This window comes from Calonectris borealis, chromosome 22 (genome assembly GCF_964195595.1).
Source record: "Calonectris borealis chromosome 22, bCalBor7.hap1.2, whole genome shotgun sequence".
NCBI lineage: Eukaryota > Metazoa > Chordata > Aves > Procellariiformes > Procellariidae > Calonectris > Calonectris borealis.
In genome coordinates this window covers 3,991,956-4,128,848 of record NC_134333.1, presented here as the reverse complement: position 1 = coordinate 4,128,848, position 136,893 = coordinate 3,991,956, and the positions used below count along the sequence as shown (strand labels likewise).

The following is a 136,893-nucleotide window of genomic DNA, read 5'->3' as shown; positions in this document are numbered from 1 at the left end:
TCCCTGCTTCCACATTGGGGCTCTCGGGTCCACAAAGAGTATTGACATACTGAAGCAAGTCCAAAAACGGCCACCAAGGGCGTTAGGGTACTGTCAAACATGGCAAGTGAGGAGAAGCTGAGAGAACTGGGCCTGCCCATCTTGGAGAAGAGATGTCTCAGGGAAGACTTTCTTGCTTTCTACAACTACTTAATCAGAGGAGGCAGAGAAGATGGACCAAGACACTGGAAGTGCTCAGCAATAGGAGTAGAGGCAAAGGACAAGCAACTGAGGCATGGAGAAATCCGATTAAGCAACAGGCTAAAAGAAATAAGAACTGGAGCGGGTATCCCAGGGACATCGTGCAATGTCCATCCTGGGAGGTGTTCAAGGATGGACTGAATGGGATCTTGTGCAACCTGGTCTACTGGGATCTGTTGTGAGCAGGGGATTGATCTAGATGACCTCTGGAGGTCCCTTCTCACCTACATTCTGACTGTGTAATTCCCACCTCACCCCTGCCCTCCCTGACCCCTGCACACCCATGGGCACGTTTGTCCTCACACCCCCTTTGCCTCAACACAACTTTTAGGCATGTTGCTGGGACTGCAGAGGGGCAGCTGAAGGGAGGCTCTCACCCTCCTCACTCCTACCCGCAGCACATCAGTGGCTGCTGTTTCCAGTCCTTGAGCTCGGAGACAGCTCTGGGAAGCTGGTCCATCTCCTGGGCCAGGGCCCTGCTTCTGCCCCCGGCGCTGTGCAGCCTTATTCTTGCTGGGGAGTCCTTGCTGGAGGAGGGGAGACCCCATTCCCCGGGAGAGCAACTTGTGCCCCGGCAGAGCCACTGAGCCCTCTCAGCCCAGGCGAGACCCCGAGCGGCCCCGGCGCAGGGCTCAGCCCCGGGGCGGAGCTGGCGGCGGCGGAGAGGAGAGGAGGCGGCAGAGAGGAGGCACCGCGGCCGGAGCAGAGAGCCGGGGCTGGCGGGGGGCAGCGAGGCGCGGGGGGCGGAGCGGCGGGATGTGGCGGTGCCGGGGCGCAGGGCTGGCGGGGCTGGCCGCGGTGCTCCTGGGTGCGCGGGGCTGGCGGTGGTGGATGGGGCCGGGGCTGTGCCCGGACTGTTCCCCTTGGTGGCCGTTGTTGGACTTGCTTCAGTATGTCAATAGTATTTGTAGACCCGAGAGCCCCAATGCGGAAGCAGTACTCCAGATGTGGTCTCACAAGGACGAGAGGGGCAGGGACACTTTCCTGCACCTGCTGGCAACACTTTGGCTGTCACAGCTCAGGATGCGGTTGGTCTTCTTTGCCAAAAGGGCACGCTGCTCTCTTAGGTTCAGCTAAGGATCTCCTAAAATTGTTCCCAACTGTCCTGCCCATCAACTCTTCCCAATCATTTTTCTTTCTGCCATCTCTCATCCCCATTTCCCAGCTCTCTTGCATCCCCTCTCGGTAGTCTCCATCATTCCCATCATCTCTAGCATTACCAGTTTGCTTGCATGTACGCCTGCCTTTCCATGTACCCACTCTTTTCTTGTGAATTCAGCAGTTATTATTGCCCTGATTTCAGCCCTCTTTCACTGTAACACCCACTCTCGCTCTCCACTCTTCCACTCTTCCCCTCTTCATCCGTCCGTCCACCCCTCTTTTTACCCATCTCTCCAGGACCCTACCAGTTCTAACCCCTCTGAGACCCTTCTCTCATCTCTCCCTCTGCTTTCTTCGTATCTGTAGGCACAAGATTGCTTTCCTGCACCTCTACATTATTCCATACATCCACTCATCCCCATGTGCGTTCAGCATTTCTTCTTGTTCTGAATTCAGCCCTCCGTACTTCCCTGTAACACACCCATTCTCCTCTCTCCTCATCCAGTCTTCATCCATCCATCCATGAATCCGACATTCATCCCGTTTCTGCATGCATCCATTCCAAATTCCCCGCAGCCTTCTCCCCTCACTCCACACACTCACACCACGATCACCACTCTCCATCCCTGGTCATGGGCACATCTACCCATCCGTTCCCGTCCGGCTCTGTCTCACTGCCGCTCTTCCTAACCATTTCTCTGGGAAAATCAGAACTGCGTGACCTTTGGTGATCTTTCTCGTTTCCTTCTCCTTTCTCGGCAGTGGCTGCGGGCAGAGCCCAGGTGCAGCAGGAGCCATTGGCAGAGACCTCTGAGGGCACCGGCATCGCCATCAACTGCTCACACCTCAACATACAGTCAAACGAGGTCATCCTCTGGTACCATCAACTCCTGGGCCAAGGCCCCGAACTCCTCCTGAGAGGTCTTAAAGGGTCCAAGGAGCTGCAGGAGCCGCCGGGGCAGCTGTCGGTGGCGGCAGACCACCAGTCCAGCGCCCTGTGGCTCGCCTGGCCCCGGCGCGGGGACGCGGCGGTGTATTACTGCGCCGTGGGAGACACGGGGAGAGGAGCCAGGGCTGTGGCTGGGCACGAACCGCCGCGGGCGGGGCTGGGCGTGTGTGTTGGGTGCTGGGGGGCAGTCCCGGGCGGGCCCGCCAGGGGGCCGCTTCCCCCCGCCCCGCCCTGCCCCGCACCGCCCAGCCCCAGGCCCCGGGGTTCTTTCCCCGCCCCACCGGCACCAGCATCGGCACCAGCACCGACTTCAGCATCAACACGTGCACCGGGATCACCAGGGCCTGCTTGGAGTCGAGGCCTGGGCTCAGCACCTCTCCTCATCGATGGCTGCTGTGGATCTGTGCTCCTGAAGGCAGCCAAGAGCCACGCTTGGAGTGTGGCTCCGTCTGGAGACTGAGACGGCCTGTGCAAGGCAGGGAGGGGAGTAGGGTGTTTCCCACAAGGCTCTTTTGCTTCCCCAGAAAGGGCTCAGACCATTCTGGGTAACATGGCCTCCCCTGGGCTGTCTGTAAAGGCCTGCCAGCATTGTCTCAGAAATGCATCACAGAGGACACAGATTCCCATCCAGCCCATGTCAAGCTGGTTCTCCGCTTGCCTCTGTCCTCCTCTTGCCAAGGATGCTGAGCTCTTCCTGCCTTTTATGAAGGCAAAGTGACAGTTGTAGGTCCTTCACATGAGGACATGGCACAGGGACTTCATGGTGACACGAATAAGCTGATCCCAAATGCTCCAGAGAGATGCTCAGCTTAGTGGGTGTCTCACCGTAGCTTAGCTCCCTTGTGCCAACACATCAGCAGCTCCCACCCAGTGTTTTTTCCCTTCCCAAGGACAAGCGCAAAGTTCTCAACCCCAGGTTGTTATTAACACTAACAGGCTCCTTGGGCATCCAAATTATGCAATTAGGAATGGTGCAATTAAGAAACCAATGCACCCAGGAAGTACCAGACATAGAAGGAGTTGCAACGGGTGTCAGCCCTTACGTGGCAAAGGTCCATTCCAACAAACCAAAAATGTTTGTCAGAGCTCTGCCAAGTTCTCTTTACTGTGGCCTAACACCTGCTCCTCAGCCCTGGCAGGGCTAAAGCTTCGTCTGGGGTAAAGTGGTTACCTTGCCTTGCAGCAGCGGTTGATTTTATTCCTCTGACACCAACAGAGACAAAGGATTTACCCCAGCACACCTTTGGTTCCTTCCTCTTGCCTGGGTAGCTGATTCCTTCTGGACATGACAAAGGTGTTCCAAACAGGGCAGTACGTTGCCCCGAAGGAAACACAAACATGGTGTCCTGGTTTTGACTGGGATGGAGTTGATTTTCTTCCTATTAACTGGTATAGTGCTGTGTTTTGGATGTAGTATGAGAATAATGTTGATGACACACTGCTGTTTTGGTTGTTGCTAGGTATTGTTTACGCTAGTCAAGGACTTTTGATCTTCCCATGCCCTGCCAGATGTGCAGGGGGCTGGGAGGGAGCGTGGCCAGGAAGGCTGGCCCAGCTGACCAATGGGCTATTCCATACCATATGACGTCATGCTCAGCATATAAGGCTGGGTGAAGAAGAAGGAGGGGGCGTTCGGAGTGATGGCGTTTGTCTTCCCAAGTAACCGTTAGGCGTGATGAAGCCCTGCTTTCCTGGCGATGGCTGAACACCCGCCTGCCGATGGGAAGGAGTGAATGAATTCCTTGTTTTGCTTTGCTTGCGTGCGCGGCTTTTGCTTTCCCTGTTAAACTGTCTTTATCTCAACCCGCGAGTTTTCTCACTTTTACCCTTCTGATTCTCTCCCCCATCCCACCTGGCGGGGGGGTGAGCAAGCGGCTGCGTGGTGCTCAGTGGCCGGCTGGGGTTAAACCATTACACATGGTCAAGCAGGGTGGCCTCCCCAGGTGGCACGTGGCCCTGCTTGTCTTTGTCTTCTCCATGTGTCTCCTAACCATGGTGGGAATAGCCTCATCCTTGTCACTGTGGGGAGTGAGCAGCCCCTGAGGATCCCAATGTAGTTCTTCCTTGTCAGACTGTCCTTCTTGGAGATCTGCTGTGCCACCACCATTGTCCCCAAAACACTGGAGCTTTTCCTTGTCACCAGGACTACATTTATGTTTCCCGCTTTCATTTTTCCACTTCTTCCTGGGCGTGACTGAGTTCCTGATCCTCTCGTCCATGTCCTTTGGTCATTATGTCGCCATATGCAAACCACTCTGTAAAACACGCTATCTTGACAAAGAAAGTCTACTTCCTCCCAGTGCTGGAAGCATGGGCAGTGGGCTTTGTGGTCATCTTCTGCCAGGTGTCTCTGCTGCTGCAGCATCCTTTCTGCACCAAGAAGGTTGTTGAGCATTTCTACTGTGATGCTGGGCTAGCGTGAGCGTGGCCTGTTGGGGCTGGGTTGACCTTGGCTGGTTGCCAGATGCCCACCAAGCTGCTCGATCACTCCCCCACCATCAGCAGGACCGGGGGAGAAAATACAACGAAAGACTCGTGGGTCCAGATAACAACAGGGAGATCTCTCATCAATTACCGTCACAGGCAGAACAGACTCGACTTGGGGAAATTAATTTAATTCATTACCAATCAAATCAGAGAAGGATAATGAGAAATAAGAACCAATCCAAAACCACCTTCCCCCCACCCCTCCCTTCTTCCCGGTCCCAGCCACTTCCCTATATGCGCTACGGGCACCTTCTCTCCTCCCACAGCATGTAGGGGTTGGTTTGGGCAGGACCAGGATGCTGAGCAGATCCTCTGGTGTTCACCAGCCAAGTGGTTTCTGTCAACCCACCACACCTGTGCTGGGACAAGTGTGCCGCAAGCAGAGCTCTAGCCCGGCCTGGCTCAGAGGTGCTGGGGGCGCTGGGCAGCTGGGTGCTGGTGGGGGATGCCCCAGCGTGTGCTCTGTGATTGGGCTGGTGCCTGCAGGTGCCACTGCGTCCCCAGGGCAGGACTGGTGCTTGTGCCCTGGGGCTGCTCGTGGGGCAGGGAGAGAGTGGAGGACTCTGGCAGTCCCAGGCAGGGTGAGGAGCTGGATTGCCCAGATACTGGCAATTCACTCCAGTGGTAGTTGTGCGGGTGTCGTGTGGGAGGAGGTGAGGCCTTGTCTCTGGGCATGGCAAGAACATGTCCAGTGGCCAAAGAGATGGAGGTGGCTGGTGGTTCTGTGCCAAGCCTCAAGCAGGAGGAAAGTGCAGGGAACCGTGCCTGGTCTGCAGGGCCCTGTGTGCCTGAGCCCCTGTTTGGAGCTCAGCAGGCTGTGGGACCCTGGACAGCCAACTTTCGGTAGGGACACCATCTGGAAACTGTGGAGGGTTGGCTGAAAATTGGGGACTTGCTGCAGGGGTGCGCAGGGGACAGACATTTTGTGGCACCGAGGCTTGCAGAGCTTGACTTACAGAGCCCTCATCCACCTTGCTTGCAAGGGAGATGACGTCAGCGCCTTGACACCTCTGCCACCCTGCTTCATTGTTAAGCAGTCAGGCAAGAGGAGGCGATGTTGATGAAGGACTTGGCAACCGGAATCTCCAGAAGAAAAGGACCTCTGCCTGTATTTCAACATACCGGCTGGGGAAAGGGCAATTTCCAGAGGCCCCTGTGTGGATGGATGGATGGATGGATGGATGGATGAATGGATGGATGGATGGATGGATGGATGGATGGATGGGTGGGTGGATGGATGGATGTGTTCTGTTCATCAGGTTCTTCCTGACTGAGGCCTCTGATGTGCTTTTGATCAAACCAGTGTCCAAGAGCATCAGTCAAAGGAAGAGGGACCCTCGTGAACAGAAGTTGCCTGCCATAGACAGCTCACAGATGCTGCTGAGTGTGTCCCATTGTCACCTCCACATCTCAGGGGGACTAGGGCAATCACATCTTGCACAGAGCTTTTCTGGAGCAGAGCTAGTCCTGACATAGCAGAGTCTTAGAGGTCCTGGGCCCGAGCGAAGCGGCTCCATCCATGCTTGGGGATGACAAGGCACCACAAAGCAGTGATGGGCCTGTGGGCACTGGTTACTGTCCTTGGACTGCCCTGGCCCATGGAGGTGTTGGGTTCCCAGGGGCTCTGTTGTGTGGCCCAGTGTGGTTATTCCCAATACTGACTCGTGAATGACATCAGCCCTGCATGCCTGCCAAAACCTGGGCCCTGCCAAGTGCTGTAGGAGTGGTGGTAGGGCTGCATGGGGGACTGATCCCTGCTGCCCATGCCCATGCTTGCTGGCCACGGCTCTAGATCAATCGATGGAGGGGAGGAGGCCGTGGGCCACCCCTGAGGCTATTCCACCTATGCACACTCCTGCCGTCCTTTGGGGACGTCTTCGGTCCTCCTCCTTCCCCAGCACAGCACTGACCAGAGCAAGAGGTGCCCCATTCCCATGAGCGTACAGGGTGGCTTGCCCCCATGGCCTTCCACAGAGTCCTAGCTTCTCACTTGGGGATAGCAGAGGTTGTGCTCCTTGTTTGCAGGACCTGTGGGGGTATATCTGGGCAGAGACACTGCAAGGCAAGGGCTGATTGCCACTTGCTCTGGGATAGCTAGGCTTGTTTTGCATGCTGCCACAGGATAGTGCCCCAAAAAGGACCCTCTGCAGTGTGTCCCAACCTCCCATTCTTCTGGGAGTCGTGAAGGGTCTCTTTATACCCCCATCCTATCCCCTGCCAAGAGCAAAGCCATTTTCCCTGAGCAGCTTGGGAGGGCATACATGGAGGAAAGGACCACTCGGAGGCCCAGGCCAGGATGCAGAAATCTTTAATGAGTCTAAAGAGGGAATCGAGGTCACTCCAAGCAGAGGCCCTTGATGCAGGGAGCACTGGGGGCGAGCGAGAGTCTGCGCCCCTTCGCCGTGTTGAAGTTCATGCAGGGCATCTGTCTGCCTTTCCCGCAGAGTGCAGGCTGGCTTTGGAGAGCCTTGCAGCCCAGGGGAGCAGAGGAAAAGAACAAAAAGAGAAAGAAAGAAGTAGGTGGAAGAATGGATGCAGAGACATGGGCCATGTTTTCGGCTAAACACAGGCTGCCCCTTCCTGAGAGCATTTGCAGGAGGAGTTGAGGGTGGTGAATTCCTGTGAAGGCAATGGCCTGAAGATTCATTCTTTGCCCAGCACTACGTCTGTACTTCCTGGGGAGCCTTCCCAAGAGCTATGTCCAGTAGCTTTAGCAGGGGAGGCACCTTCTGCCACAGTAGCGGCTGGAAATGCCAGAGAGGTCACAGCACCCAGAGGTGATGGGCACTCCATCACAGCTGAGGATGCTGCCAACAGCAGCGGAGGTGGAGGATCCCACAATGGTGTTCTGTGGGTAGGAGCTGAGGATGGGGCCGGGCAGGGTCACCACGACGGGGGAGGGCTCGATGACAACAGTGGAGTTCTGGCACTGCCTGACACAGGGCTCATTGCAGCTGTTGGCCAGCGGGGTCGGGCCGCAGGGTCGGCATGGCAGGCATGGGTTGGAGCAGGACATGTCTCGGGCCTGGAGCTGCACCTGGGAGAGAAACAGGGACAAAGCAGAGCAGAAGCATGGGTGAAGAACAGCCTGGTTAAACTATGACAAAGGAGCCAAGGCTAATACTGAGTGGGGAGCTGAAAGCTATGCCAGAAGCCACACGGTATTCATCACCCAATAAAAAGCAGCCTGGCCCACGGAGACTTGGTCCTAACTTGTAAACCAAAAGCCGCCCCAGCCACATCCCAGCCTCTCTCTAAGCAGACCTTCTCCACACTTCCCTCTGTCATGACAAGAACATGCAAACCCCAGCACAGGACAGAGCCAATATCAGCTGAGATGTCCATCAAGGAGAGATCTCGCTTTGAAGAGGAGGAGAAGGGGCTTCAGACTCACCTGCTTCCCAAGGAGGAGGAGGCAAGAGAAGGGGATGAGAGACCACGGACTTGGGCTGGCTTTTATACCTGCCCTTCACTGCCGCAGGACCAGAGGCATCCTTTGCAGAGGTAACAATTTTCTGACAAGCTCATCTTGAATGCAAACCATCGCAGCTAATGATATGGGCTGTGCTTTGATTTCCAACACTGTTGCCTTTTCATTTCCAGATTTGTGCCATGCCCATTCCCCAATGAAGGCTTCTTCTGAGCACTCACATGAAAGGCCCCAGGATTTGGAGGGCAGGAATGCAGCAGTGCAGGCAGAAGACTCAGCTCAAGAGCTGGAGGGGTCCAGAGCAGGCAAGTGACGTCAGCCTGGGTCACTCTGGTGGGGCTGTTTGAAGTGGTGTTCTCAGGAAGAAGGTCCAGTGTTCCTCAGCTGGATGCCATGGGCTCCCACGCATGAGGACATGCCATACCCTTGTCTTTCCCTCCCTCCTCAGCTCACCCCCATGCTCATTTCTTGTTGCCTCCCCAGGTGTGTGCCTTGTGCTCCTAGGTATTGACCCTACCCTGCCTAACACTGCCCAGTCCCCAGGGGTCCTCAGCAGAGTGCATGGTTCGTTGTCTTCCTTGTGTGTTCTTTACTTGTGTGGACTTGTAAGCAGCCACGTTTGTGAGGATGCTCTGGGAGCACAAATTTGTGCAGGATTCCATGCCAGTGTGCATGAGCCTGTGTGTGTGTGTCCTTGTGTGTCACTCATCAGGGGGGAATGTGCTGCCCATGGCAGGGACACTCTCCACTGCTCTCTCCATGAGCACTGCAGAGCAGCAGTTTCCCAGGGTGAGAAGGAGCCTGAGTGCAGCCAAATGGTGATGGCACCAGCCTGCTAGAGATTTGTCCAGGGAAGAGGCCCTGAAATGCAGCCCCTGTCTCCTGAGCCCTCCTTCCCTTTACTTCACCTGCAAAGCTCACGCACTGCCGCTGCCTATTTCAGGCCCCAACAAGGATGGTTTCACTCCAGTTTGGATCCTTAGTTTAATTCAGTGTAACGATATTGGAAGTGTCTCAGCATGGCTGGCAGTCCCCCCTCCTTGCCTGACCAGGCCAATACACATCTGTTGTCTCCAGCACTAGAGAGTTGAAAAGGGTGGGCTTTGCTTTATGGGCAAGGAGAAAGGCTGAGGAATGCTGCCAACCATGTGCTGGCCATCCCTGAGTGGGTCTGCTTCCAATGCAGTGTTGGGGATGTCTGGGGTGGGACACAGGCCCCCTGTATCCAAGCCAATGTCAAATGTACTTGTGCAGCTCATTGACCTGGTGGTGTGTGAGGCAGGGACTGAGACCTTGGATCAAACAGGTACTGAATGAAAGGAACATGAAGCCTGACATCACTGTGCTGGGAGTGGAAGAAGAGACTCTATGGCTTGCACAGGAAAGCCAAAGAACTGATGACTGCTTTGGACTTGAGCCCACAAGGACCTTCATGCCCCACATTGGAATCTCAGTCTGACTGCCCAGCAACTGCCCCTGGGAGGGAAAGGACATTGGATTCAAGACCGCATCCCCCAAAGCCAGCTGCTGTCTTACAGGGGTGTCCACTATAGACCCTCTTTCTGACGTGGGCTGTGCACAGTGGGTCTAACGCATCTCCCCTCCTGAATGTCTGTCAGCTTGAGCTCAGGTCCTACTTGCAGGCAGTGGACCCAAGGGTTTCCCCCCTTCCCTTAGGGACCTTTGGTGAGATCAGTGCCAGGGGGCTCTGCTGGGAGAGCTCAGCCAGGGCTGATTCCCCTCTCTATGGAGCTGCTTCTGAGCTGAGGCTCCAGTGTAGCCAAAGGGCAACCTCATTGCTTTCTCAGGAGGTACAGGTACTGTGGAGAAGGGAAGGGCAGGAGAAGTGTGTACGTGGAGTTTAAAAGGATGTTTAAGACCCTCTCCCGTACTTCCTAGGATGAATGGGTTCATGAGGAGGCTGATAAGCCTGGTAGTCCAGGCTGAAAAAATTGGCTGGACTACCAGATTCCAAGAGTTGTGACCATGAAGAAATGGGCTGACTCGAACCTCATGAAGGTCAAAAAGAGCAAGGGCAAGGTTTTGCGTCTGGGGTAGAACACAGACCATGCAGTCACACATGTTGGGGAGTCACTGTCTAGGAAGCAGATCCACAGAAAAGGCTGCGTGGTTTTAGGAGATCCTTAGCTGAACCTAAGAGAGCAGCGTGCCCTTTTGGCAAAGAAGACCAACCGCATCCTGAGCTGTGACAGCCAAAGTGTTGCCAGCAGTGCAGGAAAGTGTCCCTGGCCCTCTCGTCCTTGTGAGACCACATCTGGATCCCTGCTTCCACATGGGGGCTCTTGGGTCCATGAAGGGTATTGACATACTGAAGCAAGTCCAAAAACGGCCACCAAGGGGGTTAGGGCACTGTCAAACATGGCAAGTGAGGAGAAGCTGAGAGAACTGGGCCTGCCCATCTTGGAGAAGAGATGTCTCAGGGAAGACTTTCTTGCTTTCTACAACTACTTAATCAGAGGAGGCAGAGAAGATGGACCAAGACACTGGAAGTGCTCAGCAATAGGAGTAGAGGCAAAGGACAAGCAACTGAGGCATGGAGAAATCCGATTAAGCAACAGGCTAAAAGAAATACGAACTGGAGCGGGTTTCACAGGGATGTCGTGCAATGTCCATCCTGGGAGGTGTTCAAGGATGGACTGAATGGGATCTTGTGCAACCTGGTCTACTGGGATGTGTTGTGAGCAGGGGATTGATCTAGATGACCTCTGGAGGTCCCTTCTCACCTACATTCTGACTGTGTAATTCCCACCTCACCCCTGCCCTCCCTGACCCCTGCACACCCATGGGCACGTGTGTCCTCACACCCCCTTTGCCTCAACACAACTTTTAGGCATGGTGCTGGGACTGCAGAGGGGCAGCTGAAGGGAGGCTCTCACCCTCCTCACTCCTACCTGCAGCACATCAGTGGCTACTGTTTCCAGTCCTTGAGCTCGGAGACAGCTCTGGGAAGCTGGTCCATCCCCTGGGTCAAGGCCCTGCTGCTGCCCCCGGCGCTGTGCAGGCTTATTCTTGCTGGGGAGTCCTTGCTGGAGGAGGGGAGACCCCATTCCCCAGGAGAGCAACTTGTGCCCCGGCAGAGCCACTGAGCCCTCTCAGCCCAGGCGAGACCCCGAGCGGCGCCGGCGCAGGGCTCAACCCCGAGGCGGAGCTGGCGGCGGCGGAGGGGAGAGGAGGCAGCGGAGAGGAGGCGCCGCGGCCGGAGCAGAGAGCCGGGGCTGGCGGGGGGCAGCGAGGCGCGGGCGGCGGAGCGGCGGGATGTGGCGGTGCCGGGGCGCAGGGCTGGCGGGGCTGGCTGCGGTGCTCCTGGGTGCGCGGGGCTGGCGGTGGTGGATGGGGCCGGGGCTGTGCCTGGACTGTTCCCCTTGGTGGCCATTGTTGGACTTGCTTCAGTATGTCAATAGTATTTGTAGACCCGAGAGCCCCAATGTGGAAGCAGTACTCCAGATGTGGTCTCACAAGGACGAGAGGGGCAGGGACACTTTCCTGCACCTGCTGGCAACACTTTGGCTGTCACAGCTCAGGATGCAGCTGGTCTTCTTTGCCAAAAGGGCACGCTGCTCTCTTAGGTTCAGCTAAGGATCTCCTAAAATTGTTCCCGGCTGTCCTGCCCATCAACTCTTCCCAATCATTTTTCTCTCTGCCATCTCTCATCCCCATTTCCCAGCTCTCTTGCATCCCCTCTCGGTAGTCTCCATCATTCCCATCATCTCTAGCATTACCAGTTTGCTTGCATGTACGCCTGCCTTTCCACGCACCCACTCTTTTCTCTGTGAATTCAGCAGTTATTATTGCCCTGATTTCAGCCCTCTTTCACTGTAACACCCACTCTCGCTCTCCACTCTTCCACTCTTCCCCTCTTCATCCGTCCGTCCAGCCCGCTTTTTATCCATCTCTCCAGGACCCTAACAGTTCTAACCCCACTTCCTACTCTCTGACACCCCTCTCTCATCTCTCCCTCTGCTTTCTTCGTATCTGTAGGCACAAGATTGCTTTCCATTGCTCTCCATTATTCCATACATCCACTCATCCCCCTGTGCATTCAGCATTTCTTCTTGTTCTGAATTCAGCCCTCCGTACTTCCCTGTAACACACCCATTCTCCTCTCTCCTCATCCAGTCTTCATCCATCCATCCATGAATCCGACATTCATCCCGTTTCTGCATGCATCCATTCCAAATTCCCCGCAGCCTTCTCCCCTCATTCCACACACTCACACCACGATCACCACTCTCCATCCCTGGTCATGGGCACATCTACCCATCCGTTCCCGTCCGGCTCTGTCTCACTTCTGCTCTTCCTAACCATTTCTCTGGGAAAATCAGAACTGCGTGACCTTTGGTGATCTTTCTCGTTTCCTTCTCCTTTCTCGGCAGTGGCTGCGGGCAGAGCCCAGGTGCAGCAGGAGCCGTCGGCAGAGACCACCGAGGGCACCGGCATCGCCATCAACTGCTCACACCTCAACATACAGTCAAACGAGGTCATCCTCTGGTACCATCAACTCCTGGGCCAAGGCCCCGAGCTTCTCGTGAGAGGTCTTAAAGGGTCCAAGGAGCTGCAGGAGCCGCCGGGGTGGCTGTCGGTGGCGGCAGACCGCCGGTCCAGCGCCCTGTGGCTCGCCCGGCCCCGGCACGGGGACGCGGCAGTGTATTACTGCGCCGTGGGAGACACGGGGAGAGGAGCCGGGGCTGCGGCTGGGCACGAACCGCCGCGGGCGGGGCCGGGCGTGTGTGTCGGGTGCGGGGGGGCAGTCCCGGGCGGGCCCGCCAGGGGGCCGCTTCCCCCCGCCCCGCCCTGCCCCGCACCGCCCAGCCCCAGGCCCCGGGGTTCTTTCCCCGCCCCACCGGCACCAGCATCGGCACCAGCACCGACTTCAGCATCAACACGTGCACCGGGATCACCAGGGCCTGCTTGGAGTCGAGGCCTGGGCTCAGCACCTCTCCTCATCGATGGCTGCTGTGGATCTGTGCTCCTGAAGGCAGCCAAGAGCCACGCTTGGAGTGTGGCTCCGTCTGGAGACTGAGACGGCCTGTGCAAGGCAGGGAGGGGAGTAGGGTGTTTCCCACAAGGCTCTTTTGCTTCCCCAGAAAGGGCTCAGACCATTCTGGGTAACATGGCCTCCTCTGGGCTGTCTGTAAAGGCCTGCCAGCATTGTCTCAGAAATGCATCACAGAGGACACAGATTCCCATCCAGCCCATGTCAAGCTGGTTCTCCGCTTGCCTCTGTCCTCCTCTTGCCAAGGATGCTGAGCTCTTCCTGCCTTTTATGAAGGCAAAGTGACAGTTGTAGGTCCTTCACATGAGGACATGGCACAGGGACTTCATGGTGACACGAATAAGCTGATCCCAAATGCTCCAGAGAGATGCTCAGCTTAGTGGGTGTCTCACCGTAGCTTAGCTCCCTTGTGCCAACACATCAGCAGCTCCCACCCAGTGTTTTTTCCCTTCCCAAGGACAAGCGCAAAGTTCTCAACCCCAGGTTGTTATTAACACTAACAGGCTCCTTGGGCATCCAAATTATGCAATTAGGAATGGTGCAATTAAGAAACCAATGCACCCAGGAAGTACCAGACATAGAAGGAGTTGCAACGGGTGTCAGCCCTTACGTGGCAAAGGTCCATTCCAACAAACCAAAAATGTTTGTCAGAGCTCTGCCAAGTTCTCTTTACTGTGGCCTAACACCTGCTCCTCAGCCCTGGCAGGGCTAAAGCTTCGTCTGGGGTAAAGTGGTTACCTTGCCTTGCAGCAGCGGTTGATTTTATTCCTCTGACACCAACAGAGACAAAGGATTTACCCCAGCACACCTTTGGTTCCTTCCTCTTGCCTGGGTAGCTGATTCCTTCTGGACATGACAAAGGTGTTCCAAACAGGGCAGTACGTTGCCCCGAAGGAAACACAAACATGGTGTCCTGGTTTTGACTGGGATGGAGTTGATTTTCTTCCTATTAACTGGTATAGTGCTGTGTTTTGGATGTAGTATGAGAATAATGTTGATGACACACTGCTGTTTTGGTTGTTGCTAGGTATTGTTTACGCTAGTCAAGGACTTTTGATCTTCCCATGCCCTGCCAGATGTGCAGGGGGCTGGGAGGGAGCGTGGCCAGGAAGGCTGGCCCAGCTGACCAATGGGCTATTCCATACCATATGACGTCATGCTCAGCATATAAGGCTGGGTGAAGAAGAAGGAGGGGGCGTTTGGAGTGATGGCGTTTGTCTTCCCAAGTAACCGTTAGGCGTGATGAAGCCCTGCTTTCCTGGCGATGGCTGAACACCCGCCTGCCGATGGGAAGGAGTGAATGAATTCCTTGTTTTGCTTTGCTTGCGTGCGCGGCTTTTGCTTTCCCTGTTAAACTGTCTTTATCTCAACCCGCGAGTTTTCTCACTTTTACCCTTCTGATTCTCTCCCCCATCCCACCTGGCGGGGGGGTGAGCAAGCGGCTGCGTGGTGCTCAGTGGCCGGCTGGGGTTAAACCATTACACATGGTCAAGCAGGGTGGCCTCCCCAGGTGGCACGTGGCCCTGCTTGTCTTTGTCTTCTCCATGTGTCTCCTAACCATGGTGGGAATAGCCTCATCCTTGTCACTGTGGGGAGTGAGCAGCCCCTGAGGATCCCAATGTAGTTCTTCCTTGTCAGACTGTCCTTCTTGGAGATCTGCTGTGCCACCACCATTGTCCCCAAAACACTGGAGCTTTTCCTTGTCACCAGGACTACATTTATGTTTCCCGCTTTCATTTTTCCACTTCTTCCTGGGCGTGACTGAGTTCCTGATCCTCTCGTCCATGTCCTTTGGTCATTATGTCGCCATATGCAAACCACTCTGTAAAACACGCTATCTTGACAAAGAAAGTCTACTTCCTCCCAGTGCTGGAAGCATGGGCAGTGGGCTTTGTGGTCATCTTCTGCCAGGTGTCTCTGCTGCTGCAGCATCCTTTCTGCACCAAGAAGGTTGTTGAGCATTTCTACTGTGATGCTGGGCTAGCGTGAGCGTGGCCTGTTGGGGCTGGGTTGACCTTGGCTGGTTGCCAGATGCCCACCAAGCTGCTCGATCACTCCCCCACCATCAGCAGGACCGGGGGAGAAAATACAACGAAAGACTCGTGGGTCCAGATAACAACAGGGAGATCTCTCATCAATTACCGTCACAGGCAGAACAGACTCGACTTGGGGAAATTAATTTAATTCATTACCAATCAAATCAGAGAAGGATAATGAGAAATAAGAACCAATCTAAAACCACCTTCCCCCCACCCCTCCCTTCTTCCCGGTCCCAGCCACTTCCCTATATGCGCTACGGGCACCTTCTCTCCTCCCACAGCATGTAGGGGTTGGTTTGGGCAGGACCAGGATGCTGAGCAGATCCTCTGGTGTTCACCAGCCAAGTGGTTTCTGTCAACCCACCACACCTGTGCTGGGACAAGTGTGCCGCAAGCAGAGCTCTAGCCCGGCCTGGCTCAGAGGTGCTGGGGGCGCTGGGCAGCTGGGTGCTGGTGGGGGATGCCCCAGCGTGTGCTCTGTGATTGGGCTGGTGCCTGCAGGTGCCACTGCGTCCCCAGGGCAGGACTGGTGCTTGTGCCCTGGGGCTGCTCGTGGGGCAGGGAGAGAGTGGAGGACTCTGGCAGTCCCAGGCAGGGTGAGGAGCCGGGTTGCCCAGATGCTGGCAATTCACTCCAGTGGTAGTTGTGCGGGTGTCGTGTGGGAGGAGGTGAGGCCTTGTCTCTGGGCATGGCAAGAACATGTCCAGTGGCCAAAGAGATGGAGGTGGCTGGTGGTTCTGTGCCAAGCCTCAAGCAGGAGGAAAGTGCAGGGAACCGTGCCTGGTCTGCAGGGCCCTGTGTGCCTGAGCCCCTGTTTGGAGCTCAGCAGGCTGTGGGACCCTGGACAGCCAACTTTCGGTAGGGACACCATCTGGAAACTGTGGAGGGTTGGCTGAAAATTGGGGACTTGCTGCAGGGGTGCGCAGGGGACAGACATTTTGTGGCACCGAGGCTTGCAGAGCTTGACTTACAGAGCCCTCATCCACCTTGCTTGCAAGGGAGATGACGTCAGCGCCTTGACACCTCTGCCACCCTGCTTCATTGTTAAGCAGTCAGGCAAGAGGAGGCGATGTTGATGAAGGACTTGGCAACCGGAATCTCCAGAAGAAAAGGACCTCTGCCTGTATTTCAACATACCGGCTGGGGAAAGGGCAATTTCCAGAGGCCCCTGTGTGGATGGATGGATGGATGGATGGATGGATGAATGGATGGATGGATGGATGGATGGATGGATGGGTGGGTGGGTGGATGGATGGATGTGTTCTGTTCATCAGGTTCTTCCTGACTGAGGCCTCTGATGTGCTTTTGATCAAACCAGTGTCCAAGAGCATCAGTCAAAGGAAGAGGGACCCTCGTGAACAGAAGTTGCCTGCCATAGACAGCTCACAGATGCTGCTGAGTGTGTCCCATTGTCACCTCCACATCTCAGGGGGACTAGGGCAATCACATCTTGCACAGAGCTTTTCTGGAGCAGAGCTAGTCCTGACATAGCAGAGTCTTAGAGGTCCTGGGCCCGAGCGAAGCGGCTCCATCCATGCTTGGGGATGACAAGGCACCACAAAGCAGTGATGGGCCTGTGGGCACTGGTTACTGTCCTTGGACTGCCCTGGCCCATGGAGGTGTTGGGTTCCCAGGGGCTCTGTTGTGTGGCCCAGTGTGGTTATTCCCAATACTGACTCGTGAATGACATCAGCCCTGCATGCCTGCCAAAACCTGGGCCCTGCCAAGTGCTGTAGGAGTGGTGGTAGGGCTGCATGGGGGACCGATCCCTGCTGCCCATGCCCATGCTTGCTGGCCACGGCTCTAGATCAATCGATGGAGGGGAGGAGGCCGTGGGCCACCCCTGAGGCTATTCCACCTATGCACACTCCTGCTGTCCTTTGGGGACATCTTCGGTCCTCCTCCTTCTCCAGCACAGCACTGACCAGAGCAAGAGGTGCCCCATTCCCATGAGCGTACAGGGTGGCTTGCCTCCAGGGCCTTCCACAGAGTCCTAGCTTCTCACTTGGGGATAGCAGAGGTTGTGCTCCTTGTTTGCAGGACCTGTGGGGGTATATCTGGGCAGAGACACTGCAAGGCAAGGGCTGATTGCCACTTGCTCTGGGATAGCTAGGCTTGTTTTGCATGCTGCCACAGGATAGTGCCCCAAAAAGGACCCTCTGCAGTGTGTCCCAACCTCCCATTCTTCTGGGAGTCGTGAAGGGTCTCTTTATACCCCCATCCTATCCCCTGCCAAGAGCAAAGCCATTTTCCCTGAGCAGCTTGGGAGGGCATACATGGAGGAAAGGACCACTCGGAGGCCCAGGCCAGGATGCAGAAATCTTTAATGAGTCTAAAGAGGGAATCGAGGTCACTCCAAGCAGAAGCCCTTGATGCAGGGAGCACTGGGGGCGAGCGAGAGTCTGCGCCCCTTCGCCGTGTTGAAGTTCATGCAGGGCATCTGTCTGCCTTTCCCGCAGAGTGCAGGCTGGCTTTGGAGAGCCTTGCAGCCCAGGGGAGCAGAGGAAAAGAACAAAAAGAGAAAGAAAGAAGTAGGTGGAAGAATGGATGCAGAGACATGGGCCATGTTTTCAGCTAAACACAGGCTGCCCCTTCCTGAGAGCATTTGCAGGAGGAGTTGAGGGTGGTGAATTCCTGTGAAAGCAATGGCCTGAAGATTCATTCTTTGCCCAGCACTACGTCTGTACTTCCTGGGGAGCCTTCCCAAGAGCTATGTCCAGTAGCTTTAGCAGGGGAGGCACCTTCTGCCACAGTAGCGGCTGGAAATGCCAGAGAGGTCACAGCACCCAGAGGTGATGGGCACTCCATCACAGCTGAGGATGCTGCCAACAGCAGCGGAGGTGGAGGATCCCACAATGGTGTTCTGTGGGTAGGAGCTGAGGATGGGGCCGGGCAGGGTCACCACGACGGGGGAGGGCTCGATGACAACAGTGGAGTTCTGGCACTGCCTGACACAGGGCTCATTGCAGCTGTTGGCCAGCGGGGTCGGGCCGCAGGGTCGGCATGGCAGGCGTGGGTTGTAACAGGACATGTCTCTATAGGTGGAGGTACACCTGGGAGAGAGGGCAGGGAGGAAGCAGAGCACAAGGGTGGGTGAGGAGCAGCCTGGTTTCCCTGTCACAAAGCAATGAAGGCCACTGCTGAATGGGGAGCTGGAGACTCAGCCAGGAGCCACACGGTCTTCATTGGCTCAGCCTGACAGGTCCCTACAAAGAGCAGGGAGGCTCTCTCCCAGTGAATAAACCAAAAGCCCCCCCAGCCACATCCCAGCCTCTCTCTAAGCAGACTTCCTCCCTGCTTCCCTCTGTCATGACAAGGAGCTCCAGGACTCAGCAGAGGACAGAGCCAACATCAGCTGAGATGTCCAACAAGGAGAGATCTCACTTTGGAAGAGGAGGAGAAGGGGCTTCAGACTCACCTGCTTCCCAAGGAGGAGGAGGCAAGAGAAGGGTTGAGAGAGAAGGGATTTGGCCTGGCTTTTATACCTGCCCTTCATTGCCGCAGGACCAGAGGCCCTTTGCAGAGGTAACAATTCTCTGACAAGCTCATCTTGAATGCAAACCATTGCAGCTAATGATATGGGCTGTGCTTTGGTTTCCAACACTGCTGCCTTTTCATTTCCAGATTTGTGCCATGCCCACTCCCCGATGAAGGCTTCTTCTGAGCACTCACATGAAAGGCCCCAGGATTTGGAGGGCAGGAATGCAGCAGTGCGGGCAGAAGACTCAGCTCAAGAGCTGGAGGGGTCCAGAGCAGGCAAGTGACGTCAGCCTGGGTCACTCCGGTGGGGCTGAAGCATTGTTCTCAGGCAGAAGTTCCACCTGTCCTCAGCTGGATGCCCAAAGACTCCAGTGCCACATGCCATGTCCATCTCTTTCCCTCCCTCCTCAGCTCACCCCGATGGTCACTTCCTGTTGCCTCCCCAGGCGTGCCTTGTGCTCCTAGGTTTTGACCCCATCCTGCCTAACACTGCCCTCAGGAAAAATTATTGGCCTGTTTTGACGTGTCTCCTCTCTGTGCTGTCTGTGAGCACACAAACAATGCCATGGGCATGCCTGGGGCCCTGTCCTCCCCCAGAATGCTCTAGCCCTGCTGCAGTTCTCCCCAGCTGTCCTCAGCAGAGTCCAGGTTGGTTGTGTTCCTATGGATATTCTTGTCTTGTGTGCTGTTGTGAGCAGCTGTCTTTGTATGAATGCACGTGGGAGCACAAAGTTGTGCCTGATACCACACTGGTGTGCAGGAACCTATGTGTGTGTCCTTGTGTGTCCCTCATCAGGAGGGAATGTGCTGCTCACAGCAGGGACACTCTCTAGTGCTTTGTCCATGAGCACCAGAAAGCAGCAGGTTCCCAGGGTCAGAAGGAGCCCGGGTGCACTTGAAGGGTGATGGCATGAAACTGCCAGAGATCTGTCCAGGGAAGAGGCACTGAAATGCAGCTCCTGCCTCCTGAGCCCACCTTTTCCTGCCCTCCAAAGCTCACACTCCGCTTCTTCCACTTTCAGGCCACAAGATGATTTCACTCCAGTTTGGAGCCTTACATTAATTAAATGTAACAATATTGGGAGTGCCTCAGCATGGCTGGCAGTCCCCCGCTGCCTGCCTCTCCAGAACAGGTCACAGCTGCTCTCCCCCACGCTAGAGAGTTCAAAAGGATGGGCTTTGCTTTATGGACAAGGAGAAAGGCTGAGGAATCCTGCCCACCTCATGCTGGCCATCCCTGAGTGGATCTGCAGTGTCAGTGGTGTCTGGGGTGGGACACAGCCCCCCCTGTATCCAAGCCAATGTCAAATGTGCTTGTGCAGCCTGGTGCCATGTGAGGCAGGGACTGAGATCTTGGATCAAACAGGTACTGAATGAAAGGAACGTGAAGCCTGGTATCACGGTGAGCAGAAGGACAGACCCTGTGGCTTGCACAGGGAAAGCCAAAAAACTCATGGCTGCTTTGATATTCAACCACCAGCACCATCATGTCCCGCCCTGGAATCTCAGTCTGAGTGTCCAGCAACTGCTCTTGGGAGGGAAGAAACATTGGATTTGAGGCTGCATCTTCCAAAGCCTGATGCTGTCCCACAGGGGTGTCCAAACCAGATCCTTTTTCCAAGAAGGGCTGTACATAGTGTATAAAGTTCTTGAACCCATCTCGCCACCTGAATGTTTGTCTGCCAGAGCTAAGGTTCAACTTGGACACAGTGCAGTTGAAGGCTTCGCCCCTTCCCTTAGGAACCTTTGGTGAGATCAGTGCCAGGGAGCAATGCTGGGAGAGCTCAGCCAGGGCTAATTCCTTTCTCTGTAGAGCTGCTTCTGAGCTGAGCCTCTTGTGTAGCTGAGGTCCAAAATCATTGTGACGGGCACTGTGGAGAAGGGAAGGGCAGGGGAGGTGTGTATCTGGAGTTTGAAAGGGCCTTTGACACCCTCTCCTGTACTTCCTGAGGATGAATGGGTTCATTAGGAGGCAGACAAGGTGGGTGCAAAATTGCCTGGACTACCAGGCTCCAAGAGTTGTGACCATGAAGAAATGGGCTGACTGGAGCCTCATGAAGGTCAAAAAGAGCAAGGGCAAGGTTTTGCGTCTGGGGTAGAAACCAGCCCATGCAGTCACACACGTTGGGGAGTCACTGTCTAGGAAGCAGATCCACAGAAAAGGCTGCGTGGTTTTAGGAGACACTTAGCTGAACCTAAGAGAGCAGCGTGCCCTTTTGGCAAAGAAGACCAACAGCATCCTGAGCTGTGACAGCCAAAGTGTTGCCAGCAGGTGCAGGAAAGTGTCCCTGCCCCTCTCGTCCTTGTGAGACCACATCTGGAGTACTGCTAACACATTGGGGCTCTCGGGTCCACGAAGAGTATTGACATACTGAAGCAAGTCCAACAATGGCCACCAAGGGTGTTAGGGCACTGTCAAACATGGCAAGTGAGGAGAAGCTGAGAGAACTGGGCCTGCCCATCTTGGAGAAGAGATGTCTCAGGGAAGACCTTCTTGCTTTCTACAACTACTTAATCAGAGGAGGCAGAGAAGATGGACCAAGACACTGGAAGTGCTCAGCAATAGGAGTAGAGGCAAAGGACAAGCAACTGAGGCATGGAGAAATATGATTAAGCAACAGGCTAACAGAAATAAGAATGGGAGCAGGTTTCCCAGGGACATCGTGCAATGTCCATCCTGGGAGGTGTTCAAGGATGGACTGAATGGGATCTTGAGCAACCTGGTCTACTGAGATCTGTTGTGAGCAGGGGGTTGATCTAGATGACCTCTGGAGGTCCCTTCTCACCTACATTCTGACTGTGTAATTCCCACCTCACCCCTGCCCTCCCTGACCCCTGCACACCCATGGGCACGTGTGTCCTCACACCCCCTTTGCCTCAACACAACTTTTAGGCATGTTGCTGGGACTGCAGAGGGGCAGCTGAAGGGAGGCTCTCACCCTCCTCACTCCCACCTGCAGGACACCAGTGGCTGCTGTTTCCAGTCCTTGAGCTCGGAGACAGCTCTGGGAAGCTGGTCCATCTCCTGGGCCAGGGCCCTGCTGCTGTCCCGGGCTGCCCCCGGCGCTGTGCAGCCTTATTCTTGCTGGGGAGTCCTTGCTGCAGGAGGGGAGACCCCATTCCCCGGGAGAGCAACTTGTGCCCCTGCAGAGCCACTGAGCCCTCTCAGCCCGGGCGAGACCCCGATGGACGTCGGCGCAGGGCTCAACCCTGGGGCGGAGCTGGCGGCGGCAGAGAGGAGAGGAGGCAGTGGAGAGGAGGCGCCGCGGCCGGAGCAGAGAGCCGGGGCTGGCAGGGGGCAGCGAGGCGCGGGCTGCGGAGCGGCGGGATGCGGCGGTGCCGGGGTGCAGGGCTGGCAGGGCTGGCCGCTGTGCTCCTGGGTGCACGGGGCTGGCGGTGGTGGATGGGGGGCCGGGCCTGAGCCCATCATCTCTAGCATTACCAGTTTGCTTGCATGTACGCCTGCCTTTCCATGCACCCACTCTTTTCTCTGTGAATTCAGCAGTTATTGTTGCCCTGATTTCAGCCCTCTTTCACTGTAACACCCACTCTCGCTCTCCACTCTTCCATTCTTCCCCTCTTCATCCGTCCGTCCACCCCTCTTTTTACCCATCTCTCCAGGACCCTACCAGTTCTAACTCCTCTTCCTACTCTCTGAGACCCCTCTCTCATCTCTCCCTATGATTTCTTCATATCTGTAGGCACAAGGTTACTTTCCTGAATCTCTCCATTATTCCATACATCCACTCATCCCCCTGTGCATTCAGCATTTCTTCTTGTTTTGTCTTCAGCCCTCTGTACTCCACTATAACACTTGCATTCTCCTGTCTCCTCGTCCCCTCTTCATCCATCTGAGGGGAATAGTTTGTCCAATCCTGGGGGAAACTCCAGTGAAGATAAGATAATTGAAAGAGATCTGTGGGAGCGCATGAAGAATGGGCCGCAGAAGAAAGAACATAATATGATACGATTAGTGGAGGCTTAGGCCACAAGGGCATTGCGACCTTGGGATCTGTGGTTACACGATGGCAGGGTGTGGACCCGGCTGTGACCGACGCTGTCAGCAGGTGCGGGGCTGGGGTGTGCAGCAGAAAGATACAAAAGCAGAACTTGCGACCCTTGGGAACAGCGTGAGGAGGAGCAGCGAATAGAGAGTTCAGGTTTTGCAATATGCATTAGGTAATTAAGATGTAGCCAATGAGTTTTGTACATGGTTGTTCTGAAACCGTATATAAGAAGTTCGTGTAGAGCAATAAAGGGAGATCTGATTTCCACCTGGCTGGGTCTCCGTCTCTCCATCGCGGCAAATTGGTGACCCCGACGTGATTTGGGGTCGTGAACCACCTAACTGCGTGGCAGGCTGCGAGTCCCACAGAACATTGAATGAGCTGCTGAAAGGAAGCAGGAGCCGGCCGGCAACCAATCCCTCCGGATTAGAGAGGTGAGCTGTGGGAAACATGGGGAATCAAGCGTCGTCCCCTGAGAGAGACGTGTATGAGCTTATGAAAGCTCTTCTTAAAAAACATGGGAAGAATATCTCTGGCCATGATCTTAAGACAATTCTTAAATGGGTGCAGGTTAAATTACCGGCTGTAACTGCATCCACTATTTTCACACGGGAACTTTGGGACGATGTGGGAGTAAAGTTATGGGATGCAGCGACTACGGGAAGTGTTGAAGCGCAGCGTATGCTCCCGTGGTGGAGAAATATCTTTGAAGTTTTAAAGGCCCAGGAGGAAAGTAATAAAGATGACCCAGATAAAAAGAAAGACACTCCCCCGGTGTCTGCATTGTTATCGGAGGTAAAGAAGCCCTCGGCTCCATTGACGATATGTACCGCAGGGTATCCCCCTGAGGAGGATCCCTTCGATCCGGGACCCGTGGACCCTGAAAAGGAGCCAGATCTCTACCCCCCCGACCCACACGATGTGTGGGCCAACATTAGGCGCCAAGCGTTAAAGGAGGGGGAACTAGAGATTGCTAGAATGATAGTGGCTCCTGTAGTCTATCAGAGAAGCGGAGGAGCCCAGTGGGAAGCTCTATCTTTTCCGGTGGTTAAGGAGCTGCGCCGTACTGTTACTGAACATGGACTTTCTTCACCATATTTTACGAGCCTGTTATCCTCTGTCCTCGATACATTTGTTATGACTCCGCATGATTTGAAATCTTTAGCGCGATTACTCCTGACACCGACTCAGTATACTTTGTGGGAATCCCACTGGAAGGGGGGGCTTCAAGCGCTCCTCTCGACTTACGCAGGTCATAATAACAATGCAATTGCTGCATTGACCATAGAACACCTCACGGGCACGGGTCGCCATACTAACCCGGTAGATCAAGCCCGAATTCCACGAGAAGCCCTTGAGGCGACCCGCGAAGAAGCAAAAAAGGCCTTCTTTAAGGTTCCTGATTCTCAAAAACCGCAAAAGGCTTTTACCACCATTACACAAGACTCTCGAGAGCCTTATATGCAATTTATTGATAGATTAAAGCAAGCTCTGGAGCGTCAAGTAGACAATGCGGAGGCGCGAGAGATCCTGCTGTTGAAATTGGCTGTAGAAAACGCTAATGCAGATTGCAGGAAGCTTTTAAAATCTCTCCCGAATCAGAACCCTACTTTGGTCGAAATGATTGAGGCATGTAATAGATTCGGTACTACAGAGTATAAATATGAAGTCATGGCTGCTGCTTTCGCAGCCATGCGCGGTCCCTTAGCACCAGGCGTCTGCTATGGATGTGGTAAACCTGGCCATTTGAAAAAGAATTGTCTACTTTCTAGTAGTAATAATGGACCCCGAGCTCCGGGAATCTGTCCTAGGTGTAAGAAGGGTCGCCATTACGCTAATCAATGTCGATCCAAGTATGATTTACAGGGACAACCGATCCAGGGAAACCGATCTCGGAGCGCGGGACAGCGACGCGTGCGGACACAAATGACGCCGTCACCTTTCAAAAATCCCCAGAGAGGGGCAGCAGTGCCTCAAGTCTTCGCCCAGCAACAACAGGCAGCGCCGGACTGGACCTGGCAACCGCCCACACAGTAACGTTGCTTGATTCCTCGGTTCACTTATTGTTAACAGATGTCTCGGGACCTTTACCCTCTAAAACACAAGCCTTACTAATAGGAAGGTCCTCCACGACATTATCCGGACTCTTTGTATTACCGGGTGTTATTGACCCTGATAGTACCGAAAGTATTAAGATCATGGCATGGACTCCGTTTCCTCCTTGTACGGTGCCGGAAGGCAGCCGCATAGCGCAATTAATATTTATGCCCATAGGCACAAATTGTCCAAATTTGGATCAGCTCCAACAAAGACAGGGTGGATTTGGTTCAACAAGGAGCCCACAAATCTTATGGGTACAATCTCTTTCTCAAAAACGACCTATGTGCCAATGTACCCTAATTCGTGGAGAACAAAAAGTGGTCTTGAATGGGATTATTGATACTGGAGCTGATGTCACAGTAATATCTCAAGCTAAATGGCCGCCACTGTGGCCGCTAGCCAATGTTTCCCAGGCGCTAGCTGGGATTGGCGGGACTGGTAAGAGTCACCAGAGCCTGGAACTTATCCAAGTTCAAGGTCCCGAAGGGCACATTGCCTCTGTTAAACCTTTTGTATTGCCTATTCCTATGGTTTTATGGGGGCGGGATGTGCTGTCACAGTGGGGAATGACAATTCGTACTCCTTTTTAGGTGGGGCCATTGAAACGCGCGACACCCTAAAATTGACCTGGAAAACTGATGTTCCTATTTGGGTAGATCAATGGCCCCTACCTTTAGAAAAGCTTCGCGCTCTTCAAGAACTGATCACAGAGCAACTCCAAAAGGGACACATCGTGCCTTCTCTTAGCCCATGGAATTCTCCTGTTTTTGTTATCAGAAAACAAACTGGCAAATGGCGCTTGCTCCATGACCTCAGAAAAATTAATGACGCTATGGAAACTATGGGGGCCTTGCAACCTGGGCTCCCATCCCCTACGATGATTCCTCGAGATTGGTATTTAACTGTTATTGATCTTAAAGATTGCTTTTTCAATATTCCCTTGCATCCGGATGATGCTCCTAAATTCGCCTTTTCAGTTCCTAGCGTCAATATGCAAGCTCCATTGCAAAGATATCAGTGGGTTGTGCTGCCACAAGGAATGAAAAATAGCCCGACGATATGCCAATGGTATGTAGCCAAAGTACTTAGTCCTGTCCGTACTACAATGTCTAATGTCTTAGTGTACCACTACATGGATGATATCCTGGTGGCTGCACAACATCACGCGGTCATGGAGAAAGCTGTAGCCCTTGTCACGGCTGCCGTAAATTCGGCGGGCCTCTGTATTGCGCCGGAAAAAATTCAAAAAACACCTCCATGGAAATATTTGGGCTGGCGCATAAGAGATAGCCAGCATATTTGCCCCTGGGATAGCTACGGCACAAGCGTTAACACAATTAAGAAAGTTGGCGTGCTGGACTGGAAAACAAATTAATGTGACAACAAATGTCTTGTCGGAATTAGCCAGTGACGTTCAGGGGATAAGACATGCCATGTTACAGAATCGTGCCGCGATTGATTTTTTGCTTTTAGCACAAGGGCATGGGTGTGAAGAATTTGAGGGGATGTGCTGTATGAACATCTCTGATCATTCCCAGTCAATACATAAGCAACTCTCAATTTTGAGGGATAACATGAGAAAGCTTCGAGAAAGTAGTGATCCTTTTACAGATTGGTTATCTTCATTAGGGTTGTCCGGATGGTGGACTACAATTTTAGAAAAAATAGTTGTTATAATTATAGTAGTATTGTTGTTGATTTTGCTTTTGCCATGTGTTATGCAATGTTTACAAAGACTGATAACTAACTCTGTAAAGCGAGTGCTTATGGTGCAACAAGAAGGGGGAGATGAGGGGAATAGTTTGTCCAATCCTGGGGGAAACTCCAGTGAAGATAAGATAATTGAAAGAGATCTGTGGGAGCGCATGAAGAATGGGCCGCAGAAGAAAGAACATAATATGATACGATTAGTGGAGGCTTAGGCCACAAGGGCATTGCGACCTTGGGATCTGTGGTTACACGATGGCAGGGTGTGGACCCGGCTGTGACCGACGCTGTCAGCAGGTGCGGGGCTGGGGTGTGCAGCAGAAAGATACAAAAGCAGAACTTGCGACCCTTGGGAACAGCGTGAGGAGGAGCAGCGAATAGAGAGTTCAGGTTTTGCAATATGCATTAGGTAATTAAGATGTAGCCAATGAGTTTTGTACATGGTTGTTCTGAAACCGTATATAAGAAGTTCGTGTAGAGCAATAAAGGGAGATCTGATTTCCACCTGGCTGGGTCTCCGTCTCTCCATCGCGGCATCCATCCGTCCGTGAATCCGACTTTCATCCCAATCCGACTTTCTGCATGCATCCAATCTAAATTCCCCGCAGCCTTCTCCCCTCACTCCACACACCCACACCACGATCACTCTCCATCCCTGGTCATGGACACATCTACCCATCCGTTCCCATCTGGCTCTGTCTCACTGCCGCTCTTCCTAACCATTTCTCTGGGAAAATCAGAACTGGGTGTCCTTCGGTGATCTTTGTCGTTTCCTTCTCCTTTCTCGGCAGTGGCTGCGGGCAGAGCCCAGGTGCAGCAGGAGCCATTGGCAGAGACCACCGAGGGCACCGGCATCGCCATGAACTGCTCACACGCCAACATACAGTCAAACGAGGTCATCCTCTGGTACCATCAACTCCTGGGCCAAGGCCCCGAACTTCTCGTGAGAGGTCTTAAAGGGTCCAAGGAGCTGCAGGAGCCACCGGGGCAGCTGTCGGTGGCGGCAGACCACCGGACCAGTGCCCTGAGGCTCGCGCGGCCCCGGCGCGGGGACGCGGCGGTGTATTACTGCGCCGTGGGAGACACGGGGAGAGGAGCCGGGGCTGCGGCCGGGCACTAACCACCACGGGCAGGGCCGGGCGTGTGTGTCGGGGGCGGGGGTAGCCCCGCCCTGCCCAGCACCGCACCACCCCATCATGCCCTGCCCAGACCCAGGCCCCAAGGCAGTTCCCCCGACCGACCAGCACCAGCATTGGCATGGGCATCAGTACTGGCACCAGCATTGGATCTGCTTAGGCCTCGCAGCCTCCACAGCTCATAGCCCCGGGAGGTTGCCCAACGTGGGAAAATATCATAAAACAGTATTACACAGTGCCGCAAAATGATAACCGTGACCCAGCTCCAAGCGGTGATAAACAGCACAACAGGGAACATATACTACATGTAAGGTATTACATACACAACGTTAAGAGCCAGCCCGACAACTTTGAGAGCCAATAAATCAACATTGTGACCAGTGACTATTAAACCAATATGATGAATGCTTATAACAAATTTGCCTTAACATGCTCTGGTCAGATCGGTCGTCATCTCAATGCTTCGTGCTGCTAGTTGGGCACCCGCACACGTGCACACTGACACCACACACACCTACTTTCTCACCAGCAAAAATGTGCGTGTACACAAACACATGCACAGACACACACAGAAATGCACTTGTTCACACACACGCTGGCAGACACTCACTCTCACAGGTGAGTTTGCAAATGAACATGCAAATGTCAACACACAGGCACAAACACGCCCACAGGCCCAGGCAGATGCATATGCACATGAGGAAGCACAGCCTCTCCCCACACTCTGAGAACCAGGAGGCCACCGGCCAGCTCTCTGCCTCTGTGCCCCTGACAGCTTTAGGCAAGTCCTTGAAAGCCCAGTGCCAAGAAGGGAAATCAGGCGCCAGCCATCCCTGGTGCATTTAATGACAGCAGAGGGCTTTTGGGCTTTTGTGGGTTGGACAGAAGTAGTTCAACCGATTGTGCCCTCATTACAGGAAAGAGAGAAGGTGTATTGGGGTCCAAGCTGCAGGGTCTTTTTTGGACATTCAGCCTATTCTCATGCAAAGTGTGTGCATGAGAGACAAAGTCAAAGCTAGAGAACATCCCTATTGCTGCAGCTCCAGGCGTTCCCCACCTAACAAGTCAAAGTAATCCCAAAGTCTGACAAGATCCAGCCCATCCCTGGTGATCACTGCAGGGCTGTTGTGGAAGTCTGGGACCAGTTCCAGCTTCATTGCAGGGAGAGGTGCCGCCCTGACACACTCACACGGCAGCAAAGGGTTGTGTGTCTGGGGTGAGCCAGATGCCCCGCAGCTGCAAATGCTGAGGCTGGGACAGCAGAAAGGAAGCTGGCCTGATGAAGTTGCCTTAAGAGAAATACCCTCCCTTCAAAAGGCAAACAAATGTTAATTAGCAGGTGGCATCAGGAGGAGATTTCAAACTGCCTGAGCCAAGCCCTGATGTCTGTCAGTTAACCTGGCTCATTAGAGCTCATGGAGCTGCACTGCTGAGAAGTCTGTCTCCATATCTGCTCTTAGCTCTTGAGGTGTCTCCAGAGCCACAGGAGTGGTTGCAGGAGGCTGTGCCCAGCACCGCACAGGCACCAGGAGGACAAACCTTGTGCCTGGAGAGACTCCCAGAAAAGCTGGCATTTTCCAAGGGTCCTCACCAGGCCTGGAAGGCTCCTATTCAGATCCCCCATCTGTGACGTGCCTCCCTTGGAAGGAGTCCAGCTCCTAGCTATGCTCTGCAAGTGCAGCATCAGGAAGCAAGGTGCCAGCCAGATGGGTTTGCTAGATATTTTCTCAGAAAGCAGCTGCAGAATTGCTCAGGCAAAATCAGCTGCTGCCATTTTAGCCACCAGGCAGCCATAATAGATGTGTACCACGTATGTAAAAACCATGCCCGTGTCAGGATTTTCCTTTGTTGGCTGGTGAGCAAGGCAGTTGCTGCTCTGATGGACCGTTACTCCTTGTCCTGTCACTACAGGCCCTGGTAAGAAGTCTTTCTCCATTTTTCTTTGAAGCTCCCTTAATATATTGAAAGACCACTCCCTGGAGCCTTCTCTTCAGGCTCTCTGGCTGAACAGCCCCAACTCTCTCAGCCTTTCTTCATAAGACAGGTGTTCCAGTCCTCAGATCAGTTTTGTGGCCATCCCCTGGAGGGCCTGCTCTAACAGGTCCATGTCTGTCTTTATTGGGAACCCCAGAACTAGGTGCAGTCCTCCAGGTGGAGGTGGAGGCTCTCTCATGAGAGCCTTGGAGATTTTCAAGACTTGACGGGCACAGCCCTGAACAGCCTGGTCTAATGAGACCTGCTCTGAGCAGGAACTTGGAATGGGTGATCTGCAGAGGTCCTGTCCAACCTAAAGTATGCCATGGAAAGAGTAAAAATAGTTTGGCAGGTTTGTTTCATAAAGGCTAGAGGTAAGGAGAGGACAAATGCAGATCCAAGTGGTTGTGAGGAAACTGAGAATGGCAGGGTTATGGGAAACCGGAAAGGTTGTTTAGTTGGTTTTGAGTGAGCTTTTCAGAAGCCGATCTATGAGATGGGATGAGCAGTGTGGCAAGGAAACTTCATTGATTGGTTCCTGAGATAGCTTTTTTAGGTAGAGGGAGAAAGTCCACGGTGCCTGGGGAGCTGAGTGGGGCAGTTGGTGTCTGCAGGGTTTCGGGTTGTTGACCAGTATGTTTGTGAGAGCTGCAGCCTTGGGGTGTGCCGACAGGAGCTTGGGGCTAGACACCGTGCAGGAGGCAGGAGAGGCCAACCCAGCCAAGGGCTTGAGGATGGAGAGAGAGGACACAGGCATCAAGGAAGGAGAGACTCCCAAGGTGTTGCACAGGAGGGTGTGTCAGGGAGGTTGGGCACCAGGTGCAGGCCTAGCCCCCTTCTACCCCTCACCTTGGAAAGGCAGAAGGTGTTGGCTGCAAGAGCAACACGTGTCACTGCTGGAGGAGAGAAGACCACAACAGGGGCGTTTCAGGCATGCTAAGAACAAGCATTTCCTCCTCCCCACTTCATTCTTTGTTCCCCTTGCAGAGTCATTCCCAGGAGCTCTGCTCTCTCGGGTCTCTTGGTGGGGATGTGTGGGCTTTTCGAGTCTCTTTCACCATGCAGGAGGATCGTTCTCAGCATGCACCTTGGGTGTCTCGTCCTTGCTGCCTTCCCGTGGAAACCACTGGGTAAGCATTGGCTTTGACTATCGGTATGATTCCTCTTCTTCCCAGGAGAACCTCACCCCCTCCACAGTTCTCTGCAGGGAGCTGCTCTTGAATTATGGGCAAATGTTGGGAAACATCAGATCACACGGGTGGTTTTGCACCTGCCTTCTCAAGACACTGTTACTGGTGGCAAACAAAAGATGAGACTGAGAAGAAACATCTCCTCTCCTGATCACCTGAGACCACTTGCCTTCCTTTTCTCTTGCCAACCATTGACCTCTCTCTGCTGATCTGTCTGGGCCCAGTGTTGCACAGCTATATAACTGCAGAAGCTCTTTTTGATCTCGGCAGTACACATTTTCTGACCTTGCTGTGGAGGGATTTTTATTAAATAACGGTCATCCTATGAACATTCCAAGCACTGAGGATTTGTTAGTAATAGTATAAGGCTGCTAAAGAGCAATTGTAGTTTTAGAATCTCTGAAGTGATAGTAGAGTAGGAAAAACAGGCTGAGGAATGTAAATATCAGTAGATTATGTAACGGCATGCAGACGCAGGAAGCGTTCGCGTGGACACCTGCTTTTGACCAATCTGTGTATGTTAAGGTTCGTGTGCTTGCTGACTGTAAACCAATAGAGGATTCGTAGGTGTGCGTGTTAGTGTGGCTAGCTTATAAAAGTAGCACAATATCTTGAAATAAAGGAGAATGACCATACCCACATTGGGACTCATCATTACTCCGGGAACGCGCTCCTACTCCGACCCCGGGTCACTCCAACACCTTGCAACCCAAACACACAGGGCTTTTGAAAGCTTATGCAGGGACACGAAAGCTCCCCCATCCCTCTCACATTCTTAGGGTGTCCCAGTCTCTCTCCTGGCTGGCACGTGTCATGCAGCGTGCCCTGGCTGTGCGTTCCTCCTGCATTTCTGCACTGCAAGGGCTTCCTTTTCCCTCCCCTGATCTCAGAGCCTTCTGAGAGGACAGGGAATGTGGAGCAGGATGAAACATCTTTGCCGGAGTTCCCAGGTCTCTCACCCTGCTGGAGGTGTCCTGGAGCCAGCACAGGAGGGCCAGGCACTGCAGACTGTTCCCTGGAGACTCCAGGCAGCACAAGAGTGGAGACCAAAGCCCTGGGTGAAAGCACAGCTTTCCTCTGGGGGTATCCCTGTGGGAGGTAATTGGCATTATTGTGCTGTGGGATCCACGCTGAGCTGACGTCTCAGACCTGCCCAAAGACACCCACCGCCTTGCTGTTCCCATCGACGTGGCTCTGGCTGCAGCACAAGGGACAGGGAGCCTTCTCCTCCAACACTTTGCATCCCCTCGTTTTGCATCTCAGAGCCTTTCCCTGCACAGTCGCTGACCTTTGCTTTCTTCCAGGCACCATGGGGCAGACCACCATCACCCAGCAAGAAGGACAAGTCACAGTAGAGGAGAGAGACACCTTCCAGACCACCTGCACCTACCAGACCTCTGGCTTCGATGCCTTGTTTTAGTACCAGCAGAGGAAAGGCCAAGCCCCACAGCGTATCTCATACCATGCAGCAGCTGCCCCCAAGCGCAATGGCCGTCTCACCACACTGCTGACCACCACGGGGAAATACAGCCTTCTGCGGCTGGAGGAAGTTGAGGTCTCTGGCAGTGCCTTGTACCTCTGTGCTGTGCAAGACACCCTGGGGCAGGGAGCTTCCTTGGCTGTGCAACAGCCCAGGGGAGGGAGGGGATGTGTCTGGGCAAGGCTGAGCTTGGGGGAAGAGGCCCTGAGGTGTCCCCTGGCAGCGCTGCTTCCCCTCTGCACCCAGGGATCTGCAGGCCGAGATCCTCTTCCAGGAGAGGACAGTGTCAGTGGCTTGAGAGGAAGAAGGTGGTGGTGAAAGAGTCTCATGTTCCCTCATTTTCACCATGTGTTATGTGGTTGTTCTGCCCAATGGCTTTGGAGACATGAGGGGCAATGCAGGAGGTTGGCACTGCTTGTACAAAGGTTCCTTGCTGCTGCTCTTTGCTTTATGGTTTTCTCTACTGCACATTGCTTCTTCAGATATTCCTGCAGGCCTGTCTCTTAGAGTACCTGCTCCAGGATGTGTCCCTCCAAGGTCACAGTTCAAAGGAAGATGAAAAACATAAATAACATGCTACGTGGCAATGCTCTTTCCTGGAATTACACGATTACAAACAATTTTGGAAAATACTCAGAACTGCTCTGTGAACCCTCCAGTTGCTGCATGGCCGTGTGCTGGGATCCAGAGGACCTGCTCTCCCCAGTGCACTCTGCAAGTCCTTGGAGCCCTTCCCATGCCCTACCTCGTGAGATTCCACCAGCCCTGCCTCATTTCTTCTGCAGTAGGACCAGGCTGTACAACTCTGTCCAAGACCACAAGGTGGAAGCAGACCACTAGGCAGAGGTGGGCAAGAGGCCCTGCCAGGAGAAGCGCCAGCTTTGGGGAAAGCAGCTTCATGCCTGGGGGAAGACCAGGCACAACAGAGCAGCCATGGGGGCTTGGACACTGTCCAAGCTGCTGTCCTTGGGGCTCCCTGTCTGGTGGGAGCTGGGGGTGTGTGAGAGGCATGAGGGCCCTGGTGTGTGGCTTGGCCAGGCTGATTTCACTATCTACCTGTGAGTTGCCTTTTCCCTGCACATGTGTGTAACCGCTGGGCTGTGCAGGAAATTTTGGGGTGTGGAGGGTGTATAGGGGAGCTGTCCTTGCTGTCCTTGCCCTTCAGTGTAGGCCATACTTCCTCATTCTGGAGACAGGTAGGGGGATGAAGAGGAGAAGGTGGGGCTGTTTTGAAGGCTTTTTCTCAGATCACACCCACTCTTGCATCCTTTGTGGCCATCTTCTGATGGAGCCTCTTTTCCCAGCACAGGGCTATCCAAAGCAAGAGGAACTCCCTTCAACACAAGCTTGTGAGCTGCTGAGCTCTCAGAGGCTCCAGCAGCACTAGGCTCCTCTCTAGGGGACAGCAGTGGTCAACCTCCCCATCTGCAGGACATGCTCTGAGGCCAAGAGCCCATATCTGAGCAGAGATGCTGGAATGTAGGGCCTGAACAGCACTGGTTTGGAGGAGCTGAGTGTGTCTTCCTCACCTCCAAGAGACAGTGCCTGGAAGGGACTCATTGCCCTCTGTCCCATCTTCCCATTCCTCTGGGAATGATGAAAAGTCCACTTGTGTCCTCACCTTCGCCCCAAACTACCAAAGCCAATACATTTCATCCTTGGCAACACGAGACAATGTCCACCAAGAAAAGGATTATGTGGAGGCAGAGGCTGGGATGCAGAAAAATTTAATGACTCTGAAGAAGACAACGAGTTCACTTGTAGAGGAAGCGGCCAGAGCAGGGAGAGCACCACCAGCTGCAGAAAGTCTGTGCCCAACACGCACACTGGAGATCCACACTGGAGGCCATCTATCTGCCTGCCCCACAGAGGGAGCAGATACCTCAGGTTGACTCTGGGGTTCTTATGGCCCAGAAAAGTAGAAGACAAGAAATAGATGGGAGAGAGAGGAAGGGAAGGAAGTCAGACTTTGGCCATGTTTTCAGAGAGCCCCAGCTGCCCTCCTTTGGAAGGGCAGCACTGGAATCTCAGGCTCTCTGAAATGGATGGCCGGGAGCTCTGTCCTCAGTCTGGCATCAGCTGTTGGTTTCCTGGGGATCCTTGTCCGGGCTGTCACCAGTGGCTCTAGCAGGGGGGACACCTTCTGCCATAGTAGCGGCTGGAAATGCCAGAGAGGTCACAGCACCCAGAGGTGATGGGCACTCCATCACAGCTGAGGATGCTGCCAACAGCAGCAGAGGTGGAGGATCCCACAACGGTGTTCTGCGGGTAGGAGCTGAGGATGGGGCCGGGCAGGGTCACCACGACGGGGGAGGGCTCGATGATGACGGTGGAGTTCTGGCACTGCCTGACACAGGGCTCATTGCAGCTGTTGGCCAGCGGGGTCGGGCCGCAGGGTCGGCATGGCAGGCATTGGTCGTAGCAAGACATTCTGTAGGGGTCTGGAGGTGCACCTGGGAGAGAGGGTCAGGAAGAATCAGAACGCAGGCACAGGTAAGGACCATCCCACCTTAAGTCTGTCACCCTGCCATGAGTGTTTCAAAGGCACCTGCTGAGCCAGGAGGTAGAATCTGGGCAGTGAGGCTAAAGGGTTTCTTGGCCTCATCCTGACACAGTACTGCAAAGTGTTGCCAGGCCCAAAGAGGCTGCTGACTACCTCCTAAAAGAAGCACCCTCTCCGCCAACTTCTGGACACTCTCTGAGTCAGAGCTTTGCCCTTCTTCCCCCTCTCAAGCAGCACCGTGACCCAGCATAGGATGGAGGAGCACGCATCTCATGAACAGAAAAAGGTTGTGGGGAAAAGGCATCAGACTCACCTGGTTCCCAAGGAGAAGGAGGCGAGAGAAGTGGATGAGACAGCGAGGAGTTGGGCTGGCTTTTATGGTGGCCCTGACCTGCCCCAGGCCCAGACGTAGCTTCTATGGAAGCGTTAATTTTCTAAGGTTCCCCTGATGAATGGAAAACATCCCAGCTATTGACATGGGCTGGGTGGTTGTTTTCCCTGGTGCCGCCTTTTCATTTCCTGCCTTACGCCATACCCATTCCCTCATGGAAAACCTCTGAGTGCTGGGATTGAGAGGCTCCAGGATTTATGGGCAGGAATGTGTCAGTGCCTGCGGAAGACTCAGCTCAAGTGCTGCATGGGTGTAGCGCAGACAAGGGATGTTGGCCTGGGGCACACTGGTGGGGTTGCCTGTGGCTGCATGGACAGGAAGGGGCCCTGCAATCCTGGGCTTCCTTGCGTGCGGACGTGCCATGTCTTTCTCTTTCTTTCCCTCCCAACAGGGTCACTCCAGCCATCACTTGTAGGGCTTGGGGGGGCTGCACTGCTGGCTTTCGTAGACTTTTAATCTTTTACCCAGGATACTAAGCAGACTTCCCCAGGCTTTGGATATCGAGGGCTGCAAAGATGAGTTCCCCATTATTTCAGCACTGCTCAAAATCAAATTTATGTGGGCCCTCCTCTACCACTGGGATGTTATGGGGTGGACAGCATGATGCTTGAAAAGAAAAATCGTTTCTGGGCATGGCACACAGACAATCAGGGGAAGACTTTTCCTTGCAAAACACCTGAGTTACCATGGCCTACAAGACGTAAAGATTTTGAGGGAGGTCTCTAGTTTGCTTAAGTATTGCCTACCTGATCTTCTCCTGGCAAGAGTACATCTCCCTTGCTCTAAACTTCCTCCCTGGTTTCAAGGACCTAGGATTCCTAAAGATTGATCATGCTGATAAAGACTGAGGCAAAGAAGGCATTCAGCACCTCAGCCTTTTGCAAGTCCTGTGTTGTCAGGCTGTGTGGCATCAGAGAAGGCCCACTCATTCAGCTGTGGGACCACATTTCCCCTGGCCTTCCTTTTGTCACCTGTGTCCTTACAGATTCCCTTCTTGTTGCCATTGACATCCCTCGCCAGATTCAGTTCCACTTGGGCTTTGGCTTTCCTAACCTCATCCCTGCATGCTTGGACAGCATCTCTCTATTCCTCCCAGTTTATCTGTTCTTGCTTCCACCTCCTGCATGCTTCCTTCTTGTCTTTTGGTTTTGCCAGGAGCTCCTTATCCATCCACGCTGGCCTCCAGGCACGCTTGTCTGACTTCCTCCTCATTGGGATGGTTTGCTCTTGAGCTTGGAGGATGTGGTCCTTGTATATTTGTCAAGTTTCTTGGTCCCCGCTTGCCTCCAGGGCCCTATGCCAGGGGACTCTCCCAAGCAGCCTTTTAAAGAGAACAAAGTCTGCTCTCCTGAAATCCAGGGTGGTAAGCTTGCTATTTACCTGCCTTACTCCCCTCCGGAACTCCACCATTTTATGGTCACAGCCCAGGCTGCCTTTGATCGTCACATCCCCAACGAGCCCTCCCTTCTTGGTGTATATGAGGTCCAGCAGAACACTTGTCCTCATTGGATCCTCTATCACTTGGGTGATGAAGTTGTCATCCATGCACTGCAGGAATCTCCTGGCTTGCTTATGGCCTGCTGCGTGGTCCCTCAGGCAGATATCGTGGTGGTTGAAGTTCCCCAGGAGGACCAGGGCCTGTGAATGTGTGGCTGCTCCTATCTGTCTGTAGAGGGCCTCATCCGCTGGTTCTGCTGGTCAGGTGTCCTGTAGCAGACACCCACTGCAATGTCACCCTTACCTGTCTTCTCTTTCTGCCTGCAAATCAGCTGGAGCAGCTATGGGTGCTGCCATTACCCAATGAGGGAAAAAAAACCACACCACAGGGTCCCAGACTCTGCAGATGTGGGAAGGACCCGGCCTGTGTGTGGGGAGCAGCGGTGGTGCACAGAGCACAAGGGCCACTTCAGCCCCAGGGCTCTGGGAATGCTGAAGGAGCTTGGTGCCTGCGGGAAGGCACTCCAACATGTGCCCTATGGTTGGGCTGCTGCATGCCCTGTGCCATTCAGGGACAGCTCACGGATCCTGCTGAGTGCAGAATCAAACCCCACTGTCAGTGCCATGTCTCCGAGGAGCTGGGCGTATCTCCTCTCACACAGCACTTTTCCAGACCAGAGTTGCGTTGTGGCACTTGTGGGACTGTAGGGTTCCTGGGCCTCAGGAAAGCTGTGCTTGAGGAAGACAAGGCAGCACAGAGCAGCATTGCATGTTTGGGCACCAGTCACTGTCCTGGGCCTGCCTTCACTCCAGGGGGTGATAGGGGACTCCAGCGTGTGGCCTGCTGTAGCTGATACCAATACTAACTTGTCAACACCTCAGCCATCAGGTTGGAAATGGAAACAGGTGGGCCATGACAGATGTTGTGCTGAAGGGTGATAGGGCTGCATGGGGAAGCTGTCCCTGCAGCCCATTGGCAATCGTGCTGGCCATGGCCCCTAGATCGGGTGATGGAGGGGAGCGACAGGTGGAGTAGGGACTGTGGGCCATCCCCAAGGCTATTTACCCATGCCCAATTCCAGCCATCCTTTGGCAATGTCTTTTTCTGATTCCTCTTCACATGACGTGCTGCAGGGCCAAGGGGGTATTTCTGAGCAGAGTTGCAGCAAGGCAAGGACTGATGGCCATTGGCTGTGTCGTGACTCGGGTTGTCTTCCTCAGCTTCAAGAGGCAGTGCCTGAAAGAGGACTCGCTGCAGTGTGTCCCACCCTCCAATACCTCTAGGAGTGATGAAGGGTTCCCCTGTGCCCCCACCTCATTCCCCTCCAAAGCAATGGTTATCTTCATCAGCAGTCAGGATGCAGACGGAAGGACCACCTAAGGGACACAGGCAGGGTTGCAGCAAATTTTTAATGAGTCTCAAGAGGGAAATGAGGTCACTCCAAGGGTGGGGAGGAGCAGGAGCAGCCAAGAATCTGTTCCCCTCTTCCTGTGGCTGAGTTCCCACAGGGTACCTGTCGACCTGCCCGGCAAAGGGCAAGCAGATCACTCCAGGCTGGTTTCTGGGGTCCTCCCAGCAGGTTTGATGGGAGCACAAGACAAGAAAGAAAAGAGAGAAAAAGGGTGAGGGAAAGATAGACATTGGCTGTGTTTTCCAAGGCTGGCCCCTTCCAGTCTTGCCCTTGCAGGGCAAGCCAGAGATGGTCAGCTGCTCTTAAAACAGCAGCACAAAGTTTGATATTCCATCCAGCAGCATGTTCTGAGTTCCTAGGTGTCCTTATCCGAGGCCATTGCCAGCATCTTTAGCAGGGGGGGCATCTGCTGCCACAGTAGCGGCTGGTAATGCAGGAGAGGTCACAGCACCCAGAGTTGATGGGCACTCCATCACAGCTGAGGATGCTGCCAACAGCAGCGGAGGTGGAGGATCCCACAATGGTGTTCTGTGGGTAGGAGCTGAGGATGGGGCCGGGCAGGGTCACCACGACGGGAGAGGGCTCGATAACGACGGTGGAGTTCTGGCACTGCCTGACACAGGGCTCATTGCAGCTGTTGGCCAGCGGGGTCGGGCCGCAGGGCTGGCAGGGCAGGCACGGGTTGTAGCAGGACATGTTGTGGGGCCTGAGGTGCACCTGGGAGAGAGGGCAAGGAGGAAGCAAAACATGGGATGCATGAGGAGCAGGCTGTCACCACACCATGAGGGAGCCAAAGAACATGCAGGGCTGGGAGGTGGAGGCTGTGCAGAGATGTACGAGGGCTTCTTGGGCTCGTCCTGCCATGCCCAAAAAAGAGCCAGCAGCCCCTATGCAGCTACCGCCTAGACCCTGAGTCCAGAAGCCACCTCCGTACAGTCCCAGCCTCCCTCCATGTCTAACCTCCTCCCCACTTCCCTCTCTCCTAACAAGCAGCCCCATGATCTGGCATAGAAGAAACCTGGTGTCAGCTGAGAGGTCCACTGAAGTGAGACCTCCGTTTCAAGAAAGCAGAGAAGGAGAAGGGGCTTCAGACTCACCTGGTTCCCTCGGAGAAGGAGGCAAGAGAAGTGGATGAGCGAGTGGGGAGTTGGGCTGGCTTTTATCATGGACCTCTACTGCCCCAGGCTGCCAGAGGCATCCCTTGGAGAGGTGCTTATTTTCTGACAAGCTCATCGTGAATGCAAAACATCCCAGCTAATGCTATGGGCTGTGTTTTGGTTTCCTGAATCGCTGCCTTTTCATTTCCTGCTTTATGCCAGGCACATTCCCCAGTGGAGGCATCTTTTGTGTGACAGGGTGAGAGGCCCAAGCATTTCCGCTGCAAAACATGTCAGTGTGGGCAGAGGACTCATCTCACATGCTGGAGGAGTCCAGGAAAGGACACTCAAGATAAACTAAACAGCTGGCTTAAACGACACATACACACAAATTTAGACTTCTAGTCATCTAGAGTTAATTGAGAAGACTCAAGGCAAAGGGAGAGAGGCTGTCTACACTGTGCAGGGCCACCGCATAGGTGTTGGACTTGACGGAGTCATCTTCTGCAAGTCCTGTGTCCAAGGGTTCAGAGTGGCTGAGGGAAGACTCATGTGCGCTCGGTGAGAGCGGGAGATGCAGCTGGTGAGAGTAAGGTGCCCCGCTTGAGCCCTTTCACCCACACAAAAGCCCTTTCCCTGCTCTCTCTCTGTCCCTGAGTACCGTGGACAGGGATATGGGCTTTAGCCTTGGGACGGAGGTGCTTGTAGGCTCTGGTGGGACAGCCTCTGGGTTCACTTCAGATCACATGATGAAGCAAGGCATGCACACGTGACCAGGTATGCAGGCCCTGCTGTGAGCTTATGCTAGCTGGGGCGTTCAGAGGCCACGACTGGTCAATTGCTGGATCAGTGTGTCCAGAAAGATGATTTGTCCCATTTACTGTGCACGTCTGCTTTGGGATGGGGTAAGTCCCGTCTGTGAGCTGATGTCTCTTCACTGAGAGTGGGAAGAGTCTGTAGAGTCTGTTAGAGGTGTAGGGTCCAGAGGAGCACCACGAAAATGGTCAGAGCGTTGGAACGCCTCTCCTATGAAGAAAGGCTAAGAGAAGTGAGGTTGTTCAGCCTGGAGGGGAGAAGGCTCTGGGGGGACCTTCTTGCGGTCTTCCAGTATCTAAAGGGGCATTTTAAGTAAGAGAGAGAAATGTGTTTTATCATGGTCTGTAGTGGCACGACGGGGGCAATGGCTTGAAACTGAAAGAGTGTAGACTTTGGTTGGACATAAGGAAGGAATTTTTTACAATGAGGGTGGTGAGACACTGGAAGAGGTTGTCCAGAGATGTTGCAGATGCTCCACCATTGGAAGAGTTCAAGGTCAGGTTAGATGGGGTTTCGAGCAACCTGATCGAGCGAGAGATGTCCCTGTCCATGGCAGGGGGATTGAACTAGATGGTCTTTCAAGGTCCCTTCCAACCCAAACCATTCTATGATTCTATGAATTATGCTGGGAACAAAGGTGGCTCTGTGAGGTCCTTGCCTCCAGGGCAGTGAGCTTGGGCTGAAAGAGTCTCTACACGAGGATGTCTTTGGCATCTGAGTTAGTCCCACAGGGCTGGAAGGACATACACCCTGAAGGAGGCACAGAAGTCAGAAGAGAATCCCTCTCCCTTGCCAGCTCATTTAGGCAGCGTGCATGGCAGGAGTGGGGTGCGGCAGCACTCAGCAGCTTTGGCTTCTGTCCCCAAGGGACCCTCTTGGAAGAGTGAGGACTACTGCTCAGGAGTGGAATGTGTTTGGCAAGGTGAGGCAAGAGTGTTTTTGCCAACACCCCTAAACAGGGAAGGAGGAGTTTAAAGTAGGTATGGAGGGGGAGTCTCCCAGAGACTGAAGAGAAGCACAAGGGGTAGAAGAGGTATGCATGGGGAACAGCACACCAGGGGAGACACTCTCACTTCCCCTGTGGCACAGGTGGTGGTGGAGTTACATGCCTGCTACACACCTCCTGCTCAAGAAGAGGGGGCAGATGACGCCTTCTTCAGGTGGTCGGGGAAAGCCCCACAGTCACAGGCCCTGGTACCCATGGGTGACTTTTACCACCTCAGTATCCGCTGCAGGAGGAAAATGGCTGGGCACAAGCAAACCAGGACATGGCTGGGGCATATGGAAGACAAATTTTTGATGCGGGCAATCCATGCACAGACTAGGAGAGAGGCTCGGTTAGACCTGCTACTCACAAATGAGGAAGAACTCTTGGATGATGTAGAGTTCAAGGGCAGCCTTGCCTGCAGTGACCATGAGACTGTGGACCTTAAGATCCTCAGAGGACTGGCCAAGACAAACAGGATGACTACTGCCCCCGACTTCAGAAGAGCATATCGTAGTCTTGTCAGGGACCCATGTGCTTGGCAGGATGCCATGGGAAACTGCCCTAGAGTTCAGAGGTTCCCAGGAGAGCTGAATAACCTTCAAGGAGAGCCTCCTCAGAGCACAAGGATTGTCTTCTGCAATGTGTGGAAAGGTGAGTCAGGAAAAGCCAGAGCACAGCTGGAGTGGAACCTTGGAAGGGAGGGAATGAGGAAAGGTACCTCTGAGCCTATTGGCAGCAAAAGGAAGGCTAAGTAGATGTGGTCTCATTGCTCAGTGAGGAAGAGGACCTGGTGACAAATGATAGGGAAAAGGGTGGTGTACTCGATGCCTATTTCTCCTCAGTTTTTAGTGATATGGCTTCTCCTCAGGCCTATCACATCCCTGCGCCTCCCCACAGACTCCATAGGTATGAATTTGGGATGCATCCAAGGGTGTTCAAGGAGCTGACTGGACAGTCCCTACTCAGTCCCTGAAAAGAAGATGGAGGAAATGCTCTCAGAAGCCCTTCCTAAACTCATGAAAGTCAGGAAGGGGATTGAGAGCATCTCACATGAGTTTACTGAGGGCAAATCTTTCCTCACCCACATCAGTGCACCCAAGAGCATCCTTGCTGATCTTCAGGTTCTCCTGCATGCTCTGTAACAGAGCAATTTGATCTCCCTCAGAAAGACACCGTTTCACTGCCTCCATTTCTGTGCTGACTGCCCTCGGCTCCCACATGTTTAGCTCCAATCTCCAGCCTCAATGCATTCAGCAGAAATGGCAAATTTTTTCTGAGACTCCTGCCCATGGCAAAAAGGAACGCCCTTCCTCATGAGCTCATGGGGCTGCTGACCCCTCAGGGCCTCCTGCCTCTCTGGGCATTTGTGGGCAGAGACACAGCAAGGCAAGGCCTGATGGTCCCTGGCAGCAGAACAGCCAGGGATGACTTCCTCAGCTCCAAGGGATGGTGCCCAAAAGCGGAGCCTCTGCAGGGGGTCCCAACCTCCCATTCCTCTCCCAATGGAGAAGGGTCTCCTTGTGCCCTCACCCCTTTCCACCCCAGAGCAACACCTTTCTCCTTTGGCAGCTTGGGGAGCGTCCGGAGAGGGAAGGAGCACATGGAGGCCAGGCTTGAATGCAGCAGAACTTTAATGAGACAAAAGAGGGAAACAAAGTCACTCCAAGTGGAGGACAGCAGTGCAGGGAGCCCTGGGGGCAGCCAAGAGTCTGTGGTCCTTGGCTGTGAAGAAGTTCTTGCATGATGTCAGCCTGCCTGCCCCATAGAGGGACAGGAGCCAAATCGTCCCCCCTAGGCTGGCCCTGGGCGGACCTTGCTGCCCAGGAGAACTGAAGCAAAAAAAGAAAAGGGAAAGAAAGGCAAAGCCATTCAGCTGTACTGAAAACTCATGCAAAATCTTGATGCCCTGCCCAGCACCGTGCTCTGAGTTCCTCAAGGTGTCTTCGTGGGGCTTTCCCAGCATCTTTAGCAGGGGAGGCACCTTCTGCCACAGTAGCGGCTGGAAATGCCAGAGAGGTCACAGCACCCAGAGGTGATGGGCACTCCATCACAGCTGAGGATGCTGCCAACAGCAGCAGAGGTGGAGGATCCCACAACAGTGTTCTGCGGGTAGGAGCTGAGGATGGGGCCGGGCAGGGTCACCACCACGGGAGGGGGCTCGATGACAACAGTGGAGTTCTGGCACTGCCTGACACAGGGCTCATTGCAGCTGTTGGCCAGCGGGGTCGGGCCGCAGGGTCGGCATGGAAGGCATGGATTGGAGCAGGACATGTCTCAGGGCCTGAGGTGCACCTGGGAGAGAAGCAGGGACAAAGCAGAGCACAAGCATGGGTGAAGAACAGCCTGGTTAAACTATGACAAAGGAGCCAAGGCTAATACTGAGTGGGGAGCTGAAAGATATGCTAGGAGCCACATGGACTTCATCACCCAATAAAAAGCAACCTGGCCCACGGAGGCTCTCTCCTAATTCGTAAACCAAAAGTCCCCCCAGCCACATCCCAGCCTCTCTCTAAGCAGAGCTTCTCCTCGCTTCCCTCTGTCATGACAAGAACATGCAAACCCCAGCACAGGACAGAGCCAATATCAGCTGAGATGTCCATCAAGGAGAGATCTCGCTTTGAAGAGGAGGAGAAGGGGCTTCAGACTCACCTGTTTCCCAAGGAGAAGGGAGCAAGAGAAGGGGATGAGAGAGCACGGACTTGGGCTGGCTTTTATACCTGCCCTTCACTGCCATAGAGGCAGAGGCACCCTTTGCAGAGGTAACAATTTTCTGAGAAGCTCATCTTGAATGCAAACCATCGCAGCTAAAGATATGGGCTGTGCTTTGATTTCCAACACTGCTGCCTTTTCATTTCCAGGTTTGTGCCATGCCCATTCTCCAATGAAGACTTCTTTTGAGCACTCACATGAAAGGCCCTAGGATTTGGAGGGCAGGAATGCAGCAGTGCAGGCAGAAGACTCAGCTCAAGAGCTGGAGGGGTCCAGAGCAGGCAAGTGATGTCGGCCTGGGTCACTCTGGTGGGGCTGTTTGAAGTGGTGTTCTCAGGAAGAAGGTCCAGTGGGCTCCCACGCATGAGGACGTGCCATGTCCTTGTCTTTCCCTCCCTCCTCAGCTCACCCCCATGCTCATTTCTTGTTGCCTCCCCAGGTGTGTGCCTTGTGCTCTTAGGTTTTGACCCTACCCTGCCTAACACTTCCCAGTCCCCAGGGGACCTCAGCAGAGTGCATGGTTCGTTGTCTTGCTTGTGTGTTCTTTACTTGTGTGGACTTGTAAGCAGCCAGGTTTGTGAGGATGCTCTGGGAGCACAAATTTGTGCAGGATTCCATGCCAGTGTGCATGAGCCTGTGTGTGTGTGTCCTTGTGTGTCACTCATGAGGGGGGAATGTGCTGCCCATGGCAGGGACACTCTCCACTGCTCTCTCCATGAGCACTGCAGAGCAGCAGTTTCCCAGGGTGAGAAGGAGCCTGAGTGCAGCCAAATGGTGATGGCACCAGCCTGCTAGAGATCTGTCCAGGGAAGAGGCCCTGAAATGCAGCCCCGGTCTCCTGAGCCCTCCTTTTCCTGCCCCTGCAGAGCTCACGCACTGCCGCTGCCTATTTCAGGCCCCAACAAGGATGGTTTCACTCCAGTTTGGATCCTTAGTTTAATTCAGTGTAACGATATTGGAAGTGTCTCAGCATGGCTGGCAGTCCCCCCTCCTTGCCTCTCCAGGCCAATACACAGCTGCCCTGGAGAGCAGCACTGGAGAGTTGAAAAGGGTGGGCTTTGCTTTATGGGCAAGGAGAAAGGTTGAGGAATGCTGCCGACCATGTGCTGGCCATCCCTGAGTGGATCTGCTTCCAATGCAGTGCTGGGGATGTCTGGGGTGGGACACAGGCCCCCTCGTATCCAAGCCAATGTCAAATGTACTTGTGCAGCTCATTGACCTGGTGGTGTGTGAGGCAGGGACTGAGACCTTGGATCAAACAGGTACTGAATGAAAGGATCATGAAGCCTGACATGACTGTGCTGTGCGTAGAAGAAGAGACTCTATGGCTTGCACAGGAAAGCCAAAGAACTGATGACTGCTTTGGACTTGAGCCCACAAGGACCTTCATGCCCCACATTGGAATCTCAGTCCGACTGCCCTGGGAGGGAAAGGACATTGGATTCAAGACCGCATCCCCCAAAGCCAGCTGCTGTCCAACAAGGGTGTCCATTATAGACCCTCTTTCTGACGTGGGCTGTGCACAGTGGGTCTAATGCATCTCCCCTGCTGAATGTCTGTCAGCCTGAGCTCAGGTCCTACTTGCAGGCAGTGGACCCAAGGGTTTCCCCCCTTCCCTTAGGGACCTTTGGTGAGATCAGTGCCAGGGAGCTCTGCTGGGAGAGCTCAGCCAGGGCTGATTCCCTCTCCATGGAGCTGCTTCTGAGCTGAGACTCCAGTGTAGCCAAAGCCCAACCTCATTGCTTTCTCAGGAGGTAACAGGTACCGTGGAGAAGGGAAGGGCAGGGGAAGTGTGTACGTGGAGTTTAAAAGGACCTTTGACACCCTGTCCCATACTTCCTGAGGATGAATGGGTTCATTAGGAGGCTGATAAGCCTGGTAGTCCAGGCTGAAAAAATTGCCTGGACTACCAGCCTCTAAGAGTTGTGACCATGAAGAAATGGGCTGACTCGAACCTCATGAAGGTCAAAAAGAGCAAGGGCAAGGTTTTGCGTCTGGGGTAGAAATCAGCCCATGCAGTCACACACGTTGGGGAGTCACTGTCTAGGAAGCAGATCCACAGAAAAGGCTGCGTGGTTTTAGGAGACACTTAGCTGAACCTAAGAGAGCAGCGTGCCCTTTTGGCAAAGAAGACCAACCGCATCCTGAGCTGTGACAGCCAAAGTGTTGCCAGCAGGTGCAGGAAAGTGTCCCTGGCCCTCTCGTCCTTGTGAGACCACATCTGGAGTACTGCTTCCACATTGGGGTTTTCAGGTTGAAGACATACTGAAGCAAGTCCAACAATGGCCACCAAGGGGGTTAGGGCACTGTCAAACATGGCAAGTGAGGAGAAGCTGAGAGAACTGGGCCTGCCCATCTTGGAGAAGAGATGTCTCAGGGAAGACCTTCTTGCTTTCTACAACTACTTAATCAGAGGAGGCAGAGAAGATGGACCAAGACACTGGAAGTGCTCAGCAATAAGAGTAGAGGCAAAGGACAAGCAACTGAGACATGAAGAAATCTGATTAAGCAACAGGATAACAGAAATAAGAAGGGGAGGAGGTTTCCCAGGGACCTTATGCAATGTCTATCCTGGGAGGTGTTCAAGGATGGACTGAATGGGATCTTGAGCAACCTGGTCTACTGGGATGTGTTGTGAGCAGGGGGTTGATCTAGATGACCTCTGGAGGTCCCTTCTCACCTATATTCTGACTGTGTAATTCCCACCTCACCCCTGCCCTCCCTGACCCCTGCACACCCATGGACACTGTGTCCTCATACCCCCTTTGCCTCAACACAACTTTTAGGCATGGTGCTGGGACTGCAGAGGGGCAGCTGAAGGGAGGCTCTCACCTCCTCACGCCCACCCGCAGGATACCAGTGGCTGCTGTTTCCAGTCCTTGAGCTCGGAGACAGCTCTGGGAAGCTGGTCCATCTCCTGGGCCAGGGCCCTGCTGCTGCCCCGGGCTGCCCCCGGCACTGTGCAGCCTTATCCTTGCTGGGGAGTCCTTGCTGGAGGAGGGGAGAGCCCATTCCCCAGGAGAGCAACTTGTGCCCCTGCAGAGCCACCGAGCCCTCTCAGCCCGGGCGAGACCCCGAGCGGTGCTGGCGTAGGGCTCAGCCCCAGGGCGGAGCTGGCGGCGGCGGAGAGGAGAGGAGGCGCCAGAGAGGAGGCGCCACGGCCGGAGCAGAGAGCCGGGGCTGGCGGGGGGCAGCGAGGCGCGGGCGGTGGAGCGGCGGGATGTGGCGGTGCCGGGGTGCAGGGCTGGCGGGGCTGGCTGCGGTGCTCCTGGGTCGCGGGGCTGGCGGTGGTGGATGGGGGGCCGGGGCTGAGCCCATCATCTCTAGCATTACCAGTTTGCTTGCATGTACGCCTGCCTTTCCACGCACCCACTCTTTTCTCTGTGAATTCAGCAGTTATTGTTGCCCTGATTTCAGCCCTCTTTCACTGTAACACCCACTCTCGCTCTCCACTCTTCCTCTCTACCGCTCTTCATCTGTCCGTCCACCCCTCTTTTTACCCATCTCTCCAGGACCCTACCAGTTCTAACCCCTCTTCCTACTCTCTGAGACCCCTCTCTCATCTCTCCCTCTGCTTTCTTCATATCTGTAGGCACAAGGTTGCTTTCCTGCACCTCTCCATTATTCCATACATCCACTCATCCCCCTGTGCGTTCAGCTTTTCTTCTTCTTCTGAATTCAGCCCTCCTTCCTTCACTATAACACTTGCATTCTCCTGTCTCCTCGTCCCCTCTTCATCCATGCATCCATGAATCTGACTTTCATCCCATTTCTGCATACATCCATTCCAAATTCCCCCCAGCCTTCTCCCCTCACTCCACACACCCACACTACGATCACCAGTCTCCATCCCTTGTCATGGGCACATCGACCGATCCGTTCTCATCTTGCTCTGTCTCACTGCTGCTCATAAATGCACTTGTTCACACACATGTTCACACTCACTCTCACAGGTGCGTTTGCAAATGAACATGCAAATGTCAACACACAGGCACAAAGACGCCCACAGGCCCAGACAGATGCATATGCACATGAGGAAGCACAGCCTCTCCCCACACTCTGAGAACCAGGAGGCCACCGGCCAGCTCTCTGCCTCTGTGCCCCTGACAGCTGCAAATGCTGGGGCTGGGACAGCAGAAAGGAAGCTGGCCTGATGAAGTTGCCTTAAGAGAAATACCCTCCCTTCAAAAGGCAAACAAATGTCATGGAGCTGCACTGCTGAGAAGTCTGTCTCCTCATCTGCTCTTAGCACTTGAGGTGTCTACAGAGCCACAGGAGTGGTGGCAGGAGGCTGTGCCCAGCACCGCACAGGCACCAGGAGGACAAACCTTGTGGCCGGAGAGGCTCCCAGAAAAGCTGGCATTTTCCAAGGGTCCTCACCTGGCCTGGAAGGCTCCTATTCAGATCCCCCCATCTGTGACGTGCCTCCCTTGGAAGGAGTCCAGCTCCTAGCTATGCTCTGCAAGTGCAGCATCAGGAAGAAAGGTGCCAGCCAGATGGGTTTGCTAGATATTTTCTCAGAAAGCAGCTGCAGCATTGCTCAGGCAAAATCAGCTGCAGCCATTTTAGCCACTGGGCAGCCATAATAGATGTGTACCACGTATGTAAAAACCATGCCCGTGTCAGGATTTTCCTTTGTTGGCTGGTGAGCAAGGCAGTTGCTGCTCTGATGGACCGTTACTCCTTGTCCTGTCACTACAGGCCCTGGTAAGAAGTCTTTCTCCATCTTTCTTTGAAGCTCCCTTAATATATTGAAAGACCACTCCCTTGAGCCTTCTCTTCAGGCTCTCTGGCTGAACAGCCCCAACTCTCTCAGCCTTTCTTCATAAGACAGGTGTTCCAGTCCTCAGATCAGTTTTGTGGCCATCCCCTGGAGGGCCTGCTCTAACAGGTCCATGTCTGTCTTTACTGGGAACCCCAGAACTAGGCGCAGTCCTCCAGGTGGAGGTGGAGGCTCTCTCATGAGAGCCTTGGAGATTTTCAAGACTTGATGGGCACAGCCTTGACCAGCCTGATCTAATGAGACCTGCTCTGAGCAGGAACTTGGAATGGGTGATCTGCAGAGGTCCCGTCCAACCTAAAGTATGCCATGGAAAGAGTAAAAATAGTTTGGCAGGTTTGTTTCTTAAAGGCTAGATGTAAGGAGAGGACAAATGCAGATCCAAGTGGTTGTGAGGAAACTGAGAATGGCAGGGTTATGGGCAACTGGAAAGGTTTGGTTGGGTTTGGGTGAGCCTTTGAGGAGCTCATTTATGAGATGGGATGAGCAGTGTGGCAAGGAAACTTCATTGATTGGTTCCTGAGATAGCTTTTTTAGGTAGAGGGAGAAAGTCCACGGTGCCTGGGGAGCTGAGTGGGGCAGCTGATGTCTGCAGGGTTTCGGGTTGTTGACCAGTATGTTTGTGAGAGCTGCAGCCTTGGGGTGTGCCGACAGGAGCTTGGGGCTAGACACCGTGCAGGAGGCAGGAGAGGCCAACCCAGCCAAGGGCTTGAGGATGGAGAGAGAGGACACAGGCATCAAGGAAGGAGAGACTCCCAAGGTGTTGCACAGGAGGGTGTGTCAGGGAGGTTGGGCACCAGGTGCAGGCCTAGCCCCCTTCTACCCCTCACCTTGGAAAGGCAGAAGGTGTTGGCTGCACGAGCAACATTTGTCACTACTGGGGGAGAGAAGACCACAGCAGGGGCGTTTCAGGCGTGCTAAGAACAAGCATTTCCTCCTCCCCACGTCACTCTTTGTTCCCCTTGCAGAGTCATTCCCAGGAGCTCTGCTCTCTCGGGGCTCTTGGTGGGGATGTGTGGGCTTTTCGAGTCTCTCACCATGCAGGAGGATCGTTCTCAGCATGCACCTTGGGTGTCTCGTCCTTGCTGCCTTCCCGTGGAAACCACTGGGTAAGCATTGGCTTTGACTATCGGTATGATTCCTCTTCTTCCCAGGAGAACCTCACCCCCTCCACAGTTCTCTGCCCTACCTCATGGGCTTCCACCAGCCCTGCCTCATTTCTTCTGCAGTAGGACCAGGCTGTACAACTCTGTCCAAGAGCACAAGGGGGAGGAAGACCACTAGGCAGAGGTGGACAAGAGGCCCTGCCAGGAGAAGCGCCAGCTTTGGGGAAAGCGGCTTCATGCCTGGGGGAAGACCAGGCACAACAGAGCAGCCATGGGGGCTTGGACACTGTCCAAGCTGCTGTCCTTGGGGCTCCCAGTCTAGTGGGAGTTGGGGGGGTGTGAGAGGCATGAGGGCCCTGGTGTGTGGCTTGGCCAGGCTGATTTCAATATCTGCCTGTGAGTTGCCTTTGCCCTGCACATGTGTGTAACCGCTGGGCTGTGCAGGAAACTTTGGGGTGTGGAGGGTGTATAGGGGAGCTGTCCTTGCTGCCCTTGCCTTTCAGTGTAGGCCATGCTCCCTCATTCTGGAGACAGGTAGGGGGATGAGGAGGAAAAGGTGGGGCTGTTCTGTAGGCGTTTTCTCAGATCACACCCACTCCTGCATCCTTTGGGGCCATCTTCTGATGCAGCCTCCTTTCCCAACACAGGGCTATCCAAAGCAAGAGGAACTCCCTTCAGCACAAGCTTGTGAGCTGCTGAGCTCTCAGAGGCTCCAGCAGCACTAGGCTCCTCTCTAGGGGATAGCAGTGGACAACCTCCCCATCTGCAGGACAGGCTCTGAGGCCAAGAGCCCATATCTGAGCAGAGATGCTGGAATGTAGGGCCTGAACAGCACTGGTTTGGAGGAGCTGAGTGTGTCTTCCTCACCTCCAAGAGACAGTGCCTGGAAGGGACCCATAGCCCTCTGTCCCATCTTCCCATTCCTCTGGGAATGATGAAAAGTTCACTTGTGTCCTCACCTTAGCCCCAAACTACCAAAGCCAACACATTTCATCCTCGGCAACACGAGACAATGTCCACCAAGAAAAGGATTATGTGGAGGCAGAGGCTGGGATGCAGAAAAATTTAATGACTCTGAAGAAGGCAACGAGTTCGCTGGCAGAGGAAGCGGCCAGAGCAGGGAGAGCACCACAGGCTGCAGAAAGTCTGTGCCCAACACGCACACTGGAGATCCCACAGGCCATCAATCTGCCTGCCCCACAGAGGGAGCAGATACCTCAGGTTGGCTCTGGGGTTCTTATGGCCCAGAAGAATAGAAGACAAGAAAGAGATGGGAGAGAGTGGAAGGCAAGGAAGTTAGACTTTGGCCATGTTTTCAGAGAGCCCCAGCTGCCCTCCTTTAGAAGGGCAGCACTGGAATCTCAGCCTCTCTGAAATGGATGGCCGGGAGCTCTGTCCTCAGTCTGGCATCAGCTGTTGGTTTCCTGGGGATCCTTGTCCGGGCTGTTACCAGTGGCTCTAGCAGGGGGGACACCTTCTGCCATAGTAGCGGCTGGAAATGCCAGAGAGGTCACAGCACCCAGAGGAGATGGGCACTCCATCACAGCTGAGGATGCTGCCAACAGCAGCAGAGGTGGAGGATCCCACAATGGTGTTCTGTGGGTAGGAGCTGAGGATGGGACCGGGCAGGGTCACCACGACAGGGGAGGGCTCGATGACAACGGTGGAGTTCTGGCACTGCCTGACACAGGGCTCATTGCAGCTGTTGGCCAGCGGGGTTGGGCCGCAGGGTCGGCACGGCAGGCATTGGTCGTAGCAGGACATTCCTAAGGATCTGGAGGTGCACCTGGGAGAGAGGGTCAGGAAGAATCAGAACACAGGCACAGGTAAGGACCATCCCACCTTAAGTCTGTCACCCTGCCATGAGTGTTTCAAAGGCACCTGCTGAGCCAGGAGGTAGAAACTGGGCAGTGAGGCCAAAGGGTTTCTTGGCCTCATCCTGACACAGTACTGCAAAGTGTTGCCAGGCCCAAAGAGGCTGCTGACTATCTCCTAAAAGAAGCGCCCTCTCCGCCAAGTTCTGGACACTCTCTGAGTCAGAGCTTTGCCCTTCTTCCCCCTCTCAAGCAGCACCGTGACCCAACATAGGATGGAGGAGCACGCATCTCATGAACAGAAAAAGGTTGTGGGGAAAAGGCATCAGACTCACCTGGTTCCCAAGGAGAAGGAGGCGAGAGAAGTGGATGAGACAGCTAGGAGTTGGGCTGGCTTTTATGGTGGCCCTGACCTGCCCCAGGCCCAGACGTAGCTTCTATGGAAGCGGTAATTTTCTAAGGTTCCCCTGATGAATGGAAAACATCCCAGCTAATGACATGGGCTGCGTGGTTGTTTTCCCTGGTGCCGCCTTTTCATTTCCTGCCTTATGCCATACCCATTCCCTCATGGGGAAACTCTTAGTGCTGGGTTTGAGAGACTCCAGGATTTATGGGGCAGGAATGTGTCAGTGCCTGCAGAAGACTCAGCTCAAGTGCCGCATGGGTGTCGCGCAGCCAAGGGATGTTGGCCTGGGGCACACTGGTGGGGTTGCCTGTGGCCGCATGGACAGGAAGGGGCCCTGCAATCCTTGGCTGGTCACCCAAGGGCTTCCTTGCGTGCGGACGTGCCATGTCTTTCTCTTTCTCTCCCTCCCAACAGGGTCACTCCAGCGATCACTTGTAGGGTGCGGGGGGGCTGCACTGCTGGCTTTCGTAGACTTTTAATCTTTTACCCAGGATACTAAGCAGACTTCCCCAGGCTTTGGATATCGAGGGCTGCAAAGATGAGTTCCCCCATTATTTCAGCACTGCTCAAAATCAAATTTATGTGGGCCCTCCTCTACCACTGGGATGTTATGGGGTGGACAGCATGATGCTTGAAAAGAAAAATCGTTTCTGGGCATGGCACACAGACAATCAGGGGAAGACTTTTCCTTGCAAAACACCTGAGTTACCATGGCCTACAAGATGTTTAAAAATTTTGAGGGAGGTCTCCAGTTTGCTTAAGTATTGCCTACCTGATCTTCTCCTGGCAAGAGTACATCTCCCTTGCTCTAGATTTCCTCCCTGGTTTCAAGGACCTAGGATTCCTAAAGATTGATCATGCTCATAGAGATTGAGGCAAAGAAGGCATTCACACCTCAGCCTTTTGCAAGTCCTGTGTTGTCAGGCTGTGTGGCATCAGAGAAGGCCCACTCATTCAGCTGTGGGACCACATTTCCCCTGGCCTTCCTTTTGTCACCTGTGTCCTTACAGGTTCCCTTCTTGTTGCCATTGACAAACTCGCCAGATTCAGTTCCACTTGGGCTTTGCCTTTCCTAACCTCATCCCTGCATGCTTGGACAGCATCTCTCTATTCCTCCCAGTTTATCTGTCCTTGCTTCCACCTCCTGTATGCTTCCTTCTTGTCTTTTGGTTTTGCCAGGAGCTCCTTGTCCAGGCATGCTTGCCTGATTTCCTCCTCATTGGGATGGTTTGCTCTTGAGCTTGGAGGAGGTGGTCCTTAAATATTTGTCAAGTTTCATGGTCCCCGCTTGCCTCCAGGGCCCTATGCCAGGGGACTCTCCCAAGCAGCCTTTTAAAGAGAACAAAGTCTGCTCTCCTGAAATCCAGGGTGGTAAGCTTGCTATTTACCTGCCTTACTCCCCTCCGGAACTCCACCATTTCATGGTCGCTGCAGCCCAGGCTGCCTTTGATCTTCACATCCCCAACGAGCCCTCCCTTCTTGGTGTGTATGAGGTCCAGCAGAACACTTGTCCTCATTGGATCCTCTATCACTTAGGTGATGAAGTTGTCATCCATCCTGTTGCACTCCAGGAACCTCCTGGCTTGCTTATGGCCTGCTGTGTTGTCCCTTCAGCAGATATTGTGGTGGTTGAAGTTCCCCAGGAGGACCAGGGCCTGTGAATGTGTGGCTGCTCCTATCTGTCTGTAGAGGGCCTCATCCGCTGGTTCTGCTGGTCAGGTGGCCTGTAGCAGACACCCACTGCAATGTCACCCTTACCTGTCTTCTCTTTCTGCCTGCAAATCAGCTGGAGCAGCTATGGGTGCTGCCATTACCCAATGAGGGAAAAAAAACCACACCACAGGGTCCCAGACTCTGCAGATGTGGGAAGGACCCGGCCTGTGTATGGGGAGCAGCGGTGGTGCACAGAGCACAAGGGCCACTTCAGCCCCAGGGCTCTGGGAATGCTGAAGGAGCTTGGTGCCTGCGGGAAGGCACTCCAACATGTGCCCTATGGTTGGGCTGCTGCATGCCCTGTGCCATTCAGGGACAGCTCACGGATCCTGCTGAGTGCAGAATCAAACCCCACTGTCAGTGCCATGTCTCCGAGGAGCTGGGCGTATCTCCTCTCACACAGCACTTTTCCAGACCAGAGTTGCGTTGTGGCACTTGTGGGCCTGTAGGGTTCCTGGGCCTCAGGAAAGCTGTGCTTGAGGAAGACAAGGCAGCACAGAGCAGTGTTGCATGTTTGGGCACCAGTCACTGTCCTGGGCCTGCGTTCACTCCAGGGGGTGACAGGGGACTCCAGCGTGTGGCCCGATGTAGCTGATACCAATACTAACTTGTCAACACCTCAGCCATCAGGTTGGAAATGGAAACAGGTGGGCCATGGCAGATGCTGTGCTGAAGGTTGATAGGGCTGCATGGGGAAGCTGTCCCTGCAGCCCATTGGCAATCGTGCTGGCCATGGCCCCTAAATCGGGTGATGGAGGGGAGGGACAGGTGGAGTAGGGACTGTGGGCCATCCCCAAGGCTATTTACCCATGCCCAATTCCAGCCATCCTTTGGCAATGTCTTTTTCTGATTCCTCTTCACGTGACGTGCTGCAGGGCCAAGGGGGTATTTCTGAGCAGAGTTGCAGCAAGGCAAGGACTGATGGCCATTGGCTGTGTCGTGACTCGGGTTGTCTTCCTCAGCTTCAAGAGACAGTGCCTGAAAGAGGACTCGCTGCAGTGTGTCCCACCCTCCAATACCTCTAGGAGTGATGAAGGGTTCCCCTGTGCCCCCACCTCATTCCCCTCCAAAGCAATGGTTATCTTCATCAGCAGTCAGGATACAGACGGAAAGAGCACCTAAGGGACACAGGCAGGGTTGCAGCAAATTTTTAATGAGTCTCAAGAGGTAAATAAGGTCACTCCAGGTGTGGGAGGAGCAGGAGCAGCCAAGAATCTGTTCCCTTTTTCCTGTGGCAGTGTTCCCACAGGGCATCTGTTGACCTGCCTGGCAAAGGGCAAGCAGATCACTCCAGGCTGGTTTCTGGGATCCTCCCAGCAGGTGAGAGCGGGAGATGCAGCTGGTGAGAGTAACGTGCCCCGCTTGAGCCCTTTCACCCACACAAAAGCCCTTTCCCTGCTCTCTCTCTGTCCCTGAGTACCGTGGACAGGGATATGGGCTTTAGCCTTGGGACGGAGGTGCTTGTAGGCTCTGGTGGGACAGCCTCTGGGTTCACTTCAGATCACATGATGAAGCAAGGCATGCACACGTGACCAGGTATGCAGGCCCTGCTGTGAGCTTATGCTAGCTGGGGAGTTCAGAGGCCACGACTGGTCAATTGCTGGATCAGTGTGTCCAGAAAGATGATTTGTCCCATTTACCGTGCACATCTGCTTTGGGATGGGGTAAGTCCTGTCTGTGAGCTGATATCTCTTCACTGAGAGTGGGAAGAGTCTGTAGAGTCTGTTAGAGGTGTAGGGTCCAGGGGAGGGCCACGAAAATGGTCAGAGCATTGGAACGCCTCTCCTATGAAGAAAGGCTGAGAGAAGTGAGGTTGATCAGCCTGGAGAGAAGGCTCTGGGGGGACTTTCTTGCGGTCTTCCAGTATCTAAAAGGGCAGAAAGAAAGAGAGAGAAATGTGTTTTATCATGGCCTGTAGTGGCAGGACAAGGGGCAATGGCTTTAAACTGAAAGAGTGTAGACATTGGATGGACATAAGGAAGGAATTTTTTAAAATGAGGGTGGTGAGACACTGGAAGAGGTTGGCCAGAGATGTTACAGATGTCCCACCATTGGAAGTGATGGGGCAACCTGATCGAGCGAGAGATGTCCCTGTCCATGGCAGGGGGATTGAACTAGATGGTCTTTCAAGGTCCCTTCCAACCCAAACCATTCTATGATTCTATGAATTATGCTGGGAACAAAGACGGCTCTGTGAGGTCCTTGCCTCCAGGGCAGTGAGCTTGGGCTGAAAGAGTCTCTACACGAGGATGTCTTTGGCATCTGAGTTAGTCCCACAGGGCTGGAAGGATATATACCCTGAAGGGATCTTGATCCATTTCATTCACATCCCCTTACTTAACTATATTTACTAAGACTGAGATGCAAAGCATGGCACAGAAGTCAGAAGACAATCTCTCTCCCTTGCCAGCTCATTTGGGCAGCGTGCATGGCAGGAGTGGGGTGCGGCAGCACTCAGCAGCTTTGGCTTCTGTCCCCCGGGGACCCTCTTGGAAGAGTGAGGACTACTGCTCAGGAGTGGAATTTGTTTGGCAAGGTGAGGCAAGAGTGTTTTTGCCAACACCCCTAAACAGGGAAGGAGGAGTTTAAAGTAGGTATGGAGGGGGAGGTCTCCCAGAGACTGAAGAGAAGCACAAGGGGTAGAAGAGGTATGCATGGGGGGCAGCACGCCAGGGGAGACTCTCTCACTTCCCCTGTGGCACAGGTGGTGGTGGAGTTACATGCCTGCTACACACCTCGTGCTCAAGAGGAGGAGGCAGATGACGCCTTCTTCAGGTGGTCGGGGAAAGCCCCACAGTCACAGGCCCTGGTACCCATGGGTGACTTTTACCATCTCAGTATCCGCTGCAGGAGGAAAATGGCTGGGCACAAGCAAACCAGGACATGGCTGGGCATGTGGAAGACAAATTTTTGATGCGGGCAATCCATGAACAGACTAGGAGAGAGGCTCGGTTAGACCTGCTACTCACAAATGAGGAAGAACTCTTGGATGATGTAGAGTTCAAGGACAGCCTTGCCTGCAGTGACCATGAGACTGTGGACCTTAAGATCCTCAGAGGACTGACCAAGACAAACAGCCCCCGACTTCAGAAGAGCACATCGTAGTCTTGTCAGGGACCTACCTGCTTGGCAGGATGCCATGGGAAACTGCCCTAGAGTGCAGAGGTTCCCAGGAGAGCTGAATAACCTTCAAGGAGAGCCTCCTCAGAGCACAAGGATTGTCTTCTGCAATGTGTGGAAAGGTGAGTCAGGAAAAGCCAGAGCACAGCTGGAGTGGAACCTTGGAAGGGAGGGAATGAGAAAAGGTACCTCTAAGCCTATTGGCAGCAAAAGGAAGGCTAAGTAGATGTGGTCTCATTGCTCGGTGAGGAAGAGGACCTGGTGGCAAATGACAGGGAAACGGCTGATGTACTCGATGCCTATTACTCCTCAGTTTTTAGTGATATGGCTTCTCCTCAGGCCTACCACATCCCTGCGCCTTCCCGCAGACTGCATGGAAATGAATTTGGGATGCATCCAAGGGTATTCAAGGAGCTGACTGGACAGTCCCTACTCAGTCCCTGGAAAGAAGATGGAGGAAATGCTCTCAGAAGCCCTTCCTAAACTCATGAAAGGCAGGAAGGGGATTGAGAGCATCTCACATGAGTTTACCGAGGGCAAATCATTCCTCACCAACCGCATTGCTTTCTGTGAGGAGGTGAGTGGCACTGTGGGGAAGGGGAGGGCACTGGCTGTGGTGTACCTTGACTTTAGCAAGACCTTTGCCATACCCTCATGGGTGCACACACATGAACACCCATACGCACGCAGAGGTATGCGCACTCACAGGCATGCACACACACAAATATGTGTGATGTTGGGGAATTTTTATTATACCCCTTGAGGCAAATTAAATACGTGCTTTTGCTTAGATATTGTCGTGGTTTAACCTGGCAGCAGCCAAATACCACGCAGCCGCTCGCTCACCCCCCCGCCGGGTGGGATGGGGGAGAGAATCCGAAGGGTAAAAGTGAGAAAACTCGTGGATTGAGATAAAGACAGTTTAATAGGGAAAGCAAAAGCAGCGCACGCAAGCAAACCAAAACAAGGAATTCATTCACTACTTCCATCGGCAGGCGGGTGTTCAGCCATCGCCAGGAAAGCAGGGCTCCATCACGCGTAACGGTTACTTGGGAAGACACACGCCATCACTCCAAACGCCCCCCCTCCTTCTTCTTCACCCAGCCTTATATGCTGAGCATGACACCATATGCTATGGAATAGCCTATTGGCCAGCTGGGCCACCCGCCTGGCCACGCTCCCTCCCAGCCCCCTGCACATCTGGCAGGGCATGGGAAGATGAAAAGTTCTTGACTAGCGCAAACAATACCTAGCAACAACCAAAACATCAGTGTGTCATCAACATTATTCTCACACTACATCCAAAACACAGCACTATACCAGTTAATAGGAAGAAAATCAACTCCATCCCAGCCAAAACCAGGACAGATATGAAAGAAGCTCCTGCCTGACCTTAGTGGTCTCCTCAAGGGTCTGGGACCAGCCCCTGCCGCTGCAAAGGGACCGCTGCCACGGTGACACACCATGTGGCAGCAGAAGGGTGTGTCTGGGACAAGCCAGACTCCACTTAGGCTACAGACACTGAGGCTGGGACATCAGAAGTGATATAGTAGTGAACTGTCTCCAGAGTCACTTGAAGGTAAACACCCTCTCTTCAAAAGGCAAAGAAATGCAGAAGCGACATTAGTTTACAGAGCAGCTGAAAAAATGGCTTGGCTACCCTGAGATTGTTCATGCATTCTTTTATTTTTTACCCAGTTTGAATTGATGTGCTGGCCTTTTTTCTTCTTGTGTTTTCCATGCAGGTGCAGGTGGTGTAATTACCTGTAGGAAGAGGGAGCTGCCTGGATGGATCCTGTGCCTTTTTCCTACCTTGCCAAGACCTGCTCAGTTGTGCTGCCAACCTAGAGGTCATGCCAAGAGCCAGTAGCAGTGCCCTGGCAGTGCTTTGGCCAAAGGGCTTGCTCGTCTGTCAGAAGAAATGCCATCCCCCCTCTTCTACAAGGACACCTGCAGATGGTATCATCATTGCGAAGGACCTGAGGTACCTTCTGCTTCTTACAAGGTTTAGTGTGGGAGAGTTAGGAAGTCCAACTGTGCTGCTCTTGATGATGGTTATGAAGAGTATGACGAGGGAAACGAGATTTCAGACATGCAAGGGAAACGCCCTTATAAAGCTTATGGCCTTTGGTCATTCTGATGTATGTTTCATGAGCCATAATTCCCTCTTGATGGAGGACATAGGTGTGGGGATTTCCATTCTTCCACTTGTACACGTTTGTCAAGACATCTGAATTGTCATGCAGGAAATAGGATATGAGACTGTAGTAGCTGCCAAGACACGTTACCACTGATCAGAAGGGATGACATGTACATGTAAAAATACCTTCTACCCACAGAACGGCAGCCAATTCCTGAGCACAAAATCTCTCTGAGCCTGCCTGCAGCTCTCTTGGGAAGTGCGACCAAGAGCATCCTTGCTGATCTTCAGGTTCTCCTGCATGCTCTGTAATAGAGCAATTTGATCTCCCTCAGAAAGACACCGTTTCACTGCCTCCATTTCTGTTCTGACTGCCCTCAGCTCCCACATGTTTAGTTCCAATCTCCAGCCTCAATGAATAGAGCAGCATGGGCGACTTTATACTGAGACTCCTGCCTATAGCAAAAAGGAACGCCCTTCCTCAAGAGCGCATGGGGCTGCTGACCCCTCAGGGCCTCCCGTCTCTCTGGGCATTTGTGGGCAGAGACACAGCAAGGCAAGGCCTGATGGTCCCTGGCAGCAGAACAGCCAGGGATGACTTCCTCAGCTCCAAGGGATGGTGCCCAAAAGAGGAGCCTCTGCAGGGAGTCCCAACCTCCCATTCCTCTCCCAATGGAGAAGGGTCTCCTTGTGCCCTCACCCCTTTCCACCCCAGAGCAACACCTTTCTCCTTTGGCAGCTTGGGGAGCGTCTGCAGAGGGAAGGAGCACATGGAGGCCAGGCTTGAATGCAGCAGAACTTTAATGAGACAAAAGAGGGAAACAAAGTCACTCCAAGTGGAGGACAGCAGTGCAGGGAGCCCTGGGGGCAGCCAAGAGTCTGCGGTCCTTGGCTGTGAAGAAGTTCTTGCATGATGTCAGCCTGCCTGCCCCATAGAGGGACAGGAGCCAAATCGTCCCTCCTAGGCTGGCCCTGGGCGGACCTTGATGCCCAGGGGAACTGAAGCAAAAAAAAAGAAAAGGGAAAGAAAGGCAAAGCCATTCAGCTGTACTGAAAACTCATGCAAAATCTTGATGCCCTGCCCAGCACCGTGCTCTGAGTTCCTCAAGGTGTCTTCGTGGGTCTTTCCCAGCATCTTTAGCAGGGGAGGCACCTTCTGCCACAGTAGCGGCTGGAAATGCCAGAGAGGTCACAGCACCCAGAGGTGATGGGCACTCCATCACAGCTGAGGATGCTGCCAACGGCAGCGGAGGTGGAGGACCCCACAACAGTGTTCTGCGGGTAGGAGCTGAGGATGGGGCCGGGCAGGGTCACCACCACGGGAGGGGGCTCGATGACAACAGTGGAGTTCTGGCACTGCCTGACACAGGGCTCATTGCAGCTGTTGGCCAGCGGGGTCGGGCCGCAGGGTCGGCATGGCAGGCATGGATTGGAGCAGGACATGTCTCAGGGCCTGAGGTGCACCTGGGAGAGAAGCAGGGACAAAGCAGAGCACAAGCATGGGTGAGGAACAGCCTGGATAAACTATCACAAAGGAGCCAAGGCTAATACTGAGTGGGGAGCTGAAAGATATGCTAGGAGCCACATGGACTTCATCACCCAATAAAAAGCAGCCTGGCCCACGGAGGCTCTCTCCTAATTCGTAAACCAAAAGCCTCCCCAGCCACATCCCAACCTCTCTCTACGCAGACCTTCTCCCCGCTTCCCTCTGTCATGACGAGAACATGCAAACCCCAGCACACGACAGAGCCAATATCAGCTGAGATGTCCATCAAGGAGAGATCTCGCTTTGAAGAGGAGGAGAAGGGGCTTCAGACTCACCTGCTTCCCAAGGAGGAGGAGGCAAGAGAAGGGGATGAGAGAGCACGGACTTGGGCTGGCTTTTATACCTGCCCTTCATTGCCAAAGAGGCAGAGGCACCTTTTGCAGAGGTAACAATTTTCTGAGAAGCTCATCTTGAATGCAAACCATGGCAGCTAATGATATGGGCTGTGCTTTGGTTTCCAACACTGCTGCCTTTTCATTTCCAGGTTTGTGCCATGCCCATTCTCCAATGAAGACTTCGTCTGAGCACTCACATGGAAGGCCCCAGGATTTGGAGGGCAGGAATGCAGCAGTGCAGGCAGAAGACTCAGCTCAAGAGCTGGAGGGGTCCAGAGCAGGCAAGTGACATCAGCCTGGGTCACTCTGGTGGGGCTGTTTGAAGTGGTGTTCTCAGGAAGAAGGTCCAGTGTTCCTCAGCTGGATGCCATGGGCTCCCACGCATGAGGACATGCCATGTCCTTGTCTTTCCCTCCCTCCTCAGCTCACCCCCATGCTCATTTCTTGTTGCCTCCCCAGGTGTGTGCCTTGTGCTCCTAGGTATTGACCCTATCCTGCCTAACACTGCCCAGTCCCCAGGGGTCCTCAGCAGAGTCCATGGTTCGTTGTCTTCCTTGTGTGTTCTTTACTTGTGTGGACTTGTAAGCAGCCACGTGTGTGAGGATGCCCAGGGAGCACAAATTTGTGCAGGATTCCATGCCAGTGTGCATGAGCCTGTGTGTGTGTGTCCTTGTGTGTCACTCATGAGGGGGGAATGTGCTGCCCATGGCAGGGACACTCTCCACGAGCACTGCAGAGCAGCAGTTTCCCAGGGTCAGAAGGAGCCTGAGTGCAGCCGAATGGTGATGGCACCAGCCTGCTAGAGATCTGTCCAGGGAAGAGGCCCTGAAATGCAGCCCCTGTCTCCTGAGCCCTCCTTTTCCTGCCCCTGCAGAGCTCACGCACTGCCGCTGCCTATTTCAGGCCCCAACAAGGATGGTTTCACTCCAGTTTGGATCCTTAGTTTAATTCAGTCTAACAATATTGGAAGTGTCTCAGCATGGCTGGCAGTCCCCCCTCCTTGCCTCTCCAGGCCAATACACAGCTGCCCTGGAGAGCAGCACTAGAGAGTTGAAAAGGGTGGGCTTTGCTTTATGGGCAAGGAGAAAGGCTGAGGAATGCTGCCGACCATGTGCTGGCCATCCCTGAGTGGATCTGCTTCCAATGCAGTGCTGGGGATGTCTGGGGTGGGACACAGGCCCCCCTGTATCCAAGCCACTGTCAAATGTACTTGTGCAGCTCATTGACCTGGTGGTGTGTGAGGCAGGGACTGAGACCTTGGATCAAACAGGTACTGAATGAAAGGAACATGAAGCCTGACATCACTGTGCTGTGAGTAGAAGAAGAGACTCTATGGCTTGCACAGGAAAGCCAAAGAACTGATGACTGCTTTGGACTTGAGCCCACAAGGACCTTCATGCCCCACATTGGAATCTCAGTCCGACTGCCCAGCAACTGCCCCTGGGAGGGAAAGGACATTGGATTCAAGACCGCATCCCCCAAAGCCAGCTGCTGTCCAACAGGGGTGTCCACTATAGACCCTCTTTCTGACGTGGGCTGTGCACAGTGGGTCTAACGCATCTCCCCTCCTGAATGTCTGTCAGCCTGAGCTCAGGTCCTATTTGCAGGCAGTGGACCCACGGGTTTCCTCCCTTCCCGTAGGGACCTTTGGTGAGATCAGTGCCAGGGAGCTCTGCTGGGAGAGCTCAGCCAGGGCTGATTCCCCTCTCCATGAAGCTGCTTCTGAGCTGAGGCTCCAGTATAGCCAAGGGCCAACCCCATTGCTTTCTCAGGAGGTAACAGGTACTGTGGAGAAGGGAAGGGCAGGGGAAGTGTGTACCTGGAGTTTAAAAGGACGTTTGACACCCTCTCCTGTACTTCCTAGGATGAATGGGTTCATTAGGAGGCTGATAAGCCTGGTAGTCCAGGCTGAAAAAATTGCCTGGACTACCAGACTCCAAGAGTTCATGTGATCTCCATGAGTTCTCATGTGATCATGAAGAAATAGGCTGACTGGAACCTCATGAAGGTCAAAAAGAGCAAGGGCAAGGTTTTGCGTCTGGGCTAGAAACCAGACCATGCAGTCACACATGTTGGGGAGTCACTGTCTAGGAAGCAGATCCACAGAAAAGGCTGTGTGGTTTTAGGAGACACTTAGCTGAACCTAAGAGAGCAGCGTGCCCTTTTGGCAAAGAAGACCAACCGCATCCTGAGCTGTAATAGCCAAAGTGTTGCCAGCAGGTGCAGGAAAGTGTCCCTGGCCCTCTCGTCCTTGTGAGACCACATCTGGAGTACTGCTTCCACATTGGGGTTTTCAGGTTGAAGACATACTGAAGCAAGTCCAAAAACGGCCACAGGGGGTTAGGGCACTGTCAAACATGGCAAGTGAGGAGAAGCTGAGAGAACTGGGCCTGCCCATCTTGGAGAAGAGATGTCTCAGGGAAAACCTTCTTGCTTTCTACAACTACTTAATCAGAGGAGGCAGAGAAGATGCACCAAGACACTGGAAGTGCTCAGCAATAGGAGTAGAGGCAAAGGACAAGCAACTGAGGCATGGAGAAATCTGATTAAGCAACAGGCTAACAGAAATAAGAACGGGAGCGGGTTTCCCAGGGACATCGTGCAATGTCCATCCTGGGAGGTGTTCAAGGATGGACTGAATGGGATCTTGAGTAACCTGGTCTACTGGGATCTGTTGTGAGCAGGGGGTTGATCTAGATGACCTCTGGAGGTCCCTTCTCACCTATATTCTGACTGTGTAATTCCCACCTCACCCCTGCCCTCCCTGACCCCTGCACACCCATGGACACTGTGTCCTCATACTCCCTTTGCCTCAACACAACTTTTAGGCATGTTGCTGGGACTGCAGAGGGGCAGCTGAAGGGAGGCTCTCACCCTCCTCACTCCCACCCGCAGGACACCAGTGGCTGCTATTTCCAGTCCTTGAACTCAGAGACAGCTCTGGGAAGTTGGTCCATCTCCTGGGCCAGGACCCTGCTGCTGCCCCGGGCTGCCCCCGGCGCTATGCAGCCTTATTCTTGCTGGGGAGTCCTTGCTGGAGGAGTGGAGAGCCCATTCCCCGGGAGAGCAACTTGTGCCCCGGCAGAGCCACTGAGCCCTCTCAGCCCGGGCGAGACCCCGAGCGGTGCTGGCGTAGGGCTCAGCCCCAGGGCGGAGCTGGCGGCGGCGGAGAGGAGAGGAGGCACCAGAGAGGAGGCGCCGCGGCCAGAGCAGAGAGCCGGGGCTGGCGGGGGGCAGCGAGGCGCGGGCGGCGGAGCGGTGGGATGTGGCGGTGCCGGGGCGCAGGGCTGGCGGGGCTGGCCGCGGTGCTCCTGGGTGCACGGGGCTGGCCGTGGTGGATGGGGGGCCAGGGCTGAGCCCATCATCTCTAGCATTACCAGTTTGCTTGCATGTACACCTGCCTTTCCATGCACCCACTCTTTTCTCTGTGAATTCAGCAGTTATTGTTGCCCTGATTTCAGCCCTCTTTCAACCGTAACACCCACTCTCGCTCTCCACTCTTCCATTCTAACCCTCTTCATCCATCCGTCCACCCCTCTTTTTACCCATCTCTCCAGGACCCTACCAGTTCTAACCCCTCTTCCTACTCTCTGAGACCCCTCTCTCATCTCTCCCTCTACTTTCTTCGTATCTGTAGGCACAAGGTTGCTTTCCTGCATCTATCCATTATTCCATACATCCACTCATCCCCCTGTGCATTCAGCATTTCTTCTTCTTCTGAATTCAACCCTCCTTCCTTCACTGTAACACTTGCATTCTCCTGTCTCCTCATCCCCTCTTCATCCATGCATCCATGAATCTGACTTTCATCCCATTTCTGCATGCATCCATTCCAAGCTCCCCCCAGCCTTCTCCCCTCATACCACACACCCACACTACGATCACCAGTCTCCATCCCTTGTCATGGGCACATCGACCGATCCGTTCCCATCTTCCTCTGTCTCACTGCCGCTCAGAAATGCACTTGTTCACACACAGAAATGCACTTGTTCACACACACGCTCACAGACACTCACTCTCACAGGTGTGTTTGCAAATGAACATGCAAATGTCAACACACAGGCACAAACACGCCCACAGGCCCTGACAAATGCATATGCACATGAGGAAGCACAGCCTCTCCCCACACTCTGAGAACCAGGAGGCCACCGGCCAGCTCTCTGCCTCTGTGCCCCTGACAGCTGCAAATGCTGAGGCTGGGACAGCAGAAAGGAAGCTGGCCTGATGAAGTTGCCTTAAGAGAAATACCCTCCCTTCAAAAGGCAAACAAATGTTAATTAGCAGTTTGTTAATTTCAAACTGCCTGAGCCAAGCCCTGATGTCTTTCAGTTAACCTGGCTCATTAGAGCTCATGGAGCTGCACTGCTGAGAAGTCTGTCTCCACATCTGCTCTTAGCACTTGAGGTGTCTCCAGAGCCACAGGAGTGGTGGCAGGAGGCTGTGCCCAGCACTGCACAGGCACCAGGAGGACAAACCTTGTGGCCAGAGAGGCTCCCAGAAAAGCTGGCATTTTCCAAGGGTCCTCACCTGGCCTGGAAGGCTCCTATTCAGATCCCCCATCTGTGACGTGCCTCCCTTGGAAGGAGTCCAGCTCCTAGCTATGCTCTGCAAGTGCAGCATCAGGAAGCAAGGTGCCAGCCAGATGGGTTTGCTAGATATTTTCTCAGAAAGCAGCTGCAGCATTGCTCAGGCAAAATCAGCTGCAGCCATTTTAGCCACCGGGCAGCCATAGTAGATGTGTACCACGTATGTAAAAACCATGCCCGTGTCAGGATCTTCCTTTGTTGGCTGGTGAGCAAGGCAGTTGCTGCTCTGATGGACCATTACTCCTTGTCCTGTCACTACAGGCCCTGGTAAGAAGTCTTTCTCCATCTTTCTTTGAAGCTCCCTTAATATATGGAAAGACCACTCCCTGGAGCCTTCTCTTCAGGCTCTCTGGCTGAACAGGCCCAACTCTCTCAGCCTTTCTTCATAAGACAGGTGTTCCAGTCCTCAGATCAGTTTTGTGGCCATCCCCTGGAGGGCCTGCTCTAACAGGTCCATGTCTGTCTTTATTGGGAACCCCAGAACTAGGCGCAGTCCTCCAGGTGGAGGTGGAGGCTCTCTCATGAGAGCCTTGGAGATTTTCAAGACTTGATGGGCACAGCCCTGACCAGCCTGATCTAATGAGACCTGCTCTGAGCAGGAACTTGGAATGGGTGATCTGCAGAGGTCCCGTCCAACCTAAAGTATGCCATGGAAAGAGTAAAAATAGTCTGGCAGGTTTGTTCCTTAAAGGCTAGAAGTAAGGAGAGGACAAATGCAGATCCAAGTGGTTGTGAGGAAACTGAGAATGGCAGGGTTATGGGCAACTGGAAAGGTTTGGTTGGGTTTGGGTGAGCCTTTGAGGAGCTCATTTATGAGATGGGATGAGCAGTGTGGCAAGGAAACTTCATTGATTGGTTCCTGAGATAGCTTTTTTAGGTAGAGGGAGAAAGTCCACGGTGCCTGGGGAGCTGAGTGAGGCAGCTGATGTCTGCAGGGCTTCGGGTTGTTGACCAGTATGTTTGTGAGAGCTGCAGCCTTGGGGTGTGCCGACAGGAGCTTGGGGCTAGACACCGTGCAGGAGGCAGGAGAGGCCAACCCAGCCAAGGGCTTGAGGATGGAGAGAGAGCACACAGGCATCAAGGAAGGAGAGACTCCCAAGGTGTTGCACAGGAGGGTGTGTCAGGGAGGTTGGGCACCAGGTGCAGGCCTAGCCCCCTTCTACCCCTCACCTTGGAAAGGCAGAAGGTGTTGGCTGCACAAGTAACATTTGTCACTACTGGGGGAGAGAAGACCACAGCAGGGGCGTTTCAGGCGTGCTAAGAACAAGCATTTCCTCCTCCCCACGTCACTCTTTGTTCCCCTTGCAGAGTCATTCCCAGGAGCTCTGCTCTCTCGGGTCTCTTGGTGGGGATGTGTGGGCTTTTCGAGTCTCTTTCACCATGCAGGAGGATCGTTCTCAGCATGCACCTTGGGTGTCTCGTCCTTGCTGCCTTCCCGTGGAAACCACTGGGTAAGCATTGGCTTTGACTATCGGTATGATTCCTCTTCTTCCCAGGAGAACCTCACCCCCTCCACAGTTCTCTGCCCTACCTCATGGGCTTCCACCAGCCCTGCCTCATTTCTTCTGCAGTAGGACCAGGCTGTACAACTCTGTCCAAGAGCACAAGGGGGAGGAAGACCACTAGGCAGAGGTGGACAAGAGGCCCTGCCAGGAGAAGCGCCAGCTTTGGGGAAAGCGGCTTCATGCCTGGGGGAAGACCAGGCACAACAGAGCAGCCATGGGGGCTTGGACACTGTCCAAGCTGCTGTCCTTGGGGCTCCCAGTCTAGTGGGAGTTGGGGGTGTGTGAGAGGCATGAGGGCCCTGGTGTGTGGCTTGGCCAGGCTGATTTCAATATCTACCTGTGAGTTGCCTTAGTCCTGCACATGTGTGTAACCGCTGGGCTGTGCAGGAAACTTTGGGGTGTGGAGGGTGTATAGGGGAGCTGTCCTTGCTGCCCTTGCCCTTCGGTGTAGGCCATACTGCCTCAGTCTGGAGACAGGTAGGGGGATGAAGAGGAAAAGGTGGGGCTGTTCTGAAGACTTTTTCTCAGATCACACCCACTCCTGCATCCTTTGGGGCCATCTTCTGATGCAGCCTCCTTTCCCAACACAGGGCTATCCAAAGCAAGAGGAACTCCCTTCAGCACAAGCTTGTGAGCTGCTGAGCTCTCAGAGGCTCCAGCAGCACTAGGCTCTTCTCTAGGGGATAGCAGTGGACAACCTCCCCATCTGCAGGACATGCTCTGAGGCCAAGAGGCCATATCTGAGCAGAGATGCTGGAATGCAGGGCCTGAACACCAGTGGCTTTGGAGGAGCTGAGTGTGTCTTCCTCACCTCCAAGAGACAGTGCCTGGAAGGGACTCATTGCCCTCTGTCCCATCTTCCCATTCCTCTGGGAATGATGAAAAGTCCACTTGTGTCCTCACCTTCGCCCCAAACTACCAAAGCCAATACATTTCATCCTCGGCAACACGAGATAATGTCCACCAAGAAAAGGATTATGTGGAGGCAGAGGCTGGGATGCAGAAAAATTTAATGACTCTGAAGAAGGAAACGAGTTCGCTGGCAGAGGAAGCGGCCAGAGCAGGGAGAGCACCACAGGCTGCAGAAAGTCTGTGCCCAACACGCACACTGGAGATCCCACAGGCCATCCATCTGCCTGCCCCACAGAGGGAGCAGATACCTCAGGTTGGCTCTGGGGTTCTTATGGCCCAGAAGAATAGAAGACAAGAAAGAGATGGGAGAGAGTGGAAGGCAAGGAAGTTAGACTTTGGCCATGTTTTCAGAGAGCCCCAGCTGCCTTCTTTTGGAAGGGCAGCACTGGAATCTCAGCCTCTCTGAAATGGATGGCTCTGTCTTCAGTCTGGCATCAGCTGTTGGTTTCCTGGGGATCCTTGTCCGGGCTGTCACCAGTGGCTCTAGCAGGGGGGACACCTTCTGCCATAGTAGCGGCTGGAAATGCCAGAGAGGTCACAGCACCCAGAGTTGATGGGCACTCCATCACAGCTGAGGATGCTGCCAACAGCAGCGGAGGTGGAGGATCCCACAACAGTGTTCTGCGGGTAGGAGCTGAGGATGGGACCGGGCAGGGTCACCACCACGGGGGAGGGCTCGATGACAACGGTGGAGTTCTGGCACTGCCTGACACAGGGCTCATTGCAGCTGTTGGCCAGCGGGGTTGGGCCGCAGGGTTGGCACGGCAGGCATTGGTCGTAGCAGGACATTCTGTAAGGGTCTGGAGGTGCACCTGGGAGAGAGGGTCAGGAAGAATCAGAACACAGGCACAGGTAAGGACCATCCCACCACAAGTCTGTCACCCTGCCATGAGTGTTTCAAAGGCACCTGCTGAGCCAGGAGGTAGAAACTGGGCAGTGAGGCCAAAGGGTTTCTTGGCCTCATCCTGACACAGTACTGCAAAGTGTTGCCAGGCCCAAAGAGGCTGCTGACTATCTCCTAAAAGAAGCACCCTCTCTGCCAACTTCTGGACACTCTCTGAGTCAGAGCTTTGCCCTTCTTCCCCCTCTCAAGCAGCACCGTGACCCAGCATAGGATGGAGGAGCACGCATCTCATGAACAGAAAAAGGTTGTGGGGAAAAGGCATCAGACTCACCTGGTTCCCAAGGAGAAGGAGGCGAGAGAAGTGGATGAGACAGCGAGGAGTTGGGCTGGCTTTTATGGTGGCCCTGACCTGCCCCAGGCCCAGACGTAGCTTCTATGGAAGCGGTAATTTTCTAAGGTTCCCCTGATGAACGGAAAACATCCCAGCTATTGACATGGGCTGCGTGGTTGTTTTCCCTGGTGCCGCCTTTTCATTTCCTGCCTTATGCCATACCCATTCCCTCATGGACAACTTCTGAGTGCTGGGTTTGAGAGGCTCCAGGATTTATGGGGCAGGAATGTGTCAGTGCCTGCAGAAGACTCAGCTCAAGTGTTGCATGGGTGTAGCGCAGCCAAGGGATGTTGGCCTGGGGCACACTGGTGGTGTTGCCTGTGGCCGCATGGACAGGAAGGGGCCCTGCAATCCTTGGCTGGTCACCCAAGGGCTTCCTTGCGTGCGGACGTGCCATGTCTTTCTCTTTCTCTCCCTCCCAACAGGGTCACTCCAGCGATCACTTGTGGGGTGCGGGGGGGCTGCACTGCTGGCTTTCGTAGACTTTTAATCTTTTACCCAGGATACTAAGCAGACTTCCCCAGGCTTTGGATATCGAGGGCTGCAAAGATGAGTTCCCCATTATTTCAGCACTGCTCAAAATCAAATTTATGTGGGCCCTCCTCTACCACTGGGATGTTATGGGGTGGACAGCATGATGCTTGAAAAGAAAAATCGCTTCTGGGCATGGCACACAGACAATCAGGGGAAGACTTTTCCTTGCAAAACACCTGAGTTACCATGGCCTACAAGATGTTTAAAAATTTTGAGGGAGGTCTCCAGTTTGCTTAAGTATTGCCTACCTGATCTTCTCCTGGCAAGAGTACATCTCCCTTGCTCTAGATTTCCTCCCTGGTTTCAAGGACCTAGGATTCCTAAAGATTGATCATGCTCATAGAGATTGAGGCAAAGAAGGCATTCAGCACCTCAGCCTTTTGCAAGTCCTGTGTTGTCAGGCTGTGTGGCATCAGAGAAGGCCCACTCATTCAGCTGTGGGACCACATTTCCCCTGGCCTTCCTTTTGTCACCTGTGTCCTTACAGATTCCCTTCTTGTGGCCATTGACATCCTCTGCCAGATTCAGTTCCACTTGGGCTTTGGCTTTCCTAACCTCATCCCTGCATGCTTGGACAGCATCTCTCTATTCCTCCCAGTTTATCTGTTCTTGCGTTCACCTCCTGTATGCTTCCTTCTTGTCTTTTGGTTTTGCCAGGAGCTCCTTGTCCAGGCATGCTTGCCTGATTTCCTCCTCATTGGAATGGAGGAGGTGGTCCTTGAATATTTGCCAAGTTTCTTGGGCTCCTCTTGCCTCCAGTGCCATATGCCAGGGTACTCTCCCGAGCAGCCTTTTAAAGAGAACAAAGTCTGCTCTCCTGAAATCCAGGGTGGTAAGCTTGCTATTTACCTGCCTTACTCCCCTCCGGAACTCCACCATTTCATGGTCGCTGCAGCCCAGGCTGCCTTTGATCTTCACATCCCCAACGAGCCCTCCCTTCTTGGTGTGTATGAGGTCCAGCAGAACACTTGTCCTCATTGGATCCTCTATCACTTGGGTGATGAAGTTGTCATCCATCCTGTTGCACTCCAGGAACCTCCTGGCTTGCTTATGGCCTGCTGTGTTGTCCCTCCAGCAGATATTGTGGTGGTTGAAGTTCCCCAGGAGGACCAGGGCCTGTGAATGTGTGGCTGCTCCTATCTGTCTGTAGAGGGCCTCATCCGCTGGTTCTGCTGATTAGGTGGCCTGTAGCAGACACCCACTGCAATGTCACCCTTACCTGTCTTCTCTTTCTGCCTGCAAGTCAGCTGGAGCAGCTATGGGTGCTGCCATTAACCAATGAGGAAAAAAAACCCACACCACAGGGTCCAAGACTCTGCAGATGTGGAAGGACCCGGCCTGTGTATGGGGAGCAGCGGTGGTGCACAGAGCACAAGGGCCACTTCAGCCCCAGGGCTCTGGGAATGCTGAAGGAGCTTGGTGTCTGCGGGAAGGCACTCCAACATGTGCCCTATGGTTGGGCTGCTGCATGCCCTGTGCCATTCAGGGACAGCTCACGGATCCTGCTGAGTGCAGAATCAAACCCCACTGTCAGTGCCATGTCTCCGAGGAGCTGGGCGTATCTCCTCTCACACAGCACTTTTCCAGACCAGAGTTGCGTTGTGGCACTTGTGGGGCTGTAGGGTTCCTGGGCCTCAGGAAAGCTGTGCTTGAGGAAGACAAGGCAGCACAGAGCAGTATTGCATGTTTGGGCACCAGTCACTGTCCTGGGCCTGCGTTCACTCCAGGGGGTGACAGGGGACTCCAGCGTGTGGCCTGCTGTAGCTGATACCAATACTAACTTGTCAACACCTCAGCCATCAGGTTGGAAATGTAAACAGGTGGGCCATGGCAGATGCTGTGCTGAAGGGTGATAGGGCTGCATGGGGAAGCTGTCCCTGCAGCCCATTGGCAATCGTGCTGGCCATGGCCCCTAGATCGGGTGATGGAGGGGAGGGACAGGTGGAGTAGGGACTGTGGCCATCCCCAAGGCTATTTACCCATGCCCAATTCCAGCCATCCTTTGGCAATGTCTTTTTCTGATTCCTCTTCACATGACGTGCTGCAGGGCCAAGGGGGTATTTCTGAGCAGAGTTGCAGCAAGGCAAGGACTGATGGCCATTGGCTGTGATGTGACTCGGATTGTCTTCCTCAGCCTCAAGAGGCAGTGCCTGAAAGAGGACTCGCTGCAGTGTGTCCCACCCTCCAATACCTCTAGGAGTGATGAAGGGTTCCCCTGTGCCCCCACCTCATTCCCCTCCAAAGCAATGGTTATCTTCATCAGCAGTCGGGATGCAGACGGAAAGACCACCTAAGGGACACAGGCAGGGTTGCAGCAAATTTTTAATGAGTCTCAAGAGGGAAATGAGGTCACTCCAGGTGTGGGAGGAGCAGGAGCAGCCAAGAATCTGTTCCCCTTTTCCTGTGGTAGAGTTCCCACAGGGCATCTGTCGACCTGCCCGGCAAAGGGCAAGCAGATCACTCCAGGCTGGTTTCTGGGGTCCTCCCAGCAGGTGAGAGCGGGAGACGCAGCTGGTGAGAGTAACGTGCCCCGCTTGAGCCCATCCACCCACACAAAAGCCCTTTGCCTGCTCTCTCTCTGTCCCTGAGTACCGTGGACAGGGATATGGGCTTTAGCCTTGGGACGGAGGTGCTTGTAGGCTCTGGTGGGACAGCCTCTGGGTTCACTTCAGATCACATGATGAAGCAAGGCATGCACACGTGACCAGGTATGCAGGCCCTGCTGTGAGCTTATGCTAGCTGGGGAGTTCAGAGGCCACGACTGGTCAATTGCTGGATCAGTGTGTCCAGAAAGATGATTTGTCCCATTTACCGTGCACGTCTGCTTTGGGATGGGGTAAGTCCCGTCTGTGAGCTGATGTCTCTTCACTGAGAGTGGGAAGAGTCTGTAGAGTCTGTTAGAGGTGTAGGGTCCAGAGGAGCACCACGAAAATGATCAGAGCATTGGAACGCCTCTCCTATGAAGAAAAGCTGAGAGAAGTGAGGTTGTTCAGCCTGGAGGGGAGAAGGCTCTGGGGGGACCTTCTTGCAGTCTTCCAGTATCTAAAGGGGCATTTTAAGAAAGAGAGAGAAATGTGTTTTATCATGGCCTGTAGTGGCAGGACAAGGGGCAATGGCTTTAAACTGAAAGAGTGTAGACTTTGGATGGACATAAGGAAGGAATTTTTTACAATGAGGGTGGTGAGACGCTGGAAACGGTTGGCCAGAGATGTTACAGATGTCCCACCATTGGAAGTGATGGGGCAACCTGATCGAGCGAGAGATGTCCCTGTCCATGGCAGGGGGATTGAACTAGATGGTCTTTCAAGGTCATTTGAGCAACGTGCATGGCAGGAGTGGGGTGTGGCAGCACTCAGCAGCTTTGGCTTCTGTCCCCAGGGGACCCTCTTGGAAGAGTGAGGACTACTGCTCAGGAGTGGAATGTGTTTGGCAAGGTGAGGCAAGAGTGTTTTTGCCAACACCTGCTAAACGGGAAAGGAGGAGTTTAAAGTAGGTATGGAGGGGGAGGTCTCCCAGAGACTGGAGAAGCACAAGGGGTAGAAGCGGTATGCATGTGGGGCAGCACGCCAGGGGAGACTCTCTCACTTCCCCTGTGGCACAGGTGGTGGTGGAGTTACATGCCTGCTACACACCTCCTACTCAAGAAGAGGGGGCAGATGACGCCTTCTTCAGGTGGTTGGGGAAAGCCCCTCAGTCACGGGTCCTGGTACCCATGAGTGACTTTTACCACCTCAGTATCCGCTGCAGGAGGAATATGGCTGGGCACAAGCAAACCAGGACATGGCTGGGGCATATGGAAGACAAATTTTTGATGCGGGCAATCCATGCACAGACTAGGAGAGAGGCTCGGTTAGACCTGCTACTCACAAATGAGGAAGAACTCTTGGATGATGTAGAGTTCAAGGGCAGCCTTGCCTGCAGTGACCATGAGACTGTGGACCTTAAGATTCTCAGAGGACTGACCAAGACAAACAGCCCCCGACTTCAGAAGAGCACATCGTAGTCTTGTCAGGGACCTACCTGCTTGGCAGGATGCCATGGGAAACTGCCCTAGAGTTCAGAGGTTCCCAGGAGAGCTGGAGAACCTTCAAGGAGAGCCTCCTCAGAGCACAAGGATTGTCCTCTGCAATGTGCGGAAAGGTGAGTCAGGAAAAGCCAGAGCACAGCTGGAGTGGAACCTTGGAAGGGAGGGAATGAAGAAAGGTACCTCTAAGCCTATTGGCAGTAAAAGGAAGGCTAAGTAGATGTGGTCTCATTGCTTGGTGAGGAAGAGAACCTGGTGACAAATGATGGGGAAAAGGCTGATGCACTTGATGCCTATTTCTCCTCAGTTTTTAGTGATATGGCTTCTCCTCAGGCCTATCACATCCCTGCGCCTCCCCACAGACTCTATAGGTATGAATTTGGAATGCATCCGAGGGTGTTCAAGGAGCTGACTGGACAGTCCCTACTCAGTCCCTGGAAAGAAGATGGAGGAAATGCTCTCAGAAGCCCTTCCTAAACTCATGAAAGGCAGGAAGGGGATTGAGAGCATCTCACATGAGTTTACTGAGGGCAAATCATTCCTCACCAACCGCATTGCTTTCTGTGAGGAGGTGAGTGGCACTGTGGGGAAGGGGAGGGCACTGGCTGTGGTGTACCTTGACTTTAGCAAGACCTTTGCCATACCCTCATGGGTGCACACACATGAACACCCATATGCACGCAGAGGTATGCACACTCACAGGCATGCACACACACAAATATGTGTGATGTTGGGGAATTTTTATTGTACCCCTTGAGGCAAATTAAGTACATGCTTTTGCTTAGATATGAAAGAAGCTCCTGCCTGACCTTAGTGGTCTGCTCAAGGGTCTGGGACCAGCCCCTGCCGCTGCAAAGGGACCGCTGCCACGGTGACACACCATGTGGCAGCAGAAGGGTGTTTCTGGGACAAGCCAGACTCCACTTAGGCTACAGACACTGGGGCTGGGACATCAGAAGTGATGTAGTAGTGAACTGTCTCCAGAGTCACTTGAAGGTAAACACCCTCTCTTCAAAAGACAAAGAAATGCAGAAGCGACATTCGTTTACAGAGCAGCTGAAAAAATGGTTTGGCTACCCTGTGAATGTTCATGCATTCTTTTTATTTTTTCCCCAGTTTGAATTGATGTGCTGGCCTTTTTTCTCCTTGTGTTTTCCATGCAGGTGCAGGTGGTGTAATTACCTGTAGGAAGAGGGAGCTGCCTGGATGGATCCTGTGCCTTTTTCCTACCTTGCCAAGACCTGCTCAGTTGTGCTGCCAACCTAGAGGTCATGCCAAGAGCCAGTAGCAGTGCCCTGGCAGTGCTTTGGCCAAAGGGCTTGCTCGTCTGTCAGAAGAAATGCCATCCCCCCTCTTCTACAAGGACACCTGCAGATGGTATCATCATTGCGAAGGACCTGAGGTACCTTCTGCTTCTTACAAGGTTTAGTGTGGGAGAGTTAGGAAGTCCAACTGTGCTGCTCTTGATGATGGTTATGAAGAGTATGACGAGGGAAACGAGATTTCAGACATGCAAGGGAAACGCCCTTATAAAGCTTTTGGCCTTTGGTCATTCTGAGATACGTTTCATGAGCCATAATTCCCTCTTGATGGAGGACATAGGTGTGGGGATTTCCATTCTTCCACTTGTACACTTTTGTCAAGACATCTGAATTGTCATGCAGGAAATGGGATATAAGACTGTAGTAGCTGCCAAGAGATGTTACCACTGATCAGAAGGGATGACATTTACACAGAAAACCCCCCTCTCCCCACAGAATGGCAGCCAATTCCTGAGCACAAAATCTCTCTGAGACTGCTGCAGCTCTCTTGGGAAGTGCACCCAAGAGCATCCTTGCTGATCTTCACGTTCTCCTGCATGCTCTGTAATAGAGCAATTTGATCTCCCTCAGAAAGACACTGTTTCACTGCCTCCATTTCTGTGCTGACTGCCCTCAGCTCCCACATGTTTAGCTCCAATCTCCAGCCTCAACACATTCAGCAGCATGAGTGACTTTTTTCTGAGGCTCCTGCCCATAGCAAAAAGGAACGCCCTTCCTCATGAGCTCATGGGGCTGCTGACCCCTCAGGGCCTCCTGTCTCTCTGGCCATTTGTGGGCAGAGACACAGCAAGGCAAGGCCTGATGGTCCCTGGCAGCAGAACAGCCAGGGATGACTTCCTCAGCTCCAAGGGATGGTGCCCAAAAGCGGAGCCTCTGCAGGGAGTCCCAACCTCCCATTCCTCTCCCAATGGAGAAGGGTCTCCTTGTGCCCTCACCCCTTTCCACCCCAGAGCAACACCTTTCTCCTTTGGCAGCTTGGGGAGCGTCCGCAGAGGGAAGGAGCACATGGAGGCCAGGCTTGAATGCAGCAGAACTTTAATGAGACAAAAGAGGGAAACAAAGTCACTCCAAGTAGAGGACAGCAGTGCAGGGAGCCCTGGGGGCAGCCAAGAGTCTGCGGTCCTTGGCTGTGAAGAAGTTCTTGCATGATGTCAGCCTGCCTGCCCCATAGAGGGACAGGAGCCAAATCGTCCGCCCTAGGCTGGCCCTGAGGGGACCTTGCTGCCCAGGGGAACTGAAGCAAACAAAGCAAAGGGAAAGAAAGGCAAAGCCATTCAGCTGTACTGAAAACTCATGCAAAATCTTGATGCCCTGCCCAGCACCGTGCTCTGAGTTCCTCAAGGTGTCTTCGTGGGGCTTTCCCAGCATCTTTAGCAGGGAAGGCACCTTCTGCCACAGTAGCGGCTGGAAATGCCAGAGAGGTCACAGCACCCAGAGGTGATGGGCACTCCATCACAGCTGAGGATGCTGCCAACAGCAGCGGAGGTGGAGGACCCCACAACAGTGTTCTGCGGGTAGGAGCTGAGGATGGGGCCGGGCAGGGTCACCACCACAGGAGGGGGCTCGATGACGACAGTGGAGTTCTGGCACTGCCTGACACAGGGCTCATTGCAGCTGTTGGCCAGCGGGGTCGGGCCGCAGGGCCGGCATGGCAGGCACGGGTTGTAGCAGGACATGTCTCAGGCCTGGACCTGCACCTGGGAGAGAAGCAGCGACAAAGCAGAGCACAAGCATGGGTGAAGAACAGCCTGGTAAATCTATCACAAAGGAGCCAAGGCTAATACTGAGTGGGGAGCTGAAAGATATGCTAGGAGCCACATGGACTTCATCACCCAATAAAAAGCAGCCTGGCCTGGAGAGGCTCTCTCCTAATTCGTAAACCAAAAGCCCCCCCAGCCACATCCCAGCCTCTCTCTACGCAGACCTTCTCCCTGCTTCCCTCTGTCATGACGAGAACATGCAAACCCCAGCACAGGACAGAGCCAATATCAGCTGAGATGTCCATCAAGGAGAGATCTCGCTTTGAAGAGGAGGAGAAGGGGCTTCAGACTCACCTGCTTCCCAAGGAGGAGGAGGCAAGAGAAGGGGATGAGAGAGCACGGACTTGGGCTGGCTTTTATACCTGCCCTTCATTGCCAAAGAGGCAGAGGCACCCTTTGCAGAGGTAACAATTTTCTGAGAAGCTCATCTTGAATGCAAACCATGGAGGCTAATGATATGGGCTGTGCTTTGGTTTCCAACACTGTTGCCTTTTCATTTCCAGGTTTGTGCTGTGCCCATTCCCAAATGAAGACTTCTTCTGAGCACTCACATGAAAGGCCCCAGGATTTGGAGGGCAGGAATGCAGCAGTGCAGGCAGAAGACTCAGTTCAAGAGCTGGAGGGGTCCAGAGCAGGCAAGTGACATCAGCCTGGGTCACTCTGGTGGGGCTGTTTGAAGTGGTGTTCTCAGGAAGAAGGTCCAGTGTTCCTCAGCTGGATGCCATGGGCTCCCACGCATGAGGACGTGCCATGTCCTTGTCTTTCCCTCCCTCCTCAGCTCACCCCCATGCTCATTTCTTGTTGCCTCCCCAGGTGTGTGCCTTGTGCTCCTAGGTATTGACCCTATCCTGCGTAAAACTGCCCAGTCCCCAGGGGTCCTCAGCAGAGTCCATGGTTCGTTGTCTTCCTTGTGTGTTCTTTACTTGTGTGGACTTGTAAGCAGCCACGTGTGTGAGGATGCCCAGGGAGCACAAATTTGTGCAGGATTCCATGCCAGTGTGCATGAGCCTGTGTGTGTGTGTCCTTGTGTGTCACTCATGAGGGGGGAATGTGCTGCCCATGGCAGGGACACTCTCCACTGCTCTCTCCATGAGCACTGCAGAGCAGCAGTTTCCCAGGGTCAGAAGGAGCCTGAGTGCAGCCGAATGGTGATGGCATCAGCCTGCTAGAGATCTGTCCAGGGAAGAGGCTCTGAAATGCAGCCCCTGTCTCCTGAGCCCTCCTTTTCCTGCCCCTGCAGAGCTCACGCACTGCTGCTGCCTATTTCAGGCCCCAACAAGGATGGTTTCACCCAAGTTTGGATCTTTAGTTTAATTCAGTCTAACGATATTGGAAGTGTCTCAGCATGGCTGGCAGTCCCCCCTCCTTGCCTCTCCAGGCCAATACACAGCTGCCCTGGAGAGCAGCACTGGAGAGTTGAAAAGGGTGGGCTTTGCTTTATGGGCAAGGAGAAAGGCTGAGGAATGCTGCCGACCATGTGCTGGCCATCCCTGAGTGGATCTGCTTCCAATGCAGTGCTGGGGATGTCTGGGGTGGGACACAGGCCCCCTCGTATCCAAGCCAATGTCAAATGTACTTGTGCAGCCCATCAACCTGGTGGTGTGTGAGGCAGGGACTGAGACCTTGGATCAAACAGGTACTGAATGAAAGGAACATGAAGCCTGACATGACTGTGCTGGGAGTGGAGGAACAGACTCAATGGCTTGCACAGGAAAGCCAAGGAACTGATGACTGCTTTGGACTTGAGCCCACAAGGACCTTCATGCCCCACATTGGAATCTCAGTTCGACTGCCCAGCAACTGCCCCTGGGAGGGAAAGGACATTGGATTCAAGACCGCATCCCCCAAAGCCAGCTGCTGTCCAACAAGGGTGTCCACTATAGACCCTCTTTCTGACGTGGGCTGTGCACAGTGGGTCTAACGCATCTCCCCTCCTGAATGTCTGTCAGCCTGAGCTCAGGTCCTATTTGCAGGCAGTGGACCCACGGGTTTCCCCCCTTCCCTTAGGGACCTTTGGTGAGATCAGTGCCAGGGGGCTCTGCTGGGAGAGCTCAGCCAGGGCTGATTCCCCTCTCCATGAAGCTGCTTCTGAGCTGAGGCTCCAGTATAGCCAAGGGCCAACCTCATTGCTTTCTCAGGAGGTAACAGGTACCGTGGAGAAGGGAAGGGCAGGGGAAGTGTGTACCTGGCGTTTAAAAGTACCTTTGACACCCTGTCCCATACTTCCTGAGGATGAATGGGTTCATGAGGAGGCTGATAAGCCTGGTAGTCCAGGCTGATAAAATTGGCTACCAGACTCAAAGAGTTGTGATCATGAAGAAATGGGCCAACTGGAACCTCATGAAGGTCAAAAAGAGCAAGGGCAAGGTTTTGCGTCTGGGGTAGAAAACAGACCATGCAGTCACACACGTTGGGGAGTCACGGTCTAGGAAGCAGATCCACAGAAAAGGCTGTGTGGTTTTAGGAGACACTTAGCTGAACCTAAGAGAGCAGCGTGCCCTTTTGGCAAAGAAGACCAACCGCATCCTGAGCTGTGACAGCCAAAGTGTTGCCAGCAGGTGCAGGAAAGTGTCCCTGCCCCTCTCGTGCTTGTGAGACCACATCTGGAGTACTGCTTCCACATTGGGATTTTCGGGTCGAAGACATACTGAAGCAAGTCCAACAATGGCCACCAAGGGGGTTAGGGCACTGTCAAACATGGCAAGTGAGGAGAAGCTGAGAGAACTGGGCCTGCCCATCTTGGAGAAGAGATGTCTCAGGGAAGACCTTCTTGCTTTCTACTACTACTTAATCAGAGGAGGCAGAGAAGATGCACCAAGACACTGGAAGTGCTCAGCAATAGGAGTAGAGGCAAAGGACAAGCAAGTGGGACATGGAGAAATCTGAAGCAACAGGCTAAAAGAAATAAGAACTGGAACGGGTTTCCCAGGGACGTTGTGCAATGTCCATCCTGGGAGGTGTTCAAGGATGGACTGAATGGAATCTTGAGCAACCTGGTCTACTGGGGTCTGTTGTGAGCAGGGGGTTGATCTAGATCACTTCTGGAGGTCCCTTCTCACCTATATTCTGACTGTGTAATTCCCACCTCACCCCTGCCCTCCCTAACCCCTGCACACCCATGGGCTCGTGTGTCCTCACACCGCCTTTCCCTCAAAACTACTTCTAGGCATGGTGCTCGGACTGCAGAGGGGCAGCTGAAGGGAGGGTCTCACCTTCCTCACTCCCACCTGCAGGACATGAGTGGTTGCTGTTTCCAGTCCTTGAGCTCGGAGACAGCTCTGGGAAGCTGGTCCATCTCCTGGGCCAGGGCCCTGCTGCCGCCCCGGGCTGCCTCTGGCACTGTGCAGCCTTATTCTTGCTGGGGAGTCCTTGCTGGAGGAGGGGAAAGCCCATTCCCCAGGAGAGCAACTTGTGCCCCAGCAGAGCCACTGAGCCCTCTCAGCCCGGGTGAGACCCCGCGCGGCGCCGGCGCAGGGCTCAGCCCTAGGGCGGAGCTGGCGGCGGAGGAGAGGAGAGGAGGCGGCGGAGAGGAGGTGCCGCGGCCGGAGCAGAGAGCCGGGGCTGGCGGGGGGCAGCGAGGCGCGGGCGGTGGAGCGGCGGGATGTGGCGGTGCCGGGGCGCAGGGCTGACGGGACTGGCCGCGGTGCTCCTGGGTGCGCGAGGCTGGCGGTGGTGGGGGTGGCCGGGGCTGAGCCCATCATCCCTAGCATTATGAGTTTGCTTGCATGTACGCCTGCCTTTCCATGCACCCACTCTTTTCTCTGTGAATTCAGCAGTTATTGTTGCCCTGATTTCAGCCCTCTTTCACTGTAACACCCACTCTTGCTCTCCACTCTTCCTCTCTTCATCCGTCCGTCCACCCTTCTTTTTACCCATCTCTCCAGGACCCTACCAGTTCTAACCCCTCTTCCTACACTCTGAGACCCCTCTCTCATCTCTCCCTCTGCTTTCTTTGTATCTGTAGGCACAAGGTTGCTTTCCTGCACCTCTCCGTTATTCCATACATCCACTCATTTTCCTGTGCATTCAGCATTTCTTCTTGTTCTGCGTCCAGTCCTCCATACTTCACTATAACACTTGCATTCTCCTGTCTCCTCATCCCCTCTTCATCCATCCGTCCGTGAATCCGACTTTCATCCCATTTCTGCATGCATCCAATCCAAATTTCCCCCAGCCCTCTCCCCTCACTCCATACACCCACACCACGATCACTCTCCATCCCTGGTCATGGACACATCTACCCATCTGTTCCCATCTGGCTCTGTCTCACTGCCGCTCTTCCTAACCATTTCTCTGGGAAAATCAGAACTGGGTGTCCTTCGGTGATCTTTGTCGTTTCCTTCTCCTTTCTCGGCAGTGGCTGCGGGCAGAGCCCAGGTGCAGCAGGAGCCATTGGCAGAGACCACTGAGGGCACCGGCATCACCATCAACTGCTCACATCCCAACATAAAGTCTTACGACTTCATCCTCTGGTACCGTCAGCTCCCGGGCCGGGGTCCCGAACTCCTCATAAGCAGTTTTAAAGGGTCCAAGGAGCTGCAGGAGCCGCCAAGGTGGCTGTTGGTGGGGGCAGACCGCCGGTCCAGCGCCCTATGGCTCGCCCGGCCCCAGCGCGGGGACGCGGCGGTGTATTACTGCGCCGTGGGAGACATGGGGAGAGGAGCCGGGGCTGCGGCTGGGCACGAACTGCCTCGGGCAGGGCCGGGTGTGTGTGTCAGGGGCGGGGGGATAGCCCCGCCCTCCCCAGCACCGCCCTGCCAAATCACGCTTTGCCCAGCCCCAGGTCCCAGTGCAGTTCCCCCGCCCGACCAGCACCAGCATTGGCATCGGCATCGGTACTGGCACCAGCATTGGGTCTGCTTAGGCCTCGCAGCCTCTGCGGCCCATAGCCCCGGGAGGTTGCCCAACGTGGGAAAATATCATAAAACAGTATTACACAGTGCCGCAAAATGATAACCGTGACCCAGCTCCAAGCGGTGATAAACAGCACAACAGGGAACATATACTACATGTAAGGTATTACAGAACACAACGTTGAGAGCCAGCCCGACAACTTTGAGAGCCAATAAATCAACATTGTGACCAGTGACTATTAAACCAATATGATGAATGCTTATAACAAATTTGCCTTAACTTGCTCTGGTCAGATCTGTCGTCATCTCAACGCTTCGTGCCGCTCGTTGGGCGCCCGCACACGTGCACACTGACAGCACACACACTTACTTTCTCACCAGCAAAAATGTGCCTGTACACAAACACACGCACAGACACACACAGATATGCACTTGTTCACACACACGCTCACAGACACTCACTCTCACAGGTGTGTTTGCAAATGAACATGCAAATGTCAACACACAGGCACAAACACGCCCACAGGCCCAGACAGATGCATATGCACATGAGGAAGCACAGCCTCTCCCCACACTCTGAGAACCAGGAGGCCACCGGCCAGCTCTCTGCCTCTGTGCCCCTGACAGCTTTAGGCAAGTCCTTGAAAGCCCAGTGCCAAGAAGGGAAATCAGGCACCAGCCATCCCTGGTGCATTTAATGACAACAGAGGGCTTTTGGGCTTTTGTTGGTTGGACAGAAGTAGTTCAACCGATTGTGTTCTCACTACAGGAAAGAGAGAAGGTGTATTGGGGTCCAAGCTGCAGGGTCTTTTTTGGACATTCAGCCTGTTCACACGCAAAGTGTGTGCATGAGAGACAAAGTCAAAGCTAGAGAACATCCCTATTGCTGCAGCTCCAGGGGTTCCCCACCTAACAAGTCAAAGTAATCCCAAAGTCTGACAAGATCCAGCCCATCCTGGTGTTCGCATTGGGCGGCTGTGGAGGTCTGGGACCAGTTCCAGCTTCATTGCAGGGAGAGGTGCCGCCCTGACATGCTCAAACGGCAGCAAAGGGTTGTGTGTCTGGGGTGAGCCAGATGCCCCGCAGCTGCAAATGCTGAGGCTGGGACAGCAGAAAGGAAGCTGGCCTGATGAAGTTGCCTTAAGAGAAATACCCTCTCTTCAAAAGGCAAACAGATGTTAATTAGCAGGTGGCATCAGGAGGAGATTTCAAACCGCCTGAGCCAAGCCCTGATGTCTGTCAGTTAACCTGGCTCATTAGAGTTCATGGAGCTGCACTGCTGAGAAGTCTGTCTCCTCATCTGCTCTTAGCACTTGAGCTGTCTCCAGAGCCACAGGAGTGGTGGCAGGAGGCTGTACCCAGCACCGCACAGGCACCAGGAGGACAAACCTTGTGGCCGGAGAGGCTCCCAGAAAAGCTGGCATTTTCCAAGGGTCCTCACCTGGCCTGGAAGGCTCCTATTCAGATCCCCCCATCTGTGACGTGCCTCCCTTGGAAGGAGTCCAGCTCCTAGCTATGCTCTGCAAGTGCAGCATCAGGAAGCAAGGTGCCAGCCAGATGGGTTTGTTAGATATTTTCTCAGAAAGCAGCTGCAGCATTGCTCAGGCAAAATCAGCTGCAGCCATTTTAGCCACCAGGCAGCCATAATAGATGTGTACCATGTATGTAAAAACCATGCCCGTGTCAGGATTTTCCTTTGTTGGCTGGTGAGCAAGGCAGTTGCTGCTCTGATGGACCATTACTCCTTGTCCTGTCACTACAGGCCCTGGTAAGAAGTCTTTCTCCGTCTTTCTTTGAAGCTCCCTTAATATATTGAAAGACCACTCCCTGGAGCCTTCTCTTCAGGCTCTCTGGCTGAACAGCCCCAACTCTCTCAGCCTTTCTTCATAAGACAGGTGTTCTGGTCCTCAGATCATTTTTGTGGCCCTCCCCTGGAGGGCCTGCTCTAACAGGTCCATGTCTGTCTTTATTGGTAACCCCAGAACTGGTCATAGTCCTCCAGATGGAGTCTCATGAGAGTCAAGCGGAGGGGAGAATCACTTCCCTTGACCAGCTGGCCATACTTCTTTTAATGGAGCTCAGGATACAATCGGCTTTCTGGGCTGCAAGCACACGTTGTTGGCTCATGTCCAATTTTTCAACCACTGGTATCCCCAAGTCCTTCCGCAGGGCTGCTCTCAATCAATTCACCCCCAAGCTGTATTGATACTGGGGAGTGCCCCAAGCCAGGTGTAGGACCTTGCACTTGGTCTTGTTGAACTTCATGATGTTCATATGGACCACTCCTCAGGCATGTCAAGGTCTCTCTGGATGACATCCCTTCCCTCAGGAGTAGGAACTGCACCTCTCAGCTTGGTGTCATCTGCAAACTTGCTGAGGGTGCACTCAATCCCACTGTCTATGTCAGTCATGAAGATATTAAACAGTACTGGTCCCAGTAAGGACAGGACAACGGGTAAGGGTTTTAAACTGACAGAGGGTAGATTTAGGTTGGACATAAGGAAGAAGAAATTATTCATGATAAGGATGGTGAGACACTGGAATGGGTTGCCCAGAGAAGTTGTGAAGGCCCCATCATTGGAAGTGTTCAAGGTCAGGTTGGATGGGGCTTTGAGCAACCTGATCTAGTGACAGATGTCCATGCCCATGGCAGGGGGGGGTTGGACTAGATGGTCTTTCAAGGTCCCTTCCGACTCAAACCATTCTATCAGTCTACGATCCTGTGACAGCCCTGGCCATGCCCACCAGGGGGCGCTGCTGCTCTGCTCGCCGGGGCCACCTTGCCCCACCCAACCCCGCCAGGCCACGGGCCCCAGGGTGGTTCCCCGGCCGCCAGGCATTGTCATCAGCATCAGCACTGCCACTGACATCGAGCATCGGCATCGGAATCGGCACTGGGCTTCTTCCGAGCCTCTCCATCATTTCCCCCGGGGGATCTCTTTCGGTATTCGGAAGCCATCCCGCAGGGTCAGGTGTTTGAGCTCAACACACAGATGAGACAATGATGTAGAGGTGACTGAAACCTTCAGGCTTTCTCCATAGGTTCCAGACCATGTGGCTGTTGTAGAGGATTTCCCTCCACATCAAATGTAGAACGTTTTGGTGTGCAGGTGAAGTGCCAGAGTTAAGATGAAAGCTTGGACACATCTTATAAAGACACATTTGGGTCTCAAGGGTTGCCAAAGTCATGTCTCAGAGGCAGTCAGAAAGAGAATTGCTATGTTGCCTAAAGGGCTTGACGGTCTGAGATTTGCTGAAGCTGAATGCCACCCCCTGAGGGGAGAGTTCTCTGTGCAACTGGTCCTCTGGGACAGGCACCTTTCAGCTTCTTGATATAGACAGAGGTTGGACCATGCTGTAGACAGAGGTTATAGGTCAGACAGCTGGGAAGGCAGGGGATGCCCAGCGGCCAATGACTGAAGGTGAGTCAGCAGTGTGCCCTTGTGGCAAAGCAGACCTACTGCACTCTGAGATGTCAGCAAAAGTGTGGCCAGCACACCCAGGGAAGTGATCCTTCATCTCTATTTGGCACTTATAAGACTGTGCCTGAGGTCCTGTGTTCAGTTTGGGGCTCCTCAGTGCATAAGAAAGGTACGAACATATGGGAGCAAGTCCAGCAGAAGACCCCAAGGTAGTCAGGGGACTTGAGGACAAACACGCTGAGCCTGAGGGAACAGGGCCTTAGGAAAAGAAGGCTAAAGGGAGACCGTATGGCTGTCTACAACTGCATGCTGCAAGGATGTGGAAAAGATGGAGCCAGGCTCTTATCAAAGGTGCACAGTGATAGGACGAGAGCCGAGAGGCACAATTTTGAATCTGCAAAATTCTATTTAGAAATTAGAAACTCCCTTTATTTTAAATTTTTTCTTAACCCTGAAAATTCCCAAGTACTGGTATGCACTGTCCACAGATGTTGTGCAGGCTCTGTCCCTGGATGTTTTCAAGACTTGACGGGCACTGCCCTGACCAGCCTGCTCTAATGAGACCTGCTCTGAGCAGGAACTTGGAATGGGTGATCTGCAGAGGTCCTGTCCAACCTAAAGTATGCCATGGAAAGAGTAAAAATAGTATGGCAGGTTTCTTTCTTAAAGGCTAGAAGTAAGGAGAGGACAAATGCAGGTCCAGTGTTTTTGAGGAAACTGAGAATGGAAGGGTTATGGGCAAATGGAGAGGTCTTCTGGTTGGTTTGGGAGAGTCTTTGAGAAGCTGATTTATGAGATGGGATGAGCAGTGTGGCAAGGAAACTTCATTGATTGGTTCCTGAGATAGCTTTTTAGGTAGAGGGAGAAAGTCCACGGTGCCTGGGGAGCTGAGTGGGGCAGTTGGTGTCTGCAGGGTTTCGGGTTGTTGACCAGTATGTTTGTGAGAGCTGCAGCCTTGGGGTGTGCCGACAGGAGCTTGGGGCTAGACACCGTGCAGGAGGCAGGAGAGGCCAACCCAGCCAAGGGCTTGAGGATGGAGAGAGAGGACACAGGCATCAAGGAAGGAGAGACTCCCAAGGTGTTGCACAGGAGGGTGTGTCAGGGAGGTTGGGCACCAGGTGCAGGCCTAGCCCCCTTCTACCCCTCACCTTGGAAAGGCAGAAGGTGTTGGCTGCACGAGCAACATTTGTCACTACTGGAGGAGAGAAGACCACAGCAGAGGCATTTCAGGCGTGCTAAGAACAAGCATTTCCTCCTCCCCACGTCACTCTTTGTTCCCCTTGCAGAGTCATTTCCAGCAGCTCTGCTCTCTGAGGGCTCTTGGTGGGGACGTGTGGGTTTTTGAGTCTCTTTCACCATGCAGGAGGATCGTTCTCAGCATGCACCTTGGGTATCTCATCCTTGCTGCCTTCCTGTGGAAACCACTGAGTAAGTATTGGCTTTGAGTGTCCGTGTGATTCCTCTTCTTCCCAGGAGAACCTCACCCCCTCCACAGTTCTCTGCAGGGAGCTACTCTTGAATTATGGGCAAATGTTGGGAAACATCAGATCACACGGGTGGGTTTGCACCTGCCTTCTCAAGACACTGTTACTGGTGGCAAACAAAAGATGAGACTGAGAAGAAACATCTCCTCTCCTGATCACCTGAGACCACTTGCCTTCCTTTTCTCTTGCCAACCATTGACCTCTCTCAGCTGATCTGTCTGGGCCCAGTGTTGCACAGCTATATGACTGCAGAAGCTCTTTTTGATCTCGGCAGTACACATTTTCTGACCTTGCAACCCAAACACACAGGGCTTTTGAAAGCTGATGCAGGGACACGAAAGCTCCCCCATCCCACTCACATTCTTAGGGTGTCCCAGTCTCTCTCCTGGCTGGCACGTGTCATGCAGCGTGCCCTGGCTGTGCGTTCCTCCTGCATTTCTGCACTGCAGGGGCTTCCTTTTCCCTCCCTTGATCTCAGAGCCTTCTGAGAGGACAGGGAATGTGGAGCAGGATGAAACATCTTTGCCGGAGTTCCCAGGTCTCTCATCCTGCTGGAGGTGTCCTGGAGCCAGCACAGGAGGGCCAGGCACTGCAGACTGTTCCCTGGAGACTCCAGGCAGCACAAGAGTGGAGACCAAAGACCTGGGGTGCTGCCGCACCCCGCTCCTGACATGCACGCTGCCCAAATGAGCTCGCAAGGGAGAGGGATTCTCTTCTGACTTCTGTGCTATGCTTTGCATCTCAGTAAATATAGCTAAGTAAGGGGATGTGAATGAAATGGATCAAGATGCCTTCAGGGGATACATCCTTCCAGCCGTGTGGGACCAACTCAGATGCCAAAGACATCCTCGTGTAGAGACTCTTTCAGCCCAAGCTCACTGCCCTGGAGGCAAGGACCTCACAGAGCCACCTTTGTTCCCAGCATAATTCATAGAATCATAGAATGGTTTGGGTTGGAAGGGACCTTGAAAGACCATCTAGTTCAATCCCCCTGCCATGGACAGGGACATCGCGCACTCGATCAAGTTGCTCAAAGCCCCATCCAACCTAACCTTGAACACTTCCAATGATGGGGCATCCACAACATCTCTGGCCAACCTCTTCCAGTGTCTCACCACCCTCATTTTAAAAAATTCCTTCCTTATGTCCAACCAAAGTCTACACTCTTTCAGTTTAAAGCCATTGCTCCTTGTCCTGCCACTACAGGCCATGATAAAACACATTTCTCTCTCTTTCTTAAAAAGCCCCTTTAGATACTGGTTTGCTTCATCATGTGATCTGAAGTGAACCCAGAGGCTGTCCCACCAGAGCCTACAAGCACCTCCGTCCCAAGGCTAAAGCCCATATCCCTGTCCACGGTACTCAGGGACAGAGAGAGAGCAGGCAAAGGGCTTTTGTGTGGGTGGATGGGCTCAAGCGGGGCACCTTACTCTCACCAGCTGTATCTCTCGCTCTCAGCGAGCGCACATGAGTCTTCCCTCAGCCACGCTGAACCCTTGGACACAGGACTTGCAGAAGATGACTCCGTCAAGTCCAGCACCTATGCGGTGGCCCTGCACAGTGTAGACAGCCTCTCTTCCTGTGTCTTGAGTCTTCTCAATTAACTCTAGATGCCTAGAAGTCTAAATCTGTGTGTGTATTTGTGCGTTTAAGCCAGCTGTTTAGTTTATATCGAGTGTCCTTTCCTGGACTCCTCCAGCATATGAGATGAGTCCTGTGCCCACACTGACATGTTTTGCAGCGGAAATGCTTGGGCCTCTCATCCTATCACACAAAAGATGCCTCCACTGGGGAATGTGCCTGGCATAAAGCAGGAAATGAAAAGGCAGCGATTCAGGAAACCAAAACACAGCCCATAGCATTAGCTGGGATGTTTTGCATTCACGATGAGCTTGTCAGAAAATAAGCACCTCTCCAAGGGATGCCTCTGGCAGCCTGGGGCAGTAGAGGTCCATGATAAAAGCCAGCCCAACTCCTCACTCGCTCACCCACTTCTCTTGCCTCCTTCTCCGTGGGAACCAGGTGAGTCTGAAGCCCCTTCTCCTTCTCTGCTTTCTTGAAATGGAGGTCTCACTTCAGTGGACCTCTCAGCTGACACCAGGTTTCTTCTATGCCAGATCATGGGGCTGCTTGTTAGGAGAGAGGGAAGTGGGGAGGAGGTTAGACATGGAGGGAGGCTGGGACTGTACTGAGGTGGCTTCTGGACTCAGGGACTAATCAGTAACCGAATAGGAGATGATGGCTCTTTTTGGCCCTGTCAGGATGTGCTCAGGAGGCCCTTGTACCTCTTTGCAGAGCCTCCACCTCCCAGCCCTGCATGTTCTTTGGTTCCCTCATGGTGTGGTGACAGGCTGCTCCTCATGCATCCCATGTTTTGCTTCCTCCTTGCTCTCTCTCCCAGGTGCACCTCAGGCCCCGCAACATGTCCTGCTACAACCAGTGCCAGCCGTGCCTGCCCTGCCAGCCCTGTGGCCCAACCCCGCTGGCCAACAGCTGCAATGAGCCCTGTGTCAGGCAGTGCCAGAACTCCACCGTCGTCATCGAGCCCTCTCCCGTGGTGGTGACCCTGCCCGGCCCCATCCTCAGCTCCTACCCACAGAACACCATTGTGGGATCCTCCACCTCCGCTGCTGTTGGCAGCATCCTCAGCTGTGATGGAGTGCCCATCTCCTCTGGGTGCTGTGACCTCTCCTGCATTACCAGCCGCTACTGTGGCAGCAGATGCCCTCCCTGCTAAAGATGCTGGCAATGGCCTCGGATAAGGACACCTAGGAACTCAGAACATGCTGCTGGATGGAGAATCAAACTTTGTGCTGCTGTTTTAAGAGCAACTGACCATCTCTGGCTTGCTCTGCAAGGACAAGATGGAAGGGGCCAGCCTGGGCTCTCGGAAAACACAGCCAATGTCTACCTTTCCTGTCTTCCACTCACCCTTTTTCTCTCTTTTCTTTGTTGTCTTGTGCTCCCATCAAACCTGCTGGGAGGACCCAGGAAACCAGCCTGGAGTGATCTGCTTGCCCTTTGCCGGGCAGGTTGACAGATGCCCTGTGGGAACTCAGCCACAGGAAAAGGGGAACAGATTCTTGGCTGCTCCTGCTCCTCCCCACCCTTGGAGTGACCTCATTTCCCTCTTGAGACTCATTAAAAATTTGCTGCAACCCTGCCTGTGTCCCTTAGGTGGTCTTTCCGTCTGTATCCTGACTGCTGATGAAGATAACCATTGCTTTGGAGGGGAATGGGGTGGGGGCACAGGGGAAGCCTTCATCACTCCTAGAGGTATTGGAGGGTGGGACACACTGCAGCGAGTCCTCTTTCAGGCACTGCCTCTTGAAGCTGAGGAAGACAACCCGACTCACCACACAGCCAATGGCCATCAGTCCTTGCCTTGCTGCAACTCTGCTCAGAAATACCCCCTTGGCCCTGCAGCACGTCATGTGAAGAGGAATCCTGACAGCTGCTGTCCTCAAGAGAGGAACTGTGGGCGTGTGGGAGGTCCCGGGGAGGTCAGCAGTCCCACAGGCTCTTGGGGAAGAGTGCTCCTCTTGCTCTGGCTGGAGGTGTACTGGGCAAGGAGACTCAGAAAAAGACATTGCCAAAGGATGGCTGGAATTGGGCATGGATAAATAGCCTTGGGGATGGCCCACAGTCCCTACTCCACCTGTCCCTCCCCTCCATCACCCGATCTAGGGGCCATGGCCAGCACGCTTGCCAATGGGCTGCAGGGACAGCTTCCCCATGCAGCCCTATCAACCTTCAGCACAGCATCTGCCATGGCCCACCTGTTTCCATTTCCAACCTGATGGCTGAGGTGTTGACAAGTTAGTATTGGTATCAGCTACAGCAGGCCACACGCTGGAGTCCCCTGTCACCCCCTGGAGTGAAGGCAGGCCCAGGACAGTGACTGGTGCCCAAACATGCAATGCTGCTCTGTGCTGCCTTGTCTTCCTCAAGCACAGCTTTCCTGAGGCCCAGGAACCCTACAGCCCCACAAGTGCCACAACACAACTCCTGTCTGGAAAAGTGCTGTGTGAGAGGAGATACGCCCAGCTCCTCGGAGACATGGCACTGACAGTGGGGTTTGATTCTGCACTCAGCAGGATCCGTGAGCTGTCCCTGAATGGCACAGGGCATGCAGCAGCCCAACCATAGGGCACATGTTGGAGTGCCTTCCCCCAGGCACCAAGCTCCTTCAGCATTCCCAGAGCCCTGGGGCTGAAGTGGCCCTTGTGCTCTGTGCACCACTGCTGCTCCCCACACACAGGCCGGGTCCTTCCCGGCAGAGTCTGGGACCCTCTGGTGTGGGGTTTGCCTTCACACAGACTCCACACACCGCCAGCACCACAGTACCAAGATGGAGGACAGAGGGATTCCTGCATGGCGTGAGGATGGGGGTGCATGTCTCCTCAGCCTAGGTTCTGTGGGAGTCAGTGCTAAGTCAGGTGGCAACACAGGGACAATGAGCATCAGGACCAAGGCCACCTAGACCCAATGCAACCATGGATCCCAGTTCTGGCTTGGCTGCTGGCAAAGGGTCTTGATGCTGATGCGTTTTGTAAAATACGAAGATGGTGCTTTCCCCATGACCACAGCTACTCAAAATATCTTTCAGAAGACCCAGACCAGCATCTCTTGTAGCAATTTTCATAAATGGGTTGAAGTCCTCAGGAGTCTGCAGCGGCCTCTGACTTCTTTTCTCCTGGAAAAGCAGGAGTTATTTTCCCCCTTTTCTGATCGCTCTGCTTCTCATGGGATGAGCACTTTTGAAGAGCAGCCGTACACCCCTTAGCTTGCTTGTAGGCCACCAAACCTGCTTTCTGGAGAATGTCCCTCGTTTCAGCATCCAAAGAGTAGACTGTATCAGCCCTCATGTTTTCCCTCAGTGGGTAGTGGCAGCACCCATAGCTACTCCAGCTGATTTGCAGGCAGAAAGAGAAGACAGGTAAGGGTGACGTTGCAGTGGTGTCGTGGTTTAACCTGGCAGGCAGCCAAATACCACGCAGCCACTCACTCACTCCCCCCGCCCCCCAGCGGGACGGGGAGAGAATCGGAAGGGTAAGAGTGAGAAAAACTCGTGGGTTGAGATAAAGACAGTTTAATAGAACAGAAAAGGGAGAATAATGATTATAAATAATGATAGAATATACAAAATGAGTGATGCGCAATGTAATTGCTCACCACCCGCGCTGACCGATAACCAAGTAGCGACCGGCGCTTCCTGGATCACACCTACCGTTCATATACTGAGCATGACGTCACATGGTATGGAATACCCCATTAGCCAGCTGGGCTGGCTGTCCTGATTATGTTCCCTCCCATCTTGTGTACCTAGCTCAGTCAGTAGGCACGGGAGCTGTCCTTGGACTAGGAGGGCACTTAGCAACAACTGAAAACATCAGTGTGTTATCAACATTCTCCTCATACTAAATCCAAAACACAGCACTAGGAAGAAATTTAACCCTATCCCAGCAAAAAACCAGGACAAGTGGGTGTCTGCTACAGGCCACCTGACCAGGCAGAACCAGCGGATGAGGCCCTCTACAGGCAGATAGGAGCAGCCACACATTCACAGGCCCTGGTCCTCCTGGGGAACTTCAACCACCACAATATCTGCTGGAGGGACAACACAGCAGGCCATAAGCAAGCCAGGAAGTTCCTGGGGTGTGTGGATGACAACTTCATCACTCAAGTGGTAGAGGATCCAATGAGGACAAGTGTTCTGCTGGACCTCATACACACCAAGAAGGGAGGGCTCGTTGGGGATGTGAAGATCAAAGGCAGCCTGGGCTGCAGCGACCATGAAATGGTGGAGTTCCGGAGGGCAGTAAGGCAGGTAAATAGCAAGCTTACCACCCTGGATTTCAGGAGAGCAGACTTTGTTCTCTTTAAAAGGCTGCTTGGGAGAGTCCCTGGCATATGGCGCTGGAGGCAAGAGGGGCCCAAGAAACTTGACAAATATTCAAGGACCACATCCTCCAAGCTCAAAAGCAAACCATCCCAATGAGGAGGAAGTCAGGCAAGCATGCCTGGAGGCCAGCGTGGATGGACAAGGAGCTCCTGGCAAAACCAAAAGACAAGAAGGAAGCATACAGGAGGTGGAAGCAAGGACAGATAAACTGGGAGGAATAGAGAGATGCTGTCCAAGCATGCAGGGATGAGGTTAGGAAAGCCAAAGCCCAAGTGGAACTGAATCTGGCGAGGGATGTCAATGGCCACAAGAAGGGAATCTGTAAGGACACAGGTGACAAAAGGAAAGCCAGGGGAAATGTGGTCCCACAGCTGAATGAGTGGGCCTTCTCTGATGCCACACAACCTGACAACACAGGACTTGCAAAAGGCTGAGGTGCTGAATGCCTTCTTTGTTTCACTCTTTATGAGCATGATCAATCTTTAGGAATCCTAGGTCCTTGAAACCAGGGAGGAAGTTTAGAGCAAGGGAGATGTTCTCTTGCCAGGAGAAGATCAGGTAGGCAATACTTAAGCAAACTGGAGACCTCCCTCAAAATTTTTAAACATCTTGTAGGCCATGGTAACTCAGATGTTTTGCAAGGAAAGGTCTTCCCTCGATTGTCTGTGTGCCATGCCAAGAAGTGATTTTTCTTTTCAAGCATCATGCTGTCCACCCCATAACATCCCAGTGGTAGAAGAGGGGCAACAGAAATTTGATTTTGAGCAGCGCTGAAATAATGAGGGAACATACCTTTGCAGCCCTCGATATCCAAAGCCTGGGGAAGTCTGCTTAGTATCCTGGGTAAAAGATTAAAAGTCTACGAAAGCCAGCAGTGCAGCCCCCCCGCACCCTACAAGCGATCTCTGGAGTGACCCTGTTGGGAGGGAGAGAAAGACAAAGACATGGACGTCCGCACGCAAGGAAGCCCTTGGGTGACCAGCCAAGGATTGCAGGGCCCCTTCCTGTCCATGCGGCCACAGGCAGCCCCACCAGTGTGCCCCAGGCCAACATCCCTTGTCTGCGCTACACCCATGTGGCACTTGAGCTGAGTCTTCTGCAGGCACTGACACATTCCTGCCCCATAAATCCTGGAGCCTCTCAAACCCAGCACTCAGAAGTTGTCCATGAGGGAATGGGTATGGCATAAGGCAGGAAATGAAAAGGCGGCACCAGGGAAAACAACCACCCAGCCCATGTCATTAGCTGGGATGTTTTCCATTCATCATGAGAACCTTAGAAAATTACCGCTTCCGTAGAAGCTACGTCTGGGCCTGGGGCAGGTCAGGGCCACCATAAAAGCCAGCCCAACTCCTCGCTGTCTCATCCACTTCTCTCGCCTCCTTCTCCTTGGGAACCAGGTGAGTCTGATGCCTTTTCCCCACAACCTTTTTCTGTTCATGAGATGCGTGCTCCTCCATCCTATGCTGGGTCATGGTGCTGCTTGAGAGGGGGAAGAAGGGCAAAGCTCTGACTGAGAGAGTGTCCAGAAGTTGGCAGAGAGGGTGCTTCTTTTAGGAGATAGTCAGCAGCCTCTTTGGGCCTGGCAACACTTTGCAGTACTGTGTCAGGATGAGGCCAAGAAACCCTGTGGCCTCACTGCACAGTTTCTACCTCCTGGCTCAGCAGGTGCCTTTGAAACACTCATGGCAGGGTGACCGGCTTGTGGTGGGATGGTCCTTACCTGTGCCTGCGTTCTGATTCTTCCTGACCCTCTCTCCCAGGTGCACCTCCAGACCCTTACAGAATGTCCTGCTACGACCAATGCCTGCCATGCCGGCCCTGCGGCCCAACCCCGCTGGCCAACAGCTGCAATGAGCCCTGTGTCAGGCAGTGCCAGAACTCCACCGTCGTCATCGAGCCCTCCCCCGTGGTGGTGACCCTGCCTGGCCCCATCCTCAGCTCCTACCCACAGAACACCATTGTGGGATCCTCCACCTCTGCTGCTGTTGGCAGCATCCTCAGCTGTGATGGAGTGCCCATCTCCTCTGGGTGCTGTGACCTCTCTGGCATTTCCAGCCGCTACTATGGCAGAAGGTGTCCCCCCTGCTAAAGCCACTGGTGACAGCCCGGACAAGGATCCCCAGGAAACCAACAGCTGATGCCAGACTGAGGACAGAGCTCCCGGCCATCCATTTCAGAGAGCCTGAGATTCCAGTGCTGCCCTTCCAAAGGAGAGCTGCTGCGGCTCTCTGAAAACATGGCCAAAGTCTGACTTCCTTGCCTTCCACTCTCTCCCATCTCTTTCTTGTCTTCTATTCTTCTGGGCCATAAGAACCCCAGAGCCAACCTGAGGTATGTGCTGGCCCCTCTCCCTCTGTGCGGCAGGCAGATGGATGGCCTGTGGGATCTCCAGTGTGCATGTTGGGCACAGACTTTCTGCAGCCTGTGGTGCTCTCCCTGCTCTGGCCGCTTCCTCTGCAAGTGAACTCGTTGCCTTCTTCAGAGTCATTAAAGTTTTCTGCATCCCAGCCTCTGCCTCCACATAATCCTTTTCTTGGTGGACATTGTCTCGTGTTGCCGAGGATGAAATGTATTGGCTTTGGTAGTTTGGGGCGAAGGTGAGGACACAAGTGGACTTTTCATCATTCCCAGAGGAATGGGAAGATGGGACAGAGGGCAATGAGTCCCTTCCAGGCACTGTCTCTTGGAGGTGAGGAAGACACACTCAGCTCCTCCAAACCAGTGCTGTTCAGGCCCTACATTCCAGCATCTCTGCTCAGATATGGCCTCTTGGCCTCAGAGCCTGTCCTGCAGATGGGGAGGTTGACCACTGCTATCCCCTAGAGAGGAGCCTAGCGCTGCTGGAGCCTCTGAGAGCTCAGCAGCTCACAAGCTTGTGCTGAAGGAAGTTCCTCTTGCTTTGGATTCTGATTCTTCCTGACCCTCTCTCCCAGGTGCACCTCCAGACCCTTACAGAATGTCCTGCTACGACCAATGCCTACCGTGCCTGCCCTGTGGCCCAACACCGCTGGCCAACAGCTGCAATGAGCCCTGTGTCAGGCAGTGCCAGAATTCCACTGTTCTCATCGAGCCCAACAGCCCTCTGCTGTCATTAAATGCACAAGGGATGGCTGGCGCCTGATTTTACCTTCTTGGCACTGGGCTTTCAAGGACTTGCCTAAAGCTGTCAGGGGCACAGAGGCAGAGAGCTGGCCGGTGGCCTCCTGGTTCTCAGAGTGTGGGGAGAGGCTGTGCTTCCTCATGTGCATATGCATCTGCCTGGGCCTGTGGGCATGTTTGTGCCTGTGTGTTGACATTTGCATGTTCATTTGCAAACGCACCTGTGAGAGTGAGTGTCTGTGAGCGTGTGTGTGAACAAGTGCATTTCTGTGTGTGTCTGTGCATGTGTTTGTGTACACGCACATTTTTGCTGGTGAGAAAGTAAGTGTGTGTGGTGTCAGTGTGCACATGTGCGGGCGCCCAACGAGCGGCACGAAGCGTTGAGATGACGACAGATCTGACCAGAGCATGTTAAGGCAAATTTGTTATAAGCATTCATCATATTGGTTTAATAGTCACTGGTCACAATGTTGATTTATTGGCTCTCAAAGTTGTCGGGCTGGCTCTCAACGTTGTGTTCTGTAATACCTTACATGTAGTATATGTTCCCTGTTGTGCTGTTTATCACCGCTTGGAGCTGGGTCACGGTTATCATTTTGCGGCACTGTGTAATACTGTTTTATGATATTTTCCCACGTTGGGCAACCTCCCGGGGCTATGGGCCGCAGAGGCTGCGAGACCTAAGCAGACCCAATGCTGGTGCCAGTACCGAAGCCAATGCTGGTGCCGGTCGGTCGGGGGAACTGCCTGTGGCCTAGGGCTGGGCAGGGCATGATGGGGAGGTGGGGTGCTGGGGAGGGTGGGGCTATCACCCCGCCCCTGACACACACACCCGGCCCTGCCCGAGGCAGTTCGTGCTGGCCACAGCCCCAGCTCCTCTCCCCGTGTCTCCCACGGCGCAGTAATACACCGCCGCGTCCCCGTGCCGGGGCCGGGCGAGCCACAGGGCGATAGACCGGCGGTCTGCCCCCACCAACAGCCACCTTGGCGGCTCCTGCAGCTCCTTGGACCCTTTAAAACTGCTCATGAGGAGTTCGGGACCCCGGCCTGGAAGATGACGGTACCAGAGGATGACCTCGTTTGACTGTATGTTGGGATGTGAGCAGTTGATGGTGATGCCGGTGCCCTCGGTGGTCTCTGCCAATGGCTCCTGCTGCACCTGGGCTCTGCCCGCAGCCACTGCCGAGAAAGGAGAAGGAAACGACAAAGATCGCCGAAGGACACCCAGTTCTGATTTTCCCAGAGAAATGGTTAGGAAGAGCGGCAGTGAGACAGAGCTGGATGGGAACGGATGGGTAGATGTGCCCACGACCAGGGATGGAGAGTGATCGTGGTGTGGGTGTATGGAGTGAGGGGAGAGGGCTGGGGGAAATTTGGATTGGATGCATGCAGAAATGGGATGAAAGTCAGATTCACGGACGGATGGATGAAGAGGGGATGAGGAGACAGGAGAATGCAAGTGTTATAGTGAAGTATGGAGGACTGAATGCAGAACAAGAAGAAATGCTGAATGCACAGGAAAATGAGTGGATGTATGGAATAACGGAGAGGTGCAGGAAAGCAACCTTGTGCCTACAGATACAAAGAAAGCAGAGGGAGAGATGAGAGAGGGGTCTCAGAGTGTAGGAAGAGGGGTTAGAACTGGTAGGGTCCTGGAGAGATGGGTAAAAAGAGGGATGGACGGACGGATGAAGAGAGGAAGAGTGGAGAGCAAGAGTGGGTGTTACAGTGAAAGAGGGCTGAAATCAGGGCAATAATAACTGCTGAATTCACAGAGAAAAGGGTGGGTACATGGAAAGGCAGGCGTACATGCAAGCAAACTCATAATGCTAAGGAAGATGGGCTCAGCCCCGGCCCCCCATCCACCACCGCCAGGCTCGCGCACCCAGGAGCAACACGGCCAGCCCCGCCAGACCTGCGCAATTTTATCAGCCTGGACTACCAGGCTTATCAGCCTCCTAATGAACCCATTCATCCTCAGGAAGTACGGGAGAGGGTGTCAAAGGTCCTTTTAAACGCCAGGTACACACTTCCCCTGCCCTTCCCTTCTCCACACTACCTGTTACCTCCTGAGAAAGCAATGAGGTTGGCCTTTGGCTACACTGGAGCCTCAGCTCAGAAGCAGCTCCATGGAGAGGGGAATCAGCCCTGGCTGAGCTCTCCCAGCAGAGCCCCCTGGCACTGATCTCACCAAAGGTCCCTAAGGGAAGGGAGGAAAACCGTGGGTCCACTGCCTGCAAGTAGGACCTGAGCTCAGGCTGACAAACATTCAGGAGGGGAGATGCGTTAGACCCACTGTGCACAGCCCACGTCAGAAAGAGGGTCTATAGTGGACACCCCTGTTGGACAGCAGCTGGCTTTGGGGGATGCGGTCTTGAATCCAATGTCCTTTCCCTCCCAGGGGCAGTTGCTGGGCAGTCGAACTGAGATTCCAATGTGAGGCATGAAGGTCCTTGTGGGCTCAAGTCCAAAGCAGTCATCAGTTCCTTGGCTTTCCTGTGCAAGCCATTGAGTCTGTTCTTCCACTCCCAGCACAGTGATGTCAGGCTTCATGTTCCTTTCATTCAGTACCTGTTTGATCCAAGGTCTCAGTCCCTGCCTCACACACCACCAGGTCAATGAGCTGCACAAGTACATTTGACAGTGGCTTGGATACAGGGGGGGCCTGTGTCCCAGACACCCAGACAACCCCAACACTGCATTGGAAGCAGATCCACTCAGGGAAGGCCAGCAGATGGTCGGCAGCATTCCTCAGCCTTTCTCCTTGCCCATAAAGCAAAGCCCACCCTTTTCAACTCTCTAGTGCTGCTCTCCAGGGCAGCTGTGTATTGGCCTGGAGAGGCAAGGAGGGGGGACTGCCAGCCATGCTGAGACACTTCCAATATCGTTACACTGAATTAAACTAAAGATCCAAACTGGAGTGAAACCATCCTTGTTGGGGCCTGAAATAGGCAGCGGCAGTGCGTGAGCTCTGCAGGGGCAGGAAAAGGTGGGCTCAGGAGACCGGGGTTGCATTTCAGGGCCTCTTCCCTGGACAGATCTCTAGCAGGCTGGTACCATCACCATTTGGCTGCATTCAGGCTCCTTCTCACCCTGGGAAACTGCTGCTCTGTGGTGCTCATGAAGAGAGCAGTGGAGAGTGTCCCTGCCATGGGCAGCACATTCCCCCCTGATGAGTGACACACATGGACACACACACACAGGCTCATGCACACTGGCATGGAATCCTGCACAAATTTGTGCTCCCAGAGCATCTTCACACACGTGGCTGCTTACAAGTCCACACAAGTAAAGAACACACAAGGAAGACAACGAACCATGGACTCTGCTGAGGACCCCTGGGGACTGGGAAGTGTTAGGCAGGGTAGGGTCAATACCTAGGAGCACAAGGCACACACCTGGGGAGGCAACATGAAATGACCATGAGAGTGAGCTGAGGAGGGAGGGAAAGACAAGGGCATGGCACGTCCTCATGCGTGGGAGCCCATGGCATCCAGCTGAGGAATACTGGACCTTCTTCCTGAGAACACCACTTCAAACAGCCCCACCAGAGTGACCCAGGCCGACATCACTTGCCTGCTCTGGACCCCTCCAGCTCTTGAACTGAGTCTTCTGCCTGCACTGCTGCATTCCTGCCCTCCAAATCCTAGGGCCTTTCATGTGAGTGCTCAGAAGAAGTCTTCATTGGAGAATGGGCATGGCACAAACCTGGAAATGAAAAGGAAGCAGTGTTGGAAACCAAAGCACAGCCCATATCATTAGCTGCCATGGTTTGCATTCAAGATGAGCTTCTCAGAAAATTGTTACCTCTGCAAAGGGTGCCTCTGCCTCTTTGGCAATGAAGGGCAGGTATAAAAGCCAGCCCAAGTCCGTGCTCTCTCATCCCCTTCTCTTGCTCCCTTCTCCTTGGGAAGCAGGTGAGTCTGAAGCCCCTTCTCCTCCTCTTCAAAGCGAGATCTCTCCTTGATGGACATCTCAGCTGATATTGGCTCTGTCCTGTGCTGGGGTTTGCATGTTCTCGTCATGACAGAGGGAAGTGTGGAGAAGGTCTGCTTAGAGAGAGGCTGGGATGTGGCTGGGGGGGCTTTTGGTTTACGAATTAGGACAGAGCCTTCCCCGGCCAGGCTGCTTTTTATTGGGTGATGAAGTCCATGTGGCTCCTAGCATAGCTTTCAGCTCCCCACTCAGTATTAGCCTTGGCTCCTTTGTGATAGTTTAACCAGGCTGTTCTTCACCCAGGCTTGTGCTCTGCTTTGTCCCTGCTTCTCTTCCAGGTGCAGCTCCAGCCCTGAGACATGTCCTGCTCCAACCCATGCCTGCCATGCCGACCCTGCGGCCCGACCCCATTGGCCAACAGCTGCAATGAGCCCTGTGTCAGGCAGTGCCAGAACTCCACTGTCGTCATCCAGCCCTCTCCTGTGGTGGTGACCCTGCCTGGCCCCATCCTCAGTTCCTTCCCGCAGAACACTGTTGTGGGATCCTCCACCTCTGCTGCTGTTGGCAGCATCCTCAGCTGTGATGGAGTGCCCATCACCTCTGGGTGCTGTGACCTCTCTGGCATTTCCAGCCGCTACTATGGCAGAAGGTGCCTCCCCTGCTAAAGATGCTGGGAAAGCCCCAAGAAGACACCTTGAGGAACTCAGAGCACGGTGCTGGGCAGGGGATCAAGATTTTGCATGAGTTTTCAGTACAGCTGAATGGCTTTGCCTTTCTTTCCCTTTGCTTTGTTTGCTTCAGTTCCCCTGGGCAGCAAGGTCCCCCCAGGGCCAGCCTAGGGCGGACGATTTGGCTCCTGTCCCTCTATGGGGCAGGCAGGCTGACATCATGCAAGAACTTCTTCACAGCCAAGGACCGCAGACTCTTGGCTGCCCCCAGGGCTCCCTGCACTGCTGTCCTCCACTTGGAGTGACTTTGTTTCCCTCTTTTGTCTCATTAAAGTTCTGCTACATTCAAGCCTGGCCTCCATGTGCTCCTTCACTCTGCGGACGCACTCTAAGCTGCCAAAGGAGAAAGGTGTTGCTCTGGGGTGGAAAGGGGTGAGGGCACAAGGAGACCCTTCTCCATTGGGAGAGGAATGGGAGGTTGGGACTCCCTGAAGAGGCTCCGCTTTTGGGCACCATCCCTTGGAGCTGAGGAAGTCATCCCTGGCTGTTCTGCTGCCAGGGACTATCAGGCCTTGCCTTGCTGTGTCTCTGCCCACAAATGGCCAGAGAGACAGGAGGCCCTGAGGGGTCAGCAGCCCCATGAGCTCATGAGGAAGGGCGTTCCTTTTTGCTATGGGCAGGAGCCTCAGAAAAAAGTCACTCATGCTGCTGAATGTGTTGAGGCTGGAGATTGGAGCTAAACATGTGGGAGCTGAGGGCAGTCAGCACAGAAATGGAGGCAGTGAAACAGTGTCTTTCTGAGGGAGATCAAATTGCTCTATTACAGAGCATGCAGGAGAACGTGAAGATCAGCAAGGATGCTCTTGGGTGCACTTCCCAAGAGAGCTGCAGCAGTCTCAGAGAGATTTTGTGCTCAGGAATTGGCTGCCATTCTGTGGGGAGAGGGGGGTTTTCTGTGTAAATGTCATCCCTTCTGATCAGTGGTAACATCTCTTGGCAGCTACTACAGTCTTATATCCCATTTCCTGCATGACAATTCAGATGTCTTGACAAAAGTGTACAAGTGGAAGAATGGAAATCCCCACACCTATGTCCTCCATCAAGAGGGAATTATGGCTCATGAAACGTATCTCAGAATGACCAAAGGCCAAAAGCTTTATAAGGGCGTTTCCCTTGCATGTCTGAAATCTCGTTTCCCTCGTCATACTCTTCATAACCATCATCAAGAGCAGCACAGTTGGACTTCCTAACTCTCCCACACTAAACCTTGTAAGAAGCAGAAGGTACCTCAGGTCCTTCGCAATGATGATACCATCTGCAGGTGTCCTTGTAGAAGAGGGGGGATGGCATTTCTTCTGACAGACGAGCAAGCCCTTTGGCCAAAGCACTGCCAGGGCACTGCTACTGGCTCTTGGCATGACCTCTAGGTTGGCAGCACAACTGAGGAGGTCTTGGCAAGGTAGGAAAAAGGCACAGGATCCATCCAGGCAGCTCCCTCTTCCTACAGGTAATTACACCACCTGCACCTGCATGGAAAACACAAGGAGAAAAAAGGCCAGCACATCAATTCAAACTGGGGAAAAAATAAAAAGAATGCATGAACATTCACAGGGTAGCCAAACCATTTTTTCAGCTGCTCTGTAAACTAATGTCGCTTCTGCATTTCTTTGCCTTTTGAAGAGAGGGTGTTTACCTTCAAGTGACTCTGGAGACAGTTCACTACTACATCACTTCTGATGTCCCAGCCCCAGTGTCTGTAGCCTAAGTGGAGTCTGGCTTGTCCCAGACACACCCTTCTGCTGCCACATGGTGTGTCACCGTGGCAGCGGTCCCTTTGCAGCGGCAGGGGCTGGTCCCAGACCCTTGAGAAGACCGCTAAGGTCAGGCAGGAGCTTCTTTCATATCTAAGCAAAAGCATGTACTTAATTTGCCTCAAGGGGTACAATAAAAATTCCCCAACACCACACATATTTGTGTGTGTGCATGCCTGTGAGTGTGCATACCTCTGCGTGCATATGGGTGTTCATGTGTGTGCACCCATGAGGGTATGGCAAAGGTCTTGCTAAAGTCAAGGTACACCACAGCCAGTGCCCTCCCCTTCCCCACAGTGCCACTCACCTCCTCACAGAAAGCAATGCGGTTGGTGAGGAATCATTTGCCCTCAGTAAACTCATGTGAGATGCTCTCAATCTCCTTCCTGCCTTTCATGAGTTTTGAAAAGTCTTCCGAGAGTATTTGCCCCATCTTCTTTCCAGGGACTGAGTAGGGACTGTCCAGTCAGCTCCTTGAACACCCTTGAATGCATCCCAAGTGGTCCCGTGAAGTTGTGTATGTCCAAATGGTAGGAAGAGCTCCTTAGTTCTTTCTTCCACTACTGTGAGTGCTGCTTCATTCCCATGGAGTCTGCGGGGAGGCGCAGGGATGTGGTAGGCCTGAGGAGAAGCCATATCACTAAAAACTGAGGAGAAATAGGCATCGAGTACATCAGCCTTTTCCCTGTCATTTGTCACCAAGTCCTCTTCCTCACCGAGCAATGAGACCACATCTACTTAGCCTTCCTTTTGCTGCCAATAGGCTCCGAGGTACCTTTCCTCATTCCCTCCCTTCCAAGGTTCCACTCCAGCTGTGCTCTGGCTTTTCCTGACTCACCTTTCCGCACATTGCGGAGGACCATCCTTGTGCTCTGAGGAGGCTCTCCTTGAAGGTTCTCCAGCTCTCCTGGGAACCTCTGCACTCTAGGGCAGTTTCCCATGGCATCCTGCCAAGCAGGTAGGTCCCTGACAAAACAACGATGTGCTCTTCTGAAGTTGGGGGCAGTAGTCATCCTGTTTGTCTTGGTCAGTCCTCTGAGGATCTTAAGGTCCACAGTCTCATGGTCACTGCAGGTAAGGCTGCCCTTGAACTCTACATCATCCAAGAGTTCTTCCTCATTTGTGAGTAGCAGGTCTAACCGAGCCTCTCTCCTAGTCTGTGCATGGATTGCCCGCATCAAAAATTTGTCTTCCATATGCCCCAGCCATGTCCTGGTTTGCTTGTGCCCAGCCATTTTCCTCCTGCAGCGGATACTGAGGTGGTAAAAGTACCCATGGGTATCAGGGCCTGTGAGGCTTTCCCCAAGCGCCTGAAGAAGATGTCATCTGCCTCCTCCTCTAGAGCAGGAGGTGTGTAGCAGGCATGTAACTCCACCACCACCTGTGCCACAGGGGAAGTGAGAGAGTCTCCCCTGGCGTGCTGCCCCCCATGCATACCGCTTCTACCCCTTGTGCTCTCCCTTCTCTTCAGTCTCTGGGAGACCTCCCCCTCCATACCTACTTTAAACTCCTCCTTCCCCGTTTAGCAGGTGTTGGCAAAAACACTCTTGCCTCACCTTGCCAAACACATTCCACTCCTGAGCAGTAGTCCTCACTCTTCCAAGAGGGTCCCCTGGGGACAGAAGCCAAAGCTGCTGAGTGCTGCCGCACCCCACTCCTGCCATGCACGCTGCCCAAATGAGCTCGCAAGGGAGAGGGATTCTCTTCTGACTTCTGTGCCATGCTTTGCATCTCAGTCTCAGTAAATATAGCTAATTAAGGGGATGTGAATGAAATGGATCAAGATGCCTTCAGGGGATACATCCTTCCAGCCGTGTGGGACCAACTCAGATCCCAAAGACATCCTCGTGTAGAGACTCTTTCAGCCCACGCTCACTGCCCTGGACGCAAGGGCCTCACAGAGCCGTCTTTGTGCCCAGCATAATTCATAGAATCATAGAGTGGTTTGGGTTGGAAGGGACCTTGAAAGACCATCTAGTTCAATTCTCCTGCCATGGACAGGGACATCTCTCACTCGATCTGGTTGCTCAAAGCCCCATCCAACCTAACCTTGAACACTTCCAATGATGGGGCATCCACAACATCTCTGGCCAACCTCTTCCAGTGTCTCACCACCCTCATTGTAAAAAATTCCTTCCTTATGTCCAACCAAAGTCTACACTCTTTCAGTTTAAAGCCATTGCCCCTTGTCCTGCCACTACAGGCCGTGATAAAACACATTTCTCTTTCTTTCTTAAAATGCCCCTTTAGATACTGGAAGGCCGCAAGAAGGTCCCCCCAGAGCCTTCTCCCCTCCAGGCTGAACAACCTCACTTCTCTCAGCTTTTCTTCATAGGAGAGGCGTTCCAATGCTCTGATCATTTTCGTGGTGCTCCTCTGGACCCTACACCTCTAACAGACTCTACAGACTCTTCCCACACTCCGTGAAGAGACATCAGCTCACAGACAGGACTTACCCCATCCCAAAGCAGACGTGCACGGTAAATGGGACAAATCATCTTTCTGGACACACTGATCCAGCAATTGACCAGTCGTGGCCTCTGAACGCCCCAGCTAGCATAAGCTCACAGCAGGGTCTGCATACCTGGTCACGTGTGCATGGCTTCATGTGATCTGAAGTGAACCCAGAGGCTGTCCCACCAGAGCCTACAAGCACCTCCGTCCCAAGGCTAAAGCCCATATCCCTGTCCACGGTACTCAGGGACAGAGAGAGAGCAGGCAAAGGGCTTTTGTGTGCGTGAAAGGGCTCAAGCGGGGCACCTTACTCTCACCAGCTGTATCTCTCGCTCTCAGCGAGCGCACATCAGTCTTCCCTCAGCCACGCTGAACCCTTGGACACAGGACTTGCAGAAGATGACTCCGTGAAGTCCATCACCTGTGCGGTGGCCCTGCACAGTGTAGACACCTTCTGTTTGGATGCCTTGAGTCTTCTCAATTAACTCTAGATGACTAGAAGTCTAAATTTGTGTGTGTATGTGTGTCGTTTAAGCCACCTGTTTAGTTTATCTCGAGTGTCCTTTCCTGGACTCCTCCAGCATGTGAGATGAGTCCTCTGCCCACACTGACATGTTTTGCAACCGGAAATGCTTGGGCCTCTCATCCTGTCACACAAAAGATGCCTCCACTGGGGAATGTGCCTGGCATAAAGCAGGAAATGAAAAGGCAGCGATTCAGGAAACCAAAACACAGCCCATAGCATTAGCTGGGATGTTTTGCATTCACGATGAGCTTGTCAGAAAATAAGCACCTCTCCAAGGGATGCCTCTGGCAGCCTGGGGCAGTAGAGGTCCATGATAAAAGCCAGCCCAACTCCTCACTCGCTCATCCACTTCTCTTGCCTCCTTCTCCGAGGGAACCAGGTGAGTCTGAAGCCCCTTGTCCTTCTCTGCTTTCTCGAAAAGGAGGTCTCACTTCAGTGGACCTCTCAGCTGACACCAGGTTTCTTCTATGCCAGATCATGGGGCTGCTTGTTAGGAGAGAGGGAAGCGGGAAGGAGGTTAGACATGGAGGGAGGCTGGGACTGTACTGAGGTGGATTTTGGACTCAGGGACTAATCAGTAACCACATAGGAGCTGGTGGCTCTTTTTGGCCCTGTCAGGATGAGCTCAGGAGGCCCTTGTATCTCTTTGCAGAGCCTCCACCTCCCGGCCCTGCATGTTCTTTGGTTCCCTCATGGTATGGTGACAGGCTGCTCCTCAGGCATCCCCATGTTTTGCTTCCTCCCTGCCCTCTCTTCCAGGTGGACCTCAGGCCCCGCAACATGTCCTGCTACAACCAGTGCCAGCCGTGCCTGCCCTGCCAGCCCTGCGGCCCGACCCCGCTGGCCAACAGCTGCAATGAGCCCTGTGTCAGGCAGTGCCAGAACTCCATCGTCGTTATCGAGCCCTCTCCTGTGGTGGTGACCCTGCCCGGCCCCATCCTCAGCTCCTACCCACAGAACACCATTGTGGGATCCTCCACCTCCGCTGCTGTTGGCAGCATCCTCAGCTGTGATGGAGTGCCCATCAACTCTGGGTGCTGTGACCTCTCCTGCATTACCAGCCGCTACTGTGGCAGCAGATGCCCCCCCTGCTAAAGATGCTGGCAATGGCCTCGGATAAGGACACCTAGGAACTCAGAACATGCTGCTGGATGGAGAATCAAACTTTGTGCTGCTGTTTTAAGAGCAGCTGACCATCTCTGGCTTGCCCTGCAAGGGCAAGACTGGAAGGGGCCAGCCTGGGCTCTCGGAAAACACAGCCAATGTCTACCTTTCCTGTCTTCCACTCACCCTTTTTCTCTCTTTTCTTTGTTGTCTTGTGCTCCCATCAAACCTGCTGGGAGGACCCAGGAAACCAGCCTGGAGTGATCTGCTTGCCCTTTGCCGGGCAGGTTGACAGATGCCCTGTGGGAACTCAGCCACAGGAAAAGGGGAACAGATTCTTGGCTGCTCCTGCTCCTCCCCACCCTTGAAGTGACCTCATTTCCCTCTTGAGACTCATTAAAAATTTGCTGCAACCCTGCCTGTGTCCCTTAGGTGGTCTTTCCATCTGTATCCTGACTGCTGATGAAGATAACTATTGCTTTGGAGGGGAATGGGGTGGGGGCACAGGGGAAGCCTTCATCACTCCTAGAGGTATTGGAGGGTGGGACACACTGCAGCGAGTCCTCTTTCAGGCACTGCCTCTTGAAGCTGAGGAAGACAACCCGACTCACCACACAGCCAATGGCCATCAGTCCTTGCCTTGCTGCAACTCTGCTCAGAAATACCCCCTTGGCCCTGCAGCACGTCATGTGAAGAGGAATCCTGACAGCTGCTGTCCTCAAGAGAGGAACTGTGGGCGTGTGGGAGGTCCCGGGGAGGTCAGCAGTCCCACAGGCTCTTGGGGAAGAGTGCTCCTCTTGCTCTGGCTGGAGGTGTACTGGGCAAGGAGACTCAGAAAAAGACATTGCCAAAGGATGGCTGGAATTGGGAATGGGTAAATAGTCTTGGGGATGGCCCACAGTCCCTCCTCCACCTGTCCCTCCCCTCCATCACCCGATCTAGGGGCCATGGCCAGCACGATTGCCAATGGGCTGCAAGGACAGCTTCCCCATGCAGCCCTATCACCCTTCAGCACAGCATCTGCCATGGCCCACCTGTTTCCATTTCCAACCTGATGGCTGAGGTGTTGACAAGTTAATATTGGTATCAGCTACAGCAGGCCACACGCTGGAGTCCCCTGTCACCCCCTGGAGTGAAGGCAGGCCCAGGACAGTGACCGGTGCCCAAACATGCAATGCTGCTCTGTGCTGCCTTGTCTTCCTCAAGCACAGCTTTCCTGAGGCCCAGGAACCCTACAGCCCCACAAGTGCCACAACGCAACTCTGGTCTGGAAAAGTGCTGTGTGAGAGGAGATACGCCCAGCTCCTCGGAGACATGGCACTGACAGTGGGGTTTGATTCTGCACTCAGCAGGATCCGTGAGCTGTCCCTGAATGGCACAGGGCATGCAGCAGCCCAACCATAGGGCACATGTTGGAGTGCCTTCCCCCAGGCACCAAGCTCCTTCAGCACTCCCAGAGCCCTGGGGCTGAAGTGGCCCTTGTGCTCTGTGCACCACCGCTGCTCCCCACACACAGGCCGGGTCCTTCCCACACCTGCAGAGTCTGGGACCCTGTGGTGTGGGGGTTTGCCCTCACACAGACTCCACACACCGCCAGCACCACAGCACCAGGGTGGGGGACAGAGGGATTCCCGCGTGGCGTGAGGATGGGGGTGCACGTCTCCTCAGCCCAGGTTCTGTAGGAGTCAGTGCTGAGGCAGGTGGCCACACAGGGACAATGAGCATCAGGACCAAGCCCACCCAGAGCCAATGCAACCATGGGTCCCAGCTCTGGCTTGGCCCCTGGCAAAGGGTCTCGATGCTGATGCGTTTTGTAAAATACAAAGATGGTGCTTTCCCCATGACCACAGCTACTCAAAATATCTTTCAGAAGACCCAGACCAGCATCTCTTGTAGCAATTTTCATAAATGGGCTGAAGTCCTCAGGAGTGTGCAGGGGCTTTTCCGCCTCTGACTTTTTTTCTTCTGGAAATGCAGGAGTTATTTTCCCCCTTTTCTGATCGCTCTGCTTCTCATGGGATGAGCACTTTTGAAGAGCAGCCGTACACCCCTTTGCTTGCTTGCAGGCCACCAAACCTGCTTTCTGGAGAATGTCCCTTGTTTCAGCATTCAAAGAGTAGACTGTATCAGCCCTCATGTTTTCCCTCAGTGGGTAATGGCAGCACCCATAGCTACTCCAGCTGATTTGCAGGCAGAAAGACAAGACAGGTAAGGGTGACATTGCAGTGGGTGTCTGCTACAGGTCACCTGAGCAGACAGAACCAGCGGATGAGGCCCTCTACAGACAGATAGGAGCAGCCACACATTCACAGGCCCTGGTCCTCCTGGGGAACTTCAACCACCACAATATCTGCTGGAGGGACAACACAGCAGGCCATAAGCAAGCCAGGAGGTTCCTGGAGTGCAACAGGATGGATGACAACTTCATCACCCAAGTGATAGAGGATCCAATGAGGACAAGTGTTCTGCTGGACCTCATACACACCAAGAAGGGAGGTCTCGTTGGGGCTGTGAAGATCAAAGGCAGCCTGGGCTGCAGCGACCATGAAATGGTGGAGTTCCGGAGGGGAGTAAGGCAGGTAAATAGCAAGCTTACCACCCTGGATTTCAGGAGAGCAGACTTTGTTCTCTTTAAAAGGCTGCTCGGGAGAGTACCCTGGCATATGGCACTGGAGGCAAGAGGAGCCCAAGAAACTTGGCAAATATTCAAGGACCACCTCCTCCATTCCAATGAGGAGGAAATCAGGCAAGCATGCCTGGACAAGGAGCTCCTGGCAAAACCAAAAGACAAGAAGGAAGCATACAGGAGGTGGAAGCAAGGACAGATAAACTGGGAGGAATAGAGAGATGCTGTCCAAGCATGCAGGGATGAGGTTAGGAAAGCCAAAGCCCAAGTGGAACTGAATCTGGCAGAGGATGTCAATGGCAACAAGAAGGGACAATGGAATGGGAACAAGAAGGTGACAAAAGGAAGACTAGGGGAAATGTGGTCCCACAGCTGAATGAGTGGGCCTTCTCTGATGCCACACAGCCTGACAACACAGGACTTGCAAAAGGCTGAGGTGCTGAATGCCTTCTTTGCCTCAATCTTTATGAGCATGATCAATCTTTAGGAATCCTAGGTCCTTGAAACCAGGGAGGAAATCTAGAGCAAGGGAGATATACTCCTGCCAGGAGAAGATCAGGTAGGCAATACTTAAGCAAACTGGAGACCTCTCTCAAAATTTTTACATCTTGTAGGCCATGGTAATGCAGGTGTTTTGCAAGGAAAAGTCTTCCCCTGATTGTCTGTGTGCCATGCCCAGAAACGATTTTTCTTTTCAAGCATCATGCTGTCCACCCCATAACATCCCAGTGGTAGAGGAGGGCCCACATAAATTTGATTTTGAGCAGCGCTGAAATAATGAAGGAACTCACCTTTGCAGCCCTCGATATCCAAAGCCTGGGGAAGTCTGCTTAGTATCCTGGCTAAAAGATTAAAAGTCTACGAAACCTAGCAGTGCACCTCCCGCACACCCTACAAGTGATCGCTGGAGTGACCCTGTTGGGAGGGAGAGAAAGAGAAAGACATGGCACGTCCGCACGCAAGGAAGCCCTTGGGTGACCAGCCAAGGATTGCAGGGCCCCTTCCTGTCCATGCGGCCACAGGCAGCCCCACCAGTGTGCCCCAGGCCAACATCCCTTGTCTGCGCTACACCCATGTGGCACTTGAGCTGAGTCTTCTGCAGGCACTGACACATTCCTGCCCCATAAATCCTGGAGCCTCTCAATCCCAGCACTCAGAGGTTTTCCATGAGGGAATGGGTATGGCATAAGGCAGGAAATGAAAAGGCAGCACCAGGGAAAACAACCACCCAGCCCATGTCATTAGCTGGGATGTTTTCCATTCATCATGAGAACCTTAGAAAATTACCGCTTCCGTAGAAGCTACGTCTGGGCCCGGGGCAGGTCAGGGCCACCATAAAAGCCAGCCCAACTCCTCGCTGTCTCATCCACTTCTCTCGCCTCCTTCTCCTTGGGAACCAGGTGAGTCTGATGCCTTTTCCCCACAACCTTTTTCTGTTCATGAGATGCGTGCTCCTCCATCCTATGTTGGGTCACAGTGCTGCTTGAGAGGGGGAAGAAGGGCAAAGCTCTGACTCAGAGAGTGTCCAGAAGTTGGCAGAGAGGGTGCTTCTTTTAGGAGATAGTCAGCAGCCTCTTTGGGCCTGGCAACACTTTGCAGTACTGTGTCAGGATGAGGCCAAGAAACCCTTTGGCCTCACTGCCCAGTTTCTACCTCCTGGCTCAGCAGGTGCCTTTGAAACACTCATGGCAGGGTGACAGACTTGTGGTGGGATGGTCCTTACCTGTGCCTGTGTTCTGATTCTTCCTGACCCTCTCTCCCAGGTGCACCTCCAGACCCTTACAGAATGTCCTGCTACGACCAATGCCTGCCGTGCCGGCCCTGCGGCCCAACCCCGCTGGCCAACAGCTGCAATGAGCCCTGTGTCAGGCAGTGCCAGAACTCCACCGTTGTCATCGAGCCCTCCCCCGTGGTGGTGACCCTGCCTGGCCCCATCCTCAGCTCCTACCCACAGAACACCGTTGTGGGATCCTCCACCTCCGCTGCTGTTGGCAGCATCCTCAGCTGTGATGGAGTGCCCATCACCTCTGGGTGCTGTGACCTCTCTGGCATTTCCAGCCGCTACTGTGGCAGAAGGTGTCCCCCCTGCTAAAGCCACTGGTGACAGCCCAGACAAGGATCCCCAGGAAACCAACAGCTGATGCCAGACTGAAGACAGAGCCATCCATTTCAGAGAGGCTGAGATTCCAGTGCTGCCCTTCTAAAGGAGGGCAGCTGGGGCTCTCTGAAAACATGGCCAAAGTCTGACTTCCTTGCCTTCCACTCTCTCCCATCTCTTTCTTGTCTTCTATTCTTCTGGGCCATAAGAACCCCAGAGCCAACCTGAGGTATCTGCTGGCCCCTCTCTTTCCGTGGGGCAGGCAGATGGATGGCCTGTGGGATCTCCAGTGTGCGTGTTGGGCACAGACTTTCTGCAGCTGGTGGTGCTCTCCCTGCTCTGGCTGCTTCCTCTACAAGCGAACTCGTTTCCTTCTTCAGAGTCATTAAAGTTTTCTGCATCCCAGCCTCTGCCTCCACATAATCCTTTTCTTGGTGGACATTGTCTCGTGTTGCCAAGGATGAAATGTATTGGCTTTGGTAGTTTGGGGCAAAGGTGAGGACACAAGTGGACTTTTCATCATTCCCAGAGGAATGGGAAGATGGGACAGAGGGCAATGAGTCCCTTCCAGGCACTGTCTCTTGGAGGTGAGGAAGACACACTCAGCTCCTCCAAAGCCACTGGTGTTCAGGCCCTACATTCCAGCATCTCTGCTCAGATATGGCCTCTTGGCCTCAGAGCCTGTCCTGCAGATGGGGAGGTTGACCACTGCTATCCCCTAGAGAGGAGCCTAGCGCTGCTGGAGCCTCTGAGAACTCAGCAGCTCACAAGCTTGTGCTGAAGGGAGTTCCTCTTGCTTTGGATAGCCCTGTGTTGGGAAAGGAGGCTGCATCAGAAGATGGCCCCAAAGGATGCAGGAGTGGGTGTGATCTGAGAAAAAGCCTTCAAAACAGCCCCACCTTCTCCTCCTCATCCCCCTACCTGTTTCCAGAATGAGGCAGTATGGCCTACACCAAAGGGCAAGGACAGCAAGGACAGCTCCCCTATACACCCTCCACACCCCAAAGTTTCCTGCACAGCCCAGCGGTTACACACATGTGCAGGGCAAAGGCAACTCACAGGTAGATAGTGAAATCAGCCTGGCCAAGCCACACACCAGGGCCCTCATGCCTCTCACCGACCCCCAGCTCCCACCAGACAGGGAGCCCCAAGGACAGCACCCAGTGTCCCAGCCCCATGGCTGCTCTGTCGTGCCTGGTCTTCCCCCAGGCATGAAGCCGCTTTCCCGAAAGCTGGCGCTCCTCCTGGCAGGACCTCTTGCCCACCTCTGCCTAGTGGTCTGCTTCCCCCTTGTGGTCTTGGACAGAGTTGTAAAGCCTGGTCCTACTGCAGAAGAAATGAGGCAGGGCTGGTGGAAGCCCACGAGGTAGGGCATGGGAAGGGCTCCAAGGACTTGCAGAGTGCACTGGGGAGAGCAGGTCCTCTGGATCCCAGCACACGGCCATGCAGCAACTGGAGGGTTCACAGAGCAGTTCTGAGTATTTTCCAAAATTGTTTGTAATCGTGTAATTCCAGGAAAGAGCATTGCCACATGGCATGTTATTTATGTTTTTCATCTTCCTTTGAACTGTGACCTTGGAGGAACACATCCCAGATCAGATACTCTAAAGGCAGGCCTGCAGGAATACCTGAAGAAGCAATGTGCACTAGAGAAACCATAAAGCAAAGAGCAGCAGCAAGGAACCGTTGCACAAGCAGTGCCAACCTCCTGCATTGCCCCTCATGTCTCCAAAGCCATTGGGCAGAACAACCACATAACACATGGTGAAAATGAGGGAACATGAGACTCTTTCACCACCACCTTCTTCCTCTCAAGCCACTGACACTGTCCTCTCCTGGAAGAGGACCTTGCCCTGCAGATCCCTGGGTGCAGAGGGGAAGCAGCGCTGCCAGGGGACACCTCAGGGCCCCTTCCCCCAAGCTCAGCCTTGCCCAGACACATCCCCTCCCTCCCCTGGGTTGTTGCACAGCCAAGGAAGCTCCCTGCCCCAGGGTGTCTCGCACAGCACAGAGATACAAGGCACTGTCAGAGACCTCGACTTCCTCCAGCCGCAGGAGGCTGTATTTCCCCGTGGTGTTCAGCAGCGTGGTGAGACGGCCATTGTGCTTGGGGCCAGCTGCTGCCTGATACGAGACCAGCTGTGGGGCTTGGCCATTCCTCTGCTGGTACCAAAACAAGGCATCGAAGCCAGAGACCTGGTAGGTGCAGGTGGTCTGGAAGGTGTCTCCTCTACTGTGACTTGTCCTTCTTGCTGGGTGACGGTGGTCTGCCCCATGGTGCCTGGAAGAAAGCAAGGGTCAGCGACTGTGCAGGGAAAGGCTCTGAGAGGCAAAACAAGAGGGGATGCAAAGAGAAGGGTCCCTGTCCCTTGTGCTGCAGCCAGAGCCACGTCGATGGGAACAGCAAGGCGGTGGGTGTCTTTGGGCAGGTCTGAGACGTCAGCTCAGCGTGGATCTCCCAGCACAATAATGCCAATTACCTCCCACAGGGATACCTCCAGAGGAAAGCTGTGCTATCACCCAGGGCTTTGGTCTCCACTTTTGTGCTGCCTGGAGTCTCCAGGGAACAGTCTGCAGTGCCTGGCCCTCCTGTGCTGGCTCCAGGACACCTCCAGCAGCGTGAGAGACCTGGGAACTCCGGCAAAGATGTTTCATCCTGCTCCACATTCCCTGTCCTCTCAGAAGGCTCTGAGATCAAGGGAGGGAAAAGGAAGCCCTTGCAGTGCAGAAATGCAGGAGGAACGCACAGCCAGGGCACGCTGCATGACACGTGCCAGCCAGGAGAGAGCCTGGGATACCCCAAGAATGTGAGAAGGATGGGGGAGCTTTCGTGTCCCTGCATCAGCTTTCAAAAGCCCTGTGTGTTTGGGTTGCAAGGTCAGAAAATGTGTACTGCCGAGATCAAAAAGAGCTTCTGCAGTCATATAGCTGTGCAACACTGGGCCCAGACAGATCAGCAGAGAGAGGCAGAGAGAGGTCAATGGTTGGCAAGAGAAAAGGAAGGCAAGTGGTCTCAGGTGATCAGGAGAGGAGATGTTTCTTCTCAGTCTCATCTTTTGTTTGCCACCAGTAACAGTGTCTTGAGAAGGCAGGTGCAAAACCACCCGTGTGATCTGATGTTTCCCAACATTTGCCCATAATTCAAGAGCAGCTCCCTGCAGAGAACTGTGGAGGGGGTGAGGCTCTCCTGGGAAGAAGAGGAATCATACCAACAGTCAAAGCCAATGCTTACCCAGTGGTTGCCTCAGGAAGGCAGCAAGGACAAGACACCCAAGGTGCATGCTGAGAACGATCCTCCTGCATGGTGAAAGAGACTCGAAAAGCCCACACATCCCCACCAAGAGCCCCGAGAGAGCAGAGCTGCTGGAAATGACTCTGCAAGGGGAACAAAGAGTGACGTGGGGAGGAGGAAATGCTTGTTCTTAGCACGCCTGAAACGCCCCTGCTGTGGTCTTCTCTCCCCCAGTAGTGACAAATGTTGCTCGTGCAGCCAACACCTTCTGCCTTTCCAAGGTGAGGGGTAGAAGGGGGCTAGGCCTGCACCTGGTGCCCAACCTCCCTGACACACCCTCCTGTGCAACACCTTGGGAGTCTCTCCTTCCTTGATGCCTGTGTCCTCTCTCTCCATCCTCAAGCCCTTGGCTGGGTTGGCCTCTCCTGCCTCCTGCATGGTGCCTAGCCCCAAGCTCCTGTCGGCACACCCCAAGGCTGCAGCTCTCACAAACATACTGGTCAACAACCCGAAACCCTGCAGACACCAACTGCCCCACTCAGCTCCCCAGGCACCGTGGACTTTCTCCCTCTATCTAAAAAAGCTATCTCAGGAACCAATCAATGAAGTTTCCTTGCCACACTGCTCATCCCATCTCATAAATCAGCTTCTCAAAGGCTCACCCAAAACCAACCAAACCTTTCCAGTTGCCCATAACCCTGCCATTCTCAGTTTCCTCACAACCACTTGGATCTGCATTTGTCCTCTCCTTATTTCTAGCCTTTATGAAACAAACCTGCCAAACTATTTTTACTCTTTCCATGGCATACTTTAGGTTGGACAGGACCTCTGCAGATCACCCATTCCAAGTTCCTGCTCAGAGCAGGTCTCATTAGATCAGGTTGGTCAGGGCTGTGCCCGTTAAGTCTTGAAAATCTCCAAGGCTCTCAAGCCTCCACCTCCACCTGGGGTTCCCAATAAAGACAGACATGGACCTGTTAGAGCAGGCCCTCCAGGGGATGGCCACAAAACTGATCTGAGGACCAGAACACCTGTCTTATGAAGAAAGGCTGAGAGAGTTGGGGCTGTTCAGCCAGAGAGCCTGAAGAGAAGGCTCCAGGGAGTGGTCTTTCAATATATTAAGGGAGCTTCAAAGAAAGATGGAGAAAGACTTCTTACCAGGGCCTGTAGTGACAGGACAAGGAGTAACGGTCCATCAGAGCAGCAACTGCCTTGCTCACCAGCCAACAAAGGAAAATCCTGACACGGGCATGGTTTTTACATACACGGTACACAACTATTATGGCTGCCCGGTGGCTAAAATGGCAGCAGCGGATTTTGCTGAGCAATGCTGCAGCTGCTTTCTGAGAAAATATCTAACAAACCCATCTGGCTGGCACCTTGCTTCCTGATGCTGCACTTGCAGAGCATAGCTAGGAGCTGGACTCCTTCCAAGGGAGGCACGTCACAGATGGGGGGATCTGAATAGGAGCCTTCCAGGCCAGGTGAGGACCCTTGGAAAATGCCAGCTTTTCTGGGAGCCTCTCCGGCCACAAGGTTTGTCCTCCTGGTGCCTGTGCGGTGCTGGGCACAGCTTCCTGCCACCAATCCTGTGGCTCTGGAGACAGCTCAAGTGCTAAGAGCAGATGAGGAGACAGACTTCTCAGCAGTGCAGCTCCATGAGCTCTAATGAGCCAGGTTAACTGACAGACATCAGGGCTTGGCTCAGGCGGTTTGAAATCTCCTCCTGATGCCACCTGCTAATTAACATTTGTTTGCCTTTTGAAGAGAGGGTATTTCTCTTAAGCAACTTCATCAGGCCAGCTTCCTTTCTGCTGTCCCAGCCTCAGCATTTGCAGCTGCGGGGCATCTGGCTCACCCCAGACACACAACCCTTTGCTGCAGTGTGAGCGTGTCAGGGCGGCGCCTCTCCCTGCAATGAAGCTGGAACTGGTCCCAGACCTCCACAGCCGCCCTACGGCAAACACCAGGGATGGGCTGGATCTTGTCAGACTTTGGGATTACTTTGACTTGTTAGGTGGGGAATGCCTGGAGCTGCAGCAATAGGGATGTTCTCTAGCTTTGACGTTGTCTCTCATGCACACACTTTGCATGAGAATAGGCTGAATGTCCAAAAAAGACCCTGCAGCTTGGACCCCAATACACCTTCTCTCTTTCCTGTAATGAGGGCACAATCGGTTGAACTACTTCTGTCCAACCCACAAAAGCCCAAAAGCCCTCTGCTGTCATTAAATGCAGCAGGGATGGCTGGTGCCTGATTTCCCTTCTTGGCACTGGGCTTTCAAGGACTTGCCTAAAGCTGTCAGGGGCACAGAGGCAGAGAGCTGGCCGGTGGCCTCCTGGTTCTCAGAGTGTGGGGAGAGGCTGTGCTTCCTCATGTGCATATGCATCTGTCTGGGCCTGTGGGCGTGTTTGTGCCTGTGTGTTGACATTTGCATGTTCATTTGCAAACGCACCTGTGAGAGTGAGTGTCTGTGAGCGTGTGTGTGAACAAGTGCATTTCTGTGTGTGTCTGTGCGTGTGTTTGTGTACACGCACATTTTTGCTGGTGGGAAAGTAAGTGTGTGTGGTGTCAGTGTGCACGTGTGCTGGCGCAAAAGAGCGGCACAAAGCGTTGAGATGACCAGAGCATGTTAAGGCAAATTTGTTATAAGCATTCATTATATTGGTTTAATAGTCACTGGTCACAATGTTGATTTATTGGCTCCCAACGTTGTCGGGCTGGCTCTCAACGTTGTGTTCTGTAATACCTTACGTGTAGTATATGTTCCCTGTTGTGCTGTTTATCACCGCTTGGAGCTGGGTCACGGTTATCATTTTGCGGCACTGTGTAATACTGTTTTATGTTTTCTTCCTACATCGTCTCCCACGGCACAGTAATACACCGCTGCGTCCCGGCGACGGGTCCGGGCGAGCCACAGGGCGCTGGACCGGCGGTCTTCTGCCATCAACAGCCTCCCCGGTGGCTCCTGCAGCCCTTTGGACCCTTTAAGTCCACTCACAAGGAATTTGGGGCCTTGGCCAGGGAGCTGACGGTACCAGAGTATGCAGTCGTAAGACTTTATGTTGGGATGTGAGCACTTGATGGTGATGTTGGTCCCAGCGGTGGTCTCTGCTGACGGCTCCTGCTGCACCTGGGCTCTGCCTGCAGCCACTGCTGAGAAAGAAGAGGAAAGGACAAAGATCGCCAAAGGTCACCCAGCTCTGATTTTCCCAGAGAAATGGTTAGGAAGAGCGGCAGTGAGACAGAGCTGGATGGGAACAGATGGGTCGATGTGCCCATGACCAGGGATGGAGAGTGATCGTAGTGTGGGTGTGTGGAGTGAGGGGAGAAGGCTGCGGGGAATTGGGAATGGATGCATGCAGAAGTGGGATGAAAGCCAGATTCATGGATGCATGGATGAAGAGGGGATGAGGAGAGAGGAGAATGCAAGTGTTACAGTGAAGGAAGGAGGGCTCAAGGGAGAAAAAGAAGAAATGCTGAATGCACAGGGGGATGAGTGGATGTATGGAATAATGGAGAGGTGCAGGAAAGCAACCTTGTGCCTACAGATACAAAGAAAGCAGAGGGAGAGATGAGAGAGGGATCTCACAGAGTAGGCAGAGGAGTTAGAACTGGTAGGGTCCTGGAGAGATGGGTAAAAAGCGGGCTGGACGGACGGATGATGAGAGGAAGAGTGGAAGAGTGGAGAGCGAAAGTGGGTGTTACAGTGAAAGAGGGCTGAAATCAGGGCAATAATAACTGCTGAATTCACAGAGAAAAGAGTGGGTGCATGGAAAGGCAGGCGTACATGCAGTCAAACTGGTAATGACAGAGATGATGGGCTCAGCCCCGGCCCCCCATCCACCACCGCCAGCCCCGTGCACCCAGGAGCACCGCGGCCAGCCCCACCAGCCCTGCGTCCCAGCACCGCCACATCCCGCCTCTCCACCGCCCACGCCTCGCTACCCCCCGCCAGCCCCGGCTCTCTGCTCCGGCCGCGGCGCCTCCTCTCCGCCGCCTCCTCTCCTCTCCGCCGCTGCCAGCTCCGCCCCGGGGCTGAGCCCTGCGCCGGCGCCGCTCGGGGTCTCGCCCGGGCTGAGGGACTCAGTGGCTCTGCAGGGGCACAAGTTGCTCTCCCGGGGAACGGGCTCTCCCCTCCTCCAGCAAGGACTCCCCAGCAAGAATAAGGCTGCACAGCGCCGGGGGCAGCCCGGGACAGCAGCAGGGCCCTGCCCCAGGAGATGGACCAGCTTCCCAGAGCTGTCTCCCAGCTCAGGGGCTGGAAAGAGCAGCCACTGGTATCCTGCTGTGGCAGTGAGGAGGGTGAGAGCCTCCCTTCAGCTGCCCCTCTGCAGTCCCAGCAACATGCCTAAAAGTGGTGTTGAGGCAAAGGGGGTGTGAGGACACACGTGCCCATGGGTGTGCAGGGGTCAGGGAGGGCAGGAGTAAGGTGGGAATTACACAGTCAGAATGTAGGTGAGAAGGGACCTCCAGAGGTCATCTAGATCAACCCCCTGCTCACAACACATCCCAGTAGACCAGGTTGCTCAAGATCCCATTTCATCCAACCTTGAACACCTCCCAGGATGGACATTGCACGACATCCCTGGGAAACCCATTCCAGTTCTTATTTCTTTTAGCCTGTTGCTTAATCGGATTTCTCCATGCCTCAGTTGCTTGTCCTTTGCCTCTGCTCCTATTGCTGAGCACTTCCAGTGTCTTGGTCCATCTTCTCTGCCTCCTCTGATTAAGTAGTTGTAGAAAGCAAGAAGGTCTTCCCTGAGACATCTCTTCTCCAAGATGGGCAGGCCCAGTTCTCTCAGCTTCTCCTCACTTGCCATGTTTGACAGTGCCCTAACCCCCTTGGTGGCCATTGTTGGACACTTTCCTGCACCTGCTGGCAACACTTTGGCTGTCACAGCTCAGGATGCGGTTGGTCTTCTTTGCCAAAAGGGCACACTGCTCTCAGGTTCAGCTACGGATCTCCTAAAACCACGCAGCTTTTTCTGTGGATCTGCTTCCTAGACAGTGACTGCCCAACATGTGTGACTGCATGGTCTAGTTCCTACCCCAGACACAAAACCTTGCCCTTCCTCTTTTTGACCTTCATGAGGCTCCAGTCAGCCCATTTCTTCATGGTCACAACTCTTGGAGCCTGGTAGTCCAGCCAATTTTCCACCCACCTTGTCAGCCTCCTAATGAACCCATTCATCCTCAGGAAGTATGGGAGAGGGTGTCAAAGGTCTTTTTAAACTCCAGGTACACACTTCCCCTGCCCTTCCCTTCTCCACAGTGCCCGTTACCTCCTGAGAAAGCAATGAGGTTGGCCTTTGGCTATACTGGAGCCTCAGCTCAGCAGCAGCTCCATGGAGATGGGAATCAGCCCTGGCTGAGCTCTCCCAGCAGAGCTCCCTGGCACTGATCTCACCAAAGGTCCCTAAGGGAAGGGGGGAAACCCTTGGGTCCACTGCCTGCAAGTAGGACCTGAGCTCAGGCTGACAAACATTCAGGAGGGGAGATGCGTTAGACCCACTGTGCACAGCCCACGTCAGAAAGTGGGTCTATAGTGGACACCCTTGTTGGACAGCAGCTGGCTTTGGGGGATGCGGTCTTGAATCCAATGTCCTTTCCCTCCCAGGGCAGTCGGACTGAGATTCCAATGTGGGGCATGAAGGTCCTTGTGGGCTCAAGTCCAAAGCAGTCATCAGTTCTCTGGCTCTCCTGTGCAAGCCATTGAGTCTGTTCTTCCACTCCCAGCACAGTCATGTCAGGCTTCATGTTCCTTTAATTCAGTACCTGTTTGATCCAAGGTCTCAGTCCCTGCCTCACACACCACCAGGTCAATGAGCTGCACAAGTACATTTGACAGTGGCTAAGATACAGGGGGGCCTGTGTCCCACCCCAGACATCCCCAGCACTGCATTGGAAGCAGATCCACTCAGGGATGGCCAGCACATGGTCGGCAGCATTCCTCAGCCTTTCTCCTTGCCCATAAAGCAAAGCCCACCCTTTTCAACTCTCTAGTGCTGCTCTCCAGGGCAGCTGTGTATTGGCCTGGAGAGGCAAGGAGGGGGGACTGCCAGCCATGCTGAGACACTTCCAATATTGTTAGACTGAATTAAACTAAAGATCCAAACTGGAGTGAAACCATCCTTGTTGGGGCCTGAAATAGGCAGCGGCAGTGCGTGAGCTCTGCAGGGGCAGGAAAAGGAGGGCTCAGGATACCGGGGCTGCATTTCAGGGCCTCTTCCCTGGACAGATCTCTAGCAGGCTGGTGCCATCACTTTTCAGCTGCACTCAGGCTCCTTCTGACCCTGGGAACCTGCTGCTCTGCAGTGCTCATGGAAAGAGCAGTGGAGAGTGTCCCTGCCATGGGCAGCACATTCCCCCCTCATGAGTGACACACAAGGACACACACACACAGGCTCATGCACACTGGCATGGAATCCTGCACAAATTTGTGCTCCCAGAGCATCCTCACAAACCTGGCTGCTTACAAGTCCACACAAGTAAAGGACACACATAGGAAGACAATGAACCATGGACTCTGCTGAGGACCCTGGGGACTGGGCAGTGTTAGGCAAGATAGGGTCAAAACCTAGGAGCACAAGGCACACACCTGGGGAGGCAACAAGAAATAAGCATGGGGGTGAGCTGAGGAGGGAGAGAAAGACAAGGACATGGCACGTCCTCATGCGTGGGAGCCCATGGTGTCCAGCTGAGGAACACTGGACCTTCTACCTGAGAACACCACTTCAAACAGCCCCACCGGAGTGACCCAGGCTGACTTCACTTGCCTGCTCTGGACCCCTCCAGCACTTGAACTGAGTCTTCTGCCTGCACTGCTGCATTCCTGCTCTCCAAATCCTGGGGCCTTTCATGTGAGTGCTCAGAAGAAGCCTTCATTTGGGAATGGGCACAGCACAAACCTGGAAATGAAAAGGCATCAGTGTTGGAAATCAAAGCAAAGCCCATATCATTAGCTGCGATGGTTTGCATTCAAGATGAGCTGGTCAGAGAATTGTTACCTCTGCAAAGGGCCTCTGGTCCTGCGGCAATGAAGGGCAGGTATAAAAGCCAGCCCAGGTCCTTGCTCTCTCATCCCCTTCTTTTGCCTCCTCCTCCTTGGGAAGCAGGTGAGTCTGAAGCCCCTTCTTCTCCTCTTCAAAGCGAGATCTCTCCTTGATGGACATCTCAGCTGATATTGGCTCTGTCCTGTGCTGGGGTTTGCATGTTCTCGTCATGACAGAGGGAAGCGGGGAGAAGGTCTGCTTAGAGAGAGGCTGGGATGTGGCTGGGGGGGCTTTTGGTTTACAAGTTAGGACCAAGTCTCCCTGGGCCAGGCTGCTTTTTATTGGGTGATGAAGATCGTGTGGCTTCTGGCATAGCTTTCAGCTCCCCACTCAGTATTAGCCTTGGCTCCTTTGTGATAGTTTATCCAGGCTGTTCCTCACCCACCCTTGTGCTCTGCTTCCCCCTGCTTCTCTCCCAGGTGCAGCTCCAGGGCCGAGACATGTCCTGCTCCAACCCATGCCTGCCATGCCGACCCTGCGGCCCAACCCCGCTGGCCAACAGTTGCAATGAGCCCTGTGTCAGGCAGTGCCAGAACTCCACTGTTGTCATCCAGCCCTCCCCCGTGGTGGTGACCCTGCCCGGCCCCATCCTCAGCTCCTACCCGCAGAACACCGTTGTGGGATCCTCCACCTCCGCTGCTGTTGGCAGCATCCTCAGCTGTGATGGAGTGCCCATCACCTCTGGGTGCTGTGACCTTTCTGGCATTTCCAGCCGCTACTATGGCAGAAGGTGCCTTCCCTGCTAAAGATGCTGGGAAAGCCCCAAGAAGACACCTTGAGGAACTCAGCACGGTGCTAGTCAGGGGATCAAGATTTCGCATGAGTTTTCAGTACATCTGAATGACTTTGCCTTTCTATCCCTTTGCTTTGTTTGCTTCAGTTCCCCTTGGCAGCAACATCCCGCAGGGCCAGCCTAGGGGGGACGATTTGTCTCCTGTCCCTCTATGGGGCAGGCAGACTGACATCATGCAAGAACTTCTTCACAGCCAAGGACCGCAGACTCTTGGCTGCCCCCAGGGCTCCCTGCACTGCTGTCCTCCACTTGGAGTGACTTTGTTTCCCTCTTTTGTCTCATTAAAATTCTGCTGCATTCAAGCCTGGCCTCCATGTGCTCCTTCCCTCTGTGGACGCTCCCCAAGCTGCCAAAGGAGAAAGGTGTTGCTCTGGGGTGGAAAGGGGTGAGGGAACAAGGAGACCCTTCTCCATTGGGAGAGGAATGGGAGGTTGGGACTCCCTGCAGAGGCTCCTTTTTTGGGCACCATCCCTTGGAGCTGAGGAAGTCATCCCTGGCTGTTCTGCTGCCAGGGACCATCAGGCCTTGCCTTGCTGTGTCTCTGCCCACAAATGCCCAGAGAGGCAGGAGGCCCTGAGGGGTCAGCAGCTCCATGAGCTCTTGAGGAAGGGCGTTCCTCTTGCTATGGCCGGGGTGGCAGGGAGTGGGTGTGGGGCTGCAGAAGGTGATTTGCTTTGCAGAATGGCAAGGGTGGTAAAGCAGGGAAGAGCCCTTGGGATGGCCCATAGCTGCTACTCCACCTTCATCTCCCCTCCACCACGCAATTGAGGGGTCATGCCCAGCACGCATGGGCAGGAGTCTCTGAAAAAAGTCGCCCATGCGGCTGAATGCGTTGAGGCTGGAGATTGGAGCTAAACATGTTGGAGTTGAGGGCAGTCAGCACAGAAATGACGCAGTGAAATGGTGTCTTTCTGAGGGAGATCAAATTGCTCTGTTACAGAGCATGCAGGAGAACCTGAAGATCAGCAAGTTTGAGGCTGCTGGGTGCACGAGAGAGCTGCAGGCAGGCTCAGAGAGATTTTGTGCTCAGGAATTGGCTGCCATTCTGTGGGGAGAGTGTTGTTTTATTTGTAAATCTCACTCCTTCTGATCGGTGGAAATGTCTCTTGGCCGCTACTACAGTCTCATATCCTATTTCCTGTATGACAATTCAGATGTCTTGACAAAAGTGTACAAGTGGAAGAATGGAAATCCCCACACCTATGTCCTCCATCAAGAGGGAATTATGGCTCATGAAACGTATCTCAGAATGACCAAAGGCCAAAAGCTTTATAAGGGCGTTTCCCTTGCATGTCTGAAATCTCGTTTCCCTCGTCATACTCTTCATAACCATCATCAAGAGCAGCACAGTTGGACTGCCTAACTCTCCCACACTAAACCTTGTAAGAAGCAGAAGGTACCTCAGGTCCTTCGCAATGATGATACCATCTGCAGGTGTCCTTGTAGAAGAGGGGGGATGGCATTTCTTCTGACAGACGAGCAAGCCCTTTGGCCAAAGCACTGCCAGGGCACTGCTACTGGCTCTTGGCATGACCTCTAGGTTGGCAGCACAACTGAGCAGGTCTTGGCAAGGACGGAAAAAGGCACAGGATCCATCCAGGCAGCTCCCTCTTCCTACAGGCAATTACACCACCTGCACCTGCATGGAAAACACAAGAAGAAAAAAGGCCAGCACATCAATTCAAACTGGGGAAAAAATAAAAAGAATGCATGAACCTTCACAGGGTAGCCAAGCCATTTTTTCAGCTGCTCTGTAAACTAATGTCGCTTCTGCATTTCTTTGCCTTTTGAAGAGAGGGTGTTTACCTTCAAGTGACTCTGGAGACAGTTCACTACTACATCACTTCTGATGTCCCAGCCCCAGTGTCTGTAGCCTAAGTGGAGTCTGGCTTGTCCCAGACACACCCTTCTGCTGCCACATGGTGTGTCACCGTGGCAGTGCTCCCTTTGCAAGGGCAGGGGCTGGTCCCAGACCCTTGAGCAGACCACTAAGGTCAGGCAGGAGCTTCTTTCATATCTAAGCAAAAGCATGTACTTAATTTGCCTCAAGGGGTACAATAAAAGTTCCCCAACACCACACATATTTGTGTGTGTGCATGCCTGTGAGTGTGCATACCTCTGCGTGCATATGGGTGTTCCTGTGTGTGCACCCATGAGGGTATGGCAAAGGTCTTGCTAAAGTCAAGGTAGACCACAGCCAGTGCCCTCCCTTCCCCACAGTGCCACTCACCTCCTCACAGAAAGCAATGCGGTTGATGAGGAAAGATTTGCCCTCAGTAAACTCATGTGAGACGCTCTCAATCACCTTCCTGCCTTTCATGAGTTTAGGAAGGGCTTCTGAGAGCATTTCCTCCATCTTCTTGATGGAGGAGCTTCCAGTCAGCTCCTTGAACACCCTTGGATGCATCCCAAATTCATTCCCATGGAGTCTGCTGGGAGGTGCAGGGATGTGATAGGCCTGAGGAGAAGTCATATCACTAAAAACTGAGGAGAAATAGGCATCGAGTACATCAGCCTTTTCCCCATCATTTGTCACCAGGTCCTCTTCCTCACCAAGCAATGAGACCACATCTACTTAGCCTTCCTTTTGCTGCCAGTAGGCTCAGAGGTACCTTTCCTCATTCCCTCCCTTCCAAGGTTCCACTCCAGCTGTGCTCTGGCTTTTCCTGACTCACCTTTCTGCACATTGCAGAGGACAATCCTTGTGCTCTGAGGAGGCCCTCCTTGAAGGTTCTCCAGCTCTCCTGGGAACCTCTGCACTCTAGGGCAGTTTCCCATGGCATCCTGCCAAGCAGGTAGGTCCCTGACAAGACTATGATGTGCTCTTCTGAAGTTGGGGGCAGTAGTCATCCTGTTTGTCTTGGTCAGTCCTCTGAGGATCTTAAGGTCCACAGTCTCATGGTCACTGCAGGCAAGGCTGTCCTTGAACTCTACATCATCCAAGAGTTCTTCCTCATTTGTGAGTAGCAGGTCTAACCGAGCCTCTCTCCGAGTCTGTTCATGGATTGCCTGCATCAAAAATTTGTCTTCCATATACCCCAGCCATGTCCTGGTTCGCTTGTGCCCAGCCATTTTCCTCCTGCAGCAGATACTGAGGTGGTAAAAGTCACCCATGGGTATCAGGGCCTGTGAGGCTTTCCCCAACCACCTGAAGAAGACGTCATCTGCCCCCTCTTCTTGAGCAGGAGGTGTGTAGCAGGCATGTAACTCCACCACCACCTGTGCCACAGGGGAAGTGAGAGAGTCTCCCCTGGCGTGCTGTCCCCCATGCATACCGCTTCTACCCCTTGTGCTCTCCCTTCTCTTCAGTCTCTGGGAGACCTCCCCCTCCATACCTACTTTAAACTCCTCCTTCCCCATTTAGCAGATGTTGGCAAAAACACTCTTGGCTCACCTTGCCAAACACTTCCCACTCCTGAGCAGTAGTCCTCAGTCTTCCAAGGGGGTCCCCTGGGGACAGACGCCAAAGCTGCTGAGTGCTGCCGCACCCCACTCCTGCCATGCACGCTGCCCAAATGAGCTCGCAAGGGAGAGGGATTCTCTTCTGACTTCTGTGCCATGCTTTGCATCTCAGTCTCAGTAAATATAGCTAATTAAGGGGATGTGAATGAAATGGATCAAGATGCCTTCAGGGGATACATCATTCCAGCCGTGTGGGACCAACTCAGATCCCAAAGACATCCTCGTGTAGAGACTCTTTCAGCCCACGCTCACTGCCCTGGACGCAAGGGCCTCACAGAGCCGTCTTTGTGCCCAGCATAATTCATAGAATCATAGAGTGGTTTGGGTTGGAAGGGACCTTGAAAGACCATCTAGTTCAATTCTCCTGCCATGGACAGGGACATCTCTCACTCGATCTTGTTGCTCAAAGCCCCATCCAACCTAACCTTGAACACTTCCAATGATGGGGCATCCACAACATCTCTGGCCAACCTCTTCCAGTGTCTCACCACCCTCATTGTAAAAAATTTCTTCCTTATGTCCAACCAAAGTCTACACTCTTTCAGTTTAAAGCCATTGCCCCTTGTCCTGCCACTACAGGCCATGATAAAACACATTTCTCTTTCTTTCTTAAAATGCCCCTTTAGATACTGGAAGGCCGCAAGAAGGTCCCCCCAGAGCCTTCTCCCCTCCAGGCTGAACAACCTCACTTCTCTTAGCCTTTCTTCATAGGAGAGGCGTTCCAACACTCTGATCATTTTCATGGACCTCCTCTGGACCCTACACCTCTAACAGACTCTACAGACTCTTCCCACTCTCAGTGAAGAGACATCAGCTCACAGACAGGACTTACCCCATCCCAAAGCAGACGTGCACGGTAAATGGGACAAATCATCTTTCTGCACTCACTGATCCAGCAATTGACCAGTCGTGGCCTCTGAACTCCCCAGCTAGCATAAGCTCACAGCAGGGCCTGCATACCTAGTAACATGTGCATGCCTTGCTTCATCATGTGATCTGAAGTGAACCCAGAGGCTGTCCCACCAGAGCCTACAAGCACCTCCGTCCCAAGGCTAAAGCCCATATCCCTGTCCACGGTACTCAGGGACAGAGAGAGAGCAGGCAAAGGGCTTTTGTGTGCGTGAAAGGGCTCAAGCGGGGCACCTTACTCTCACCAGCTGCATCTCCCGCTCTCAGCGAGCGCACATCAGTCTTCCCTCAGCCACACTGAACCCTTGGACACAGGACTTGCAGAAGATGACTCCGTCAAGTCCAGCACCTATGCGGTGGCCCTGCACAGTGTAGACAGCCTCTCTTCCTGTGTCTTGAGTCTTCTCAATTAACTCCAGATGACTAGAAGTCTAAATATGTGTGTGTATGTGTGTTGTCTAAGCCAGCTGTTTAGTTTATCTCGAGTGTCCTTTCCTGGACTCCTCCAGCATGTGAGATGAGTCCTCTGCCCACACTGACATGTTTTGCAGCGGAAATGCTTGGGCCTCTCATCCTGTCACACAAAAGATGCCTCCACTGGGGAATGTGCCTGGCATAAAGCAGGAAATGAAAAGGCAGCGATTCAGGAAACCAAAACACAGCCCATAGCATTAGCTGGGATGTTCTGCATTCACGATGAGCTTGTCAGAAAATAAGCACCTCTCCAAGGGATGCCTCTGGCAGCCTGGGGCAGTAGAGGTCCATGATAAAAGCCAGCCCAACTCCTCACTCGCTCACCCACTTCTCTTGCCTCCTTCTCCGAGGGAACCAGGTGAGTCTGAAGCCCCTTGTCCTTCTCTGCTTTCTCGAAAAGGAGGTCTCACTTCAGTGGACCTCTCAGCTGACACCAGGTTTCTTCTATGCCAGATCATGGGGCTGCTTGTTAGGAGAGAGGGAAGTGGGGAGGAGGTTAGACATGGAGGGAGGCTGGGACTGTACTGAGGTGGCTTCTGGACTCAGGGACTAATCAGTAACTGAATAGGAGATGATGGCTCTTTTTGGCCCTGTCAGGATGTGCTCAGGAGGCCCTTGTACCTCTTTGCAGAGCCTCCACCTCCCAGCCCTGCATGTTCTTTAGCTCCCTCATGATGTGGTGACAGGCTGCTCCTCATGCATCCCATGTTTTGCTTCCTCCTTGCTCTCTCTCCCAGGTGCACCTCAGGCCCCGCAACATGTCCTGCTACAACCAGTGCCAGCCGTGCCTGCCCTGCCAGCCCTGTGGCCCAACCCCGCTGGCCAACAGCTGCAATGAGCCCTGTGTCAGGCAGTGCCAGAACTCCATCGTCGTTATCGAGCCCTCTCCCGTGGTGGTGACCCTGCCCGGCCCCATCCTCAGCTCCTACCCACAGAACACCATTGTGGGATCCTCCACCTCTGCTGCTGTTGGCAGCATCCTCAGCTGTGATGGAGTGCCCATCAACTCTGGGTGCTGTGACCTCTCCTGCATTACCAGCCGCTACTGTGGCAGCAGATGCCCCCCCTGCTAAAGATGCTGGCAATGGCCTCGGATAAGGACACCTAGGAACTCAGAACATGCTGCTGGATGGAGAATCAAACTTTGTGCTGCTGTTTTAAGAGCAGCTGACCATCTCTGGCTTGCCCTGCAAGGGCAAGACTGGAAGGGGCCAGCCTGGGCTCTCGGAAAACACAGCCAATGTCTATCTTTCCTGTCTTCCACACACCCTTTTTCTCTCTTTTCTTTGTTGTCTTGTGCTCCCATCAAACCTGCTGGGAGGACCCAGGAAACCAGCCTGGAGTGATCTGCTTGCCCTTTGCCGGGCAGGTTGACAGATGCCCTGTGGGAACTCAGCCACAGGAAAAGGGGAACAGATTCTTGGCTGCTCCTGCTCCTCCCCACCCTTGGAGTGACCTCATTTCCCTCTTGAGACTCATTAAAAATTTGCTGCAACCCTGCCTGTGTCCCTTAGGTGGTCTTTCCGTCTGCATCCCGACTGCTGATGAAGATAACCATTGCTTTGGAGGGGAATGAGGTGGGGGCACAGGGGAACCCTTCATCACTCCTAGAGGTATTGGAGGGTGGGACACACTGCAGCGAGTCCTCTTTCAGGCACTGCCTCTTGAAGCTGAGGAAGACAACCCTAGCCACGACACAGCCAATGGCCATCAGTCCTTGCCTTGCTGCAACTCTGCTCAGAAATACCCCCTTGGCCCTGCAGCACATCATGTGAAGAGGAATCCTGACAGCTGCTGTCCTCAGGAGAGGAACTGTGGGCGTGTGGGAGGTCCCGGGGAGGTCAGCAGTCCCACAGGCTCTTGGGGAAGAGTGCTCCTCTTGCTCTGGCTGGAGGTGTACTGGGCAAGGAGACTCAGAAAAAGACATTGCCAAAGGATGGCTGGAATTGGGCATGGGTAAATAGCCTTGGGGATGGCCCACAGTCCCTCCTCCACCTGTCCCTCCCCTCCATCACCCGATCTAGGGGCCATGGCCAGTACACTTGCCAATGGGCTGCAGGGACAGCTTCCCCATGCAGCCCTATCACCCTTCAGCACAGCATCTGCCGTGGCCCACCTGTTTCCATTTCCAACCTGATGGCTGAGGTGTTGACAAGTTAGTATTGGTATCAGCTACAGCAGGCCACACGCTGGAGTCCCCTGTCACCCCCTGGAGTGAACGCAGGCCCAGGACAGTGACTGGTGCCCAAACATGCAACACTGCTCTGTGCTGCTTTGTCTTCCTCAAGCACAGCTTTCCTGAGGCCCAGGAACCCTACAGTCCCACAAGTGCCACAACGCAACTCTGGTCTGGAAAAGTGCTGTGTGAGAGGAGATACGCCCAGCTCCTCGGAGACATGGCACTGACAGTGGGGTTTGATTCTGCACTCAGCAGGATCCGTGAGCTGTCCCTGAATGGCACAGGGCATGCAGCAGCCCAACCATAGGGCACATGTTGGAGTGCCTTCCCCCAGGCACCAAGCTCCTTCAGCATTCCCAGAGCCCTGGGGCTGAAGTGGCCCTTGTGCTCTGTGTACCACCGCTGCTCCCCACACACAGGCCGGGTCCTTCCCGGCAGAGTCTGGGACCCTCTGGTGTGGGGTTTGCCTTCACACAGACTCCACACACCGCCAGCACCACAGCACCAGGATGGAGGACAGAGGGATTCCTGCATGGCGTGAGGATGGGGGTGCACGTCTCCTCAGCCCAGGTTCTGTGGGAGTCAGTGCTAAGTCAGGTGGCAACACAGGGACAATGACCATCAGGACCAAGCCCACCCAGAGCCAATGCAACCATGGGTCCCAGCTCTGGCTTGGCTGCTGGCAAAGGGTCTTGATGCTGATGCGTTTTGTAAAATACGAAGATGGTGCTTTCCCCATGACTACAGCTACTCAAAATATATTTCAGAAGACCCAGACCAGCATCTCTTGTAGCAATTTTCATAAATGGGTTGAAGTCTTCAGGAGTCTGCAGTGGCCTCTGACTTCTTTTCTCCTGGAAAAGCAGGTGTTATTTTCCCCCTTTTCTGATCGCTCTGCTTCTCATGGGATGAGCACTTTTGAATAGCAGCCGTACACCCCTTAGCTTGCTTGTAGGCCACCAAACCTGCTTTCTGGAGAATGTCCCTCGTTTCAGCATCCAAAGAGTAGACTGTATCAGCCCTCATGTTTTCCCTCAGTGGGTAGTGGCAGCACCCATAGCTACTCCAGCTGATTTGCAGGCAGAAAGAGAAGACAGGTAAGGGTGACATTGCAGTGGTGTCGTGGTTTAACCTGGCAGGCAGCCAAATACCACGCAGCCACTCACTCACTCCCCCCGCCCCCCAGCGGGACGGGGAGAGAATCGGAAGGGTAAGAGTGAGAAAAACTCGTGGGTTGAGATAAAGACAGTTTAATAGAACAGAAAAGGGAGAATAATGATTATAAATAATGATAGAATATACAAAATGAGTGATGCGCAATGCAATTGCTCACCACCCGCGCTGACCGATAACCAAGTAGCGATCGGCGCTTCCTGGATCACGCCTACCGTTCATATACTGAGCATGACGTCACATGGTATGGAATACCCCATTAGCCAGCTGGGCTGGCTGTCCTGATTATGTTCCCTCCCATCTTGTGTACCTAGCTCAGTCAGTAGGCACGGGAGCTGTCCTTGGACTAGGAGGGCACTTAGCAACAACTGAAAACATCAGTGTGTTATCAACATTCTCCTCATACTAAATCCAAAACACAGCACTAGGAAGAAATTTAACCCTATCCCAGCAAAAAAACAGGACAAGTGGGTGTCTGCTACAGGCCACCTGACCAGGCAGAACCAGCGGATGAGGCCCTCTACAGGCAGATAGGAGCAGCCACACATTCACAGGCCCTGGTCCTCCTGGGGAACTTCAACCACCACAATATCTGCTGGAGGGACAACACAGCAGGCCATAAGCAAGCCAGGAAGTTCCTGGGGTGTGTGGATGACAACTTCATCACTCAAGTGATAGAGGATCCAATGAGGACAAGTGTTCTGCTGGACCTCATACACACCAAGAAGGGAGGGCTCGTTGGGGCTGTGAAGATCAAAGGCAGCCTGGGCTGCAGCGACCATGAAATGGTGGAGTTCCGGAGGGGAGTAAGGCAGGTAAATAGCAAGCTTACCACCCTGGATTTCAGGAGAGCAGACTTTGTTCTCTTTAAAAGGCTGCTTGGGAGAGTCCCTGGCATATGGCGCTGGAGGCAAGAGGGGCCCAAGAAACTTGACAAATATTCAAGGACCACATCCTCCAAGCTCAAAAGCAAACCATCCCAATGAGGAGGAAGTCAGGCAAGCATGCCTGGAGGCCAGCGTGGATGGACAAGGAGCTCCTGGCAAAACCAAAAGACAAGAAGGAAGCATACAGGAGGTGGAAGCAAGGACAGATAAACTGGGAGGAATAGAGAGATGCTGTCCAAGCATGCAGGGATGAGGTTAGGAAAGCCAAAGCCCAAGTGGAACTGAATCTGGCAGAGGATGTCAATGGCAACAAGAAGGGAATCTGTAAGGACACAGGTGACAAAAGGAAGGCCAGGGGAAATGTGGTCCCACAGCTGAATGAGTGGGCCTTCTCTGATGCCACACAACCTGACAACACAGGACTTGCAAAAGGCTGAGGTGCTGAATGCCTTCTTTGCCTCAATCTCTATGAGCATGATCAATCTTTAGGAATCCTAGGTCCTTGAAACCAGGGAGGAAGTTTAGAGCAAGGGAGATGTTCTCTTGCCAGGAGAAGATCAGGTAGGCAATACTTAAGCAAACTGGAGACCTCCCTCAAAATTTTTAAACATCTTGTAGGCCATGGTAACTCAGATGTTTTGCAAGGAAAAGTCTTCCCTCGATTGTCTGTGTGCCATGCCCAGAAGTGATTTTTCTTTTCAAGCATCATGCTGTCCACCCCATAACATCCCAGTGGTAGAAGAGGGGCAACAGAAATTTGATTTTGAGCAGCGCTGAAATAATGAGGGAACATACCTTTGCAGCCCTCGATATCCAAAGCCTGGGGAAGTCTGCTTAGTATCCTGGGTAAAAGATTAAAAGTCTACGAAAGCCAGCAGTGCAGCCCCCCCGCACCCTACAAGTGATCGCTGGAGTGACCCTGTTGGGAGGGAGAGAAAGAGAAAGACATGGCACGTCCGCACGCAAGGAAGCCCTTGGGTGACCAGCCAAGGATTGCAGGGCCCCTTCCTGTCCGTGCGGCCACAGGCAACCCCACCAGTGTGCCCCAGGCCAACATCCCTTGGCTGCGCGACACCCATGCGGCACTTGAGCTGAGTCTTCTGCAGGCACTGACACATTCCTGCCCCATAAATCCTGGAGCCTCTCAAACCCAGCACTCAGAAGTTGTCCATGAGGGAATGGGTATGGCATAAGGCAGGAAATGAAAAGGCGGCACCAGGGAAAACAACCACGCAGCCCATGTCAATAGCTGGGATGTTTTCCGTTCATCAGGGGAACCTTAGAAAATTACCGCTTCCATAGAAGCTACGTCTGGGCCTGGGGCAGGTCAGGGCCACCATAAAAGCCAGCCCAACTCCTCGCTGTCTCATCCACTTCTCTCGCCTCCTTCTCCTTGGGAACCAGGTGAGTCTGATGCCTTTTCCCCACAACCTTTTTCTGTTCATGAGATGCGTGCTCCTCCATCCTATGCTGGGTCATGGTGCTGCTTGAGAGGGGGAAGAAGGGCAAAGCTCTGACTCAGAGAGTGTCCAGAAGTTGGCAGAGAGGGTGCTTCTTTTAGGAGATAGTCAGCAGCCTCTTTGGGCCTGGCAACACTTTGCAGTACTGTGTCAGGATGAGGCCAAGAAACCCTTTAGCCTCACTGCCCAGTTTCTACCTCCTGGCTCAGCAGGTGCCTTTGAAACACTCATGGCAGGCTGACCGACTTGTGGTGGGATGGTCCTTACCTGTGCCTGTGTTCTGATTCTTCCTGACCCTCTCTCCCAGGTGCACCTCCAGACCCTTACAGAATGTCCTGCTACGACCAATGCCTGCCATGCCAGTCCTGCGGCCCAACTCCGCTGGCCAACAGCTGCAATGAGCCCTGTGTCAGGCAGTGCCAGAACTCCACCGTCGTCATCGAGCCCTCCCCCGTGGTGGTGACCCTGCCTGGCCCCATCCTCAGCTCCTACCCACAGAACACCATTGTGGGATCCTCCACCTCTGCTGCTGTTGGCAGCATCCTCAGCTGTGATGGAGTGCCCATCACCTCTGGGTGCTGTGACCTCTCTGGCATTTCCAGCCGCTACTATGGCAGAAGGTGTCCCCCCTGCTAAAGCCACTGGTGACAGCCCGGACAAGGATCCCCAGGAAACCAACAGCTGATGCCAGACTGAGGACAGAGCTCCCGGCCATCCATTTCAGAGAGCCTGAGATTCCAGTGCTGCCCTTCCAAAGGAGAGCTGCTGCGGCTCTCTGAAAACATGGCCAAAGTCTGACTTCCTTGCCTTCCACTCTCTCCCATCTCTTTCTTGTCTTCTATTCTTCTGGGCCATAAGAACCCCAGAGCCAACCTGAGGTATGTGCTGGCCCCTCTCCCTCTGTGCGGCAGGCAGATGGATGGCCTGTGGGATCTCCAGTGTGCATGTTGGGCACAGACTTTCTGCAGCCTGTGGTGCTCTCCCTGCTCTGGCCGCTTCCTCTGCAAGCGAACTCGTTGCCTTCTTCAGAGTCATTAAAGTTTTCTGCATCCCAGCCTCTGCCTCCACATAATCCTTTTCTTGGTGGACATTGTCTCGTGTTGCCGAGGATGAAATGTATTGGCTTTGGTAGTTTGGGGCGAAGGTGAGGACACAAGTGGACTTTTCATCATTCCCAGAGGAATGGGAAGATGGGACAGAGGGCAATGAGTCCCTTCCAGGCACTGTCTCTTGGAGGTGAGGAAGACACACTCAGCTCCTCCAAACCAGTGCTGTTCAGGCCCTACATTCCAGCATCTCTGCTCAGATATGGCCTCTTGGCCTCAGAGCCTGTCCTGCAGATGGGGAGGTTGACCACTGCTATCCCCCAGAGAGGAGCCTAGTGCTGCTGGAGCCTCTGAGAGCTCAGCAGCTCACAAGCTTGTGCTGAAGGGAGTTCCTCTTGCTTTGGATTCTGATTCTTCCTGACCCTCTCTCCCAGGTGCACCTCCAGCCCCTTACAGAATGTCCTGCTACGACCAATGCCTACCGTGCCTGCCCTGTGGCCCAACACCGCTGGCCAACAGCTGCAATGAGCCCTGTGTCAGGCAGTGCCAGAATTCCACTGTTCTCATCGAGCCCAACAGCCCTCTGCTGTCATTAAATGCACCAGGCATGGCTGGCGCCTGATTTTACCTTCTTGGCACTGGGCTTTCAAGGACTTGCCTAAAGCTGTCAGGGGCACAGAGGCAGAGACCTGGCCGGTGGCCTCCTGGTTCTCAGAGTGTGGGGAGAGGCTGTGCTTCCTCATGTGCATATGCATCTGCCTGGGCCTGTGGGCATGTTTGTGCCTGTGTGTTGACATTTGCATGTTCATTTGCAAACGCACCTGTGAGAGTGAGTGTCTGTGATAGTGTGTGTGAACAAGTGCATTTCTGTGTGTGTCTGTGCATGTGTTTGTGTACACGCACATTTTTGCTGGTGAGAAAGTAAGTGTGTGTGGTGTCAGTGTGCACATGTGCGGGCGCCCAACGAGCGGCACGAAGCGTTGAGATGACGACAGATCTGACCAGAGCATGTTAAGGCAAATTTGTTATAAGCATTCATCATATTGGTTTAATAGTCACTGGTCACAATGTTGATTTATTGGCTCTCAAAGTTGTCGGGCTGGCTCTCAACGTTGTGTTCTGTAATACCTTACATGTAGTATATGTTCCCTGTTGTGCTGTTTATCACCGCTTGGAGCTGGGTCACGGTTATCATTTTGCGGCACTGTGTAATACTGTTTTATGATATTTTCCCACGTTGGGCAACCTCCCGGGGCTATGGGCCGCAGAGGCTGCGAGACCTAAGCAGACCCAATGCTGGTGCCAGTACCGAAGCCAATGCTGGTGCTGGTCTGTCGGGGGAACTGCCTGGGGCCTGGGGCTGGGCAGGGCATGATGGGGAGGTGGGGTGCTGGGGAGGGTGGGGCTATCCCCCCGCCCCTGACACACACACCCGGCCCTGCCCGAGGCAGTTCGTGCTGGCCACAGCCCCAGCTCCTCTCCCCGTGTCTCCCACGGCGCAGTAATACACCGCCGCGTCCCCGTGCCGGGGCCGGGCGAGCCACAGGGCGATAGACCGGCAGTCTGCCCCCACCAACAGCCGCCTTGGTGGCTCCTGCAGCTCCTTGGACCCTTTAAAACTGCTCATGAGGAGTTCGGGACCCCGGCCTGGGAGATGACGGTACCAGAGGATGAAGTCGTAAGACTTTATGTTGGGATGTGAGCAGTTGATGGTGATACCGGTGCCCTCGGTGCTCTCCGCCAATGGCTCCTGCTGCACCTGGGCTCTGCCCGCAGCCACTGCCGAGAAAGGAGATGGAAACGACAAAGATCGCCGAAGGACACCCAGTTTTGATTTTCCCAGAGAAATGGTTAGGAAGAGCGGCAGTGAGACAGAGCTGGATGGGAACGGATGGGTAGATGTGCCCACGACCAGGGATGGAGAGTGATCGTGGTGTGGGTGTATGGAGTGAGGGGAGAGGGCTGGGGGAAATTTGGATTGGATGCATGCAGAAATGGGATGAAAGTCAGATTCACGGACGGATGGATGAAGAGGGGACGAGGAGACAGGAGAATGCAAGTGTTATAGTGAAGTATGGAGGACTGAATGCAGAACAAGAAGAAATGCTGAATGCACAGGAAAATGAGTGGATGTATGGAATAACGGAGAGGTGCAGGAAAGCAACCTTGTGCCTACAGATACGCAGAAAGCAGAGGGAGAGATGAGAGAGGGGTCTCAGAGTGTAGGAAGAGGGGTTAGAACTGGTAGGGTCCTGGAGAGATGGGTAAAAAGAGGGATGGACGGACGGATGAAGAGAGGAAGAGCGGAGAGCAAGAGTGGGTGTTACAGTGAAAGAGGGCTGAAATCAGGGCAATAATAACTGCTGAATTCACAGAGAAAAGAGTGGGTACATGGAAAGGCAGGCGTACATGCAAGCAAACTCATAATGCTAAGGAAGATGGGCTCAGCCCCGGCCCCCCATCCACCACCGCCAGGCTCGCGCACCCAGGAGCAACACGGCCAGCCCCGCCAGACCTGCGCAATTTTATCACCCTGGACTACCAGGCTTATCAGCCTCCTAATGAACCCATTCATCCTCAGGAAGTACGGGAGAGGGTGTCAAAGGTCCTTTTAAACGCCAGGTACACACTTCCCCTGCCCTTCCCTTCTCCACACTACCTGTTACCTCCTGAGAAAGCAATGAGGTTGGCCTATGGCTACACTGGAGCCTCAGCTCAGAAGCAGCTCCATGGAGAGGGGAATCAGCCCTGGCTGAGCTCTCCCAGCAGAGCCCCCTGGCACTGATCTCACCAAAGATCCCTAAGGGAAGGGAGGAAAACCGTGGGTCCACTGCCTGCAAGTAGGACCTGAGCTCAGGCTGACAAACATTCAGGAGGGGAGATGCGTTAGACCCACTGTGCACAGCCCACGTCAGAAAGAGGGTCTATAGTGGACACCCCTGTTGGACAGCAGCTGGCTTTGGGGGATGCGGTCTTGAATCCAATGTCCTTTCCCTCCCAGGGGCAGTTGCTGGGCAGTCGAACTGAGATTCCAATGTGGGGCATGAAGGTCCTTGTGGGCTCAAGTCCAAAGCAGTCATCAGTTCTCTGGCTTTCCTGTGCAAGCCATTGAGTCTGTTCTTCCACTCCCAGCACAGTCATGTCAGGCTTCATGTTCCTTTCATTCAGTACCTGTTTGATCCAAGGTCTCAGTCCCTGCCTCACACACCACCAGGTCAATGAGCTGCACAAGTACATTTGACAGTGGCTTGGATACAGGGGGGGCCTGTGTCCCAGACACCCAGACAACCCCAACACTGCATTGGAAGCAGATCCACTCAGGGAAGGCCAGCAGATGGTCGGCATCATTCCTCAACCTTTCTCCTTGCCCATAAAGCAAAGCCCACCCTTTTCAACTCTCTAGTGCTGCTCTCCAGGGCAGCTGTGTATTGGCCTGGAGAGGCAAGGAGGGGGGACTGCCAGCCATGCTGAGACACTTCCAATATCGTTACACTGAATTAAACTAAAGATCCAAACTGGAGTGAAACCATCCTTGTTGGGGCCTGAAATAGGCAGCGGCAGTGCGTGAGCTCTGCAGGGGCAGGAAAAGGTGGGCTCAGGAGACCGGGGTTGCATTTCAGGGCCTCTTCCCTGGACAGATCTCTAGCAGGCTGGTACCATCACCATTCGGCTGCACTCAGGCTCCTTCTCACCCTGGGAAACTGCTGC

At 53.8% G+C, this 136,893-nt stretch overlaps 13 protein-coding genes and 4 pseudogenes across 15 annotated transcripts; 8 read left to right on the top strand and 9 right to left on the bottom strand.

Annotated features, from left to right (window-relative positions):
* Positions 1–7,487: 7,487 nt before the first annotated feature.
* Positions 7,488–8,305, bottom strand: LOC142092099 (feather keratin Cos1-1/Cos1-3/Cos2-1-like; annotated as a pseudogene).
* A 9,680-nt stretch (positions 8,306–17,985) lies between these two features.
* LOC142092098 (feather keratin Cos2-3-like) lies at positions 17,986–18,809 on the bottom strand (annotated as a pseudogene).
* A 15,649-nt stretch (positions 18,810–34,458) lies between these two features.
* Positions 34,459–34,764, bottom strand: LOC142092097 (feather keratin Cos2-3-like). Its single transcript, XM_075171836.1, has one exon. The coding sequence runs from the start codon at positions 34,762–34,764 to the stop codon at positions 34,459–34,461; it is 306 nt and encodes a 101-aa protein (XP_075027937.1).
* A 3,632-nt stretch (positions 34,765–38,396) lies between these two features.
* Positions 38,397–39,323, bottom strand: LOC142092096 (feather keratin Cos2-3). The gene is made up of 2 exons (XM_075171835.1): positions 39,175–39,323; positions 38,397–38,794 (listed from the first exon to the last, which is right to left on the bottom strand). Exons 1-2 carry the CDS (start codon positions 39,241–39,243, stop codon positions 38,468–38,470), a joined length of 396 nt encoding a protein of 131 aa, XP_075027936.1. The 5' UTR covers positions 39,244–39,323; the 3' UTR covers positions 38,397–38,467.
* A 3,620-nt stretch (positions 39,324–42,943) lies between these two features.
* On the bottom strand, positions 42,944–43,249 carry LOC142092095 (feather keratin Cos1-1/Cos1-3/Cos2-1-like). The gene has a single exon (XM_075171834.1). The coding sequence runs from the start codon at positions 43,247–43,249 to the stop codon at positions 42,944–42,946; it is 306 nt and encodes a 101-aa protein (XP_075027935.1).
* Positions 43,250–51,031: 7,782 nt separating this feature from the next.
* LOC142092094 (feather keratin Cos2-3-like) lies at positions 51,032–51,337 on the bottom strand. Its single transcript, XM_075171833.1, has one exon. The coding sequence runs from the start codon at positions 51,335–51,337 to the stop codon at positions 51,032–51,034; it is 306 nt and encodes a 101-aa protein (XP_075027934.1).
* Positions 51,338–59,903: 8,566 nt separating this feature from the next.
* Positions 59,904–60,721, bottom strand: LOC142092091 (feather keratin Cos1-1/Cos1-3/Cos2-1-like; annotated as a pseudogene).
* A 7,189-nt stretch (positions 60,722–67,910) lies between these two features.
* LOC142092092 (feather keratin Cos2-3-like) lies at positions 67,911–68,523 on the bottom strand. The gene has a single exon (XM_075171829.1). It carries the CDS (start codon positions 68,437–68,439, stop codon positions 68,134–68,136), a length of 306 nt encoding a protein of 101 aa, XP_075027930.1. The 5' UTR covers positions 68,440–68,523; the 3' UTR covers positions 67,911–68,133.
* A 7,612-nt stretch (positions 68,524–76,135) lies between these two features.
* Positions 76,136–76,858, bottom strand: LOC142092093 (feather keratin Cos2-3-like). 2 transcript variants are annotated; one of them, XM_075171832.1, is made up of 2 exons: positions 76,804–76,858; positions 76,136–76,446 (listed from the first exon to the last, which is right to left on the bottom strand). In XM_075171832.1, the coding sequence occupies exon 2, from the start codon at positions 76,439–76,441 to the stop codon at positions 76,136–76,138; it is 306 nt and encodes a 101-aa protein (XP_075027933.1). In that variant the 5' UTR covers positions 76,442–76,446; positions 76,804–76,858. The 2 variants fall into 2 exon arrangements, with proteins under 2 accessions (XP_075027933.1, XP_075027931.1); XM_075171830.1 differs by having other exon boundaries at positions 76,136–76,462; positions 76,820–76,858.
* Positions 76,859–88,086: 11,228 nt separating this feature from the next.
* Positions 88,087–89,108, top strand: LOC142092090 (feather keratin Cos1-1/Cos1-3/Cos2-1-like). Its single transcript, XM_075171828.1, has 2 exons — positions 88,087–88,306; positions 88,686–89,108. Exons 1-2 carry the CDS (start codon positions 88,238–88,240, stop codon positions 89,019–89,021), a joined length of 405 nt encoding a protein of 134 aa, XP_075027929.1. The 5' UTR covers positions 88,087–88,237; the 3' UTR covers positions 89,022–89,108.
* Positions 89,109–93,964: 4,856 nt separating this feature from the next.
* LOC142091742 (feather keratin Cos2-3-like) lies at positions 93,965–94,339 on the top strand. Its single transcript, XM_075171119.1, has one exon. It carries the CDS (start codon positions 93,976–93,978, stop codon positions 94,279–94,281), a length of 306 nt encoding a protein of 101 aa, XP_075027220.1. The 5' UTR covers positions 93,965–93,975; the 3' UTR covers positions 94,282–94,339.
* A 4,790-nt stretch (positions 94,340–99,129) lies between these two features.
* LOC142092089 (feather keratin Cos1-1/Cos1-3/Cos2-1-like) lies at positions 99,130–99,892 on the top strand. Of its 2 annotated transcripts, XM_075171826.1 has the most exons (2): positions 99,130–99,208; positions 99,585–99,892. In XM_075171826.1, exons 1-2 carry the CDS (start codon positions 99,130–99,132, stop codon positions 99,890–99,892), a joined length of 387 nt encoding a protein of 128 aa, XP_075027927.1. The 2 variants fall into 2 exon arrangements, with proteins under 2 accessions (XP_075027927.1, XP_075027928.1); XM_075171827.1 differs by lacking the exon at positions 99,130–99,208 and having other exon boundaries at positions 99,578–99,892.
* A 4,960-nt stretch (positions 99,893–104,852) lies between these two features.
* Positions 104,853–106,208, top strand: LOC142091740 (feather keratin Cos1-1/Cos1-3/Cos2-1-like). The gene is made up of 2 exons (XM_075171117.1): positions 104,853–105,065; positions 105,446–106,208. The coding sequence occupies exons 1-2, from the start codon at positions 104,997–104,999 to the stop codon at positions 105,779–105,781; spliced, it is 405 nt and encodes a 134-aa protein (XP_075027218.1). The 5' UTR covers positions 104,853–104,996; the 3' UTR covers positions 105,782–106,208.
* Positions 106,209–110,009: 3,801 nt separating this feature from the next.
* LOC142091741 (feather keratin Cos2-3-like) lies at positions 110,010–110,784 on the top strand. Its single transcript, XM_075171118.1, has one exon. It carries the CDS (start codon positions 110,203–110,205, stop codon positions 110,506–110,508), a length of 306 nt encoding a protein of 101 aa, XP_075027219.1. The 5' UTR covers positions 110,010–110,202; the 3' UTR covers positions 110,509–110,784.
* Positions 110,785–120,733: 9,949 nt separating this feature from the next.
* LOC142092088 (feather keratin Cos1-1/Cos1-3/Cos2-1-like) lies at positions 120,734–121,548 on the top strand (annotated as a pseudogene).
* A 5,118-nt stretch (positions 121,549–126,666) lies between these two features.
* LOC142092086 (feather keratin Cos1-1/Cos1-3/Cos2-1-like) lies at positions 126,667–127,681 on the top strand. Its single transcript, XM_075171823.1, has 2 exons — positions 126,667–126,798; positions 127,178–127,681. Exons 1-2 carry the CDS (start codon positions 126,730–126,732, stop codon positions 127,511–127,513), a joined length of 405 nt encoding a protein of 134 aa, XP_075027924.1. The 5' UTR covers positions 126,667–126,729; the 3' UTR covers positions 127,514–127,681.
* A 4,788-nt stretch (positions 127,682–132,469) lies between these two features.
* On the top strand, positions 132,470–132,833 carry LOC142092087 (feather keratin Cos2-3-like). Its single transcript, XM_075171824.1, has one exon. The coding sequence runs from the start codon at positions 132,470–132,472 to the stop codon at positions 132,773–132,775; it is 306 nt and encodes a 101-aa protein (XP_075027925.1). The 3' UTR covers positions 132,776–132,833.
* Positions 132,834–136,893: the final 4,060 nt, after the last annotated feature.

Bases quoted from the DNA above. Each gene is read 5' to 3' on its own strand.
- LOC142091741 (XM_075171118.1), top strand. From the start codon at position 110,203: ATGTCCTGCTACGACCAATGCCTGCCGTGCCGGCCCTGCGGCCCAACC.
- LOC142091742 (XM_075171119.1), top strand. From the start codon at position 93,976: ATGTCCTGCTACGACCAATGCCTGCCATGCCGGCCCTGCGGCCCAACC.
- LOC142092096 (XM_075171835.1), bottom strand. From the start codon at position 39,243: ATGATAAAAGCCAGCCCAACTCCCCACTCGCTCATCCACTTCTCTTGC. The intron at 38,795-39,174 runs GTGAGTCTGAAG...CCTCTCTCCCAG, and splicing joins TCCTTCTCCGAGGGAACCAG to GTGCACCTCAGGCCCCACAA.
- LOC142092087 (XM_075171824.1), top strand. From the start codon at position 132,470: ATGTCCTGCTACGACCAATGCCTGCCATGCCAGTCCTGCGGCCCAACT.
- LOC142092086 (XM_075171823.1), top strand. From the start codon at position 126,730: ATGATAAAAGCCAGCCCAACTCCTCACTCGCTCACCCACTTCTCTTGC. The intron at 126,799-127,177 runs GTGAGTCTGAAG...TCTCTCTCCCAG, and splicing joins TCCTTCTCCGAGGGAACCAG to GTGCACCTCAGGCCCCGCAA.
- LOC142091740 (XM_075171117.1), top strand. From the start codon at position 104,997: ATGATAAAAGCCAGCCCAACTCCTCACTCGCTCATCCACTTCTCTTGC. The intron at 105,066-105,445 runs GTGAGTCTGAAG...CCTCTCTTCCAG, and splicing joins TCCTTCTCCGAGGGAACCAG to GTGGACCTCAGGCCCCGCAA.
- LOC142092097 (XM_075171836.1), bottom strand. From the start codon at position 34,764: ATGTCTTGCTACGACCAATGCCTGCCATGCCGACCCTGCGGCCCGACC.
- LOC142092094 (XM_075171833.1), bottom strand. From the start codon at position 51,337: ATGTCCTGCTACGACCAATGCCTGCCGTGCCGACCCTGCGGCCCAACC.
- LOC142092089 (XM_075171826.1), top strand. From the start codon at position 99,130: ATGAAGGGCAGGTATAAAAGCCAGCCCAAGTCCGTGCTCTCTCATCCC. The intron at 99,209-99,584 runs GTGAGTCTGAAG...TCCAGCCCTGAG, and splicing joins CCCTTCTCCTTGGGAAGCAG to ACATGTCCTGCTCCAACCCA.
- LOC142092095 (XM_075171834.1), bottom strand. From the start codon at position 43,249: ATGTCCTGCTCCAATCCATGCCTTCCATGCCGACCCTGCGGCCCGACC.
- LOC142092093 (XM_075171832.1), bottom strand. From the start codon at position 76,441: ATGTCCTGCTACAACCCGTGCCTGCCATGCCGGCCCTGCGGCCCGACC.
- LOC142092092 (XM_075171829.1), bottom strand. From the start codon at position 68,439: ATGTCCTGCTACGACCAATGCCTGCCGTGCCAACCCTGCGGCCCAACC.
- LOC142092090 (XM_075171828.1), top strand. From the start codon at position 88,238: ATGATAAAAGCCAGCCCAACTCCTCACTCGCTCACCCACTTCTCTTGC. The intron at 88,307-88,685 runs GTGAGTCTGAAG...TCTCTCTCCCAG, and splicing joins TCCTTCTCCGTGGGAACCAG to GTGCACCTCAGGCCCCGCAA.